This window comes from Zalophus californianus, chromosome 13, assembly GCF_009762305.2.
Source record: "Zalophus californianus isolate mZalCal1 chromosome 13, mZalCal1.pri.v2, whole genome shotgun sequence".
In the NCBI taxonomy this organism is placed as follows: Eukaryota; Metazoa; Chordata; class Mammalia; order Carnivora; family Otariidae; genus Zalophus; species Zalophus californianus.
The window spans coordinates 12,319,121-12,463,299 of NC_045607.1; the positions used below are offsets into that span (position 1 = coordinate 12,319,121).

Below are 144,179 nucleotides of genomic sequence, written 5' to 3' on the forward strand. Positions count from 1 at the left end.
CAGCAAGCCAAGACCAAGTTTACCGATCAAGGAGAACGGGAGAACTCCAGTGGTAGGGGAATACTGCACATAGAATTCATGGCTTTTTTTTTTACCATGATGCATTAGTTCATCAAAGTTAATTTTTTAACTGTTTTTTTTTAATTTTTCTTTTTCCCTTTTTCAACCAACATCTTATCAATCCCTTTTTAAAAAAAATATTTTTTATTTTTCATTTTTAGAGTCATATTTTATCCCTTCATAGTAGTTACCCTTATTTTTGGCATATACATATATAAGTTGCTCTCGCTTTAAAATTTGGAGATACAGTTTCTTCTAACAGATCAAAATATACCCTAAATCACTAGTGTATGGCTTTGTTCTACTCTCCTCCGTGATGACATTCTCTCCCTTTTTTCTTTTTTTTTTTAAATCTTCTTTCTTTTTTCAAACAACTTATCAATTCCTTTTATAAAATCTTTTATAATTTTCATCTTTACAGTCATCTTCTATCCCTTCATTGTATCAACTCTTATTTTGTGAAAGACATATATATGTCTTTCTTCCTTTAAAATTTTAGGAGGCACGTTTTTCTAACAGACCAAAATACGCCCAAAATCTAGTGCGTGGCACTGATCTATGCACTAGCCTGATCATATTTGATCATATTCTGCTTTTTTTGTATTGTTCTGTTTTTGTTTTTATCTTTTTTTTCTCTTTCTTTTTTCTTTCTTTCCCTTTCTTTTCCCCTGGTTTCAGGTCTTTCTGATTTGTATACAGTATATTTGCTGGGGACGTTGTTAACCTGTTAGCATTTTGTTCTCTCATTCATCTATTCTCCTCTGGACAAAATGACAAGACAAAAAAAATCACCTCAGCAAAAAGAACAAGAGGTAGTACCGTCAGCCAGGGACCTACTCAATGCGGACATTAGTACGATGTCGGACCTAGATTCAGAATCATGACTTTAAAGATACTAGCTGGGCTTAAAAAAAGCGTGGAAGTTATTAGAGAAACCCTTTCTGGAGAAATAAAAGAACTAAAATCTAACCAAGTCGAAATCAAAAAGGCTATTGATGAGGTGCAATCAAAAATGGGGGCACTAACTGCTAGGATATGTGAGGCAAAAGAGAGAATCAGCGATATAGAAGACCAAATGATGGAAAATAAAGAGGCTGAGAAAAAGAGAGAGAAACAACTACAGGATCACGAGGGCAGAATTCGAGAGATAAGCGATACGATAAGACGAAACAACATTAGAATAATTGGGATCCCAGAAGAAGAAGAAAGAGAGAGAAGGGCAGAAGGTATATTGGAGCAAATAATAGCAGAGAACTTCCCTAATGTGAGGAAGGAAACAGGCATCAAAATCCAGGAGGCACAGAGAACCCCTCTCAAAATCAATAAAAATAGGTCAACACCCCGACATCTAACAGTAAAACTTACAAGTCTCAGAGACAAAGAGAAAATCCTGAAAGCAGCTCGGGAGAAGAGATATGTAACCTACAATGGTAGAAATATTAGATTGGCAACAGACCTATCCACAGAGACCTGGCAGGCCAGAAAGGACTGGCAAGATATCTTCAGAGCACTAAAGGAGAAAAATATGCAGCCAAGAATACTATATCCAGCTAGGCTGTCATTGAAAATAGAAGGAGAGATAAAAAGCTTCCAGGACAAACAAAAACTAAAGGAATTTGCAAACACGAAACCAGCCCTCCAAGAAATATTGAAAGGGATCCTCTAAGCAAAGAGAGAGCCTAAAAGCAGCATAGATCAGAAAGGAACACAGACAACATACAGTAACAGTCACCTTACAGGCAATACAATGGCACTAAATTCATTCCTTTCAATAGTGACCCTGAATGTAAATGGGCTCAATGCCCCAATCAAAAGACACAGGCTATCAGATTGGATTAAAAAACAAGACCCATCGATATGCTATCTGCAAGAGACTCATTTTAGACCCAAAGACACACCCAGATTGAAAGTGAGGGGGTGGAAAACCATTTACCATGCTAATGGACACCAAAAGAAAGCTGGGGTGGCAATTCTTATATCAGACAAATTAGATTTTAAAACAAAGACTGTAATAAGAGATGAGGAAGTACACTATATCCTACTTAAAAGGGTCTATCCAACAAGAAGATCTAACAATTGTAAATTGCCCTGAACATGGGAGCAGCCAATTATATAAGGCAATTAATAAGAAAAGCGAAGAAACACATTGACAACAATACAATAATAGTGGGGGACTTTAACACCCCCCTGACTGAAATGGACAGATCATCTAAGCAAAAGATCAACAAGGAAATAAAGACTTTAAATGACACACTGGACCAAATGGCCTTCACAGACATATTCAGAACATTCCATCCCAAAGCAACGGAATACACATTCTTCTCTAGTGCCCATGGAACATTCTCCAGAATTGATCACATCCTACGTCACAAATCAGGTCTCAACCAGTACCAAAAGATTGAGATTATTCCCTGCATATTTTCAGACCACAATGCTTTGAAACTAGAACTCAATCACAAGAGGAAAGTCCTCAACCAGTACCAAAAGATTGAGATTATTCCCTGCATATTTTCAGACCACAATGCTTTGAAACTAGAACTCAATCACAAGAGGAAAGTCGGAAAGAACTCAAATACATGGAGGCTAAAGAGCATCCTACTAAAGAATGAATGGGTCAACCAGGAAATTAAAGAAGAATTTTAAAAATTCATGGAAACCAATGAAAATGAAAACACAACTGTTCAAAATCTTTGGCATACAGCAAAGGCAGTCCTGAGAGGAAACTATATAGTAATACAAGCCTTTCTCAAGAAACAAGAAACGTCTCAAATACATAACCTAACCCTACACCTAAAGGAGCTGGAGAAAGAACAGCAAATAAAGCCTAAACCCAGCAGGAGAAGAGAAATCATAAAGATCAGAGCAGAAATCAATGAACTAGAAACCAAAAGAACAGTAGAACAGATCAACGAAGCTAGGAGCTGGTTTTTGAAAGAATTAACAAGATTGATAAACCCCTGGCCAGACTGATCAAAGAGAAAAGAGAAATGACCCAAATCCACAAAATCATGAATGAAAGAGGAGAGATCACAACCAACGCCAAAGAAATACAAACAATTCTAAGAACATATTATGAGCAACTTTATGCCAGCAAATTAGATAACCTGGAAAAAAGGGGTGCATTCCTAGAGATGTATCAACTACCAAAATTGAACCGGGAAGAAATAGAAAACCTGAACAGACCTATAACCACTAAGGAAATTGAAGCAGTCATCAAAAATCTCCCAACAAACAAAAGCCCAGAGTCAGATGGCTTCCCAGGGGAATTCTATCAGACATTTAAAGAAGAATTAATACCTATTCTCCTGAAACTGTTCCAAAAAATAGAAACGGAAGGAAAATTTCCAAACTCATTTTATGAGGCCAGCATTACCTTGATCCCAATACCAAAGACCCCATCAAAAACGAGAATTACAGACCAATATCCTTGATGAACATGGATGTAAAAATTCTCACCAAAATACTAGCCAATAGGATCCAACAGTACATTAAAAGGATTATTCACCATGACCAAGTGGGATTTATCCCTGGGTTGCAAGGATGATTCAACATCCACAAATCAATCAACGTGATACAATACATTAACAAAAGAAAGAACAAGAATCATATGATCCTCTCAATAGATGCAGAAAAAGCATTTGACAAAGTACAGCATCCTTTCTTGATCAAAATTCTTCAGAGTAGAGGGATAGAGGGTACCTACCTCATATCATAAAGCCATCTGTGAAAAACCTACAGCGAATATCATTCTCAATGGGGAAAAGCTGAGAACTTTTCCCCTAAGGTCAGGAACGCAGCAGGGATATCCACTCTCACCACTGCTATTCAACATAGTATTAGAAGTCCTAGCCACAGCAATCAGACAACAAAAAGAAATCAAAGGCATCCAAATTGGCAAAGAGGAAGTCAAACTCTCACTCTCTGCAGATGATATGATACTGTATGTGGAAAACCCAAAAGACTCCACCCCAAAACTGCTAGAACTCATACAAGAATTCAGTAAAGTAGCAGGCTATAAAATCAATGCACAGAAATCAGTGGCATTCCTATTCACCAACAACAAGACAGAAGAGAGACAAATCAAGGAGTCGATCCCATTTACAATTGCGCCCAAAACCATAAGATACCTAGGAATAAATTTAACCAAAGAGGCAAAGGATCTGTACTCAGACAACTATAAAATACTCATAAAAGAAATTGAAGAAGACACAAAGAAATGGAAAAATGTTCCATGCTCATGGATTGGGAGAACCAACATTGTGAAGATGTCAATGCTACCCAGAGCAATCTACACATTCAATGCAATCCCCATCAAAATACCATCCACTTTTTTCAAAGAAATGGAACAAATCATCCTAAAATTTGTATGGAACCAGAAGAGACCCCGAATAGCCAGAGGAATCTTGAAAAGGAAAAGCAAAGCTGGCGGCATCACAATTCCGGACTTCCAGCTCTATTACAAAGCTGTCATCATCAAGACAGTATGGTACTGGCACAAAAACAGACACATCGATCAATGGAACAGAATCGAGAGCCCAGAAATGGACCCTCAACTCTATGGTCAACTCATCTTTGACAAAGCAGGAAAGAATGTCCAATGGCAAAAAGACAGTCTTTTCAACAAATGGTGTTGGGAAAATGGGACAGCCACATGGAGAAGAATGAAACTGGACCATTTCCTTACACCACACACAAAAATAGACTCCAAATGGTTGAAAGACCTAAACGTGAGACAGGAGTCCATCAAAATCCTAAAGGAGAACACAGGCAGCAACCTCTTCGACCTCAGCTGCAGCAACTTCTTCCTAGAAACATCGCCAAAGGCAAGGGAAGGAAGGGCAAAAAGGAACTATTGGGATTTCATCAAGATAAAAAGCTTTTGCACAGCAAAAGAAACAGTCCACAAAACCAAAAGACAACCGACAGAATGGGAGAAAATATTTGCAAATGACATATCAGATAAAGGGCTAGTATCCAAAATCTATAAAGAACTTATCCAACTCAACACCCAAAGAACAAATGATCCAATCAAGAAATGGGCAGAAGACATGAGCAGACATTTTTCCAAAGAAGACATCCAAATGGCCAACAGACACATAAAAAAGTGCTCAACATCACTCGGCATCAGGGAAATCCAAATCAAAACCTCAATGAGATACCACCTCACACCAGTCAGAATGGCTAAAATTAACAAGTCAGGGAACGACAGATGTTGGTGGGGATGTGGAGAAAGGGGAACCCTCCTACACTGTTGGTGGGAATGCAAGCTGGTGCAACCCCTCTGGAAAACAGTATGGAGGTTCCTCAAACAGTTGAAAATAAAGCTACCATACGACCCAGTAATTGCACTACTGGGTATTTACCCCAAAGATACAAATGTAGGGATCCGAAGGGTAACGTGCACCCCAATGTTTATAGCAGCAATGTCGACAATAGCCAAACTGTGGAAAGAGCCAAGATGTCCATCGACAGATGAATGGTTAAAGAAGAAAAGGTATATATACACAATGGAATATTATGCAGCCATCAAAAGGAATGAGATCTTGCCATTTGCAACGTCGTGGATGGTATTGGAGGATGTTATGCTGAGTGAAATAAGTCAATCAGAGAAAGACATGTATCATACGACCTCACTGATATGAGGAATTCTTAATCTCAGGAAACAAACAGGGTTGCTGGAGTGGTTGTGGGTGGGAGGGATGGGGTCGCTGGGTGATAGACATTGGGTAGGGTATGTGCTATGGTGAGTGCTGTGTATTTTGCAAGACCGTTGAATCACAGATGTGTACTTCTGAAACAAATAATGCAACATATGTTAAGAAAAAAGAAAAAGAAGATAGCAGGAGGGGAAGAATGAAGGGGAGTAAGTCAGAGAGGGAGACGAACCATCAGAGATGATGGACTCTGAAAAACAAACTGAGGGTTTTAGAGGGGAGGAGGGTAGGGGGATGGGTTAGCCTGGTGATGGGTATTAAAGAGGGCACATTCTGCGTGGAGCACTGGGTGTTATGCACAAACAATGAATCATGGAACACTACATCAAAAACTAGTGATGTAATATATGGTGATTAACATAACAATAAAAAATTTTTTAAAAAGCTTCTGAATTGTTGAGCACTACATCAAAAACTAATGACATACTATATGTTGGCTAACTGAACATAATTTAAGAATTAAAAAAAATAATAAAACTTCAGGTTCTTTGAAACTGCCCTTTGAAGAAAATGATCATTTACTGTGGCATTAGTCATTCTTTGGAATGAGATAGATATGACAAAAAGAGGAGTATTTATACCTTGAGTTAATAATCTTTGAGGGTTTATTTTGGCCTTTTTAAAATTAACATATAATGTATTATTTTTTCAGGGTACACGTTTGTGATTCATCAGTCTCACACAACACACAGCATTCACCACAACACATACCCTCCCCAGTGTTCATCACCCAGCCACCCTACCCTTCCACCCCTCTCCCCTCTACTATTTTGGCCTTTTTGATATCTGGGTTTAGGAGGTGGTAGATAAAAGCAAAGCTTATAGCTGGGCAAGCTTTTTTTCTAGCTCTGATGACCCTGTATTACTGCCACAACTTCATGTACCCCAGAACAAAGGGACTCAGGAGACTGTTAACTCAGTATTGTTGACAACCAACAGCATTCTAGGTAAAAGCCAGAGAAAAAATGACCAGAATACTGTTGAGTAGCAGCTTAGCAAACTCAAAGTGTGCCATAAGCTAGCTTGGCTAGGCACTGGACTCATCGGGAGGGACAGAGCGGACACCTGGTCCACTGGGGAGGGAGAATCTATGGTGAGGCAAGTCAGTAGATTGAACAGACAGCAATACTTGAACACAGGATGTAGGGAGCTCAGATACTGGTACAGGAAGCTATATAGCAATGGGTACCAACAGGAGTAGACTGCAAGGCACAGACAAAGCTATGTGAGGTGGATTTGGACAGATTGAAATACAGGGAGTCAAAATGGAGACCCCCTTAGATGGAAGTCTGATATGCTACAGACAGAAGAGAGACCTGTGGCAGGTAGCATGGCATAGAAGGCAACAAAGGAGCTTACACTTGGGTGGATGAAAGACAAAATTCTAGCTGGAAAGCAAGGGACAAGTTATTGCACATTTCACAGCACCTTGTAGGCCTCTTTAGATTTTGGAGACAGAACATACCACACCTGGAAAACTGCTTTAATTGATTTTTCAAATGACTTGATAGACTGACAGCTTCAAATGGGATCTAGAGCAATAAAGGGCTCTGCAGCTGATTCAGGCTATGGTGCAAGGGAGCCTACTAATTGGATCATCTGTGTTGGCAGAACCCATGGTGCTTGCTGGAGGTATCCACGGTAGTTAATGGCACCACATGGAGCCCTTGGCGAACTCCACTAGAAGAGTTACAGTGCGGTGTTTCTGGAGCCAGGGGTTGCTGGCAAGCTCTTGGGCTTTAGTAGAGATGGAGTGCCTAACCATGGGCCATCATGTGACTGGAGCTGAGTACTGCCAGGCACAAAAAGTCATAAGGTCAGGTAGATACAACAGCAAATTTTGCTTTAGGAAACAAGAGTAAATTTCAGAAACAGGTGGCCTGGATCCTCACATCATCTATGTTGTGTTGATGTCTCTCCCTCTGTTCGTACCTATGGCCACCATCTTGAAACATCTGTAACAAGACAGGAGTGGATCTGAACAGTGTAGGAGGTGAATGTACTGTCCCCACTCATAACCATTTATCATCCCATCTTAGTGCACTCTGGCTAGAACTTCAACTATCAGTATTTTTATTTCTTTGAGGTCTTTCTCTGGCCCCAGGAACCCGGGCTGTCTATAAATGGAGCAGGCTGGAAGTGCCAGAAAATCAACACTCTCTGTTCTCCACAACCACATCCCAGATGCCCCAGCTAAATACAGACAGGAGTTGGTGCACAAATAGCCTAGCTCATTCTCCTCTAGGGTGGAAAAATCTGAGGTGTATTGGAGTCTAGTGTTTTTGCAATGGAATTAGCTTCATTTGCCCAGGTGATAATTTTATTAAGAGATGTCCTTTGTTTATAGCCTAGTTCTGCTGTCTTACTTTCTCACCCTCCTATTTCTGTCTCCTTTGATCCCCAATAAACTATTTGTCCTTAATTCTTGTTTCAGAGTTGGCTTCCAGAGGAATCCAAGTGAAACAATCTTTTATAATGTAATAGTGATTTTCTATTATAGACTGTTAGAAAACCACATTCTTATCTTCACTATGATTCAGTAAGCATTTTTAAAGTGGATCTAAAGGGCTGGTATCTAAGATCTATAAAGAACTTCTCAAACTCAACACCCAAAAAACAAATAATCAAGTCAAAAAAATGGGCAGAAGATATGAAAAGACACTTCTCTGAAGAAGACATACAAATGGCTAACGGACACATGAAAAAATGTTCATCATCATTAGCCATCAGGGAAATTCAAATCAAAACCACCTTACACCAGTTAGAATGGCAAAAATGGACAGAGAAAGAAACAACAAATGTTGGAGAGGTTGTGGAGAAAGGAGAACCCTCTTACACTGTTGGTGAGAATGCAAGTTGGTAGAGCCACTTTGGAAAACAGTGTGGAGGTGCCTCAAAAATTTAAAAATAGAGCTACCCTATGACCCAGCAATTTCACTACTGGGTATTTACCCCAAAGACACAGATGTAGTGAAAAGAAGGGCCATATGCACCCCACTGTTCATAGCAGCAATGTCCACAATAGCCAAACTGTGGGAAGAGCTGAGATGCCCTTCAACAGATGAATGGATAAAGAAGATGTGGTCCATATATACAGTGGAATATTACTCAGCCATCAGAAAGGATGAATACCCAACTTTTACATCAACATGGATGGGACTGGAGGAGATTATGCTAAGTGAAATAAGTCAAGCAGAGAAAGTCAATTATCATATGGTTTCACTTATTTGTGGAACGTAAGGAATAGCATGGAGGATACTAGGAGAAGGAAGGGGAAAGTGAGGGGGGAGAATCGGAGGGAGAGATGAACCATGAGAGACTATGGACTCTGAGAAACAAACAGGGTTTTAGAGGGAAGGGGGGAGGGGGGATTGGTTAGCCTGGTGATGGGTATTAAGAAGGGCATGTACTGCATGGAGCACTGGGTGTTATATGAAAACAATGGATCATGGAACACCACATCAAACTAAAAGAAAGAAAGAAAGAGAGAGAGAGAGGGAGGGAGGGAGGAAGGAAGGAAGGAGAAAGGAAGAAAGGAAGGAAGAAAGGAAGGAAGAGAAAGGAGAGAAGAAAGAAAGAAGGAAAGAAAGAAAGAAAGAAAGAAAGAAAAAAGAAAAGAAAGAAAAAAGAAAGAAAGAAAGAAAGAAAAAAGAAAGAAAGAAAAAAGAAGAAAGAAGAGAAAAAAGAAAGAAAGAGAAGAAAGAAAGAAAGAAAGAGAGAAAGAAAGAGAAGAGAAGAAAGAAGAAAGAAAGAAAGAAAGAAAGAAAAAAAAAAGAAAGAAAAAAAGAAAGAAAGAGAAAAAAGAAAGAAAGAAAAAAGAAAGAGAAAGAAGAAAGAAAGAAAGAAAGAAAGAAAGGAAGAAGAAAGAAGAAGAAGAAAGGAAGAAGAGGAAGGAAGGAAGAAAGAAGAAAGAAAAAGAAAAAGAAAGAAGGGAGGGAGGGTGGGAGGGAGGGAGGGAGGGAGGGAGGAAGGAAGAAAGAAAGAAAGAAAGTGGATCTCTATGTGCCCAGTCCTAAGGAATAAAAATTCAGGGATAAATTCAACAAAGATCGTGCTTTCTTCTCTCTCTGCACATGTATTTAGAAAGGCAGAGGCCCCATTAAGGAATGGGATATAAACTATTTGCTAGTGGCAATAAGCATTTCCTTGTTGGCTGCAGGTTAGTTTTAGGAGAGGGACTATTCCCTGAGGCTGCAGGAACTTGTCCTTAGAGGGTTTTATGCCTTGATTTTCAGAGCCTGTGTAATGAATGGGGTTGGGGAAAAGAGCAATCTGACACAGCAATGATGCCTATTAGGGGCAACTGCCTTTCTCTTCTCAAAGTTTGTCAACCCTTATACCTTTCTTCCTGGACCATGAAATTCAGCAACGGTTCACAATAAATGCCTCTATTCCCTATAAAATGTAGCTTCTGTTAACATTTCAGAGCACATCCTTCCAGGTTTTAAAAATATGATAATCTGGGGCACCTGGGTGGCTCAGTCAGTTAAGCATCTGACTCTTGATTTTGGCTCAGGTCATGATCTCAGGGTCATGAAATCAAGCACCACAAATGGCTCCATGCTCGTCATGGAGCCTGCTTAAGATTCTTTCTCTCCCTCTCCCTCTGCCCCTCTGCTTGCACATGCGTGCTCTCTCTCTCTCTCAAAAAAAAAGAATAAAAATATGACAATCTGCATTTTCATATAGAGTTATAAGCATGCTTATATACAATTTTCTATTATGTTCTTTCAAAGTTATATCCTAAGTTTTTCATAAATATCATTGGTATGACTATGTAATATTACTTCCAATGAGTGTGTACCATAGTTGCCTTACCCTTTCCTTATAGATTGAAACTAGGCTGTAACTCCTTATCTTTTTATATTATACTGTAATTAGATATCTTTCTAATCTAATTCTAAAGAAAGCTTTTTCAAAGTACTTGAAAAAGTATTGGGCAAAGAGTAGAAACTGTTATATGTCAAAGCCTACACCACCGACTACCAAACTCCAGTGACTCCTGTTTTGTGACAGATTTTGGCCCTGGATCGGTTTATTTCACCTCTACAAATTAACTATCAATGGGTGCCTTCAGCATTTGCATGAATGAACCCTCAACAACCTGGCTCGTATATTCTTTGATCTCATTTTCAATGACCTTGCCTCTTATTGTACTTTAGCCATCTCTTTCCATGGCCATATTAGGAAGACTTGGAATTACTTTACCCATAAAATATTAAATTTGAATATTCAATCCTTTGCTTTCTTTCCCCTCCACCCATTACGCAAAATCATTGGCCTCATAAATTATCCAGTCTCTGATCCTGTTCTTTTTCCCCAGATTTCTTTTTTCTTCATTCTGTTACCTCTCCAGGATTGATCTCGTGTTTTATCACTCTCTTACCAATTTGCCCAAGGCTTCACCTCAGTGGCCTTCCAAACTACATATCTAGCAAAGCTTCACTGTTGGACCAGTCCAACTAGCCACCTTCTGGACTTCACATTTTCATTTATTCTACAGTCCACTGTAATCTAGATTCTGCGCCCTGCACTCACTGACATATTACATCACCAAAATCCTTCTTGTTCCTCAATTCAATGGGTGGTTTTCAACACTTACCCTTCTCTTCCCTTAGCTTCAGTGATCCCACATTTTTTCCTTTTATGTCTCTGTTGTTTGATGTCTTTTGGGGACACTCTTTCTTTGTCATTTCCTTGACCGTCAGTGTTCCTTATGGCCTGTATTCAGCCCTGTTCTCTTCCCTTCCCTCGCTTTTCTTTTCCCTCTCTCCCTTCTCCCCCACTCCTTCTTGCCTCTCTAATCTTGAACTTTTTTCTCAGCTTTTCTTATTCATCTCATTTCTTTTTAGGCAACCTCATCCTCTTTTATACTGATGGTCCATGAATTTCTCTCTCCAAAATATATCCACCTGCCCCCTGACTTTCTTATGGATGACCCATAGTACTTCACACTAAGTTGTTAAAAACTTCTCAGGTCTGGGGCACCTGGGTGGCTCAGTCAGTTAAGTGTCTGCCTTCAGCTCAGGTCATTAAAACAGGGTCCTGGGATCAAGTCCCACATTGGGCTCTCTGCTCAGTGGGGAGTCTGCTTCTTCAGCTTCTTCTGCCCCTTCCCCAGCTTGTGCTCTCACTCACTTGCTCTCAAATAAATAAATAAATAAAATCTTAAAAAAAAAACCTTTCCAAGTCTGTTTTTATTTCTGTGTCTCCTATCTCAGTAAATAGCTCAGCCATACAAACTGCTGTCCAAGCCACACATTTAGAGAGATTTTAAATGCCTTCATTTTCTATAGTCTACCAAAATAAATTCATATCAAAATGACCACATCCTTTAGATTCTGACTCTGAAGGAGACTTGAATCCATATAGTTCTCTCCAACTCCATTGTCTCTTAGACAGACTTTATAACCTCCTACCTAACCAGCTGTGGCCACTTCCTAACAAGTCTCTTTGCTTCTCGCCTGGCATCCCATCACTCCATCCCTGCCCTTCCAACATCCCCTCCAGCTGCTGCTAACAAATGCTCATGATCCATTCTTCACCTATTGTGATAGTTTTTAATATGACACTGTCAATCTTCTGATCAAATCCTTCTATGGCTCTCCCTTTGCTTTGGATAAAGTATAGATTGTTCATCATGTCTTCCAAGGTTCTGCATGATTCATTCCTGCTAATTTCTTTGGCCTCATCTGAACCTCTTCCCCTGTTGAAGCATACATTTCAGCCAATCTGATTTTCCTGATAATAGTTTCCCAAATTTGTCATCCTTCCTTTTCTCCAGGTCTTCTCTATTCCTCTGTTTTTTTTTTTTTTCTCCCTTCGCAATGCTCTGTTTCTATGCTGTCTGTGTCACTTTTTCTTGTTTGAATTGTCTTGGGTCTCTGCTGACTTGTAACTTCCTAAAGCCTACCTTACTGGATCCCTTAATTTTGGGTCTGATACCCCTTCTCTGTGCTCCTATGGCAGTCAGCAGCCACCCTCACTACAGCATTTGACACATTGTTCCTTTTGTCCCGCCTCCTAGATTGGGAGTTCTTGCAGAGAAAAAACAACAGCAATAACAACTGTGTTTTGAAATCTTTACTCACTATACCTCATAAAATTCTTGCCACATAGAAGTTACACAACAGTTTGAGTAAATGAATGAATTATTGAAAAAAATAATGAATGAAAATGCTGTCTCCTCCACTTGATTCTGTGTCTCTTCTCTAATTTTGCCAATCTGAATGGAGTAGGTTTCTGAAGGCTTCTCACACTCATGGTTAAAGAATATATATTGAAAAAAAAAGAATATATATTGAGCCCTGAGTGTGTGCCAACTATCATTATGTGTCATGACTGATGAAATAAATACATAAACAAAAATCCTGCACACATTCAGGTGTTTCTAAAGGAAGAAAAAAATCCCTCTATTTTTGAGAAACAGAAGCCCAACTATTCTTCGATAAATGTTTTTATTTCCCAGAGACTAGTAGCAGCTCTCTTCCTAGTTTCAGATTAAATGTGAGAAGGATGTTCGTATGATACAGCTGTTATTATGAGATAGGCATCATGGTGCAGTGGAATTAGGCTTTAGGTTTGAAGTTACTGTGTTTGGGTTTCAGTCCTCATTTGGCATTTTTTTTGAGCACTCTCAAATACAATAAAATGGGGAAAATGCTATATACCTCAGGAATTACTGGGAGGGTTAAATGAGTTTAATGGTGTGAAAATTCTTTTTTATTTATTTATTTATTTATTTATTTATTTATTTATTTATTTATTTGACAGAGAGAGACACAGTGAGAGAGGGAATGAATACAGGCAGGGGGAGTGGGGAGAGAGAGAAGCAGGCTTCCCATGGAGCAGGGAGCCCAATGTGGGCCTTGATCCCAGGACGCTGGGATCATGACCTGAGCCGAAGGCAGATGCTTAACGACTGAGCCACCCAGGCGCCCCCCGTGTGAAAATCCTTTACAAGTAAGTGAATCTGCAAACGAGTCCTCATTTATATTCCCAAAGGAGTTGACTATCGTATATGGCAAAGACACATCTCCACTGGGAATGGTTAAGGGAAATGCAGTAATTATTTCCAAATTGTCCAACACCAGAAATTTGTGGCCTTGGTCCCCTGTTTCCCAACCTAGCTGATAAAAATTGATACCTTTGTCATTGTCTTGGATCTGGTGAAAAAGAGAGTGTACCTCCTCTTCATTTGAGGGTTGAGCTTGTGACTTTTTTCCCTGTCCCAGATCTCAATAGTTTGGAGAGAAAATGAAAAATTATTTCCCATCCTGGAGCTGACAGTCCTTGAATTTATCATTACTGATTCGGTAAGAATAGTGCTTATAGACTTCACTTAGCAGTAAGTGTGTGTGTGTGTGTGTGTGTGTGTGTGTGTGTGTGTGTGTGAATGATCTGCTACAGAAATCTTGCATATGATTATACTTTTGCCAGGCACTTTTATAATTTTGTTGTATCATCTCAAATAACTTAGGTGAGCATAATAATTATAATTCCTTGAAGGTTGGTACTTTCCTTGTAGGAAAATGTTATCTCTTTTACAGTTTTGCTGAATATATGGCATGCATTCACACTATGAGAAAAACTTCCCAGGTTAAAAAATAATAATAATATAATCTGCATTGTTTTTGCAAAAAGTTATAAATATGCCTACCTACAATTTTCTGTTATGAGAAGCTATCTTTGTAGATCCTATAGCTGATATCCTAGCCTCTGTATTTGCTTTTGATCATTTGATTAAGGACTGAAGCCATGCAACCACCCAAATGCTTGGGGGAAATTACAGATCCCATCTTCTTCTCTTTAATGAGGAGCACACATCCGATGTCTCTTTTCCATCAAGCCATGCTCTGAGGCAGTATAGCATGGTGGTTAGGAACATAGGTTTGAAATCAGATAGATCTGGGATTGAATGATCTGTCCATAATTTTCATGCTGAATGATTTTAGGCAAATTACTCATACTCTCCAAGCCCTAGTTTCCAACTGGTTAAATGAAAAAAATGCCTTTTTTGTGGTCCTTGTTAGGCTGAGATGATATAAAGTACATGTCACAGCAGCTGGACCATATTATTCACACAATAAATATGTGATTAATGAATGATTTTTATTATAATGTTATTGTTATCATGATTATTATTACCTTCTAGGCACATATCTTGAAGGCACAGGTTTTCATTAATCCTCAAACTTCCTGATTTACTTCCTAAAGTTCTTTTCTTTTCTTTTCTTTTTTTAATTTAAATTCAATTAGCCAACACATAGTATACCTCCTAAAATTCTTGAGTCCTCTCAGGCAACAAGTTCTGTCTTACTTGAAGGTATAATTAATGAAGGCATGTAATATAGTGGGAACAAAACAATCTTTGAAGACAGATAGACCTGGGATCAAATACTAAATTTATCAGATACTAGTGCTATCTAACATTGGGCAAGTTTCATCACTGAGTTCCAGTGTTCTCTCTAAAATGAGGATCTGGATGTCTATGTTGAAAGGCTGGGAAAGGAAATGAACAGTATTTGAAAAGCACTTGGCACAAATTAGGTGCTAACTCAGATTTTATTAACAATGTGACTGTTTTTAGCCTTACAGCAGCCCAACAGCAAAGATGGTGAATTTGTTCTTTGTCTGCAAGCTCTACCTTCATTCTGCCTGTAATCCCCAACCTTCTCCTGTCCTCACTTTGTCTGAGGAGGTCAGTGCCCTTGTTCTGCCATCCAAACCTGGTCCCCAAATATGAATGGCTCCCAGCCATCCCATCTCAGTGAGAGGGTTGGCCATGGGAATTTCTCTTCCAGGAATATTTACTTTAGTTGGGAACTTAAAGCCTTTTTTTTTCTTGCTGAATGAATTTCAAGTACCAGCAGCCTATTCAGTGTGGTATTTTGGGTGGGGATGTGGAAGTGTCAATGTTGTTCTGGAAATCACACTACATAGGCATAGTTCTGCATGTTCCCCCAAGAAAAACTGACCCAGATCATTTGAAGAATCTCAAGTAAATTAGAGTGTTCTGTCATTCATTTTCCACAGTCCATGAAGATGTTGGGGTCAAGGTTGGGTCCAAAGTGCTGGAATCTGTGCAGAAAGCCTAGAGGCTTCTGCTTCTAGGACTAAGTAGAAAACTCCCTTTCACCTATTTCTGGGATACCTAATAGAAAACCATTCATAAATATTCTGATTTGATATCTGGTTCCAGACATTACAGTGAGTGAGTTGGCTCCCTTTGCTGTTGCCTTTGAAAGTTATTGTCCAACATGAATTTTCTTTTCTTAAAATTTTTTTATTGTTATGTTAATCACCATATATTACATCATTAGTTTTTGATGTAGTGTTCCATGATTCATTGTTTGTGCATAACACCCAGTGCTCCATGCAGAATGTGCCCTCTTTAATACCCATCACCAGGCTAACCCATCCCTCTACCCTCCTCCCCTCTAGAACCCTCAGTTTGTTTTTCAGAGTCCATCATCTCTCATGGTTTGTCTCCCCCTCCGACTTACTCCCCTTCATTCTTCCCCTCCTGCTATCTTCTTCTTTTTCTTTTTTCTTAACATATGTTGCATTATTTGTTTCAGAAGTACAGATCTGTGATTCAACAGTCTTACACAATTCACAGCGCTCACCATAGCACATACCCTACCCAATGTCTACCACCCAGCGACCCCATCCCTCTCACCCCCCCACCACTCCAGCAACACTCAGTTTGTTTCCTGAGATTAAGAATTCCTCATATCAGTGAGGTCATATGATACATGTCTTTCTCTGATTGACTTATTTCACTCAGCATAACACCCTCCAGTTCCATCCACGTCGTCGCAAATGGCAAGATCTCATTCCTTTTGATGGCTGCATAATATTCCATTGTAGATATATACCACTTCTTTATCCATTCATCTGTCGATGGACATCTTGGCTCTTTCCAAGTTTGGCTATTGTGGACATTGCTGCTATAAACATTGGGGTGCACGTACCCCTTCGGATCCCTACATTTGTATCTTTGGGGTAAATACCCAGTAGTGCAATTGCTGGGTCATAGGGTAGCTCTATTTTCAACTGTTTGAGGAACCTCCATACTGTTTTCCAGAGGGGTTGCACCAGCTTGCATTCCCACCAACAGTGTAGGAGGGTTCCCCTTTCTCCACATCCCCGCCACATCTGTCGTTTCCTGACTTGTTAATTTTAGCCATTCTGACGGGTGTGAGGTGGTATCTCATTGAGGTTTTGATTTGGATTTCCCTGATGCCGAGCGATGTTGAGCACTTGAGCAACTGTGTCTGTTGGCCATTTGGATGTCTTCTTTGGAAAAATGTCTGTTCATATCTTCTGCCCATTTCTTGATTGGATTATTTGTTCTTTGGGTGTTGAGTTGGATAAGTTCCTTATAGATTCTGGATACCAGCCCTTTATCTGATATCCAACATGAATTTTCAACTACTAGATTAAAATGGTTCATGATTACACTCTTCCTTTCACTCATTTGGGGGTGGGGGATCCAAGTCTGGTGGTACATGGTTGCCTTCCAGATCCAGTTGACAAAGCAATGGTGAGGCCAAGTCCTCATCATAAACACATCTGTTTCTAGGCTCTCTGTTTTCCTCCATTGTTGTATTAGTTTATCTTTGTAAAGATACATTTTGTTGTAATCAATATACCTTTACAATAAGCTTTGATATGTTGTAGTGAATCCCTGCCTTCTCTTTAAAAAAAAAAACACATAGATATTTTGATAAATATTGATTTAGGTTAGGAAATAAATCTCTTACAGGCTACTTTAGAGACACTGAAAAGATTAGAATTCCTTTTAAAAATTACATTTGGCTTTTAGATCATACTTCTTTGAGTGTGATACCATGTGGCAACTAAATAACATGGGACCCCAGGATTATTAGGATGAAACCTAGGTCTTGAACAGGCCTGGTGTAAGTTTCTTAAGAGGATACTGTGATGAATTTAACTGAATGTGACATATTTTATTAGAACAAATTTATATTGTGTATTCATTAATTATCTATGATAGATTCTGGGTCTACAGCCAATGAACAAATCAGCAGTAATCACGGAATGTGTCAAGAAGCAGAGGATGAAGAATTAAACAGATCACTACACACAAAATTATGAAGGGCAATGAGATTTCTTTTTTTAAGATTTTATTTACTTATTTTAGAGAGAGAGAGATCTTGAGCAGGGAGGCGGGGAGAGGAAGAGGGAGAGAGAATCTCAAGCAGACTCCACACTGAGTGTGGCTCAATCTCATGACCCTGAGATCATGACCTGAGCGAAAATCAAGAGTCAGATGCTTAACCAACTGAGTTTCCCAGGTGCCCCATGGGCAATGAGATTTCTGATGTCAAGTAATTTATTCTGCTTCCAGAGAACAAAGTCTGGAGTCCAAATCCCAGCCAGTCCTTTTCTTACCTCAGTGACTTTGAGAATGTCTGCCTCAGCTAGCCCATCTGAAAAGTGGAAATAACAATGGTACCTCCCTCACTCATATACTTAAGACTGTTGAATCAGTTACTATACATGAGCTATTTGAATAGTGCACAAGGACCACATTCAATAAACATTAACTGTCTGTATTATAATTTGCAGAGACTGGCACCGATTGAGAAAGTGGTTACATATCCTAAATATACATATTTTCTACATTTATCCAGCAAAATATGCCTCAAATGTAAGAAAATATGAATGAAGACATTCCTAAATCAAAAGAACCTCTTTGTTGTACTATGCCACAGTGATCACTTTTTTATCCAGAAATATTCCACATTTTCCTTTCAGTTTTCTCACTGGTACCCTTCAGCTGATATACCAGCATGAGGAGGGAGAACCAGAGCAGCATGTCCCAGTTCCTCCTCCTGGGGCTCCCCATCCGGCCAGAGCAGCAGGGTATGTTCTTCGCCCTGTTCCTGGGCATGTACCTGACCACGGTGCTGGGGAACCTGCTCATCATCCTGCTCATCAGGCTGGACTCTCGCCTCCACACCCCCATGTACTTCTTCCTCAGCCACTTGGCCTTCTCTGATATTGTGTTCTCATCTGTCACTGTCCCAAAGATGCTCATGAACATGCATACTAAGTACAAATCCATTCCTTATGCAGGGTGCATTTCACAAACATATTTTTTCATACTCTTTGCTGATTTAGACAGTTTCCTGATCACTTCAATGGCCTATGACAGGTATGTGGCCGTCTGCCACCCTTTGCATTATACCATCATCATGAGTCAGAGCATTTGTGTCACGCTGGTGGTTGGGTCCTGGGTCATTGCTTGTGCTTGTGCTCTTTTGCATACTCTCCTCCTAGCTCGGCTGTCCTTCTGTGCTGACCACACCATCCCCCACTTCTTCTGTGACCTTGCTGCCCTGCTCGAATTGTCCTGCTCAGACACTTCCCTCAACCAATTGGTGATCTTTACTGCAGGATTAACAGCCATTATGCTTCCATTCTTATGCATTGTGGTTTCTTATGGCCATATTGGGACCACCATCCTCCAGGTTCCTTCTACCAAGGGCATCTGCAAAGCCTTGTCCACTTGTGGATCACATCTCTCAGTGGTGACTCTCTACTATGGGGCAATTATTGGTCTATATTTTCTTCCCTCATCCAACAACACCAACATCAAGAACATAATTGCTTCATTGATGTACACAGTGTTCACTCCCATGTTGAACCCCTTCATTTATAGCCTGAGAAATAAAGACATGAAAGTGGCCTTGAGAAAACTCTTGAGTAAGAAAACATATTCTTTCAACTGATAGTTTTATTTTAAAATATCCATATGATCTTATTTCCTCAATTACATGTAAATACAAATTACTGTACCTAAAGCTTACTTGTCTTCTTTCCACAGTGTCACATAGAAATACTTTGCTGACATTATCCTTGCACCTGTTAGGGAGACTAGTAAAATGGGACATGCCCTATAGGACTTAATTTGCTCTTTTCTTGGATAATGGGATCAGAAAATACTTTGAAGGTGCTGTATCACTTTGGCTGGTATCATCAAATGGAAGCCATTGGGGCTGAGCTTTCCCCAAATTTTTGGATTGTTATAAAATATATTTGGTCTTTCATGCATACATTTCTAAGGAATTTTCCATTTTGATGATATGTCTCCTTCTTCACTCAGACATCCAGGTATTCAGGGACTCTGAGCCCTTCTAGAACTTCCAAGAAGAATATAGTAAATTTTACTTTCCTTACATAATAATTAACACACTGCTTTCTTGTCCTTCAGGAATACAACCCACATGCTCTTTCTTCCCAAACATGCACAGATATTCAGCAACAAAATAAATGTCACCTCAGTTGTCTCAGGTACTGGTCTAAGCTGCATTAAAATCATCTAATTTAATTCTGACAACAACCCTAAGAGATATTTTGAGAAAACTCATACTCAAATAAATATTTTGGCAAAACTCATGCTCAAAAAAATCTTAACATCAGAGTTAGTGAAAGAAGATTTGAATCTTGCTGTCTGCAAGGAATATAATTGTTTATATGGAACACTGTGTCCTTGGGAGGAATAATTAGCTCAGTCTAGTGGCAGAGGATATGAAAGACTCCCCCAGAGAAGGTGCTGCTTTACCTTAACAAATCAGAATTAATCAGACACATAAAGTTCTATCTTGTTCTGGTGATCACAGGAAGAGGGAACAGCACGTTCAGGATGTTAAACTGGAAGTTTCAACTGAGGTACCAAGATTTGATAGACACCAGATGCCAAAGTGAGTTGTAAGTCACAAAATGTAGATGTTTATAGGAAATGCCCAATACTCATAACTCATGAGCCTCTCAATGTAGACATGGGTCTAAAAAGTGCTAAGAGCTAGCTATGAGAGGTTCTCATAAAGTGGTGGGGACTTTTTTTGAGAAAGCTACACGGTGAACGCCAAATCCTCTCAACAGACAAGGAGGTGCTTTCCTCCTCACTTCAAGCTTAGTGGGAGAAGCTTCAAAAGAACCATTTAGAGAATTTAATACGTATCTCTTACTTTGATGAGAACAAGAGCAATAGGAAAGATGAAATGGGGAGGGGGAGGGGGAATTGGAATTATGGAATAGAATTATGCTTGAGAAATTCCTTCACTTCTTTTCATGGTGGGGCAATAAAAGCAAAAATGTTTCCTATGTGTGGAATCACTATGCTGTACACCTGAAACTAATGTAACATAATATGTCAACTATATTTCAATTAAAAAAAAAAAGGTTCCTATGGACTATAGGTGGGTTATGTGAGAGAGAGAACTGGTGGGAAGCCATGTTCAGTTCTCCCCAAGAAGACCATGAGCAAGTCTAGGAAACTCAGAGAGAGTAAGAGATCTGTAGGGAATGTACCACCACAAAACCAGGGGCTCTGAGGGGAAGCAATCCCAAGAAGAAATATACTTTAGCTATATCACAGGGGTTGTGTGGGAAGGCAGCCTGGGAGTCTCTGAGACAGGGAAGTGGTTTTTTTGTTTTGTTTTGTTTTTAAAAATCCAGACATACTTGGTTTAAACCACCTTGAGAATCACATGATTTACTAGCCAGTGCCAGTACAAAGCCTCAGTGGGGGATGGAAATCTCTAAAGTGCTGTAAAAACTGGATCCTGTTGAATTGTCATCAAAGCAGATACTATTGATATTCTGTTTTTCTATTCTGATGACATGTAGCTCAGCTTATTATTGCACAGTATTAATTAGGTCAGGGGTACGGGTTTCCCTCTAGAAACTCAACTGGCTTCTTTTTTTCCCCAAGGTCACAAACGTCCCCCATACTTTGAACAATGCCTTACATATTAGCTGTCAGTCATAAAGTGTGTGTGTGTTGAATGATGGTAATATATTTGAGTTTGAAGGACATTTACTCTGACACCGACACTATAGAACCATTATCAGTCTTGTAGGTTATTTTGCTGAACAACTTTATCCTTTGAACAAGAGTAAGGGTGGACCCACCTAACACTGAATTATCTGCAGTAGATGGTTCTAGAGGGGGTTCCACTGGGGTATTTTTACTATTTATGTAAATTCAAGATGTTCCCTCTGACACGAAATCTGAATCTATCATTCCACAGCCTCCGCACTTTTCCTGATGCCAAATCCCTTCCTCATTGTCTATAAAATAGAGTGATTGCCATTTTCAAGGTGACTTTCTCAAGGAAGCACTTAAAGTCAAGGACACAAATCATAAAATAATGTATTAATGACTTTAATCACATTAAAATTAAGACATTGATAGATAATTTAAAAAGCTAACAAGCTTCTAATAATGGAAGACATTTGCAACATACACAACTGACAAAGGATTAATTTCCAGATTATATGAAGTCCGTCTGACAATGCAATAAATAGAAGAGAAACAATCCAATAGAAAAGCAGGGAAAATACATTATCATGTATTACACAAAAGAAATTTTGTACCGATAAGGATAATGATGGCTGCTGTAATAGGTCCAATGTGGGTCTTCTAGCAGGTTGATGGCATTTCACTATGCAGTAATTTGAGAACCAGGTTCAGTTATCTCTCAGGGCAGCAGTTAATTTTCTGTCAGACAATAGGGGAGAAAACACAGATGTTTCTTTAAAATTCTGGCCAGAATGTGCCACATAGATTAGCACTTAGATTAGCAGGGAATGTGGCAGCAGTCTCCGACTGACAACTTCACACTTGAGAAGAAGGTCATGAATTTTTCGTGGATAGCCAGCCATCTCTGTCACAAATATCCAGTAAGCATAGGTTAAGATGCTCTACTTCATAAATAGTCAGAGAAATTGAAAGTAAAACCACAACGAGATACCATTTTCTCTTCACTGGAGTCGCAAAAATTAAGAAATCTGTTGTTGTTGAAAAAGTAAAGTAATAGGAACTCTCATACTCAAGAAATGGAAATTTAAATTTAATAACTTTAAAAAATTAATAGGCTTTATTTCTTAGAGCAGTTTTAGGTTTACAGAAAAAGTAAGCATAAAGTTACTATATGCTTCATTCCCACCCCTGCCCAGTTTGCCCTGTTATTAGCATCTTGCATCAGTTTGGAACTTCTGTAATGATTGAACCAACATTAATGTATTATTAACTAAAGTCCATAGTTTACACTAGAGTTCACTCTTTGTGTTGTATAGTTTTTTGTGTTTTTGATAAATGTATAATGATGTATTTCCACTGTTATAGCATCATACAGAATAGTTTCACTGCCCTAAAAATCCCCTTTGCTCTATGTATTTACCTTTCTCTTCATCAAGCCCTGAACCCTGGTAATCACTGATCTTTTGTTGGCTCTATAGTTTGCCATCTCCAGAGTGTCATATAGTTGGAATCATACAGTATGTAGCCTTTTCAGCCTGGCTTCTTGATACAACTACTTTATAGAAGAGTTTAGTTGTGATAGTTGAGTGGAACATCACATGCCTACAATCCAGTAATTCTTCTGGGTATATAATTTATAGAATCTCTTGCATAATGTGCTAGATGATGTATAAGAGTGTTTGTAGCATCATTTCTCTTAATAGCAGAATGCTGAAAACAAACAAAATAGCCATAAAACTAGAACAAACAAGTGTGTGATAGTTTCACAGTGGAATGTAATAAAATATGGATGAATTTAACAAGGATGATATCAGACAACAAAGGCAAAACCTTGAAAAATATTCAAGTGATTTAAAGAACTCAGGATTTGACCTCACACCTAGACTATTTATTTCATTTATATGCAGTTCTAGAGCAAGCTAAATTGAAGGAGCACTACAGATGTGTTAAAGCTTTAAATAAAAGTAAGAGAATATTGAAATATTAAAAACATTGGGTACTTTCTTTTTTCTTTTTTGGAAGTTAAAGAGTCAAAATTAAAAGAATATTTTAATTAATTGGCCAAGGGGACCCTCAGGATAGTGGCCCCAATGTGGCCATAAGAGACCAGGATGCATATGAATGGCCGGGTAATGACCACCCCGCCTACAGTTATAAAACTAATACATACCATCAAAAAATCAAACAATACTGAAAAATATAAAGAAGAAAGTAATAATAATCCATAGCCCCAGTACTCTAACAAAACAGTATGAACATTAGGACATATACGTATGAATACATATACACACACTTAATGGGTATCTACATAAAAATTATTGGGCACTTGCAACAGGAGAGGAAGATACAGTTGCAGAGGAGACAAGGGGCTTCAACAATATTGTTAGTTCACTAGAACGTCTTACTACTTAAGCCTAGAGATTGTTAAATGAACATTTCTTTTAATATTATTCCTTAAAGTGTGATTATATGTCACATGTGTATAAACACATACACACATATTCATATATATAACATACCATGTATATATACATATAAATTTAAGCCATATATATGCCATATATGCTTTTTGTATGCTATCTCCATATTTTTTAAAGTTTAAATAAAATTTCCAGTAAAATGGGTAAAAATATTACTCAAGTTTGAAAAATATTCAAGTGATTTAAAGAACTCAGGATTTGACTTCACACATACAGCATTTTAAGTACCACCTCTACTAAACATTGCTAGTTTTGTGTCACTGGGCTACTTACTAAGCATCTCTTAATATGAATTTCCTCCTTTATATCAATTACCAGGATTAAATGAAGTAATGAATATGGAAATATTTGTCACAATTATAAGCTTCTAGCTGTGAAATTACTTAGTTATATCTGCCTTGAGTAGAGGTAATTTCTCAAGGACTGAAAGCAAAGTGAACATTTCAGATGAAAACATAGGACACTATATGTATGTACGTGGGACAGAGATGTGCTTTTTAAAAAAATTCAGATATATTTGGGGGCGCCTGGGTGGCTCAGTTGGTTAAGTGACTGCCTTCGGCTCAGGTCATGATCCTGGAGTCCCGGGATCGAGTCCCGTATCGGGCTCCCTGCTCAGCAGGGAGTCTGCTTCTCCCTCTGACCCTCCCCCCTCTCATGCTCTCTCCCTCTATCTCATTCTCTCTCTCAAATAAATAAATAAAATCTTTAAAAAAAATTCAGATATATTTGGATTAAACTACACTGAAGTACTGCCTAAGTTCACTTCAGGTCTAGGTTTCCTGATGTTCTTCCTTTAAGAAAAGATGGTCGTGCAGGTATGTTTTTTCCTATGACTCTAAAATGAACAAGGAAACTAATCAGAGAAGAAAACTAAGTCCAAGCTGAAACAGAACTGAAGAGTGCCACAAGATTCACTAAAAATCAGCTACTCAAAGAGGAAAGGATGCTCACATTGCATGTGCAGGATGGAACAGGTCTTATGTCTAATTAGTAGGGAAAACAGTGCTCAACATGGTGAAAATATTCCTCTACTGAGTAGATGTCCCAGAGCTCCTTTCATATCCCGATTCCTCAGACTGTAGATAAAGGGATTTAGCATGGGAGTGACCAGAGTGTACAATATGGCCACAATGACATCCTTGTCATTGGAGTTATTGGATGAGGGGAAGAAGTACAGTCCAATAACTGCCCCATAGTACAGAGACACAACAGAGAGGTGAGAGCCACAAGTTGACAAAGCTTTGCAGATTCCTTTGGTCGAGGGCACCCTCAGGATAGTAGCCCCGATGCAGCCATAAGAGACCAGGATGTATATGAATGGCAGGTAATGACGACCCCCCCTACAGTGATGATAACCAGATCATTGACTGTGGTATCTGAGCTGGAGAGCTTAAGCAAGGCAGAAAGGTCACAGAAGAAGTGGGGGAGAGTGTTGTCTCCACAGAAAGAGAGACGAGCCAGGAGGAGGGTATGCAAAAGGGCACTAGCACAGGGTAGGACCCAGGACACAATTACTAGCAGGAAACACAGGCTCTGACTCATGATGGTGGTATAGTGGAGGGGGTGACAGATGGCCACGTACCTGTCATAGGCCATTGATGTGAGAAGGAAGCTGTCAAGATCCCCCCAAAATAAGAAGAAATACACCTGGGAAATGCATCCACCATATGAGATGGATTGACTCTGTGTCTGCATATTCATGAGCATCTTTGGAGCTGTGACTGATGAGAAAGAGATGTCAGTGAAGGCCAAGTGGCTGAGGAAGAAGTCCATGGGGGTGTGGAGGCGAGAGTCCAGCCTGATGAGCAGGATGATGCGCAGGTTCCCCAGCACCGTGGGCAGGTATATGATCAGGCAAAGAGTATAGTATATGCCCTGCTCCTCTGGCCAGATGGGGAGGCCCAGGAGGAGGAACTCAGACACACTGCTCTGATTATCCCTCTTCATGCTCTTCTTCTCTTTTGCTGGAGATGGGGGGAAAAAGATGGATATGTGAAAGAATGAGAAATCATTGTGACTATCACATTATGGAAACATGGTTTTGAATTAGTCAGTACATGAATTTTAACCTGAATAGCTCATGCTTTTTGCTCCACTAATGGGCTAGTGATGGTCTGACATCAGGATATTATGTATCCACCTAGAAACCAACACGATCTCTTTTAGAGGAAACTTCAAACATCAGAATGATAATCAGACCAGATCAGGCTCAAACTTGAGGATTCCAGGAGTTCATGATAGAAATTTGAGATTAAGAAATTAGGGTGCAAGTCTAAGTCAGTAAACAGTTACTGGAAAGGCAAGTAGAGGCTCTCCAATTGGTCTTTTGGCCTTTCTTAACCTTCCCCATGCCTCTCATATGTGCTTTGGCTAATATTTTATCTCCATGGATTGGGTCAAGACAAGACAACCCCAAGGGCTGCTGTGGATCTCCTGAAATCAAGATCTGGAGGCTTGGTGGAAACATCATATGTAACCTCTTCAAGGCAAGGTCATTTAGGACAAGAATCTTTGTTGGTAACATAGATCTATCTAGTGACATACCTTATAATATAGCCATCAGTCCTTTCTTTAAAAAATTCTTTCCTATTCCTGTTTCTGTCATCATTTTTGCTAAAGAAATTTTCATGCAATGTGGGGAGTTAGGAGTCCATTTCTCTTCCAAAGTCTCACCTATTCCCTGAGTTCTAACCAGATTGCTTTTATGCCAGTTCTCAGAATGCCAGGAAATACTTTGGCTTTTCCAGTCATATCCTGGATCTGCCAAAGGATAAACTTTTTGTAAGTGTTTATCCAACATAGGTTACCAAATAACCTTCTTTGTCACAGTTCCTAACCTAGGTTTTAGGCCAGTGATTCCTAACCGATTTTTTCTTGCCATATTCTAACACTTCTTATCATTTGCTAACACTATCATTTCTCTCTCTTTCTTCTTCAGGTCAGTTAGTCTTAGACCTGCCCATGTGAACACTCACAAAATGATAGGGAAAGGGAACATGATGGTCTGTCTGCTAAAAAATAGAATTCACATACTATCTAAAGACTTACTCAATCTAAAGGTCTTTTTCTCTGAGAGCTAAGCAAGTGTCTCACCATAGGACCCACATTCATCTTGGGGCTTAACTGAAGTTTACATTATGTACCAGTTCTCCCAATGTGACTGAAATTATCTCTAAAATTTCTACATTCTTCAGCCCACTACATTAAAAATCCTGTTAATTTAATATGTTACCTGAGATGAATCACACATTCAGTGTTTCTAGCCATTACCATGTTAATAATAAATCAGTTTTTCACAATGAAAGTGCTAACTAGCTGTCGGCTGGACATTTAAGTTGTTTCTAATATTTTTCTATTTCCAACAATGTTTTATTAATAATATTGTTCATATGCCATTTTCATATTAGCATACATATCTGTAACAGAAATTCACAGAAATGGATTTGGAGGATATATATTTTTTCACCATTTTTTAGTTATTATGTTCAGTTAGCCAACATATAGTACATCGTTAGTTTTTTCACCATTTTAATAGATACTGTTGAATTAAAAGAGGCTAAGGTGGTGAGGAAACCTGTTTTTATGGGTTCTTTAAAAGGATCCCTGAATTATAAGAGCTTTTCATGTGAAGATTACAAAATGGACATTCTAGTTAAATATTTGGAGAGGACAGGACTATGGTGTTTGAGGAACAGAGAAAATTCAGGAGCATGGTCAGCATGGGAAAGTTATGGAGTTGGAGAATTATCTAAGGAGCCATATTATATAAATCTTTTTCTGTATAACCAAAAGTTTTGATTCTATCCTCAGAGCAACAGAACACCCATGGAAAAGTTTAAGTAAAGAGTGAAAGAAAAATTTTAAATAGTATGCTGGCTACTGCATAAAGAACAGATTATAGCAAGGCAAGAGTGTCAGCAAGAATCTAACAGGAGGCTATTGGCATAGTTCAGGTACAAAATAACACCTACTTACACCTGAATCATGGCAGAGGAGATGAGTTAACTGGGATAAAATTTGGAGGAAAAAACCAGTAAGACTCAATGGGGGAATGAAATATAAGCAGGAGATACATATTTCTCACTATCCTCTGAAAAATTAGATAGAGAATCCTCAGAGATAAATTATTCTACATGGAGCTGTCTATTATACTCTGGTGTGAGGGGAGTAGAGCCATGTTGGGGATCAGTAGCACACACTGGACACACACACACGCATACGCAATTGTGCTACTGAATATAAATTCTACTCCTGCTCTGACATTGTCTCTTAATTGATGAGCACATATACCATCAGTCAGAAGGTGTGGGAAGGTTCTTTCTTTTCTCTTTAGAAGACACAGAATACAACGAAGCAAGTGGAGTCTCTGAGGGTCTCAAAGATGCATTGCAATGGGGAGAAGAATTATCAGTTCAAAACGAAATTAAATATATATGGTGATATACACTTGTTCACAACCCCTGAGCAATGGGCATGGGTTGTAGCTTTACAAATAATGGAGAGGACCCAAGGGGTGTGGGAGGGGAGATCTCCCCACCACCAGCTCCAAGCTAGAAACAAACAAGATATAATTGCTTCATTGCCTTTGGTTCCCATGAGGGAAGAACTATTGCTAGGAGGAATAGGAGAGTTCACCTTGGAGGAATGATGATAATAAGCACAAAGCAGCTACTAGGAACTTGGTGATTCACAAAGCTTTTTGCCTTCTCAAATTCGGAGTCTTTAACAAACCAAACTGGTGCTTGAGTGTATTAGCCAGAGTCTCTTCTTTCTGAATTCCATGTTATTCCAAGAACACCAGAAATACTCTACTTTACTCCCAGCACAAAAGATCAAGGGACTTTTTATATCCTATCACCTAAACTAGACCTTGAGGAATGGAATGCACTTTCTATAAATCTTGATCTCCTGCCCAAAACCTGTGGAGTCAGTATTCTCTTGGGCATAATGTACCGTAGAATAACCATTCAAGAAATGTTTTCCACTAACTTCTTAGTACCTCTCTTACAAAACTGATTCCAAGTTTATTTCACACATCTCCAGCTCCACTTTGAAGCCAGGTAGAAAATATCATGTGCTTGTTATTGGAGGTGAAGATATATGAATATTCGTGAGTGTTATTATTTGTTCTGTTTCGCATTAAAAATCAATCTGATACATGTCTTTCTCTGATTGACTTACGTATCATATGATCTCACTGATATGAGGAATTCTTAATCTCAGGAAACAAACTGAGGGTTGCTGGAGTGGTGGGGGTGGGAGGGATGGGGTGGCTGGGTGATGGACATTGGGGAGGGTATGTGCTATGGTGAGTGCTGTGAATTGTATAAGACTGTTGAATCACAGACCCTGTACCTCTGAAACAAATAATACATTATATGTTAAAAAAAAAAAAAAGAAGAAGAAGAAGAAGCTAGTAGGAAGGGAAAAATGAAGGGGGGGGAATTGGAGGGAGAGACGAACCATGAGAGACTATGGACTCTGAGAAACAAACTGAGGGTTCTAGAGGGGAGGGGGGTGGGGGGATGGGTTAGCCTGAGGATGGGTATTAAAGAGGGCACGTGTTGAATGGAGCACTGGGTGTTATATGCAAACAATGAATCATGGAACACTACATCAAAAACTAAAGATATGTTGGCTAACTGAACATAATTAAAAAATTAAAAATAAATTTAAAAAATAAGCCATAGGTCAAGGAAAAAAATCAAAGGAAACTTAGAAAATACTTCCAACTGACAATACTTTCAAAATGAGAACAGGACATATTAAAATTTGTAAGACAAACCAACAGGATAGCTTAGAGGGAAATTTATAGCACTAAATGCCTGTATTAGAAAAAAAAATGAAGGTTTCCTATCAGTCACCTAAAATTTCACCTTAAGAAACTAGAAAGAGGGGCGCCTGGGTAGCTCAGTCGTTAAGCATCTGCCTTCAGCTCTGGTCATGATCCCAGGGTCCTGGAATCGAGCCCCGCATTGTGCTCCCTGCTCTGCGGGAAGCCTGCTTCTCCCTCTCCCACTCCCCCTGCTTATGTTCCTGCTCTCGCTAACTCTCTCTCTCTGTCAAATAAATAGATAAAGTCTGTAAAAAGAAAAAAAAAGAAAAGAAAAAGAAAGAAACTAGAAAGAGAAGAGCAAATTAAACTCAAAGTAGGGAAATATAGTAAGTATAGTAGGAAACAATAAAAAGAAAAGCAGAAATCAGTGAAACAAAAAAAAACAGAAAAAATATAATAGCAGTAACACCAAAAGTCGGTTATTTGAGAAAAAAGTATAAAAGTGATAAACCAGACTGATTAAGAAAAAAAAAGAGAGAAAAGGCACCCATTACTATTATCAAGAATAAGGGAAAGCAGGGCAGCCTTACAAAAGCATATGAGGAAACTTTTCAGGGTGACTTTTAAGGGTGATGGATATGTTGGTTATATTGATTGTGGTGATGGCTTCACACATATACATCATAATACATTAAGTTGAATCCTTAAAAACTGTATGTCAATTACATCCCAATAAAACTGTAAGTGAAAGCAAAGAAATAAGAAATAAGCAGGAGTCCTCTTGGACAACAGAGATATTTCCATTGAGACCTTTCCCTCATTATCTTAATTGAAACAATCTTCACACCAGGGAAGACTTTCCACACAAGTCTATCTCACAACAAAATTTAACATGGAAAGACTGTTTTCCTTCATCTTCATTTTCTCAGAGCATCTTCCTTCAGAAGAGTAAGCTTTTTCCACCCAATCACAATCTAAAGGATGGGAGATCAGAGTGATATCTGCTCTATTCCAATGTGTCATGAAGGAATGATACTTTGTAGTTGGTCCACGTTTCATTATCTACAAGGCTTTTAAGAAGAGGTTCTTTAATCTGTGTTGGAAAATTTTGGCAGGATTTTCCTCCTGGGTTATATCATATCAGTTACCTATAACAGTTCTCAGCATAGGTGTAGTTGTTTATTTTCAGTTGATTCAGTTACATGTGTTGCCCTGAATCACTTAATCCAAGTGTTCTCAACCTCAGCTGCACATTAGAATCATCTGCCAGAAGTTTTGTATTATGTTTAGATTTGGGAAAACTGTAAGAAGCATTTAACTAGTCAGCTACTCCATTTGGTAAACCAGCATTCTGAAGTTCCCTATCTTAAGCTTTGTAGCTAAATTGAGATTTTGTAACTCTAGAAAAAAAATGTACTGTATGGTAACATAACATAATAAAAAAAGAAAGAAAAAATGTTTTCAGAATTGAGAGTGAAACTAAGGAGCAAATTGCTAAAATATGAATTATCATTAATTTTTATACAACTATTTAAAAGTATTCTAATTATCTACACCACTAAGATTCATAAACATCTGATACAAATTCATATGAGGTCTACATAAAGACTTGACCTTTCCAAACCACATCACATTTGACATTTCCAAAATTCTCCAACACAGGCATCAGAAATGTAAAGAATGAGAAGATACAGCTTTTAAAAATGCCTGACAGATCCAAATAAATAAATTTGCAGTCAAATGTCTTTTTCCTTAAAGAGGAAAGCATGGATTTTTTGTGTGTATTCATGAATATAAGACAATACTGTAATTGTTAAGGATAATTCCCACTCCTGATTTATAAGTTTGGTGCTTTGAAGACAATTGAGATAATGGTGCTTCTGTATGTGCCAAAACCCAAGGCTTACGGAAACATAAAGAGGCATAAAATAAAGCGAAAAAGAAGTTGGTTCACAGTACACAGATGGTTACAGCAAATATCTCTTGATGTGTCTGTGACTGGAAGTTTAAATGAACTCACTGGGTTTTGGAAGAGCAAGCAGGAAGAACTGTTAAGGCAGTCACCTGGAAACAGGAAAGTGGGGTGGGTGCGAGCAACAAGGATGGTCCTCTGCATAGTATTCCAAAGAGGAATGTCTAACAGTGCCATTTGGTGAACTAAGAACCGAGCAGGTGAGTTGATTTTCACTTGGAGAAAAAGATTTCCCTCCTGAAAAGTCTCCCCAGAGCCCCTTTCATGTCCCTGTTCCTCAGGCTGGATAAACGGGTTCAGCATGGGGGTGACCACTGTGTACATCACTGAAGCAATTATGTCTTTGTCATTGGGGTTGTTTGATGATGGGAAAATGTACAGAACCATAATTGTCCCATAGAATAGAAATTCCACAGAGAGGTGGGAGCCACAGATGGACAAGGCTTTACAGATTCCTTGGTAGAGGGAACGCTCAGGATGGAGACCCCAATATGGACGTAAGAGACCAGGATGCCAGTCAGTGGTATGATGATTCCCAGTGCCCCACAGTGAGGATGACCAGCTCAATGATGGAAGTGTCAGAGCAGGACAATTTGAGCAGAGCAGCAAGATCACAAAAGAAATCTGGGATAGTGCCCATGGAACATTCTCCAGAATTGATCACATCCTAGGTCACAAATCAGGTCTCAACTGGTACCAAAAGATTGGGGTTATTCCCTGCATATTTTCAGACCACAGTGCTTTGAAACTAGAACTCAATCACAAGAGGAAAGTCGGAAAGAACTCAAATACATGGAGGCTAAAGAGCATCCTACTAAAGAATGAATGGGTCAACCAGGAAATTAAAGAAGAATTTAAAAAATTCATGGAAACCAATGAAAATGAAAACACAACTGTTCAAAATCTTTGGCATACAGCAAAGGCAGTCCTGAGAGGAAAGTATATAGCAATACAAGCCTTTCTCAAGAAACAAGAAAGGTCTCAAATACACAACCTAACTCTACACCTAAAAGAGTTGGAGAAAGAACAGCAAATAAAGCCTAAACCCAGCAGGAGAAGAGAAATAATAAAGTTCAGAGCAGAAATCAATGGAATAGAAACCAAAAGAACAGTAGAACAGACCAACGAAACTAGGAGCTGGTTCTTTGAAAGAATTAACAAGATTGATAAACCCCTGGCCAGACTTATCAAAAGAAAAGAGAAATGACCCAAATCCACAAAATCATGAATGAAAGAGGAGAGATCACAACCAACACCAAAGAAATACAAACAATTCTAAGAACATATTATGAGCAACTCTATGCCAGCAAATTAGATAACCTGGAAGAAATAGGTGCATTCCTAGAGATGTATCAACTACCAAAACTGAACCAGGAAGAAATAGAAAACCTGAACAGACCTATAACCACTAAGGAAATTGAGGCAGTCATCAAAAATCTCCCAACAAACAAAAGCCCAGGGCCAGATGGCTTCCCAGGGGAATTCTACCAGACATTTAAAGAAGAATTAATACCTATTCTCCCGAAATTGTTCCAAAAAATAGAAACGGAAGGAAAACTTCCAAACTCATTTTATGAGGCCACCATTACCTTGATCCCCAAACCAGACAAAGACCCCATCAAAAAGGAGAATTACAGACCAATATCCTTGATGAACATGGATGCAAAAATTCTCACCAAAATAGTAGCCAATAGGATCCAACAGTACATTAAAAGGACTATTCACCATGACCAAGTGGGATTTATCCCTGGGCTGCAAGGTTGGTTCAACATCCACAAATCAATCAACGTGATACAATACATTAACAAAAGAAAGAACAAGAATCATATGATCCTCTCAATAGATGCAGAAAAAGCATTTGACAAAGTACAGCATCCTTCCTTGATCCAAACTCTTCAGAGTATAGGGATAGAGGGTACATACCTCAATATCATAAAAGCCATCTATGAAAAACCTACAGTGAATATCATTCTCAATGGGGAAAAGCTGAGAGCTTTTCCCCTAAGGTCAGGAACGCGGCAGGGATGTCCACTATCACCATTGCTATTCAACATAGTATTAGAAGTCCTAGCCACAGCAATCAGACAACAAAAAGAAATCAAAGGCATCCAAATCGGCAAAGAGGAAGTCAAACTCTCACTCTCTGCAGATGATATGATACTGTATGTGGAAAACCCAAAAGACTCCACCCCAAAACTGCTAGAACTCATAAAGGAATTCAGTAAAGTAGCAGGATATAAAATCAATGCACAGAAATCAGTGGCATTCCTATACACCAACAACAAGACAGAAGAGAGAAAAATCAAGGAGTCGATCCCATTTACAATTGCGCCCAAAACCATAAGATACCTAGGAATAAATCTAACCAAAGAGGCAAAGGATCTGTACTCAGACAACTATAAAATACTCATGAAAGTAATTGAGGAAGACACAAAGAAAGGGAAAAACGTTCCATGCTCATGGACTGGAAGAACAAACATTGTGGAAGATGTCAATGCTACCTAGAGCAATCTACACATTCAAAGCAATCCCCATCAAAATACCATTCACTTTTTTCAAAGAAATGGAACAAATCATCCTAAAATTTGTATGGAACCAGAAGAGACCCCGAATAGCCAGAGGAATCTTGAAAAGGAAAAGCAAAGCTGGCGGCATCACAATTCCGGACTTCCAGCTCTATTACAAAGCTGTCATCATCAAGACAGTATGGTACTGGCACAAAAACAGACACATCGATCAATGGAACAGAATCGAGAGCCCAGAAATGGACCCTCAACTCTATGGTCAACTCATCTTTGACAAAGCAGGAAAGAATGTCCAATGGCAAAAAGACAGTCTCTTCAACAAATGGTGTTGGGAAAATGGGACAGCCACATGCAGAAGAATGAAACTGGACCATTTCCTTACACCACACACAAAAATAGACTCCAAATGGTTGAAAGACCTAAACGTGAGACAGGAGTCCATCCAAATCCTAAAGGAGAACACAGGCAGCAACCTCTTTGACCTCAACCGCAGCAACTTCTTCCGAGAAACATCGCCAAAGGCAAGGGAAGGAAGGGCAAAAATGAACAATTGGGATTTCATCAAGATAAAAAGCTTTTGCACAGCAAAAGAAACAGTCCACAAAACCAAAAGACAACTGACAGAATGGGAGAAAATATTTGCAAATGACATATCAGATAAAGGGCTAATATCCAAAATCTATAAAGCACTTATCCAACTCAACACCCAAAGAACAAATGATCCAATCCAGAAATGGGCAGAAGACATGAACAGACATTTTTCCAAAGAAGACATCCAAATGGCCAACAGACACATGAAAAAGTGCTCAACATCACTCAGCATCAGGGAAATCCAAATCAAAACCTCAATGAGATACCACCTCACACCAGTCAGAATGGCTAAAATTAACAAGTCAGGAAACGACAGATGTTGGCGAGGATGCAGAGAAAGGGGAACCCTCCTACACTGTTGGTGGGAATGCAAGCTGGTGCAACCCCTCTGGAAAACAGTATGGAGCTTCCTCAAACAGTTGAAAATAGAGCTACCATATGATCCAGCAATTGCATTACTGGGTATTTACTCCAAAGATACAAATGTAGGGATCCGAAGGGGTACGTCTACCCCAATGTTTATAGCAGCAATATCCACAATAGCCAAACTGTGGAAAGAGCCAAGATGTCCATCGACAGATGAATGGATAAAGAAGAAGTGGTATATATACACAATGGAATCTTATGCAGCCATCAAAAGGAATGAGATCTTGCCATTTGCAACGTTGTGGATGGAACTGGAGGGTGTTATGCTGAGTGAAATAAGTCATTCAGAGAAAGACATGTATCATATGACCTCACTGATATGAGGAATTCTTAATCTCAGGAAACAAACTGAGTGTTGCTGGAGTGGTGAGGGGTGGGAGGGATGTGGTCGCTGGGTGATAGACATTGGGGAGGGTATGTGCTATGGTGAGCGCTGTGAATTGTGCAAGACTGTTGAATCACAGATCTGTACTTCTGAAACAAATAATGCAACATATGTTAAGAAAAAAGAAAAAGAAGAAGATAGCAGGAGGGGAAGAACGAAGGGGAGTAAGTCGGAGGGGGAGATGAACCATGAGAGACGATGGACTCTGAAAAACAAACTGAGGGTTCTAGAGGGGAGGGGGGTGGGGGGATGGGTTAGCCTGGTGATGGATATTAAAGAGGGCACAGTCTGTGTGGAGCACTGGGTGTTATGCACAAACAATGAATCATGGAACACTACATCAAGAACTAATGATGTAATGTATGGTGATTAACATAACAATAAAAAATTAAAAAAAAAAAAAGAAATGTGGGATAGTGTTACCAGCGCAGAAGGACAGCCGGGCCAGGCTGAGAGTGTGAGACATTGCACTGCTACACGAGAATAACCAGGACACAGCCACTAGTGAGATACATAGTTTTCTTGCATGATGGTAGTGTAGTATAGAGGATGGCAGATGGCCACATACCTGTCAAATGCCATCACTGCAAGAAGGAGATTATCAATACAGCCAAAAAATATGAAAAAATACATCTGTGTTACACACCCTGCATAGGGGATGGATTGATCCCAAGTATGCATGTTTATCAGCATCTTAGGGATGGTGACAGATGAAAAGGAAACATCAGGGAGGGCCAAGTGGCTGAGGAAGAAGTACATGAGGGTGTGGAGGCGAGAATCCAGCCTCATGAGCAGGGTGATGAGCAGCTTCCCTAGCACCGTGGCCAGGTACATGCCCAGGAACAGGGCAAAGAACACCCTGATGCTCTGGCTGGATGGGGAGCCCCAGGAGGAGGAACTGGGACACGCTGCTCTGGTTCTCCAGCCTCATGCTCCTCTTTTGTGTACTGGCAGTGAAGGAATAGGGAAATGTCAGAGACTTTGGAAGTTGTTAATAGACACAATGGGGTTTCTTATTTTGTCCTAAAAAAACAACAACAACAAAAAACCTGCCTGACTTTCTGTCATCCCCTAGTGTCGCCAAAGCACAAGACCGACCCTCAATGCCCAACATGATTCCTTTTAGTGGAAACCAGAAAAAATCATTTTTTTTAGAGAGGGGGAGGGAGGGGAGGGATAGAGAGAGAGGGTCAGAGAGAGAGGGAGATAGAATCTCAAGCAGGCTCCACATCCAGCGTGGAACCTGACACAGGGCTCCATCCTACAACCCTGAGATCGTGATCTAAGCTGAAATCAAGAGTCAGATGCTTAACCAACCGAGCCACGCAGGTGCCCCAAGAGCAAAATCATTCTTATTTGTTTTTAACCAACTATGTTCCTGGCATGGTACTACTAACTAGAAATATAAGAATAAATGGGACACCCGAGCCATCTTCCCCCAGGATGCTGACCCTTGAGAGAACACCTGACAGAGGACAGACTGAAGGTATGGGTCTACATTCAGAGGGTTCCTGTTGAGATTCCGATTCCACCACTTGCTAGCTGTATGACTTGTGGAGCTAAATCTGTCTTGGCCTCATGTGATGCTTCTGTTATGTAAAGATACCAATATCACACATTTGTAGAAGTTAATAAGAGAATTCTAATTCCATACACATTAGTATCCAAGTACAGTCCTGCATACAATAAACACACAAAGTTTTAGTGATTATTTTTATAACAGGATAAGTATCCAAATAAAACCAGGGTCAAATTCAAGGATTTTATGAAACAACAGAATGAGATGGTCAGCACGAAGGACCAAGTAGCTGATCTAAAACTTGGGTTAACCTGTCTGAGTGCTCACACTCTCAGAGGAGTTCCTGAGTTCATTTCCTATCACTGGGGGTAAATTTCCTGCTGGAACTTGACTTAGTGCATGTTCATCTTTTTTGCCAAGAAATAAATCTCACTTCAGTTCTCCATCTCTCTCCCTCTGTGTCTGGTGCTTGAAGCTGGCTCAGGTCTCGGTATTCATGGGCAGGAAGGTGTCTGAGACCTGAGACCTGGGATCTGGGATCTGGGAAATACTGAAGGACTGGAGGTGTCTGTTGGAATTCACAGTTACCTGATTTACCATCACTATTTCCTAGTATCTTCCTAGATCTTTACGCTGAGAATAATTGATACTTAATGAACACTGTGTCAGACAAATCTGTTTTTGCACCATTGTCTTATTAAATTTTTTTCACAGTCCTACAAGGTATGTGTTATCATAACTTCACTACACACATACTCAGGAGGGTTGAAAAACCAGCATGATCACATAGTAACTGCTATAGTCACAATTCTCTCTCATGTGTGTGTTTTTTTTTAATTTATTAGAATCTCTGCTTCTATAACCCTACTGTTTCTCCCTCTCTTCAATTAGACAAAAGAGCCAGGATTTTTTTTTTATGTTCAGTTAGCCACTGTATAGTACATCATTAGTTTTTGATGTAGTGTTCAATGATTCATTAGTTGTATATAACACCCAGAATCTTAAAAAATATTATTTCAGGATTTGAAGGGGTCCTGCTCAGATAACTGTGGCCAATGATTCCGACAGCCCTTTAGTTTGTAAAATACTTTGATATTTCTTCAGTTTCACTCAGTCCATCAATGTTTATTTTGTGCCTGGGAAATAGAGAAGACAGGGAGGTTTTTTTTTCTTTCATTTTATTAACGAGTAGGGAAATCACTTGCACAGTGTCACATAGATAATGCATAGTAAACTGCTCTCAAGAGTAGATTTTCTGAAAATCTTTTCACTAGAGAGAGAATTTACTCTTTCCATGGGAAGTAGAGGGGCTGGAATATAAGCCCTGACAGTTGTTTGTTTTCTGTGTTTTGTTTGTTTGTTGTAATGCAAGTGCCTGACTTAAGCTTTGTTGAGGCATCAATTTCAAAGAAGCATAGGCTGTCTTGAATAACTACATTGCCAACTACACGACCAGATAAACAACTACGCCTCCTCTCCCCACAGAGGTTTCTTTGATTTCATGTTTGTTTTGTTTTGTTTTGAAGGGCATGAATGAGAGAAATAGGAAAAAAATAACATACAGAGATATGTCTTTAGTTGTGTAAGAAATATGGCTATTCAGTACCTATATTTTTGGAAAATGAAGGACCATAAGTTCTCTATTTTAAAAAAAACATCTTGGTTGATTTCTATAATAGACCACGTGGGCAACTTGTCTTTTCTTTGTATTTTAAATTTCTGCTCTTATGTTTTAAATTCACCAATAAGGAGCAGGCCCTCAAAACTCTAGACCCCCACTCTTAACCACAGTAAAAGTAGAACCCCAGGCATGTGCTCTTTTTCACTACCTATGACCTCACTGTGTGGCCCCACATGTGCTATGTGATTTCCAGGTCTTTGTAAGTAGTAAAGCTCTATTTTTCAAAGATTCCTGATGGTTGCTGTTGAAAGCCATCTTTCAATCAAAACAAAAACCACAACGGCCATTTCAACCACAACATTGGGTATTGAGGCTGAGACTAGTACAAAACAGGAGCATTGGGTGTTTTACGCAACTAATGAATTGTTGAGCACTACATCAAAAACTAATTATGTTTGAGTTCTTCTTTGCCAATTTGAATACATTTTATTTCTTTTTGTTGGCTGATTGCTATTGCTAGGACTTCTAGTACTATGTTGAACAATGGTGGCAAGAGTGGGCATCCTTGACGTGTTAAGGGAAAGGCTCTCAGCTTTTCCCAGTTGAGGATGATACTCGCTGTGGGTTTTTCATAGATGGATTTTATGAACTTGGGCAATGTTCCCTCTATCCCTATACTCTGAAGAGTTTTAGTCAGGAAAGGATGCTGTATTTTGTCAAATGCTTTTTCTGCATCAATTGAGAGGACCATATGGTTCTTCTCTCTCCTCTTATTAATGTGTTCTATCACACTGATTGATTTGCGAATGTTGAACCACCCTCGCATCCCGGGGATAAATCCCACTTAGTCCGTGGTGGATGATCCTTTTAATGTATTGTTAGATCCTATTAGCTAGGATTTTGTTGAGGATTTTGGAATCCATATTCATCAGGGATATTGCTCTGAAACTCTCCTTTTTGATGGGGTCTTTGCCTGGTTTGGGGATTAAGGTAATGCTGGCCTCATAGAATGAGTCTGGAAGCTTTCCTTCTGTTTCGATTTTTTGAAACAGCTTCAGGAGAATAGGTATTATTTCTTCTTTGAATGTTTGGTAGAATTCCCCAGAGAATCCATCAGGCCCTGGACTCTTTGTTTCTTGGGAGGTTTTTGATCACTGCTTCAATCTCGTTACTGGTTATTGGCCTATTCAGGTTGTCAATTTCTTCCTGTTTCAGTCTTGGCAGTTTATAGGTTTCCAGGAAGGCATTCATCTTGTCCAGATTGCTCAGTTTATTGGCATATAGTTGTTGACAATAATTTCTAATATTGTTTCTATTTCCTTGGTGTTAGTCGTGATCTTTCCCCTTTCATTCATACTTTCATTAATTTGGGTCCTTTCTCTTTTCTTTTGGATAAGTCAGTTTATTGATCTTATTAATACTTTCAAAGAACCAACTTCTAGTTTCGTTGATCTAATCTGTGTTTCTGGTTTCTAATTCATTGATCTCTGCTCTAATCTTAATTATTTCTCTTCTAATGTATGGCTTAGGCATCGTTTTTTTGCTTTTTCTCTAGTTCTTTAAGGTGTAAAGTTAGTTGGTGAATTCGGGATTTTTCTATTTTTTTTTTTTTTTTTTTTTGAGTGAGGCTTGGATGGCTATGTATTTCCCCCTTAGGACCACCTTTGCAGTATCCCAAAGGTTTTGGACTAATGTGTTTTCATTCTCATTGGTTTCCATGAATTTTTTAAGTTCTTCTTTGATTTCCTGGTTGACCCAAACATTCTTGAGCAGAGTGGTCTTTTAGCTACCAAGTGTTTGAATTTCTTCCAAATTTTTTCTTGTGATTGAGTTCCAGTTTTAAAGCATTGTGGTCTGAGAATATGCAGGGAATAATCTTAAAATTTTGGTATCGGTTGAGACCTGATTTGTGACCCAGTATGTGGTCTATTCTGGAGAAAGTTCCATGTGCGCTCGAGAAAAATGAGTATTCTGTTGTTCTGGGTTGGAATGTTCTGTATATATCTATGAGGTACATCTGGTCCAGTGTGTCATTCAAAGCTCTTGTTTCTTTGTTGATTTGCTGCTCAAATGATCTGTCTGTTGCTGAGAGTGGAGTATTGAGGTCTCCTACAATTAACGTATTGTTATCAATATGACTCTTTATTTTGGTTAACAGTTGGCTTATGTAGATGGCTGCTCCCATGTTGGGGGCATAGATATTTACAATTGTTAGATCTTGTTGGATAGACCCTTTAAGAATGATATAGTGTCCTTCTGTGTCTCTAACTACAGTCTTTAGCTTAAAATCTAATTTGTCTGATATAAGAATTGCTACCCCAGCTTTCTTTTGAGGTCCGCTGGCATGGAAGATGGATCTCCATCCCTTCACTTTCCGTCTGGATGTATCTTTAGGTTCAAAATGAGTCTCTTATAGACAGCATATGGATGGGTCCTGTCTTTTTATCCAATCTGCACTCTGTCCCATTTTATGGGAGCATTTAGGCCATTCACGTTGGGAGTGATTATTGAAAGATATGAATTTATTGTCATCATGTTGCCTGTGAAGTCCTTGTTTCTATAGATTGTCTCTGCAAATTTCTGTTCTATATCACTCTTAGGGGCTGTCTCTTTTTATAGAACCCCCCTTAATATTTCTTGCAGGGCTGGCTTAGTGTTCACATATTCTTTCAGTTTCTGCCGATCTTGGAAGCTCTGCATCTGTCCATCCATTCTAAATGACAGCCTTGCTGGATAAAGTATTTTTGGCTGCATGTTCTTCTCATTTAGTACCCTGAATGTCTTGCCAGGCCTTTCTGGCTTGCCAGGTCTCTGTGGATAGGTCTGACATTATTCTGATGTTCCTCCCTCTGTACGTAAGGATCTCTTCCCCCTAACTGCCCTTAAGATGGTTTCCTTGGTTCTAAGATTTGCGAGTTTTACTATTACATGCCAGGGCATTGGCCTGTTTTCCTTAATCTGCCTCTAGAACACAAATGTTTGTTTCATTCCCCAGATTAGGGAAGTTCTCAGCTACGATTTGCTCAAATATATCTTCTAGTCCTCTCTCTCTCTCCACCCCTTCAGGGATCCCAATAATCTGACATTGGAACGTTTCATGGTGTCACTTATTTCTCTAATTCTCTTTTTATGGATTTTGAGTTTTTTCTCCCTGGCCTCCTCTTTTTCCTTCTTTTCTATCAATTGGTCTTCTAGATCACTAATTTGTTCTTCTGCCTCGCTTACCCTAGCTGTTAGATTATCTAGATTAGATTGGATCTTTGATCGCATTTTTAAATTCTGCCAATTCAGCTTTCATTTCTTCCCTTAGAGACTCTATGTTGCCATTAATCAATTTCTCCATTCTAGCTATCGTCTTCTTAACTGTTACCCTGAAGTCCATTTCTGACATCTTGGTTATATCTGTATCCTTTTGTAAATTTGCGGCAGAAGTCACAGTCTCTGAGTCTTTCCTATTTTGGGAGTTCCTCCTCCTAGTCATTCTGTTAAGGGGTGGTTGAGGGAATGTACAGAGTCCAGATTATTGGCCACAGCCCAAGCAAGATGCACCGACCTTAGGGTTGTCGGCCTCTTGTTCTCCCAGCCTGTCTTCTGGCGGGGGGATGGGGGGGGGGACCTGCTGCGCTGTTACTCAGGCAACCCTGTTTGGACAGAGTTGCTCTACCCCCTGTTGGGGGGGTATGGGCTCAGTGAAAACCAGTTTTGGGGGGCTTTTGTTCTCTGGTGGCTTTCCCTGGTGGCTTTCCGTGTCTCTCCTGAGAGTCAGAGCAGAAGAGATCGTTTCCAACCCTCTGCCTCAGAGCAGAGAGATCGCAGTCTGTTCTTCAGTGAGCTCTCCAGGCCACACTATTTCCGTTTCCATCTGTGCTGCTATAAACTGCAGCTTCCTGGGTTGTGTGGCCCTCAGCAGGGCGCCCAGTCCTCCCCTCCAGGTCAGGTCATGGGGCACATCTCTGCCCTTTGTGCTTTTAAAACCACCAGCTTCCCCCAGTTCGCAAGCATGGCCCGCCGCTCTGGGTTTCTGTCAAGCGGGCTGCCCTAAAGTCCTTTCCCCGCTGCTACTGGTCTGAGAGTCTGTGCCCCGTCCCCAGCACAGGAGGCTTTCACTCACCCCTGGTGCAGGATCCCAAGGGCTCCCTCCCCCTTCTGTTTATCTTCCGATATCTGCCCACAGAATCAGGGCTCCCTGCGTCATACCTCAAAACCAACCACCTGCGATATTCTATCTGTAGAGATCCAGATATATCTTCTTACATCTCAGGCTGATTTTGTGGGTGTTCAGAGTGCTCTGGGAGATATCCAGCTCAGTTCCAGGGACCGATTGGAATAGGGTCCCCTACTCCTCTGCCATCTTCTCCCCCACACACTGTACCACATCTTCTTTATCCATTCATCTGTTGAAGGGCATCTCAGCTCCTTCCACAGTTGGGCTATTGGGGACATCACTGCTACGAACATTGGGGTGCACGTGGCCCTTCTTTTCACTACATCTGTATCTTTGGGGTAAATACCTAGTAGTGCAATTGCTGGGTCCTAGGGTAGCTCTATTTTTAACATCTTGAGGAACCTCCATACTGTTTTCCAGAGTGGCTGTACCAGCTTGCATTCCCACCAACAGTGTAAGAGTGTTCCCCTTACTCCACAACTTCAACATTTGTTGTTCCTATTTTGTTAATTTTTGCCATTCTGACTGGTGTAAGGTGGTATCTCATTGTGGTTTTGATTTGTATTTCACTGATGGCTAATGATGTTGAGCGTTTTTTCATGTCCGTTAGCCATTTGTAGGTCTTCTTTGGAGATGTGTCTGTTCATGTCTTCTGCCCATTTTTTTGACTGGGTTATTTGTTTTTTGAGTGTTGAGCTTGTGAAGTTCTTTATAGATCTTGGATATCAGCCCTTTATCTGTAATGTCATTTGCAAATATCTTCTCCCATTCCGTGGGTTGCTTCTTTGTTTTGTTGACTGTTTCCTTTGCTGTGCAGAAGCTTTTTATTTATTTATTTTTTTAAAGATTTTATTTATTTGACAGAGAAAGACACAGCGAGAGAGGGAACACAAGCAGGGGGAGTGGGAGAGGGAGAAGCAGGCTTCTGCCAAGCAGGAAGCCCAATGTGGGGCTCGATCCCAGGACCCTGGGATCATGAACCTGAGCTGAAGGCAGACGCTTAATGACTGAGCCACCCAGGCGCCCCCAGGAGCTTTTTATCTTGATGAAGTCCCAGAAGTTCATTTTTTCTTTTGTTTCCCTTGCCTTTGGAAATGTGTCTTGAAAGAAGTTACTGTGGCCGATGCCACAGAGGTTACTGCATATGTTCCCCTCTAGGATTTTGATGTATTCCTGTCTCACATTGAGTCCTTTCATCCATTTTGAGTTTATCTTTGTGTATAGTATAAGGGAATGGTCCAGTTTCAATAGATAATCTGAATAGACCAATAACCAGTAACGAAATTGAAGCAATAATCAAAAACCTCCCAAAAAACAAAAGTCCAGGGACAGATGGCTTCCCAGGGGAATTCTACCAAACATTTCAAGAAGAAGTAATACCTGTTTTTTGAAGCTGTTTCAAAAAATAGAAACAGAAGGAAAACTTCCAAATTCCTTCTATGAGGCCAGCATTACCCTGATCCCAAAACCAGGCAAAGAACCCCATCAAAAAGGAGAATTAGAGACCAATATCCCTGATGAACATGGATGCCAAAGTACTCAACAAGATCCTAGCTAATAGGATCCAACAGTACATTAAAAGGATTATTCACCACGACCAAGTGGGATTTATTCCTGGGATGCAAGGGTGGTTCAACATTTGCAAATCAATCAGCATGATAGAGCACATTAATAAAAGAAAAGAATCATATGATCCTCTCAATTGATGCAGAAAAAGCATTTGACAAAATACAGCATCCTTTCCTGATTAAAATTCTTCAGAGTATAGGGATAGATGGAGCATTCCTCAATATCATAAAAACCGTCTATGAAAAGCCCACAGTGAATATCATTATCAATGGGGAAAAGTTGAGAGCTTTTTCCTTAAGGTCAGGAATACGACAGGGATGCCCACTTTCACCACTGTTGTTCAACATAGTGCTAGAAGTCCTAGCCTCAGCAATCAGACAACAAAAAGAAATAAAAGGCATCCAAATTGGCAAAGAAGTCAAACTCTCTCTCTTCACAGATGACATGAGACTTGATGTGGAAAACCCAAAAGACTCTACCCCCAAATTACTAGAACTCATACAGCAGTTCAGCAATGTGGCAGGATATAAAATCAATGCACAGAAATCAGTTGCTTTTCTATACACTAACATTGTAACTGTAGAAAGAGAAATTAAGGAATCAATTCCATTCACAATAGCAACAAAAACTGTAAGATACCTAGGAATAAACCTAACCAAAGAGGTAAAGGATCTATACTCTAGAAACTACAGAACACTTATGAAAGAAATTGAGGAAGACACAAAAAGATGGAAAAACATTCCATGCTCATGGATTGAAAGAATAAACATTGTTAAAATGTCTATCCTGCCCAGAGCAATTTACACTTTTAATGCCATCCCTATTAAAATACCATTGGCATTTTTCAAAGAGCTGGAACAAACAATCCTGAAATTTGTGTGGAACCAGAAAAGACCCCAAATCACCAAGGGAATGATGAAAAAGAAAAACAAAGTGGGGGGCATCACGTTGCCTAAATAATCTTTAAAAAAAAAAAGGACTGCTGGAATGTAAACTCTACATGGGGATCAGTTTGGGGGTCTTTTCCTTTTTTAACTTGCATGTGCAGAGCTTGGAAAATTGCCTAGTTTATAGTCATGGTAAATATTTTTGTGTGCATGAGTTATGAATTCACGTATTTATCTTTTCCTTCTTAGAGGTAGAAATTCTCAGTTTGGGAACAAGACAATACTCATTTCCCCAAATTAAAATTAATCAGGCAGATAGAAGCTATTCTCACTACAAAAATCCAACTTAAAGCAGATTACAATCTTCCCAGAATGGAGAAATTAGATAACTTGATGGACTCTGCTGTGCTCCCCTATTAATTTCTTGTCATAGGCAAAATCAAATTTAAGTTTATTTAAGTTTTAGCAAGCCATCAAAAACACTTTATTATCTAGCTACTGCATTAAGAAGGTAGGCATTCTGGACTTTCTAAAACTTAACATTAGAAACTTTACTGAATATTTGTAGCTTTGAAAAATAATGGACAAGAAACAGGAAATAAGGAGCTGATTTATATCTCATTTACTTCAATAGATAGAAACTGTGGGTTATAATTAAAAGCTAGGGATGACCAAATTGAAATGGGTCAGGTCCTATAACATAACTGCCCATTTAAAGGGCAGTTGGGAGGATGCAGGAGACATGGTAGTGAACACACAATTTTTCAAGAAAGCATCTCTGACAAGGTCAGTGGGTGAAATAACACAATTAGGTGATTCTCACTTGGTGAAAAGGATATTGTTTCTGAAAAGAATCCCCAGAGCCAATTTCATGTCTCTGTTCTTTAGGCTGTAGATGAAGGGGTTCAACACAGGGGTGACCACTGTATACATCAGTGAGGCAATCATATCTTTGTCATTAGAGTTGCTTGATGAGGAGGAAAAGTACAGTGCCATAATTGTTCCATAGAATAGAGAAACCACAGAAAGGTGGGAGCCACAGGTGGACAGGGCTTTGCAGATACCTTTGGTAGAGGGAACCTTCAGAATAGAGGCCCCAATGCGGCCATAAGAGAACAGGATACCACTCAATGGAAAAATGACAACCGCAGCCCCTGCAGTAAATATGACCAGCTCATTAAGAGAGGTATTGGAGCAGGACAGCTTGAGCAGGATGGGGAGGCTACAGAAAAAGTGGGGAATGATGTTGTCATCACAGAAAGACACCTGAGTCAGGAGGAGGGTGTGCAAGAGGGCACTGCCACAGGAGAGAATCCAGGATCCAGCCACCAGCAACACACACAGATCCTCCTTCATGATGGTGGTGTAGTGTAGAGGGTGACAAATGGCCACATACCTGTCATATGCCATCACTGCAAGAAGGAGATTATCAACACAACCAAAGAGTATATAAAAATACATCTGTGAAATACATCCTGGATAGGAAATGTGTAAGTGCTTAGTCTGCATATTCCTCAGCATCTCTGGGACAGTGACAGATGAAAAGGAAACGTCAGTGAAGGCCAAGTGGCTGAGGAAGAAGTACATGGGGGTGTGGAGGCGAGAGTCCAGCCTGATGAGCAGGATGATGAGCAGGTTCCCCAGCACCGTGGTCAGGTACACGCCCAGGAACAGGGTGAAGAACACGCCCTGCTGCTCTGGCTGGATCGGGAGCCCCAGGAGGAGGAACTGGGACACGCTGCTCTGGTTCTCCAGACTCATGCTGCTTTTCTCTCCTGGGGGAATAAATAGAAATGGGAAACATCAGGCACTTAGAAATACTAAGCATAGCAATTACTGTGTGGTCACATATTTCTCCAAGTGACTATGTCAGCGTGCAGACAAGGATTGCCTTGCACTCATCCAGTCTGGTGGGAGGGATGCAATGAGATTTGTTTGTACCCCAACACAGTCACTTGGAGAAAGAATGTGACCTCAAACTCTTCAGTGGGAATCAGGAACAGCTCATTCTTTTTTGGTGTTGTTTTTTTACATGTATAGAGACACTGTGGTAGGCACTAGGGAGAAATTCATAGATAAGACATAGTTGCTTCCTCTGGGGAGTCCACATTCCAGTGAACAACCTCACAGTCCTGATGAAGAGCATGCCTCTGCAGCCAGACTGCTTATGAGCTTGTGTCTGGTTCTTGCTTATCCTGATTGTTGCTTGCCCTCTCTGTCTGCCTGCCTGCCTGCCTGTCTTTCTCACACACATATGCATGCTTGCCACTTATAGCACTGAGAAGATTAAAGAAACATTACATGTACAGAATAAGTCCTCAAACATAAACTCACTTCACACCATTAGAATGACTATTACCCAAAAAAAAGAGAAGGAAGGAAGGAAGGAAGGAAGGAAGGAAGGAAGGAAGGAAGGAAGGAAGGAAGGAAGGAAGGAAACAAGTGTTGGTGAGGATGTGAAGAAATTGGAACACTTGTGCATCCCTGGTGGGAATGTAAAATGGTGCAGTCACAATGAAAAACACTATGGCAGTTCCTCAAAAAATTAAACATAGAGTTACCATATAACCCAGAAGTTCCACTTCTGGGTATATATCCAGATAATTGAAATCAGGTTCTTAAACAGATATTTTTACACCCATGTTAAAAGCAGCATTATTCATAACAACCAAAAGATGGAAAAAACCTGTGTCCTTTGACAAATGAATGGATAAACAAAATGTGGTATATACATACAGTGGAATGGAAGGAAGGAAATCCTGACACATGCTACAATGTGGATGAACCTTGAAGACATTATGCTGAGTAAAATAAGCCAGTCACCAAATCATAAATACTGTATGATTCCACTTACATGAGATCCTAGAATAGTCAAATTCATAGATACAAAAAGTAGAATGGTGGTGGCCAGCAGTTAGAGGGAAGGGAAATGAGAAGTTATTGTTCAATGTATACAGTTTCAGCTTGGGAAGATAATAAAAGTTCTGGAAGTAGATGGTGGTGATGGTGTGAATGTACTTAATGTCATGGAACTGTACACTTAAAAATTACTTAAATGTCAAATTTTATGTTATATATTTCACCACAATAAAAATGTTTTAAGTTAGAAAATATATCAATAAGAGTTAATAAATTACTGTCTCAAGGGGTGCCTGGCTGGCTCAGTCAGTGGAACATGCCACTCTTGATCTCAGGGTTTTGAGTTCAAGCCCTATGCTGGTAAGGGTGGTATATACATTACTTAAAAATAAAATCTTTGGAGCACCTGGATGGCACACTCAGTTAAGCATCCGACTCTTGGTTTCAGCTCAAGTCATGATATCAGGGTCCTGGGATGGAGCCCTGTGTCACGCTCTGAGCTCAGCAAGGAGTGTGCTTGGGATCCTCTCTCCCTCTCCCTCTGCCTCTCCCCCAGCTTGCATTCATTCTCTCTCTCTGTCTGTCTCTCCAAAATAAATAAATAAGTCTTTTTACAAATCTTTTTTTTTTAAATATTTTATTTCTTTATTTGACACAGAGAGAAAGAGAGAGCACAAGCAGGGGGAGTGGCAGGCAGAAGGAGAGGGAGAAGCCGGCTCCCTGCTGAGCAGGGAGCCCAATGTGGGACTTGATCCCAAGACCCTGGAATCATGAAGAAAATTGGGGGCCCCGGAGAAGTTCAGTAGCCTTCAAACCACATGGACAAATTTCCATCAACTTTGCATAAAGAGGACTTTCCTTGGAGCTTCCAGTTATGTCTATAGCTGAGACAAGAGAGGAGTCAGGCTGCAGGGCTCTTTCCCCCAGTCAAGTGCATACACATCACACACACAAAAACAGACATGCAGAGTAACACAGAAACCAAGGTGCTGTACTTTGGCCCTCTCTTATCTGTACTCATCTCCAGTTGAAACTATAGAACTTACATTCATCTTTAAAATGAAACATTTTGTCACACAAAACTTAAAAAAAAAAACATGCAGAAGGAACCCTTCTAATGCTGTTGGTGGGAATATAAAGTGGTCAGCTGCTATGGAAAACAGTATGGAGTTTCCCCAAAATATTGAAAATAGAACTACCACATGATCTTGCATCCCACTTCTGGGTATATACCTTTAGAAAGGATTGAAATAAAGATCTCAAAGGGATATCAAAAGCACTGCCATGCTCATTGCTGTACTATTCACAATAGTGAAGTTTTGGGAACAACCCAAATGTCCATCAACAGAAGAGTGGGTAAAGAAAATGTGGTATATACATACAACAGAATATTATTCTGCCTTAGAAAAGAAGGAAATCCTTCCGTTTGTGACAACATGGATGAAACTGGAGCACATTATGCTAAGTGAAATAAGCCACTTCCAGAAGGACAAATATTATATGATTCCACTTTTATGAGGTATCTAAAAGAGTCAAACTCATAGAAACAGAATAAGTAGTAGCTACCAGGGGGAGGAGGGGAAAAGGTATAGCTGTTATTCAAATGATACAGTTTCAGTACTTAAATGAATTAGTTCTAGAGGCCTGCCCTACAGCATAGTGCCTGTAGTCCACAGTACTTTGTTGTGCACTTAAAAATTCATTTAAAAAGTAGATCTCATTTTAAGTGTTTTTATCCAGGAAAAAACAGGGACACAAGGAAATTTTTGGAGTTGATGGATATGTACCTTGATTGTGGTGATAGCTTCAAATGTATATGCATATGTCCAAACTCATTAAATTGCATACATTAATTTTGTAGTTTTTTTCTATCAATTACACCTCAGGAAAGCTGTTTAAAAATCATGCAAACACCACATCCAGTCATCTGGGCAACTCACAAACCACACACACAAAACCTCACTACACACAGTAAGAATCACATGTAGTCTAACACAACATACAATTAACCTAAAAAGAAGCAACATACACACACCCACACAAACACACACAAGCACACGTATATGCATTGGCGGAGATTTCTAGCTTTCCATGATCTATTATCAGCACTATACAATAGGATTTTCTACAGTGATGGAAATGCTCTATATCTACATTGTCCACCTATAGCAGCACTAGCCCCACGTGACTACTGAGGACTTGAAATAGAGCTACTGCAACTAAGGAACTAAAATTTTTATTTCAATTAACTTTAATTAATTTTAATTTTATGGCCACATGTGGCTAACAGCATCATAGAGGTCAGTGTGCAAGTCAGCCTCTAAAAACAAGCAACGTAAATACACTGTCTCCTAGTCCTCACATAAATGCACAGATCTAGGTCTAGTGATGGTTCCCCACCTTGCTCTGATCTATGGCAGTTCTTGCTGGTCCAGGCTGCTACCTGAATATTCCTCTCTTATGCTTCCAAGGCCTGAGGGTCTTTAGCACCTTTCGTGCCTGTTCACAAGCACTCGAACAATGAGCAGGAAGATTCACAATTACCAGTAAGACAAAGACCCAGAGGAACACAACCCCAAGCTTCTGGTTAGAGAAGAAGTCAACAGAACTAATTGCCCAATTTCTTGCCTCCCTCTTGAGATGGATCTCGTGCAGGGGCCAAAAGGGGCTGAACCACAAGGGTCCCAGGAGAAAGTGTCCCTAATGTCAGTGACATGTTGGCCTCCCCTCTGCCTGGTCATGAGAAACTGGAGAGGCCATGAACACCCTTCACCTGAAGAACCCAGCAATGGAATCTGTCTCTACATAGATCATAGAAAGGCCCAGATAGAGTAGTACTCGCCTTGTAGACTCCCCCACCACTGACCCCCCAAACTGTATTAGAGTACATATTTCACTACCACCATTCTTTCCATTCTTAGAGAACCACAAAAGACCCACAAAAGCCAAAGCAATCTTGAAAAAATTGAACAAAGAGGCATCACACCTTTTTTAAAAATGATTTTATTTATTTATTTGAGAGAGAGAGAGACAGCAAGAAAGACCACGAGCAGGGAGGAGAGGGAGAAGCAGCCTCCCTACTCACAGGGAGCCCAACAGGGGCCTTGATCCCAGGACCGTGGGATCATGACCTGAGCTGAAGGCAGACACTTAACCAACTGAGACACCCAGGCACCCCAAGGCATCACACTTTTGGACTTCAAACTATAATACAGATCTTAGTAATCAATGCAATATATTATTGGCATGAAAATGTATAGACCATGGAACAGAATATAGAACCCAGAGATAAAACCATGCATAGGCCATCAGCTAAGTCTTAACAAGGGAACCAAGCATATACACAATGAGTAAAAGATAGTCTTCAATAAATGGTGTTGAGAAACTGGATATCCGGGGCACCTGGGTGGCTCAGTCATTAAGCGTCTGCCTTCGGCTCAGGTCATGATCCCAGGGTCCTGGGATCAAGGCCCACATTGGGCTCCTTGCTCCGTGGGAAGCCTGTTTCTCCCTCTCCCACTCCCCCTGCTTGTGTTCCCTCTCTCGCTGTCTCTCTCTGTCAAATAAATAAAATCTTTTAAAAAAATTTAAAAAAAGAAAGAAACTAGATGTCCACATGGAAAAGAGTGAATGTGGATCCCAACAATGTGCAAGTAGCTGTCTGTGACATTCAGTCCCAGGAGCCAAAAATGTCTGCCACCTTCATGGGCAGCAGCACCACCATCCAGGAGCTGTTCAAATGCATGTTTCGGAGCAGTTCATGGTCATGTTCAGGTGCAAGGCCTTCCTGCACTGGTACACAGGGAGGGCATGGATGAAATGGAGCTCACTGAGGCCAAGAGCAGCATGAATGACCTGGTGTCTGAGTACCAGCAGTACCAGGATGCCAGGGCCAAGGAGGAGGGTAAATTTGAGGAGAAGGCAGGGAGGAGTTGGCCTAGAGCTGTCTTGTACCCTGTACAGCATGGAAGCCAGGTGAACTCTTTATTTACTCAAAACCTGTTCTCTGATGGCCATGTCTCACTGTATATGCACTGCTCTTCTTCCTGTCTTGACAGCACATGTGTTACAGCATGGGATATTTGTGTATGGAGTTTTCTATCTATTCCAGGTGGAGACTAGACCCTTATATAAATACATATAATTTTCAAATATTTTCTCATAATCTGTATCTTTCTTTTCATTTTCTTAATGGTGTCTCTCTTGGAGCAGAAGTTTTGAACTTTGATGAAATCCAATTTCTTATTTTTTCTTTTATGGATCATCTAAGCAATCTTTGCCTAACCCAAGGAAACACATATTTTCTCCTATTTTTTTCTAAATGCCTTATAGTTCTTAATATTTTGGTATATGACCCATTTTGAGTTATCTTTTGTGTGTGGTATGAAGTAAGGATCTAAGTTGAAGGTTTTGCATTGAAGATATCTGATTTCTTTAGCTCCATTTGTTGGAAAGATCATCCCTCCCCCATTGAATTGCCTTGAACTGCCTTTACACCCATTTCAGAAACCAGTTGATCACAAAAGTAAGGTTTGTTCCCTTTGAGATTTATTTCTGGTGCCTCAATTCTGTTGCATTGTTCTATATGTCTATCATTATGCCAGTGCTACACTTTCTTGATGATTGTTGCTTTACAGTTAGTTTTTAAATCAGGGAGTGAAATACCTCCCACTTTGTTCTCCTTTGAGTTAACTAACACACCTCTATAGTTACAAACATCACCTCTAATTGCTCTGACTAGGTCTTCTAGTACTATGTTAAATAGCAGTGGCCAGAATGGGCATTCCTGTCTTGTTAGTGATCTTAGAAGAAAATCTTTCAGCTTTTCACTGTTAAGTATGATATTAGCTGTGGGCTTATATATAAACTTTATTATGTTGAGGGGCGCCTGGGTGGCTCAGTTGGTTAAGCATCTGCCTTCCGCTTAGGTCCTGATCCTGGAGTCCTGGGATTGAGCCCCACATTGGGTTTCCTTGCTCAGCAGGGAGTCTGCTCCTCCCTCTCCATCTGCCCCTTCCCCCCACTTGTTCTCTCTCTCAAATAAATTAACTAATTAATTTTTAAAAACTTTATTTTTTAAATTAAATTTTATTTTTTATGTTCAATTAGCCAACATATAGTTATGTTGAAGTGAATTCCTTCTATTCCTAGTTTGTTGAGAGTTTTTATCATGAAAGGATGTTGAATTTTGCCAAATGTTTTTCCTACAACAATTGAAATAATTTGTGGTTTTTCTTCTCTTTTCTGTTAATGTGGTATATTGCATTAATTGATTTGCATATATTGAACCATCTTTGCATCCCAGGGATAAATCCCACTTGGACATGGCGTATGATCCTTTTAATGAGCTGTTGAATTTGGGATTTTGTTCAGGATTTTTGTATCTATGTTCATCAAGGTATTGTCTTTATTTTTTATTTTAATTCCAGTATAGTTAATATACAGTATTATAGTAGTTTCAGGTATATGATATAGTGATTCAACAATTCTATACATCACCCAGTGCTCGTCACGACAAGTGTGCTCCTTAATCCTCATCACACATTTCAGCCATTCCCCACCCACCTCCCATCTGATAACCATCAGTTTGTTCTCTATAGTTAAGACTCTTTTTCTTGGTTTCTCTCTCTCTCTCTTTTTTTTCCTTTGCTCATTTGTTTTGTTTCTTAAATTCCACATATGAGTGAAATCATATGGTATTTGTCTTTCTCTGATTGATTTATTTCCTTAGCATTATACTCTCTAGCTCCACCCATGACATTGCAAATGGCAAGATTTCATTCTTTCTATGGCTGAATAATATTCCAGTGTGTGTGTGTGTGTGTGTGTGTGTGTGTGTGTGTGTGTGTATGACCTCTTCTTTATCTATTTATCTATCAATGGACACGGGCTCTTTCTATAATTTGGCTATTATAAATAATGCTGCTTTAAACATAGGCATGCTTGTATCCCTTTGAATTAGTGTTTTTTTTGGGGGGGGTAGATACCGAGTAGTGTGATTACTGGATCATAGGGTAGTTCTATTTTAAACTTTTTAAGGAACCTCCATACTGCTTTCCACAGTGGCTGGACCCCATTTGCATTCCCACCTATAGTGCATGAGGGTCCCTTTATCTCCATATCCTTAACCCTTGTTTCTTGTGTTTTTGATATTAGTCATTCTGACAGGTGTAGGATGATATCTCATTGTAGTTTTGATTTGCATTTCCCTGAGGGTGAGTGATGTGTATCTTTTCACGTGCCTACTGGCCATCTGGATGTCTTCTTTAGAGAAATGTTGGTTCATGTCTTCTGCCCATTTTTTAATTGGTTATTTGTTTGGGGGTGTTGAGTTGTATAAGTTGTTTATATATTTTGGATACTAACCCTTTATCAGATATGTCATTTGTAAATACCTCCTCCCATTCTGTGGGTTGCCTTTTAGTTTTGTTGATTGTTTCCTTCACTGTGCAGAAGATACTGGCTTTTAGATTTCTTTTCATGCAGTGGTTTTGGCTGGCTTTGGTACCAGGGTAATGCTGGCCTCCTAAAATGAGTTTTGAAGTGTTCCCTCTTAATTTTTTGGAAGATTTTAAGAAGAGTTGGTGCTAATTTTTCTTTAAATATTTGATAGAATTCACCAGTGAGACCATCTAGTCCTGGGCTCTTCTTTACTGGGAGGTTTATGATCACTGATTCAATCTCCTTATTTTTTTAAAAGATTTTATTTATTTATTTGACAGGCATAGAGAGAGAGAGCACAAGCAGGGGGAGCAGCAGGCAGAGGAAGAGGGAGAAGCAGACTCCCTTCTGAGCAGAGAGCCCAACGGGCTAGATCCCAGGACCCTGGGATCATGACTCGAGCCAAAGGTAGACACTTAACTGACTGAGCCACCCAGGTGCCCCTCAATCTCCTTGTTATTGGTCTCTTCAAAGTTTCTATTTCTTTTATCATTCAATCTTTGTAGGTTGTATGTTTCTGGGAATTAATCAGTTTCATCTAGGTTACAACTCATTAAATTTATTAAAAATCATTGAGCTGAATTTTATTATATAAAGTTGCGAAAAGAAAAGATTATACCAGAAGCTTTAACCAGTACAATGAGTTAGAGAGTATAAATATTAAGAGGGTAGAACTCAATTACTATTCACTGATAATTTTGTGGCTTACCTAAAATATCCAAAACAATATACAAATTATTATTTTTTTATTTTTTTAAAGATTTTATTTATTATTTGACAGAGAGAGACACAGCGAGAGAGGGAACACAAGCAGGGGGAGTGGGAGAGGGAGAAGCAGGCCTCCCACGGAGCAGGGAGCCTGATGTGGGGCTTAATCCCAGGACCCTGGGATCATGACCTGAGCCGAAGGCAGACGGTTAACGACTGAGACCCCCAGGCAGCCCACAATATACAGATTATAAGAATAGTGAATTCAGTACAGTTATATATTGACTTTGACTTAGAAAAGTCAACTATGTTTCTATATTGTAGAAGAAATTGAATATGAAATTTAAATTATTACATTTTTAAATTGCACACAAATATAAAATATTTAGGGAAAAGGTGAATGAAAGACGTGTAAGTCCTCTATCTTAAAACTACAAAATGTGTTGAAAGAAAATAAGAAGACAAAAGTAATTGAAGATATATACATATGGTCCCAGATTAGAGATTCAATATTTTTAAAATGTCAGTTCTAAGCTGTTTTATGTTTTCAATAGCATTATAAATAAAGCATTAATAGTTTTGTTTTGTAATTGTCAAGCAAAATCTAAAAATCAAATGGAAATTCAAGAAGAAAAAAGAGTCAAGATAACTTATATTCAGTCACTTGATCCATAACAAAGACAATATTGCAGTGGAATGGAGAAAGGATGGATTTTTTTCTCCTTCTAGATTTGACTGATAACATTATTCTGAATTTTAGGGACTATTTAAAGATGCTCTTAATAAAAGGTTCAGTTCATCACAGTGCATTCAATTCTTTTCAAAATTAAAATGTTTTTTTACAATTTATATGTTTTAATTTTTTTACTTTTTTATTGTTATGTTAATAACCATACATTACATCATTAGTTTTTAATGTAGTATTCCGTGATTCATTCTTTGTGCATAATACCCAGTGCTCCACGCAGAACGGGCCCTCTTTAACACCCATCACCAGGCTAACCCATCCCCCTACCCCCCTCCCCTCTAGAACCCTCAGTTTGTTTTTCAGAGTCCATCATCTCTCATGGTTCATCTCCACTTCCGATTTCCCCCCCTTCATTCTTCCCCTCCTGCTATCTTTTTTTTTCTTAACATATATTGCATTATTTGTTTCAGAGGTACAGATCTGTGATTCAACAGTCTTGCACAATTCACAGCACTCGCCATAGCACATACCCTCTCTAGTGTCTATCACCCAGCCACCCTCTCCCTCCCACACCCCACCAGTCCAGCAACCCTCAGTTTGTTTCCTGAGATTAAGAATTCCTCATATCAGTGAGGTCATATGATACATGTCTTTCTCTGATTGACTTATTCACTCAGCATAACACCCTCCAGTTCCATCCACTTCGTTGCAAATGGCAAGATCTCATTCCTTTTAATGGCTGCATAATATTCCGTTCTGTATATATACCACTTCTTCTTTATCCATTCATCTGTCGATGGACATCTTGGCTCTTTCCACAGTTTGGCTAGTGTGGACATTGCTGCTATAAACATCAGGGTGCACGTACCCCTTCGGATCCCTACATTGGTATCTTTGGGGTAAATACCCAGTAGTGCAATTGCTGGATCGTATGGTAGCTCTATTTTCAACTGTTTGAGGAACCTCCATACTGTTTTCCAGAGTGGTTGCACCAGCTTGCATTCCCACCAACAGTGTAGGAGGGTTCCCCTTTCTCCACATCCCCGCCAACATCTGTCGTTCCCTGACTTGTTAATTTTAGCCATTCTGACGGGTGTGAGGTGGTATCTCATTGAGGATTTGATTTGGATTTCCCTGATGCCGAGTGATGTTGAGCACTTTTTCATGTGTCTGTTGGCCATTTGGATGTCTTCTTTGGAAAAATGTCTGCTCTGTCTTCTGCCCGTTTCTTGATTAGATTATTTATTCTTTGGGTGTTGAGTTTGATAAGTTCTTTATACATTTTGGATACTAGCCCTTTATCTGATATGTCATTTGCAAATATTTTCTCCCATTCTCTCGGTTGTCTTTTGGTTTTGTGGACTGTTTCTTTAGCTGTGCAAAAGCTTTTTATCTTGATGAAATCCCAATTGTTCATTTTTGCCCTTGCTTCCCTTGCCTTCGGCGATGTTTCTAGGAAGAAGTTGCTGCGGCTGAGGTCGAAGAGGTTGCTGCCTGTGTTCTCCTTTAGGATTTTGATGGGCTCCTGTTTCACATCTAGGTCTTTCAACCATTTGGAGTCTATTTTTGTGTGTGGTATAAGGAAATGGTCCAGTTTCATTCTTCTGCATGTGGCTGTCCAATTTTCCCAACACCATTTGTTGAAGAGACTGTCTTTTTGCCATTGGACATTCTTTCCTGCTTTGTCAAAGATGAGTTGACCATAGAGTTGAGGGTCCATTTCTGGGCTCTCGATTCTGTTCCATTGATCGATGTGTCTGTTTTTGTGCCAGTACCATACTGTCTTGATGATGACAGCTTTGTAATAGAGCTGGAAGTCCGGAATTGTGATACCGCCAGCTTTGCTTTTCTTTTTCAACATTCCTCTGGCTATTTGGGGTCTTTTCTGGTTCCATACAAATTTTAGGATGATTTGTTCCATTTCTTTGAAAAAAGTGGATGGTATTTTGATGGGGATTGCATTGAATGTGTAGATTGCTCTAGGTAGCATTGACATCTTCACAATGTTTGTTCTTCCAATCCATGAGCATGGAACGTTTTTCCCTTTCTTTGTGTCTTCCTCAATTTTTTTCATGAATATTTTATAGTTTTTTGAGTAGAGATCCTTTGCCTCTTTGGTTAGATTTATTCCTAGGTATCTTATGGTTTTGGGTGCAATTGTACATGGGATCGACTCCTTAATTTCTCTCTCTTCTGCCTTGTTGTTGGTGTATAGGAATGCCACTGATTTCTGTGCATTGATTTTATAGCCTGCTACTTGACTGAATTCCTGTATGAGTTCTAGCAGTTTTGGGGTGGAGTCTTTTGGGTTTTCCACATAAAGTATCATATCATCTGCAAAGAGTGAGAGTTTGACTTCCTCTTGGCTGATTTGGATGCCTTTGATTTCTTTTTGTTGTCTGATTGCTGTGGCTAGGACTTCTAATACTATGTTGAATAGCAGTGGTGAGAGTGGACATCCCTGCCGCGTTCCTGACCTTAGGGGGAAAGCTCTCAGTTTTTCCCCATTGAGAATGATATTCACTGTAAGTTTTTTATAGATGGCTTTTATGATATTGAGGTAGGTACCCTCTATCCCTCTACTCTGAAGAGTTTTGATAAAGAAAGGATGCTGTACTTTGTCAAATGCTTTTTCTGCATCTATTGAGAGGATCATATGATTCTTGTTCTTTCGTTAATGTATTGTATCACGTTGATTGATTTGCGGATGTTGAACCAGCCTTGCAGCCCAGGGATAAATCCCACTTGGTCGTGGTGAATAATCCTTTTAATGTACTGTTGGATCCTATTGGCTAGCATTTTGGTGAGAATTTTTGCATCCATGTTCATCAAGGTTATTGGTCTGTAATTCTCCTTTTTGATGGGGTCTTTGTCTGGTTTGGGGATCAAGGTAATGCTGGCCTCATAAAATGAGTTTGTAAGTTTTCCTTCCGTTTCTATTTTTTGGAACAGTTTCAGGAGAATAGGTATTAATTCTTCTTTAAATGTTTGGTAGAATTCCCCTGGGAAGCCATCTGGCCCTGGGCTTTTGTTTGTTGGGAGATTTTTGATGACTGCTTCCATTTCCTTAGTGGTTATAGGTCTGTTCAGGTTTTCTATTTCTTCCTGGTTCAATTTTGGTAGTTGATACATCTCTAGGAATGCACCCCTTTCTTCCAGGTTATCTAATTTGCTGGCATAGAGTTGCTCATAATATGTTCTTAGAATTGTTTGTATTTCTTTGGTGTTGGTTGTGATCTCTCCTCTTTCATTCATGATTTTGTGGATTTGGGTCCTTTCACTTTTCTCTTTGATCAGTCTGGCCAGGGGTTTATCAATCTTGTTAATTCTTTCAAAGAACCAGCTCCTAGTTTCGTTGGTCTGTTCTACTGTTCTTTTGGTTTCTAGTTCATTGATTTCTGCTCTGATCTTTATTATTTCTCTTCTCCTGCTGGGTTTAGGCTTTATTTGCCGTTTTTTCTCTAGCTCTTTTAGGTGTAGAGTTAGGTTGTGTATTTGAGACCTTTCTTGTTTCTTGAGAAAGGCTTGTATTGCTATATACTTTCCTCTCAGGACTGCCTTTGCTGTATCCCAAAGATTTTGAACAGTTGTGTTTTCATTTTCATTGGTTTCCATGAATTTTTTTAATTCTTCTTTAATTTCCTGGTTGACCCATTCATTCTTTAGTAGGATGCTCTTTAGCCTCCATGTATTTGAGTTCTTTCCGACTTTCCTCTTGTGATTGAGTTCTAGTTTCAAAGCATTGTGGTCTGAAAATATGCAGGGAATAACCCCAATCTTTTGGTACCAGTTGAGACCTGATTTGTGATCTAGGATGTGATCAATTCTGGAGAATGTTCCATGGGCACTAGAGAAGAATGTGTATTCCGTTGCTTTGGGATGGAATGTTCTGAATATGTCTGTGAAGGCCATTTGGCCCAGTGTGTTATTTAAAGTCTTTATTTCCTTGTTGAACTTTTGCTTAGATGATCTGTCCATTTCTGTCAGGGGGGCGTTAAAGTCCCCCAGTATTATTGTATTGTTGTCAATGTGTTTCTTCGCTTTTGTTATTAATTGCCTTATATGATTGGCTGCTCCCATGTTAGGGGCATAGATATTTACAATTGTTAGATCTTCTTGTTGGATAGACCCTTTAAGTAGGATATACTGTCCTTCCTCATCTCTTATTACAGTCTTTGTTTTAAAATCTAATTTGTCTGATAGAAGGATTGCCACCCCAGCTTTCTTTTGGTGTCCATTAGTATGGTAAATGGTTTTCCACCCCCTCACTTTCAATGTGGGGGTGTCTTTGGGTCTAAAATGAGTCTCTTGCAGACAGCATATCGATGGGTCTTGTTTTTTAATCCAATCTGATAGCCTGTGTCTTTTGATTGGGGCATTTAGCCCATTTACATTCAGGGTCACTATTGAAAGGTATGAATTTAGTGCCATTGTATTGCCTGTAAGGTGACTGTTACTCTATATTGTCTGTATTCCTTTCTGGTCCATGTCTCTTTTAGGCTCTCTCTTTGCTTAGAGGACCCCTTTCAATATTTCTTGTAGGGCTGGTTTCGTGTTTACAAATTCCTTTAGTTTGTTTTTGTCCTGGAAGATTTTTATCTCTCCTTCTATTTTCAATGACAGCCTAGCTGGATATAGTATTCTTGGGTGCATATTTTTCTCGTTTAGTGCTCTGAAGGTATCATGCCAGTCCTATCCGGCCTGCCAGGTCTCTGTGGATAGGTCTGTTGCCAATCTAATGTTTCTACCATTGTAGGTTACATATCTCTTCTCCCGAGCTGCTTTCAGGATTTTCTCTTTGTCTCTGAGACTCGTAAGTTTTACTCTTAGATGTTGGGGTGTTGACCTATTTTTATTGATTTTGAGAGGGGTTCTCTGTGCCTCCTGGATTTTGATGCCTGTTTCCTTCCCCACATTAGGGAAGTTCTCTGCTATTATTTGCTCCAATATACCTTCTGCCCCTCTCTCTTTCTTCTTCTTCTGGGATCCCAATTATTCTAATGTTGTTTTGTCTTATCGTATCGCTTATCCCTCGAATTCTGCCCTCGTGATCCTGTAGTTGTTTCTCTCTCTTTTTCTCAGCCTCTTTATTTTCCATCATTTGGTCTTCTATATCGCTGATTCTCTCTTCTGCCTCATTTATCCTAGCAGTTAGTGCCCCCATTTTTGATTGCACCTCATCAATAGCCTTTTTGATTTCGACTTGGTTAGATTTTAGTTCTTTTATTTCTCCAGAAAGGGTTTCTCTAATAACTTCCACGCTTCTTCAAGCCCAGCTAGTATCTTTAAAGTCATGATTCTGAACTCTAGGTCCGACATCGCACTAATATCCGTATTGAGTAGGTCCCTGGCAGACGGTACTACCTCTTGTTCTTTTTGTTGAGGAGATTTTTTTCGTCTTGTCATTTTGTCCAGAGGATAATAGATGAATGAGAGAACAAAATGCTAACAGATTAACAACATCCCCAGAAAATATACTCTAATCAAATCAGAAAAGACCTGAAACCACGGGAAAAGAAAGGGAAAGAAAGAAAAAAGAAAGAGAAAAAATAAGATAAAAACAAACAAAAACAGAACAACAAAAAAAAGAACAGAATATGATCAAATATGATCAGGCTGGTGCATAGATCAGTGTCACACACTAGATTTGGGGTGTATTTTAGTGTGTTAGAAGAAAGTGCCTCCTAAAATTTTAAAGAAAGAAAGACATATATGTACAAAATAAGGGTTGATACAATGAAGGGATGGAATATGACTGTAAAGATGAAAATTATAAAAAATTTTAAAAAAGGAATTGATAAGAAGATGTTTGAAAAAAGAAAGAGGAGGATTTAAAAAAAGGAAAGAAAGAAAGAAAAAAAAAAGCGGGAGGGAGAAAATGTGATCAGGCAGGAGACTAGAACAAAGCCATACACTAGAGATTTAGGGTATATTTTCATCTGTTAGAAGAAAATGTATCTCAAAATTTTAAAGAGAGAACAACTTATATATATATATATATATATATATATATATATATATGTATATATATATATCTGCCAAAAATAAGGGTAACTACTATGAAGGGATAGAACATGACTCTAAAAATGAAAAATAAAAAAAAAAATCTTTTAAAAAGGGATTGATAAGATGTTGGTTGAAAAAGGGAAAAAGAAAAATTAAAAAAAAGTTAAAAAATTAACTTTGAAAGACTAATGAATCATGGTAAAAAAGCCATGAATTCTATGTGCAGTATTCCCCTAGCGCTGGAGTTCTGCCGTTCTCATTGATCGGTAAACTTGGTCTTGGCTGGCTGTTCATGCTGATCTTCTGGGGGAGGGGCCTGTTGCCGTGGTTCCCAAATGTCTTTGCTGGAGGCGGAATTGCCCCGCCCCTGTCGGTCCGGGCTAAGCAATCTGCTCGGGTTTGCTCTCGGGAGCTTTTGTTCCCTGCAAGCTCTCAGTACAGCTTTGGAGGACCAGGGCAAAAATGGTGGCCTCCCAATCTCCGCCCGGAGGAGCTGAGAACTCGGGGTCCCGCTCCTCAGTGTGCCCCCAGAGCAAAGCAGTCACTCCCGTCTCCCGAGTCTCCGGCCGCACTCCGTGCTCACCCGGCCTGTGACCGAGAGTTTCTATCTCTGGCACCCGACCCCGTGTGGAGTCTCCAAACCCAGCAGATCCCTGCGGTGCGCTCCCGCGCTGCTCTTCCCGGGGGAGGAAGGGGGGGTCTCCCCGGATCTGCCGCTTGTTGGGTCCCTGCTGGAGGAGCAGTGGCCCGACTGGGCCGCCGATCACAGTTTATGGCCACCCCGAGCTGAGAGCCCGCGCCTCAGCTCCGTCTCTGCAGCCGGTTTCCCCGCTTCGATACATGGGAGCTCTGCCACACTCAGGCACCCCCGGTCTTTCTGTGACCCCGAGGGTTCTGAGACCACACTGTCCCGCGAGGGTTCCACCCCCCGCTTAGCCACTGGAGCGACGTCCTTCAGCGGATCCGACTTCCCAAAAGTTCCTACTTTGTGCTCTGCGGCTCTAGCACTTGCCAGAAGCGGCTGACGGAGGCCCCCTCCCCCACCGTCTATCCTCCCAAATATCGCCTCGGATTCACTTCTCCGCACGTCCTACCTTCGAGAAAGTGGTCGCTTTTCTGTTCAGAGAATTGCTGCTATTCTTTTCTTTGATCTCCTGTTGAGTTCGTAGGTGTTCAGAATGGTTTGATCCCTATCCAGCTGAATTCCTAAGACCAGACGACATCCAGGTCTCCTACTCCTCCGCCATCTTGCTCCGCCCCCTGTTTTAATTTTTAATTTACGTTCTTAACTATTACTCTCTGACTTTAGCAACATCATTTAAACAAGCCCTAATTAGGGTAAACCTGTAAAGTGACAAAATGCACTATACTAAAGACTACGAGTATTTTGTACTCACTACAGACTCAAGAATTGAAAGAATCTGTGCCCTTCAGTACCACGCAATTTTCATGGAAATGATTTATTGTTTGGAAAATTAGTACTGTCAGTTATAATTTGTACTCTTTAATAAGGCAATACATTTGAGCAATGATAAAGATCAAAGTAATATTTTATAATAGTATCTTTTATTTAAATATCCTAAAAATATTTTATGAATTTTATACATAGGAATTACCCCATCTACCTTTGAGATGCAGCGTTTATGTAGACCATTTATCCTGACCTAATATTTTTACCACATTCTTGTGCCTAACTGCTGTACAATGAATCTTGATTATCTGTGCTGTGATAAGTGAGCCCTAGCACAAAAAATTAAAAACAGATTTACCCAGATAGACTACAGAGATGTTTGTTATGTTGCAAACTTGATCAACCAGAGAAAGATGGACTTTTTAATAAATTGTTGTAATATTTACCTATTGGCTACCCATACAGAAGCAAATTAATTTTGTGTCTGTACCTTAAAACATACACCAAAAGTGAACCCAACTGGACTTTAGATGCACATATTAAAAGAAAAACAAGAATCTTTTTTATTTTTAAGAGAGAGAGAGAAAGAAAGAGAGCACATGAGCGGGGTGGGAGGGGCAGAGGGAGAGGAAGAGAGAGAATCTCTCTCAGCACAGAAATCATGACCTGAACTGATATCAAGAATCTGATGCTTAACTGACTGAGCCACCCAGGTATCCCAAAGAAGAATCTTTTTAAGATAAAAACTTAGGGGAATATCTTCAGTTTATTTTGGGAAATAAAAATTTCTTAAATCAGATATGAAGTTAGCCACATAGGAAAAAAAAATACATATGACAACATTAAGATATACAACATTTTTTTAAAGATTTTATTTATTTATTTGAGAATGACTGAGAGAGAGAGGATGAGCAGGGTGAGGGGCAGGGGGAGAAGCAAGCTCTCTGCTGAGCAGGGAGCCCAATGCGGAGCTCAATCCTGGGACTCAAGGATCATGACCTGAGCCAACGGCACGTGCTTAACATACTGAGCCACCCAGGCGCCCCTAAGATATATAGTCTTAATATATAATGACTACATTAAGATATATAATTCATCAAAAGACCCATAAAGATTATGGAAAAGGAAGCCGAAATGCTAAGCAAAATAAGTCAGTCAGAGAAAAGACAAATATCATATGATTTCACTCATATGTGGAATTTAAGAGACAAAAGGGATGAACCTAGAGGAAAGGAAGGGAAAATAAAATAAGATGAAAACAGAGAGGGTGGGGTGCCTGGGTGGCTCAGTTGTTAAGCATCTGCCTTCGGCTCAGGTCATGATCCCAGCGTCCTGGTATCGAGCCCCGCATCGGGCTCCCTGCTCTGTAGGAAGCCTGCTTCTCCCTCTCCTACTCCCCCTGCTTGTGTTCCCTCTCTTGCTGTCTCTCTCTGTCAAATAAATAAATAAAACCTTAAAAAAAAAGAAAGAAAACAGAGAGGGAGACAAACCATAAGAGACAAGTCTTAACTATAGGAAACAAACAGGTTTGCTGGAGGGTAGGTGGATGGGGGGATGAACTGGGTGATGGGAATTAAGGAGGGCACTTGAAGTAATGAGCACTGGGTATTGCATGCAACTGATGAGTCACTAAATTCTACCTCTGAAATTAAAAAAAAGAAAAAAAGAAAAAGCAAGCCTTAAATCGTCGAATACTACATCAAGAACTACTGATGTACTATATGTTGGCTAATTGAACATAATTAAAAAAAAACTTGAAAAATTAAAAAAAAAAGAAAAAGCAAGCCACATTACAGAAGAATAAATTCTCAGTACATATATCCAGCAAAGGGTTTATATCCAGGAATATACATATACATGAAGAACTCCTAGAAACCAATAAGAAAGAACAGACTACCCAATAAAACAGCAGCAAATGACTAAGAACAGATCATTTACAAGAGAGGATACCCAAATTACCAATAAGCACAGGTAAAGGAGATGAACGACATGAGTTATCAGACAAATGCAAATTAAAACCATAACACATGACTTCTACAAACCCATAAGAATGTGTACAGTAGAAAAGATGGACAGTATAAATGTTGGTGAGTGAGTATATTACAGGGAGGAGCACTTTGTCTAACGTTTAAAAATATTATCCATTAATTAATTGAAGTGTACATAAATTTTCATCCAAAAATTCCATTTTGAGGTATATACACAAGCCCCAAACTGGGAACTACCCAATGTCAATCAGAACTACAGTGGAAAATAAATTAAGGAGTATAGACACAATTGGAAATTATAAAGCCGTGAGAATGAGTTAACCATAACTATACAGAACAAAACAAAATGGAAACACAAAAGAGTACATACTCTATGCTTTATCTATAAAACAGCCAAACTGACCAATCATATATGAAATCAAAATAATGGCAATAAAATAATATGGTTAAACACATGATTTTTTGAAGTCACACATGTCTGAGGTTAAATCTTATGACAGCTACTCAGTTCCTATCCCTGGGTTTTAGTTTGATTCTCTGTAAATATGAAAAATATTAACATCTTTATAAGAGAAATGTGCTCAGGAGTAAATAAATATACATTTAAATGTTTGATGATTGCCAGCTGCAATAGCTACTCTCATCTGTTTCATAGATACAGCAGTTTGGTGACTTCTGGATTTCTCACACATGAAGTAAGTGAGCTCTAGTGGTATTGTGAAAACTCAGATAGATAGGTGTTGATATCAATACCAGATAGGGTTACAAAGAAAAAAATAAAGACTCTAAAACTTCCTAAAGCCCAGGGAAATGGGCACCGAAATTTCACAAGATTGCAGAGAACTTCAGAGTACAGGAGGGCTTGTAGTTTCACTGCAGAATATTAATGCACACAATCCAGACAGCAGGTAGAGAAAAAGAACAATCAGGTGAACATAAATATGAGAAGAAACTTAAAATTAGACCGAGAAAAGAAAGTTAAGAGTTAAAAGTGTTTTTAATAAGACCTAGCCCTTCAACAGATGAATGGATAAAGAAGATGTGGTCCATATGTACAATGGAATATTACTCAGCCATCAGAAGGGATGAATAACCACCGTTTGCATTGACATGGATGGAACTGGAGGGGATTATGCTAAGTGAAATAAGTCAAGCAGAGAAAGTCAATTATCATATGGTTTCACTTATTTGTGGAACATAAGGAATAGCAGGGAGGACCATAGGGGAAGGGAGGGAAAACTGAAGGGGAAGAAATCAGAGAGGGAGACAAACCATGAGAGACTCTGGACTCCGGGAAACAAACTGAGGGTTACAGAAGGGGTAGCCGGATGATGGGTATTAAGGAGGGTATGTGTTGTGATGAGCACTGGGTGTTATATGCAACTAATGAATCATTGAACACTACATCAAAAATGAATGATGTACTATATGTTGGCTAACTGAACATAATAAAATTTTTTTTAAAAAATAAATAAATCCATAAAAAAAAAGACCTAGCCAAGTTACAACTTTTAAAAGAAACACATTTACAGCCCCCAAGAGTACCCATGACAGCAAGGTTGAATGAACAACACCAAGGACTCTTTAGAGTCCTTGGCTCTAAAGATTTTCTGAAGAACACGTTTCATGTCCTTATTCTTCAGGCTATAGATGAAGAGGATCAGCATGGGGGTGACCACCATGTACATCACAGAAGCAAGTATGTTGCCTGATGAAGGGAAAAAGTAAACACCAGCAATTGTCCCATAGTATAAAAACACTACAGAGAGGTGGGAGCCACATGTGGACAAGGCTTTGAAGTTTCTTTTGGAGGAGAGGACCTTCAGAATGATGCATGCCATGTGGATATATGAGCCCAAGATACCACTCAATGGCAGGATGAAGATCAATCCTCCCTCAATGAGAATAAGCAGCTTATTGCAGGAGGTGTTGAGCAGGAGGACTTTAGCAAAACAGCAAGATTACAAAAGTGGCGAACAATAGTTCCTGCACAGGACAACAGTCCATGAAGAAGGCATGCAACAGAGCATGGGTACAAGATAAAAACCAGGACCTAGCCACTAGGATGATACAAAACTCATTCCTCAAGATGGTGGTATAATGGAGAGGGTAACAGATGGCCACAGACCTGTCATAGGCCATCACTGTGAGAAGAAAGCTATCAATACAACTAAAATTAGTGAAGAAATACATTTGTGAAATGCACCAAGCATAAGGGATGGACTGATCTCAAGCATCCGTGTTTATCATCATCTTAGGAACAGTGACAGATGAAAAGGAGACATCTGTGAAGCCAAGTGGCTGAGGGAGAGGTATGGGGGTGTGGAGGCAAGAATCTAGCCTGATGAGCAGGTTTCCCAGCACCATGGTCAGATACATGCCTAGGAACAGGGCAAAGAACATGACCTGTTGCTCCAGCCAGATGGGGGAGCCCAGGAGGTGGAACTTGGACATGCAGCTCTGGTTCTCTGACCTCATACTGCTCTTCTATATGCTAGAGATGAAGAAGTTTTGGGAATCTCAGAAACCTAGAAAGAACTATCACATCTCATACTGTAATTTTTTGGGAAAGCAATAAATTTTTAACTAAACTCATTAATTTTTCACACCTGTGAATGCATGTACCTTCACTCTGTCCCATTCTGGCTCCAGGAAAACATCTCACCCAAGAGCAGCCAACAAGACCTCATTGCATAAAGTAAGAGGGTGTTTGCTGTTTTACTCAACCATTGTTCCACTGAACATTGAGTCTGTATCAGGACCTCTACTAAGGGATGAGAATGTAGACATAAACAAGAAAGGCAAAGACCTTGCCCTCTATGAGTATAGATCTTTTTGAATGTAGAGGGATAATTTACTACACCAAGACACAGCCCAACTGTAATAGTTCACTGTGGCAGAAATAGTAGATGACCCTTGGAAAACTGGTGTCAGTTATTTAAATGCCTTAAAATGACATGAGACTCCAGTGCTGAGGTGGCATTGTTGGGGTGTTGTCATTCTCCTGTGAACCTGGCTTCATAATATCAGACTAGTGATTTTATCCTTGATCAGTTGGTTAAAGTGGTGTCTGCCAGGTTCTCTACTGTAAAGTTACTATTTTAACTTCTGTAATTAGTATCATTTGAGTAGATACTTTAAAATGATATAACCCTAACTTTTTTCTTATTAAAATTTCACCCACTATGTTTAACACTTTTTTCCCTTTGCTCTTTTGTTTTTTTCTTAAATTCCATATATGAGGGGAGATCATGTGGTATTTGTCATTCTCTGACTTATTTCACTCAGAATAATACTCTCTAGCTCCATCCATGTTGTTGCAAATGGCAATATTTCATTCTTTTTGATAGCTGAGTATTATTCCATTGTGTGTGTGTGTGTGTGTGTGTGTGTGTGTGTGTACTACATCTTAGCGTGTGTGTGTGTGCGTGTACCACATCTTATTTTTTTTTCTCAGATCTAGGGTTAGGGTTAGGGCCAGGGTGAGAGTATGTGCCTGGTATCCTGCAGTTCGGACACTCTGGAAAACATATAGAGGTTCCTCAAAAAGTTAAAAATAGAGCTACCCTGTGACTCAGCAATTGCACTACTAGGTATTTACTCCAAAGATACAAATGTAGTGATCTGAAGGGGCACCTGCACCCCAATGTTTATAGCAGCAATGTCCACAGTAGCCAAACTATGAAAAGAGCCCAGATGTTCATAGATGAATGGATAAATAAGAGGTAGTATATATATACAATGGAATATTACTCAGCCATCAAAAGGATGAAAGCTTACTATTTACATCGACATGGATGGAACTGGAGGTTATTATACTGAGCAAAATAAGTCAATCAGAGAAAGACAATTATCATATGGTTTTACTCATATGTGGAATATAAGAAACAGGGCAGAGGACCATAGAGGAAGGGAGGGAAAACAGAATGGGAAGAAATCAGAGGGAGACAAACTATGAGAGACTCAACTATAGGAATCAAACTGAGGGTTGCTGAAGGGGAGGTGGGTGGTGGGATGGAGTAATTGGGTGACAGGCATTAAAGAGGGCACATGATGTGATGAGCACTCAGTGTTACATGCAACTGATGAATTACTGAACTCTACACCTGAAACTAATGATATACTATATGTTGGCTAATTGAATTTAAACAAAAATTTAAAAAAGAAAACATATAGTAATGTGAAAAATATAAATTCAAATATATCGTATTAAATGTTACTAGATCAAATTCCCCAGAAATACAATGAATATGGATCTATCTAAAAAGAACACAACCTAACTTCACAGTGCTAACGAGGAACATCTCACAGATATAAGGACATAGAACAGTTTAAAGAAAATTGATGGAAAAGAAATACCATTGGGTAGCCAGGTGATGGGTATTAAGGACGGCACGTGTTGTGATGAGCACTGGGTGTTATACACAGCTAATGAATTGTTGAACACTACATCAAAAACTGATGATGTACTATATGTTGGGTAACTGAACATAATAAAGAAAAGACATACCATGTAAACACTAACCAAAAGAAAGCTGACATAGCTCTACTAATAATCAGAAGAAGTAGATGAGAAGATGTTAAGGCAGGACCTGCTGCTAGAGATAAAGAGAAATATCTCCTATTTATAAATGCAGTGGTATGATGTTAAATGAATAAAAATAGCTCTGAGAGAGGAGCCTTGCTTTGTAGCCTTTGCCAGTTACCATAGTGTAATTATTTCCAGTATGGCTGATTTCAGTCTACCAATGTGATATCATTGAATGTGGAGTTGAAAGAGATGTCCACATTCAACTTGAAGCCAATGTAAGCCAGCTTCAGCACACCACTGCTTTAAAGAATCAGTACACAGGAGCAGATCATGATGCTAAATCTGCATGTCATCAATAACATAGCATATAAAATACATAAGCAATAACTGAGCATATCTAAAAGGGGAAAAATAAATCCACAATTACAATTATGCAGCATGCTTCACATAAGATTTTGCACATATAAGAGATGATGAACAAGGAGGAAAAAATTAAGGGTAAAGAATATTTAACAATCCAAGTAACAAACATATTAACAACACTATGACAGCAGAATGTATATTCGTTTTAAGTTACATAGAGTTGCCAACCATACAATAGTTTTAGGAGATATATCTCACTGTGCATGACTGCAATAATCAGATGTAGTGATTGTCACGTTTTAGGAGATATATCTCACTGTGCATGACTGCAATAATCAGATGTAGTGATTGTCACTTAAAAGTTAGCCCTCTTGACAAATATTTCTAGGGCATGTTTTATACCTTTGTTCCTCCGGCTATAGATGAAGGGGTTCAGCAGAGGGGTAACTACAGTATACATGACCGAAGCAATTATGTCTTTGTCATTGCAGTCCCATGATGAGGAGAAAAAGTAAACACCTGCAAGTGTTCCATAGTATAAAGACACCACAAAAAGATGGGAGCCACAGGTAGAAAAGTCTTTAAAGAGTCCCTTAGTAGAGGGGATCCTCAGCACAGTTGTCCCTATACGGATATATGAGCCCAAGATACTACTCAAGGGCAGGATGAAAAACATTCCTCCTTCAGTAAAGATGACCAGTTCATTGAGAGAGATGTCTGAGCAGCTCATCTTCAGGAGCACAGTAAGGTTGCAGAAGAAGTGGGGGATGATATTATCAGCACAGAAGGACAGTTGGACCAAGAGAAGGGTGTGCAACAGGGCATGGATGCAACAGAAGAACCAGGACCCAGCTACTAATGAGATACGCAGCTCCTGCCTCATGACAGTGGTGTAGTGGAGTGGCTGACAGATGGCCACATACCTGTCGTATGCGATCACCGCAAGAAGGAAGTTGTCAAGACGACCAAAAACTATGAAAAAATACATCTGAGAAATACACCCCACATAGGGAATGGATTGTTGCTGAGTCTGCATATTCATGAGCATCTTTGGAACTATAATAGATGAAAGGGAAATATCAGAGAAGGCCAAGTGGCCGAGGAAGAAATACATGGGCGTGTGGAGGCGAGGGTCCAGCCTGATGAGCAGGATGATGAGCAGGTTCCCCAGCACCGTGTCAGGTACACGCCCAGGAACAGAGCGAAGAACACGCTCTGCTGCTCTGGCCGGATGAGGAGCCCCAGGAGGAGGAACTGGGACACGCTGCTCCGGTTCTCCTTCCTCATGCTGTTTTTATCTCTTCTGGCAATTGCGGAAAATAGGGAATGTCAGTAAACATGTTATAACATTTATGTTTATTTCTCACAACTTTTGGTGCATGAGTTAATTTTTTTAACGATTTAGATATTTTATTTATTTATTTATTTATGTTAGTCACCATACAGTACATCATTAGTTTTTGATGTGGTGATCCACGATTCATCGTTTTCGTATAACACCCAGTGCTCCGTGCAGTACGTGCCCTTCTTAATACCCATCACTGGGCTACCCCATCCTCCCACCTCCCCTTCCTTCTAAAACCGTCTGTTTGTTACTCGGAGTCCATAGTCTCTCATGGTTCGTCTCACCCTCTGATTTCCTCCTCTTCATTTTTCCCTTCCTTCTCCTAATGTCCTCCCTGCTATTCCTTATGTTCCACAAATAAGTGAAACCATATGATAATTGACTTTCTCTGCTTGACTTATTTCACTTAGCATAATCTCCTCCAGTCCCATCCATGCTGATGTAAAAGTTAAGAATTTCAGACCAATATCCCTGATGAATATGGATTCCAAAATTCTCAACAAAATCCTGGCGAATAGGATCCAACAATACATTAAAAGGATCATCCACCATGGATCAAGTGGGATTTATCCCCGGGATGTGAGGGTGGTTCAACATTCGCAAATCAATCAGTGTGATAGAACACATTAACAAGAAGAGAGAGAAGAACCATATGGTCCTCTCAATTGATGCAGAAAAACCAGTTGACAAAATACAGCATTCTTTCCTGATTAAAACTCTTCAGAGTATAGGGATAGATGGAACATTCCCCAAATTCATAAAATCCATCCATGAAAAACCCACAGTGAATATATTCCTCAATGGGGAAAAGCTGTTCCTTTCCCTTAAGATCAGGAACATGTCAAGGATGCCTACTCTCGCCACTATTGTTCAACATAGTACTAGAAGTCCTAGCAATAGCAATCAGACAACAAAAAGAAATAGGTATTCAAATTGGCAAAGAAAAAGTCAAACTCTCTCTTTTCACAGATGACATGATACTTTATGTGGAAAACCCAAAAGACTCTACCCCCAAATTACTAGAACTCATACAGCAATTCAGTAATGTGGCAGGATACAAAATCAATGCACAGAATCAGTTGCTTTCTTATACACTAATGGTGCATAAGTTAATTTGTTCATCTCTAGCTCTAAGGATATATGAAACTGTCACATTAACCAGATTTTTCCCCCAAACAACTAAAGGACATTTATTCATCTGACAGAGAGAGACAAAGTGAGAGAAGAAACATAAGCAGGAGAAGTGGGAGAGGAAGAAGCAGGCTTCCTGCTGAGCAGGGAGCCCGATGCAGGACTCGATTCCAGGACCCTGGGATCATGACCTGAGCCGAAGGCAGATGCTTAACGACTGAGCCACCCAGGCGCCCCTCAACAAATATTTATTGAACAAAAGCTTTGTCCCATATCGAGTACATAGTAGTGAACAAGAAATAGGAAGTCTCTTGTGTTCAAGGAGTTTATATCTTTATATCAAGCCAGGTTCACAAACATCAGATTTGGGAAAAGATAATAAAAATTCCTCCTATTACCTATTATGTTACAGGCATGGTGCTGAATAATTTGTGTGCGTTGCCTCATTTATCCTCAAAATAGCATGATGAAGTAAAAATGGTTACCTCTCCTTTGCCAGTGACGAATCTGAGCCAGAGAGAGGAAGTCGCTTCCTAAGATCATAAAATATATAAGAGCCAGACTGAACATTGGGCCCCAGTCTGCCATACTGCAAACACCGAGCTTACACTCATTAGTATATAATACCTGCCCAGGACTGGAAATGCATGTGAACCCCCCTGCTTATATATATATAGCTACTTTTGAAACACAGTTAAGGAAGTAATTGAGTTCATAGGAAAGAACCAGAGGCCCCTAAGACAAGTACATGAAACATACAACAACAACAACACATTCTAAACATTTGGAACCACATAAAATATGACTTACAAACAAAATACAATATCACACATAATCACACACTGAGCTGACAGTTCAAGACCTCTTACCTATTTCTGGTCATGAGTAAATTCAGGAAACTTCTCCCCCAGACTAGGGAGCATATGTGTCTTTCTTCAGACTACACAATCTCATTTACTTAATTATGATGTCTGTCCAAGGATGAAAATGTGGGAGTTACAGAAAGAGACGTGGGGCAAACACTTGAATTCAGTGGGACTGATTAGAAGATCCCAGATCACACACACAAATGCCCTGCGCTTGTTTAAAGGGGCAACACTTATTTAGACTTCTATGCTCTTGTCTAAGAGAGGAAAAGAATAGAACTGGGAGTCAATTACATACACACACACAAACACACATGCGCACACAAAGAAAATTCATGAAGAAAACATACTTATGTATCTGCATTGTACAGGCAAGGAAACACCACACAGACCCATACATATGTAGAACTCTAGACACAGAGATACACCTTGCCCACCTAGAATTCCCAGCTCACTCTGACCTGTGCCACTCCTTAGTGAGCTCAGGTACCTTCTAAAACATTTTCCTGAGTCCTCAGCTTCTGTTGAGAACACCAGGAACAAAAAGTAAGAAGAAAGCCTCTGTGAGCCCATGACCTCATGAGCTCTCTGTGTCTGTCCTTGAGCTCCAGGGCAACAGGCAGGAGATAACAATTTTACAAACCTCAGAGAGGACTCATGGAAAGTCTCTAAGCTCCTGGTTAAGGAAAGACTCAAGCAGACTAATGGCCACCAATTCCTATCAGACCTTGGGGAGGAGCCTGTGCAGGGGCTGGGGGGACTGAGCTGATAGAGCCACCTGAGAGGGTGACCCAGATCCCAGGGACACTCTAGGCTCTTCTCTGCCTGTTCATAATTCCAGGGGCAAGTAGGAATGGCTTAGCCTCCATCATCAGTGTTGCCAATGCACTGGGTCAGCCTCTCCCAACAGCACATTATGGTCCAGGAAGAATAAGTCTGGCTTCTGCAAACTTCCACACCACTTGCTACCATGAGCACTCAATCTAGCTTTAACTTCACATCCTGCAGGTCCCCTCTGTCTCTCGGGAGAGACTTCAGGGTGTGGAGATGTGCCTTTTCCAAGAGAGCGTAGAGGGAGGAGATTGAGTCCTTGGGCTCAGTTCTCAGAAGAACTGGGTCTGGGCTATGCCTCTCATTAATTGTTGGCCCTGAGCACATAAAGTAATCCCCTCAGCCCTGTTACATCACCTGTAAAGTGTGGATAAAAATACATTGTCCTCAGAAGTTATTCTTGAAATTAAATGAGATGTTTCATGCAAAAGCACATAAATGCACAATGGACATCAGCTATTTTGATCATTATCTTTGTATCTTCCAAAAAAGATAATGATATCTAGAATCACTGGTATTGCCATAGGATTGCTATTGAATGAATAATTGAATTAACTGATTAATTAATTCTTCCAATCTAATAGTAAGAATTTATTCCTGCCCTAAGGGATTAAATGAGTTAAAACACATAATGAACTTAGAACATTTTCTGGCATTTTCTAAGTCCTGAATAAACTTTGACTATTTTGTTGCTATGTTTTACAGACTCATTACCTTCAGCTGCTTACACATGCTCCCACATTTGTTTCATTAACATCGTAGTTATTGATAACTCCCATCTTGTTCAAACCAAAATGTAGGAATCCTTTAGCTACCAGAGGAGAGTTGAGTGGGGGGATAGGTTCAGTAGGTGATGGGGATGGATTAAGGAGCACCCTTGTTGTGATGAGCACTAGGTGTTGTATGGATGTGTTGAATAACTATATTGTACACCTGACACTAATATTACTCTGTAAGTTAACTAACTGGAATTTATTTATTTTTTAAAATATTTTATTTTATTTTATTTTATTTTGTGCAAATATCTTCATATCTTATTATCTCTCTTTTTTAACTTAAATTTAATTAGCCAAGGTATAGTACATCATTAGTTTTTGATATAATGTTCAATGATTCATTAGTTGAATGTAATACCCAGTGCTCAACATATTTTAACTCCCATCACCCAGTTACCCCATCCCCCCACCTACCTCTCTTTCCGCAACCCTCAGTTTGTTTCCTGGAGTCAAGGGTCTCATATTGTTTGTCTTCCTCTCTGATTTCTTCCCAGTTTTCCCTCCCTTCCCCTAATGTCTCCTGCACTATTCCTTATGTTCCACATATGAGTGGACGCCTAACTGACTGAGCCACCCAACATCTCAACTAACTGGAATTTAAATAAAAACTTTTTTTAAAAAATGCAGGAATCCTTGACTCCTACCTTTCTCTCACACTCCTCTCAATTCATCAGCAATTCTTGTCAGTTCCAACTTACAACCAAATACAGTATTCACTAAATTTTTACTACTTCCTCTGCTACCATTCCAGCCTATCATTTCTTAACTGTACTGTTGCAGTAGCTCCTAGGTGGCCCCCCTGCTTCCACACAGCTCCCTTCTCCAGCCAGAGTGATCCTTTTCAAAGCTGAATCATGTTACTCTTCTGCTGAGAAGCTTCCAAGTGCTATACAAATAATTCACAGTAAAAATCAAATCACAAAGCCTAGAGGACCTAGGCCCTGTTGGCTTTAAAATTATCCATCAAACAAACAAACATATATGTCTCCTCCTGCTCTTCTCCATATATTCTCACTCCCCTTCAGGGATGAATCTCATTTTTGTTGCTTGGACATAGCTGGCATTGTCACATCTCAGAATGTTGCAGTTGCTGTACCTGCTCTCTGAAACACTTTTCCTGCAAATGTGCCAGTGGCTCTGTTCCCTGATGCCTTCAATTCTTTGTTCAAATATCACCTTCTGGGTAAGACCAGTTGTCATCACACCACTTAAAGTTGCAGCCTGTCCCCTGCATGCCTGATTTTTCCACAGTACTACATTTTATATCACGTAAAAACCATGAAACTTACATATTAAGTTTATTTGCATTGTCTCCCCACTAGAACATAAGCTCCACAAAAGGAAAATATTTTTGTCTGATTTGTTCACTTCTAGAAATTTCCATAAACAATAGACACATTTAGCTTTTTCTTTTCTGGAAATCAAGTCATGCTGTTTGTTTTTTTTTTTTTTTTTTTTTAATTTTTTATTGTTATGTTAATCACCATATATTACATCATTAGTTTTTGGTGCAGTGTTCCATGATTCATTGTTTGTTCATAACACCCAGTGTTCCATGCAGAACGTGCCCTCCTCAATACCCATCACCAGGCTAACCCATCCCCCTACCCCCCTCCCCTCTAGAACCCTCAGTTTGTTTTTCAGAGTCCATCATCTCTCATGGTTCGTCTCCCCCTCTGACATACTCCCCTTTTCTTCCTCTCCTGTTATCTTCTTCTTTTTCTTTTTTCTTAAAATATGTTGCATTATTTGTTTCAGAAGTACAGATCTGTGATTCAACAGTCTTGCACAATTCACAGCGCTCACCGTAGCACATACCCTCCCCAATATCTATCACCCAACCACCCCATCCCTCCCACCCCCAACCACTCCAGTAACACTCAGTTTCTTTCCTGAGATTAAGAATTCCTCATATCAGTGAGGTCATGTGATACATGTCTTTCTCTGATTGACTTATTTCACTCAGCATAACACCCTCCAGTTCCATCCACGTCGTTGCAAATGGCAAGATCTCATTCCTTTTGATGGCTGCATAATATTCCATTGTGTATATATACCACATCTTCTTTATCCATTCATCTGTCGATGGGCATCTTGGCTCTTTCCACAGTTTGGCTATGGTGGACATTGCTGCTATAAACATTGGGGTACATGTACCCCTTCGGGTCCCTACATTTGTATCTTTGTGGTAAATACCCAGTAGTGCAATTGCTGGATCGAACGGTAGCTCTAATTTCAACTGTTTGAGGAACCTCCATACTGTTTTCCAGAGGGGTTGCACCAGCTTGCATTCCCACCAACAGTGTAGGAGGGTTCCCCTTTCTCCACATCCCCGCCAACATCTGTCGTTCCCTGACTTGTTAATTTTAGCCATTCTGACGGGTGTGAGGTGGTATCTCATTGAGGTTTTGATTTGGATTTCCCTGATGCCAAGCGATGTTGAGCACTTTTTCATGTGCCTGTTGGCCATTTGGATGTCTTCTTTGGAGAAATGTCTGTTCATGTCTTCTGCCCATTTCTTGATTGGATTATTTGTTCTTTGAGTGTTGAGTTTGATAAGTTCTTTATAGATTTTGGATACTAGCCCTTTATCTGATACGTCATTTGCAAATATTTTCTCCCATTCTGTCGGTTGTCTTTTGGTTTTGTGGACTGTTTCTTTTGCTGTGCAGAAGCTTTTTATCTTGATGAAATCCCAATAGTTCATTTTTGCCCTGGCTTCCCGTGCCTTTGGCGATGTTTCTAGGAAGAAGTTGCTGCGGCTAAGGTCGAAAAGGTTGCTACCTGTGTTCTCCTTTAGGATTTGGATGGACTCCTGTCTCACGTTTAAGTCTTTCAACCATTTGGAGTCTATTTTTGTGTGTGGTGTAAGGAAATGGTCCAGTTTCATTCTTCTGCATGTGGCTGTCCAATTTTCCCAACACCATTTGTTGAAGAGACTGTCTTTTTGCCATTGGACATTCTTTCCTGCTTTGTCAAAAATAAGTTGACCATAGAGTTGAGGGTCCATTTCTGGGCTCTCAATTCTGTTCCATTGATCTATGTGTCTGTTTTTGTGCCAGTACCATACTGTCTTGATGATGACAGCTTTGTAATAGAGCTGGAAGTCCGGAATTGTGATGCCACCAGCTTTGCTTTTCTTTTTCAGTATTCCTCTGGCTATTCTGGGTCTCTTCTGGTTCCATACAAATTTTAGGATTATTTGTTCCATTTCTTTGAAAAAAGTGGATGGTATTTTGATGGGGATTGCATTGAATGTGTAGATTGCTCTAGGTAGCATTGACATCTTCACAATGTTGATTCTCCCAATCCATGAGCATGGAACGTTTTTCCATTTCTTTGTGTCTTCTTCAATTTCTTTCCTGAGTATTTTATAGTTTTCTGAGTACAGATCCTTTGCCTCTTTGGTTAGATTTATTCCTAGGTATCTAATGGTTTTGGGTGCAATTGTAAATGGGATAGACTCCTTGATTTGTCTCTCTTCTGTCTTGTTGTTGGTGTATAGGAATGCCACTGATTTCTGTGCATTGATTTTATATCCTGCTACTTTACTGAATTCCTGTATGAGTTCTAGCAGTTTTGGGGTGGAGTCTTTTGGGTTTTCCACATACAGTATCATATCATCTGCAAAGAGTGAGAGTTTGACTTCCTCTTTGCCGATTTGGATGCCTTTGATTTCTTTTTGTTGTCTGATTGCTGTGGCTAGGACTTCTAATACTATGTTGAATAGCAGTGGTGAGAGTGGACATCCCTGCCGCGTTCCTGACCTTAGGGGAAAAGCTCTCAGCCTTTCCCCATTGAGAATGATATTCGCTGTAGGTTTTTCGTAGATGGCTTTTATGATATTGAGGTATGTACCCTCTATCCCTATACTCTGAAGAGTTTTGATCAAGAAAGGATGTTGTACTTTGTCAAATGCTTTTTCTGCATCTATTGAGAGGATCATATGATTCTTGTTCTTTCTTTTGTTAATGTATTGTATCACGTTGATTGATTTGCGGATGTTGAACCAGCCTTGCAGCCCAGGAATAAATCCCACTTGGTCGTGGTGAATAATCCTTTTAATGTACTGTTGGATCCTATTGGCTAGTATTTTGGTGAGAATTTTTGCATCCATGTTCATCAAGGATATTGGTCTGTAATTCTCTTTTTTGATGGGGTCTTTGTCTGGTTTTGGGATCAAGGTAATGCTGGCCTCATAAAATGAGTTTGGAAGTTTCCCTTCCATTTCTATTTTTTGGAACAGTTTCAGGAGAATAGGTATTAATTCTTCTTGAAATGTCTGATAGAATTCCCCTGGGAAGCCATCTGGCCCTGGGCTTTTGTTTCTTGGGAGATTTTTGATGACTGTTTCAATTTCCGTAGTGGTTATAGGTCTGTTCAGGTTTTCTATTTCTTCCTGGTTCAATTTTGGTAGTTGATACATCTCTAGGAATGCACCCATTTCTTCCAGGTTATCTGATTTGCTGGCATAGAGTTGCTCATAATATGTTCTTATAATTGTTTGTATTTCTTTGGTGTTGCTTGTGATCTCTCCTCTTTCATTCATGATTTTGTTGATTTGGGTCATTTCTCTTTTCTTTTTGATCAGTCTGGCCAGGGGTTTATCAATCTTGTTAATTCTTTCAAAGAACCAGCTCCTAGTTTCGTTGATCTGTTCTACTGTTCTTTTGGTTTCTAGTTCATTGATTTCTGCTCTGATCTTTATGATTTCTCTTCTCCTGCTGGGTTTAGGCTTTCTTTGCTGTTCTTTCTCCAGCTCCTTTAGATGTAGGGTTAGGTTGTGTATTTGAGACCTTTCTTGTTTCTTGAGAAAGGCTTGTATTGCTATATACTTTCCTCTCAGGACTGCCTTTGCTGTATCCCAAAGATTTTGAACAGTTGTGTTTTCATTTTCATTGGTTTCCATGAATTTTTTTAATTCTTCTTTAATTTCTTGGTTGACCCATTCATTCTTTAGTAGGATGCTCTTTAGCCTCCATGTATTTGAGTTCTTTCCGACTTTCCTCTTGTGGTTGAGTTCTAGTTTCAAAGCATTGTGGTCTGAAAATATGCAGGGAATGATCCCAATCTTTTGGTACCGATTGAGACCTGATTTGTGACCTAGGATGTGATCAATTCTGGAGAATGTTCCATGGGCACTAGAGAAGAATGTGTATTCCGTTGCTTTGGGATGGAATGTTCTGAATATGTCTGTGAAGTCCATTTGGTCCAGTGTGTCATTTAATATCTTTATTTCCTTGTTGATCTTTTGCTTAGATGATCTGTCCATTTCAGTCAGGGGGGTGTTAAAATCCCCCACTATTATTGTATTGTTGTCAATGTGTTTCTTTGCTTTTGTTATTAATTGGCTTATATAATTGGCTGCTCCCATGTTCGGGGCATAGATATTTACAATTGTTAGATCTTCTTGTTGGATAGACCCTTTAAGTAGGATATAGTGTCCTTCCTCATCTCTTATTACAGTCTTTGTTTTAAAATCTAGTTTGTCTGATATAAGGATTGCCACCCCAGCTTTCTTTTGGTGTCCATTAGCATGGTAAATGGTTTTCCACCCCCTCACTTTCAATCTGGGGGTGTCTTTGGGTGTAAAATGAGTCTCTTGCAGACAGCATATTGACGGGTCTTGTTTTTTAATCCAATCTGATAGCCTGTGTCTTTTGATTGGGGCATTTAGCCCATTTACATTCAGGGTAACTATTGAAAGGTATGAATTTACTGCCATTGTATTACCTGTAAGGTGACTGTTAACTGTCTGTTGTCTGTGTTCGTTTCTGCTCTTTGCTGCTTTTAGGTTCTCTCTTTGCTTAGAGGACCCCTCTCAATATTTCTTGGAGGGCTGGTTTCGTGTGTGCAAATTCTTTTAGTTTTTGTTTGTTCTGGAAGCTTTTGATCTCTCCTTCTATTTTCAATGATAGCCTAGCTGGATATAGTATTCTTGGCTGCATATTTTTCTCGTTTAGTGCTCTGAAGATATCTTGCCAGTCCTTTCTGGCCTGCCAGGTCTCTGTGGATAGGTCTGTTGCCAATCTAATGTTTCTACCATTGTAGGTTACATATCTCTTCTCCCGAGCTGCTTTCAGGATTTTCTCTTTGTCTCTGAGACTCGTAAGTTTTACTATTAGATGTCGGGGTGTTGACCTATTTTTATTGATTTTGAGAGGGGTTCTCTGTGCCTCCTGGATTTTAATGCCTGTTTCCTTCCTCACATTAGGGAAGTTCTCTGCTATAATTTGCTCCAATATACCTTCTGCCCCTCTCTCTCTCTCTTCTTCTTCTGGGATCCCAATTATTCTAATGTTGTTTCGTCTTATCGTATCACTTATCTCTCGAATTCTGCCCTCGTGATCCTGTAGTTGTTTCTCTCTCTTTTTCTCAGCCTCTTTATTTTCTATCATTTGGTCTTCTATATCGCTGATTCTCTCTTCTGCCTCATTTATCCTAGCATTTAGTGCCCCCATTTTTGATTGCACCTCATCAATAGCCTTTTTGATTTCGATTTGGTTAGATTTTAGTTCTTTTATTTCTCCAGAAAGGGTTTCTCTAATAACTTCCACGCTTTTTTCAAGCCCAGCTAGTATCTTTAAAGTCATGATTCTGAACTCTAGGTCCGACATCGTACTAATGTCCGTATTGAGTAGGTCCCTGGCTGACGGTACTACCTCTTGTTCTTTTTGCTGAGGTGATTTCTTTCGTCTTGTCATTTTGTCCAGAGGAGAATAGATGAATGAGAGAACAAAAGGCTAACAGGTTTACTACGTCCCCAGCAAATATACTGTATACAAATCAGAAAAGACCCGAAACCAGGGGAAAAGAAAGAGAAAGAAAGAAAAAAGAAAGAGAAAAAGAAAAAAAAAAGAAAAAAAAGATAAAAACAAAAACAAAACAATTCAAAAAAGGCAGAATATGATCAAATATGATCAGGCTAGTGCATAGATCAGTGCCACACACTAGATTTTGGGCGTATTTTGGTCTGTTAGAAAAAAGTGCCTCCTAAAATTTTAAAGGAAGAAAGACATATATGTACAAAATAAGGGTTTATACAATGAAGGGATGGAAGATGACTGTAAAGATGAAAATTATAAAAGATTTTATAAAAGGACTTGGTAAGATAAGTTGTTTGAAAAAAGAAAGAAGATTTAAGGAAAAAAAAAAAAGGGAAAAAGGGAGAGAATGTGATCAGGCAGGAGACTAGAACAAAGCCATACACTAGTGATTTAGGGTATATTTTGATCTGTTAGAAGAAACTGTACCTCAAAATTTTAAAGAGAGAACAACTTATATATATATGCCAAAAACAAGGATAACTACTATGAAGGGATAAAATATGACTCTAAAAATGAAAAAAAAAAATGTTTTTTTTTTTTTAAAAAAAGGGATTTATAAGATGTTGGTTGAAAAAGGGAAAAAGAAAAATAAAAAAAAGTCAACAAAAATTAACTTTGATGAAATAATGAATCATGGTAAAAAAAAAAAAAAAAAAAAAAAAAAAAAGCCATGAATCTATGTGCAGTATTCCCCTAGCGCTGGAGTTCTCCTATTCTCCTTGATCGATCAACTTGGTCTTGGCTTGCTGGCTGTTTGTGTTGATCTTCTGGGGGAGGGGCCTGTTGCTGTGGTTTCCAAATGTCTTTGCCGGAGGCGGAATTGCCCCGCCCTTGTCGGTCCGGGCTAAGGAAGCTGCTCCAGTTTGCTCTCAGGAGCTTTTGTTCCCTGCAAGCTCTCGGCACAGCTTTGGAGGACCAGGGCGAAAATGGCGGCCTCCCAGTCTCCGCCCGGAGGAGCCGAGAACTCAGGGCCCCACTCCTCAGTGCGCCCCCAGAGAAAAGCAGTCACTCCCGTGTCCCCGGTCTCCGGCCGCTCTCCATGCTCACCCGGCCTGTGATCGAGCGTTGCTATCTCTGGCACCCGACCCCGCTCGGAGTCTCCAAACCCAGCAGATCCCTGCAGTACGTTCCCGCACCGCTCCTCCCCGGGAAGGAAGGGGAGTCTCCCCGGATCTGCTGCTTGTTGGGTCCTTGCTGGGGGAGCCGTGCCCCGACTGGGCCGCAGATCACAGTTTATGGCAACCCCGAGCTGAGAGCCCGCGACTCTGCTCCGTATCTGCAGCCGGCTTCCCCGCCCCGACACCTGGGAGCTCTGCCGCACTCAGGCACCCCCGGTCTCTCTGTGACCCCACGGGTCCTGAGACCACACTGTCCCGGGAGGATTCCACCCCCCGCTTAGCCACTGCAGCGACGTCCCTCCGCCGAGCCAACTTTTAAAAGGTCCGATTTTGTGCTCCGCGGCTCTAGCACTTGCCAGAAGCGGCCGGCGGAGGCCCCTCCCCCGCCGTTTATCCTCCCGAATATCGCCTCGGATTCACTTCTCCGCACGTCCTACCTTCCAGTAAGTGGTCGCTTCTCTGTTCAGAGAGTTGTTGCTACTCTCCTGTTCGATCTCCTGTTGAGTTCGTAGGTGTTCAGAATGGTTTGATCCCTATTCAGCTGAATTCCTGAGACCAGACAAAATCTAGGTCTCCTACTCCTCCGCCATCTTGCTCCGCCCCCCAAGTCATGCTGTTTGTGAAGCAAAAGATAACTCATTTTCATAACCTAGATTAAGAAGGCATAAGTAAGCTGTCCCCACAAAGAAAGTTCTAGTTAAAAAAATATATACAAGCAGCAATGTCCACAATAGCCAAACTGTGGAAAGAGCCAAGATGTCCATCGACAGATGAGTGGATAAAGAAGATGTGGTATATATACACAATGGAATATTATGCAGCCATCAAAAGGAATGAGAGCTTGCCATTTGCAACGACGTGGATGGAACTGGAGGGTGTTATGCTGAGTGAAATAAGTCAATCAGAGAAAGACATGTATCATATGACCTCACTGATATGAGGAATTCTTAATCTCAGGAAACAAACTGAGGGTTGCTGGAGTAGTGGGGGGTTGGAGGGATGGGTGGCTGGGTGATAGACATTGGGGAGGGTATGTGCTATGGTGAGCGCTGTGAATTGTGCAAGACTGTTGAATCACAGATCTGTACTTCTGAAACAAATAATGCAATATATGTTAAGGGAAGAAAAAAAAGAAGAAGATAGCAGGAGGGGAAGAATGAAGGGGAGTAAGTCAGAGGGGAGACGAACCATGAGAGATGATGGACTCTGAAAAACAAACTGAGGGTTCTAGAGGGGAGGGGGTGGGGGGATGGGTTAGCCTGGTGAATAGTATTAAAGAGGGCACGTTCTGCATGGAGCACTGGGTGTTATGCACAAACAATGAATCATGGAACACTACATCAAAAACTAATGATGTAATGTATGGTGATTAACATAACAATAAAAAATTATGAAAAAAGAAAAAATATATATACAGCCTACATTGGTTTAGGGAATTTGGAAATGAGAATTAATGCACTATGCTCCTCTGCTGGGTTTTTGTCATAGGCAAAAACTGATTTAAGGATAATAAAGCCAAAATCTTTGCAATATGTTTAGATTTTAGGAAACAATCAGACACAATCTGTAACTAGCAACTGCATTACAAATGCAACCATTCTGAACTTTATTACTTTAAGCACTTGCAGGCACACATACTCTTTATAACTACAGGGCATGATAGGCAAAAGGACAAAGAACTAAAATGTTTATTATCTCATTTACATAAATTGATACTATGAATTATCATTAAATTTCATATTAGCCATTTTTTATACAAACAATAAAATTTATTTGCCATTTTTTATTTTAATTCCAGCATAGTTAACATAATGTTATATTAGTTTCAGGTGTACAATTTAGTGATTCAACAATTCTACATATTACTCAGTGTCACATTAACCATTTTATTTATTTTTTATTTTTTTATTTTTTTTAAGATTGTATTTATTTATTTGACAGAGACAGACACAGCAAGAGAAGGAATACAAGCAGGGGGAGTGGGAGAGGGAGAGCAGGCTTCCCGCTGAGCAGGGAGCCCGATGCAGGATCATGACCTGAGCCAAAGGCAGATGCTCAATGACTGAGCCACCCAGGCGCCCCAACATTAACCATTTTAATGACTTTTTGTTTATCTAAAACCATGTTCCACAAACCTTCATACTAATTCAACTGTAATGGTCCATATGTTAATTTTGTTCTAAAGACAAGTAGCAGATCACATTTGAGAATTCTTCTTTTTTTTTTATTTTATTATGCTATGTTAGTCACCATACCATACATCATTAGTTTTTGATGTGGTGATCCATGATGCCTTGTTTTCGTATAACACCCAGTGCTCCATGCAGTACATGCCCTCCTTAATACCCATCACCGCGCTAACCCATCCGCCCTCCCCCCTCCCCTCTGAAACCCTCAGTTTGTTTCCCAGAGTTCATAGTCTCTCATGGTTCATCTCTCCCTCTGATTTCCCCCCCTTCATTTTTCACCTCCTTCTCCTAGTGTCCTCCATGCTATTCCTTATGTTCCACAAATAAGTGAAACCATATGATAATTGACTTTCTCTGCTTGACTTATTTCACTTAACATAATCTCCTCCAGTCCCATCCACGTTGATGTAAAAGTTGGGTATTCATCCTTTCTGATGGCTGAGTAATATTCCATTGTATATATGGGCCACATCTTCTTTATCCATTCATCTGTTGAAGGGCATCTCGGCTCTTTCCACAGTTTGGCTATTGCGGACATTGCTGCTATGAACATTGGGGTGCATATGGCCCTTCTTTTCACTACATCTGTGTCTTTGGGGTAAATACCGAGTAGTGCAATTGCCGGCTCATGGGGTAGCTCTATGTTTAATTTTTTGAGGCACCTCCACACTGTTTTCCAAAGTGGCTGTACCAACTTGCATTCCCACCAACAGTGTAAGAGGGTTCCCCTTTCTCCACAACCTCTCCAACATTTGTTGTTTCTTATCTTGTCCATTTTTGCCATTCTAACTGGTGTAAGGTGGTATCTCAATGTGTCATCATCATTAGCCATCAGGGAAATTAAAATCAAAACCACATTTGAGAATTCTTATCTTTTCAGCCTGGTATCAAGTGTTAAAGGGTAAGAAGGTATAACTTATACAAAATGCAATGTTATTCAGACCTCTAATCTTAGTCTAAAATTGTTTCTCTTCTTCAAGAGGAAACATATAATGTGTAATCTTCCTTCAGGAAAAGAAGTTCATGTATTTTGATATCATGGCAAGTCATTCTTATCTCTTCAGATGGATAAGGAAGTACCTTAAGATGTTAACTTTGCAAAAATGAGAGTTGCTGATAATGCCACATACCAAGGGTTATGTGAAAATAACGAGGACATGAAGAGATATAGCTAAAGCTAAGCCAATAGGTTATGGAGATCATAACCTGAATATTTTTCAGTGGGTTCTATAAAAATAGGCAGGGAATACAACCAGGCAGGGGTCCAAAAAGGGGAAGTGACCATTGAAATCAAGAAAAGTGTGGAGGGCACCAGAAACAAGGACAGTCACTGTATCAGTTAGCTTTTGCTGCATAACAAACCATCCCAAAACTTAGTGGCTTAAACAACAACCATTATTTATATGACAATTCTATGGGCTGACAGTTTGGGCTGGGAATGTGCTCAGCTGGATGGGGCTTCTTGTCTGAGTTTAGTTCAGTTGATCTCAACAAGGGCTCACTCATGCCTCTGCTGTTACCTATCAGGCAGGTCACCTGGGAGCTGGTTGATTGTTAGCTGGAGGATCTTGGTTCTCCTCCATGTGGCCCCCATCTTCACACAGCCTAACTTGGACTAGTTGACATGGTGGTCTCAAGTTCCAAGAGTAGCAGCAATAGAGTCTACGTAGGCTTGGAAATCTCACACCACTTTCACTGACTGTATTAGTCAAAGTCAACCACAAGTTCTGCCCAGATTCAGTGGGTAGGAAAAAACCACACTTGCAAGGAGGGGCTGCAAAGTAACTTGGCCATTTTTGCCACTTCCACGGTTTTTCAAGGAGATGTCCCTGGAAACATCACTAGGAAAATTAAGAACATGGTATTAAGGAGGGTACATGTTGTGATGAGCACTGGGTGCTATATGAACTAATGAATCATTGAACACTGCAAATAATAATAATAATAATAATAAATAAACTTTATTTTTTTCTGATCCTACTTTAATCTTTTTTTATTATGTTCAGTTAGCCACTCTATAGTACATAATTAGTTTTTTATGTAGTGTTCAAGGATTCATCAGTTAAGTATAAATGAACTTTAAAAATTAAAAAAATAAAAAATAAAACTTTAAAATTTAAATAGCAAAAAAAGGATTAAGTAATGAGAAGTGAGTAAACAACTCAATATTGTGCATGACAAAGTTTAAAAGAGTGATTATGCTTTTCTATAAAAAAATTAAAATAAAAAAAAGAACATGAGTGAGTAACGGCTACTTGGCAAAAATAATTTTCCTGCTATAAAGTATCCCCAGAGCTAATTTCATGTCCCTGTTCCTCAGGGTACAGATAAAGGGATTTAACATGGGTGTCACCACTATATACATGACTGAAACAATTATGTCTTTGACTTTGGAATTGTTTGATGAAGGCATGAAGTAAATCATTTCAAGAGTCCCATAGTACAAAAACACCATGAGGAAGTGGGAGCCACAGGTGGACAAGGCTTTGCAGATCCTCTTGATGGAGGGGACTCTCAGCATGGTTGCCCCAGTGCGGATATAGGAGCCCAAAATAGCACAAAATGGTAGGAAGGCAATCACTCCCCACTCAGTGAAGATAACTAGCTCATTGAGGCAAGTGTCTGAGCAGGTCAACTTCAAAAGGGTAGTGAGATCACAAAAGAAATGAGGGCTGGTATTGTCAGTACAGAAGGACAGGTGGGACAGAAGAGTATGCAACAGGGCATCGGGCACATGAGAGGAGCCAGGATCCAGCCACCGGTAAGATACACAGCTCCTCCCTCATGACAGTGATGTAGTGGAGTGGCTGACAGGTGGCCACATACCTGTCATATGCAATCACAGCAAGAAGGAAATTGTCAAGACAAACAAAAAGTATGAAAAAAATACATCTGAGAAATGCACCCCACATAGGGGATGGATAAGTGTTGAGTCTGCATGTTCCTGAGCATGTTTGAGACACTGACAGATGAGAAAGAGACATCAGTGAAGGCCAAGTGGCCGAGGAAGAAGTACATGGGCGTGTGGAGGCGAGGGTCCAGCCTGATGAGCAGGATGATGAGCAGGTTCCCCAGCACCGTGGTCAGGTACACGCCCAGGAACAGGGTGAAGAACGTGCCCTGCTGCTCTGGCTGGATGAGGAACCCCAGGAGGAGGAACTCGGACACGCTGCTCTGGTTCTCCCTCTTCATTGTCTCCTCAATCTATGCTGTGATAAAAGGAGTAGGAAATTTCAGGGACTGAGATATGGTTGTTATCATAACTGTGTGTACATTACAGCCCCATGCTTTTTTTCCTGGAGACTGTGTCAAAATTGAGATATTTTGCTGTCTGAATCTTCTGTCTGCCCCCTTCTGGTCGCAGAATGCATCAGATTTCCAACAGCAAACAAGATTTCCTTCAAAAGAGACCAGCATAAATTTCTTCACTTATTGAGCCATGTTCCAGAGACTTTCTTGGCACTGAGAATAAAACAGAAAATAAAACAGTCAATCCTCCTCCTCCTTGGAGTTGACAATGATCGAGCACAGTTTAGAGTATTGATCAAGAGCTAGGGCTTTGTAGCCAAAAATCTTGAATTCCAACCTCAACAATTTACTACCTGAGTGGCCTCGGGCACTTTATGTCACTGTGATCAGAGATCCTACTCTTCACCATTGTGCTGTTCCTGCCCTTCATTCATTTGGCAGAAAATCCTGGGCCATGTTTGGAATTGTTTCAGGGCTTCAAAATTACCCCAGCTACCTATATTCATACATATGATGACCCTGTATTTTATTATCCAAGCCAGGACACTTTAAGAGTTAAAAGAGAAGTTACATAATAATTATACCAGAACAACAAGTCTACAACAAGATGTTCCTGGGCAAACCAGCATGTACAGTCACCTACTTATACCTCACTTTCTAATTTGCAAAGGACTTCCACATGCAGTTACTTACATTAATTAGTAAACATTTATTGTGTGCCTGTAAAGCAGGCATTCCAACAGTTCTTTCATGTTACTATTGTGGAAACAGTGGTGAAGTCACATACTCCAGCATGTATACTCGTTGATGGATCATGATCTTAAGCATAGGACTTCTGATAGTCTTTACACTAGAGGCCAGGCAACTCCTTCACTGGGAGTTAAACCAGAGTTAGAGGCCACATACAGAAGCCCTAGAATGGAACCTAGTGAGACAGTATCATTCTAAGACACAGGGATCTGATAGGAGAGCCTCTTTGAAGAACAGAGATGAACTCAGTCATCTCTGAGCTCGTCTCCGTCAGTGGGACCAGAAGGAGGGCAGAGACTTAAACATTTTACTGATATGTGGCTGCCCGGTGACATTTATTGGATAAGACTTCTCTTTGGAACTCAAGTATTGGGGGTGAGATCCAAAAGTTTCATGTCAAGTAGGATCTTCACATTCAGTGATTGGATCAGGAAGAATAGAATTCTGACGTAAGCCACCCCCATGTGAAAGAACTAGCTGGCTACATGCCCAGGAAGGAGGAAGGGAAGCTGTCAGCTGGCTCTTTGGATGTTTTCTCTGCCTTTGCACAAAATACTCTATAAACAGTCAAGAAATGACTAGCGAGTTTAAAAATCTCATGCATTTAGGGAATAATCATGATGCTAGCACCCATTTAGTGCATGCTTATAATATGCCACATACTGTGTTGAATACTGCCATCATATTTTACAGTTCAGACTTCTTAGCCTCACCGAGATGGAGCCCAAGGTCCAAAATGAAGGGTTTTTTTTTTTTTTTTTTTGAAGCAGATAAAGGTTGGTTTTATTGAGTAACTGATCTGTGTTCCTGCTGAGGCCTTCATGTACAGACAAAAGAGAGGGAGTTTTATTTCTTTGTCTCTTCCTCCTTGGACAGAGTCTTGATGATTTCCTCCTTCTTGGCCTGGAGCTGCTCTTCACGGCGCTTGCGAGCCTCCGTGGTCTTAGATCTGCGGGCCTCAGCCTGGTCAGCCAGAAGCTTCTTGCGAGCCTTGTCAGCCTTCAGCTTGTGGATGTGTTCCATGAGAATCCACTTGTTCTTGAACACGTTCCCCTTCACTTTCAGGTACAGGCTGTGGTACATGTGGCGGTCGATCTTCTTAGATTCACGGTATCTTCTGAGCAGCCGGCGCAGAATTCTCATCCTCCTCATCCAGGTGACCTTCTCAGGCATCCGAGCATTGGCAGTACCTTTTCTCTTACCAATGCCCATATGTCTGCCCTTCCGGCGGGCCAAAGTGTTTTTACGGCACCGAGCCCGGGAATGGACAGTCGCAGGCTTCCGGATGATCAGCCCATCTTTGATCAGTTTTCGGATCTGCTGACGGGAGTTGGCATTGGCGATTTCATTGGTCTCGTTGGGGTCCAACCAGACCGTCTTTTTGCCGCAGCGGAGGACACTGGAGGCAAACCTCTTCTGAAGCCTAAGCATGCTCATGGCTGCGGCCGCAGCGCTGAAAGGAAAGCCCAAAATGAAGTTTTGAAAATAGGATATTTGAATCAAAATGTGTGTGACACCAGAGCCTAAGCACTTAACCACTACCATGTTCTCAAGAGTAGAAATACAGCATTATGGAAGGCGAATGAAGAAAAGTACCCTTGGAGCGCTGTGGGGTCTTCAGATCACATGGACGAATGGCTTACAACCTGACCTGAGGATGACTCTGCTTGGAGCTGCCTGTCTCTATCTGAAATAAGAGGAGATAAGATATAAGAGGAGAATGTAGCTATGAGTGTTTATCCAGCACACATACCCATGCACATACACACACACACATTGCCTTATCATGGTTTTAGTTCTCTCCCTTCTATACCCATTCTAGAGTGTGAGTGTTTTATACATGAAAACACACATGCAGACACACACACACACATACACCCCATCATAGACCTCAGACCTATACTCATCCTCTTCATGACCTATACTCATTCTAGGTAAAACAAACAAACAAACGAAAAAACAGGATTTGTGTTACTTTTACATGAATTTACACACAACTGATAAATAGAACACTGTCACACACGATATAATACATAAACATTACAGTCATCCAGCGCAACCCACCCAAAAAGCACACACTGTATACACACAGGTACACATGCAGACATGTGAACATACCATACACAGACATAAACCTAAACACCAGGTGCATACACACACATACACCACCAAGAAGAGTTTTCCCTCCATAATCTACTGAACCCCTTCCTATAGGAACAGAATTGGTATGTGAGTCAGTTAACCATTAAATACACTGGGTTATACAAACAACACAAAAAACACACACGTACATACACATCCTTGCATAAACATACAAGTCCAGTGCCAGGTGGTGATTCTCCATCTTCTTCTGCCCTGAGACACTCGTTGGTGAGCTCAGACACCTCTGGTCAAGGTTATTTCCTGAGCCTTCACTTTCTGTTCAGGAGACCCAGTATTCAAAGAACAAGTTCTTATGACCTAGGGACCTTTTGAATGTTCATCCCTGTTTTTGAGTGTCAGAAAAATGGGCAAGAAGATCCTCGTTCAACAACAAGATTAGTACCCGAAGGGAGACAGTATGAGCTTCTGATGAGAGAAGAAGCCTATGTGGGCTAACTGCCCAATTTCCTGCCTTCCCCTTGGGAGGTAACCTCTGAAGGGACTAGAGGGGCTGAGCCACAAGTCCCAGGAGAAGGTGTCCTAGATATCGATGTTGATGATATGGGAAGCAGAAGTGACCATGGCCTCCTTGGCTTCTGAAATAGCTATGGCACAGGGTCAGCCTTTCTATACCTTGCAGAATGGCCAAGACAGGGTAAGGCCTGGCCCTTGCAAACTCCCACATCTCAGACCTAGCTTCCATTAGAGCAAGTGTTCCACAGCCCCCTGAGGGCTTGCAGGTCCTCCCATTCCCCTGAAGTACTCTGCAGGCCAGGGGCTGAGACTTGTTCAGGAAGCAGTCAAGTGGTGAGATTGATCCCAGGGCATTAGACACAGACTGACCTGAAATCAGTACCAGCTCTGCCACTGGGTGTCCTAAAAAAGGTACTTAAGTTCTGCTCCCTCAGATCTACGGCAGGTGGTAACAGTACCTTGCCTGAAGGCTATTGTGAGAGTCAAAGGAGATACTGTGTGCAAAAGCACTAAACCCAGCCAGATTCCTAAAGACCAGTTGGCCTAAGGGACTAATATCTTAATGAATTTGCCAAATGTAACATTCACTTTAATAACTGTTCCAGTGCGTAACACACCAACCCAAGTCTTCATTTAATTTTAAATTATGATAGTAATAACTAAAAGCAGACTGTCGATGGGGAACAGGAACACAAGACTTTACTTTCCATTTTTTACTTTTGATAAATCAGACTAATGGTAAGATATGGCACCACAGAAATATATATATGTCAGAGAGAGAAAGAAAGAGGGAGATTTTAACAATTGGCTTATGCAACTGGGTGTTATACGAATACAATGAATCATGGATCACTACATCAAAAACTAATGTTGTATGGTGACTAACATAACATAATAAAATAAAATTAAAAAAAAATTGGCTTATGCAAGGGGGAGGAGTTAAGATGGCAGAGGAGTAGGGGACCCTAAGTTCGTCTGGTCCCTTGAATTCAGCTAGATAGTTATCAAATCATTCTGAACACCTGCAAAATCAATCAAAGATCTGAGAAAATAAATGCTGCAATTCTACAAATAGAAAAGTGACCACTTTTTGGAAGATAGGAGGTGTGGAGACTTGAATCTGGAGTGATATGTCAGAGGATAGGTCAGTGGGAAGAAGGTTGGCTTAAGAAGGCTACACAAAGTATTATAAGTAGCAGAACACAGAATTGGAACTTTTAGAAGTCTGCTACAGTGGAGGATGTTCCTGGCTTAAAGGTGCTCAGGTGGCGAAGCGGTCAGAATCCCACGTGGGACAGCATGGTCTCAGGATCCCTGGGGTCACAAGAAGAACAGGAGTGCCTGAGTGTGGCAGAGTTCCCAGGCATCACAGCGGGGAAGCTGGCTGAAAACAGTGAGTCTCACCGCCAGCTTTCTGCTTGGTGTTGCCGTAAACTGTGAACTGCTGCATGGTCACACAACCCCTCTCCAAGCCCAGCAAGAGCCAGAAGTATGGCGGGTGAGACCTCCCCTTCTTCCCCCAGGGGGAATGGCTGGAGTCCACACCACTGGAGTCTATAAAATTTGGCAAACCTGAAACTCGGTTGTATGCCTGGAATAAAAATGCTCAGTCACAGGCTGGACAAACAGAGTTCTGATGGAAAACAGCAAGACAAGAGTGATTAACTGCTTTTCTGTGAGGGCTCACTGAAGAGTGGAGGGTGTGAATTTTCAGCTCTGGGGCTAGAGATCAGGGAGTTGCCATTTTCATCCCTCCATCTGTGCTGAAAGCCTTCAAGGAGCAAAACAGCACCACATAGTGCAATCTGGAGCTGCTTACACTGAGCCTGGCCCCCTGGCAAGGGAGGAGCTTTTCCACAAATGCAAGGGCACCTGAGAATCAGCACAACAGGTCCTTCCCCCAGAGGGCCAGCAAGAACAACTGGCTAGCACCAAGTATACCAACCATAGAGAACTGCAAAACTTCAGCTCTTGGGGAAAACAGTATATAGCATTCATGGGATTTCTTTTTCTTTAGTCTTTCAGTTTTATTATTTTCAGCTATTTTCTTATTTTTTCAATTCTTTTTAATTTTTAATTTTTATTTTCATGTATATGTTAATATATATTTTATATTTGGTTTCCATTCTTTGTATATATATATTTGTATATATATACACACACACACAAAGAATATATATATATATAGTGTATACTGCTATATATTTGGTATATATAGTATATATAGATATATAGAGACATAGATATACTAAAACTTATATATAAGCTTTTCTTTCCTTCCTATTTGGGGATCTAGTTTTTTTTTTATTATGTTGTTTTTTTTAACAAGCTGAGCAAAATATACCCAGAATCTAGTTTTCTAAGAGAAAAGAAATAATAAAGATTAGAGCAGAAATCAATGACATAGAAAGAAAGAAAGAAAAAAAACAGTAGAATTGATCAACAAAACCAGGAGCTGGTTCTTTGAAAGAATTAATAAGATCAATAAACCCATAGCCAGACTTATCAAAGAGAAAAGAGAAAGGACCCAAATAAATAAAAACATGAATGAAAGAGGAGAGATCACACCAACACCAAAGAAATACAAATTATAAGACAATACTATGAGCAATTTTATGCCAACAAATTAGGCAATCTGGAAGAAATGGATGCATTCCTAGAAACATATAAACTACCAAAACTGAAACAAGAAGAAATAGAAAATCTGAACAGACCCAAAACCAGCAAGAAAATTGAAGCAGTAATCAAAAATTTCCCCAAAACAAGAGTCCAGGCCAGATGGCTTCCCAGGGGAATTCTACCAAACATTTAAAGAAGAATTAATACCTATTCTACTGAAACTGTTTCAAAAAATAGAAATGGAAGGAAAACTTCCAAACTCCTTCTATGATGCCAGCATTACCTTGATCCAAAAACCAGACAAAGACCCCATCAAAAAGAAGAATTACAGACCAATATCCCTGATGAACATGGATGCCAAAATTCCCACCAAGTTACTAGCTAATAGGATCCAACATTACATTAAAAGGATTATTCACCACGACCAAGTGGGATTTATTCCTGACCTGCAAGGGTGGTTCAACATCCACAAATCAATCAGTGTGATACATCACACTAACAAACAAACAAAAAAAGGACAAGAACCATATGATCCTCTCAAATGATGCAGAAAAAGCATTTGACAAAATGCAGCATTCTTCTTGAAAAAACTCTCTGCAGTGTAGGGATAGAAGGAACATACCTCAATATCATAAAAGCCACATATGAAAAACCCACAGTGAATATCATTCTCAGTGGGGAAAAACTGAGAGCTTTTTTTCCCTAAGGTCAGGAACATGACAGGGAGGTCCACTCCCACCACTGCTGTTCAACATAGTACCGGAAGTCCTAGCTTCAGCAATTAGACTACAAAAAGAAATAAAAGGCATCCAAATCAGCAAAGAAGAAATCAAACTTTCACTCTTCACAGATGACATGATACTCTATGTAGAAAACCCAAAGACTCTGGCAAAAAAATTGTTAGAATTGATAACAGGAATTCAGCAAAGTGGCAGGATATATAATCAATGCACAGAAGTCAGTTGCATTTCTATACACTAACAATGAATCAGAAAAAAGAGAAATCAAGGAATCAATCCCATTTACAATTGCACCAAAAACCATAAGATACCTAGGAATAACCTAACCAAAGAGGTAAAGGATCTGTACTCTGAAAACTATAGAACACTTATGAAAGAAATTGAGGAAAACACAAAGAAATGGAAAACCATTCCATGCTCATGGATTGGAAGAGTAAATATTGTTAAAATGTCTGTGCAACCCAAAGCAATCTACACATTCAATGCAATCCCTATCAAAATGCCATCAGCATTTTTCACATAGCTGGAACAAATAATCCTAAAATTTGTATGGAACCAGAAAAGACCCTGAATAGCCAGAGGAATGTTGAAAAAGAAAACCAAAGCTGGAGGCATCACAATTCCGGACTTCAAGCTGTATTACAAAGCTGTAATCATCAAGACAGTATGGTACTGGCACACACACAAAAAAACAAAAAACAAAAAACAAACAAAAAAAACAAAACCATAGATCAGTGGAACAGAATAGAGAACCCAAAAATGGACCCTCAATTCTATGGTCAACTAATCTTTGACAAAGCAGGAAAGAATATCCAATGGAAAAAAGTCTCTTCAACAAATGTTGTTGGGAGAACAGCCACACACAGAAGAATGAACTTAGACCATTCTCTTACACCATTCACAAAGATAAACTCAAAATGGATGAAAGTCCTAAATGTGACAGGAATCCATCAAAATCCTAGAGGAGAACACAGGCAGCAACCTCTTTGACCTCGGCTGCAGCAACTTCTTCCTAGAAATGTCTCCAAAAGGCAAAACAAAAGCAAAATGAACTATTGGGACTTCATCAAGATAAAAAGCTTTTGCACAGCAAAGGAAACAATCAGCAAAACTAAAAGGCAACCTATGGAATGGGAGAAGATATTTGCAAATGGTATATCTGATAAAGGGTTAGTATCCAAAATCTATAAAAAAAAAAAAAAACTTATCAAGGGCACCTTGGTGGGCTTATTCAGTTAAGCATCTGCCTTTGGCTCAGGTCATGATCCCAGGGTCCAGGGATTGAGTCCCACATTGGGCTCTCTGCTCATCGGGGAGTCTGCTTCTCCCTCTCCCTCTGCCCCTCCCCCCATTCATGTTCTCTCTCTCTCTTTCTTTCTCTCTCAGTCTCTCTCGTTCTGAAATATATAAATAAAATCCTAACAAAACCTCTGAAAAAATAAATGAACTTATCAAACTCAACATCCAAAAAACAAATAGTCCAGTTAAGAAATGGGCAGAAGACATGAACAGACATTTCTCCAAAGAAGACATCCAAATGGCCAACAGACAAATGAAAAAATGCTCCACATCACTTGACATCAGGGAAAAACAAATCAAAACCACAATGAGATACCACTTCATACCAGTCAGAATGGCTTAAATTAACAAGTCAGGAAACAACAGATGTTGGCAAGGATGCAGAGCAAGGGGAACCCTCCCCCACTGTTGGTGGGAATGCAAACTGGTACACCACACTGGAAAACAGTATGGACATTCCTCAAAAAGTTAAAAGAGAGCTACCCAATGACCCAGCAATTGCACTACTAGGTATTTATCCAAAGGATACAAACATAGTGATTTGAAAGGGTACATGGACCCCATTGTTTATAGCAGCAATGTCCACAATAGCCAAACTGTGGAAAGAGCTGAGATGTCCATCTACAGATGACTGGATAAAGAAGATATGGTATATATAGACAGTGGAATATTACTCGGCCATCAAAAAGAATGAAATCTTGCCATTTGCAATGATGTGGATGGAACTAGAGGGTATTATGCTAAGTGAAATAAGTCATTCAGAAAAAGACAAATATCAGATGATTTCACTCATGTGGAATTTAAGAAGCAAAACAGATGGAGCACCTGGGTGGCTCAGTGTTAAGTATCTGCCTTCAGTTCAAGTCATGATCCCATGGTCCTGGGATCAAGCCCTGCATCAGACTCCTTGCCTAGTGGGGAGCCAGCTTCTCCCCCTCTCTCTGCCTGCTGCTCCCCCTGCTTGTGCTCTCTCTCTCTGTCAAATAAATAAATAAAATCTTAAAAAAAAGAAACAAAACAGATGAACATAGGGGAAGGGAAGGAAAAATAAAATAAGATGAAAATTGAAAGGGAGACAAACCATAAGAGATGCTGAGCTCTAGGAAACAAACTGAGGGTTGCTAGAGGGGAGGTGGATGGGGAAAGGGATAATTGGGTGATGGGCATTAAGGAGGGCACTTGATGTAATAAGCATTGGGTGTTATATGCAACTGATAAATCACTAAATTCTACCTCTGAAACTAATAAAAAATACATAAGATAAATAAAAAGAATTGGCTTATGCAGTTGTGGGAGCTGGCAAGTCCAAAATCCACAAATGCAGACAGACCTGCATGCTGGAAATTCAGGCACTCTTGAGCCAGTCTCTTCTCCAGGAAACCTCGGTTTTTGCTTATATTCTTAAGGCCCTCAACTGATTAAATAAGAGTAATCTCCTTTACTTAACATTATTCTGTTTCACTTACATATTTTTCCTTTGTAAAATATTTTACTTTATTTACTTAAATTATGTTCCTTTACTTAAAGTCAACTGATTGTAGATGTCAGTCTTATCTACAGAATACCTCCATAGCAACATCTAAATTAGAATTTGGTTCACTAGGTAGTGTAGCCCCAGCCATCTTGACACAGAAAATTAACCTTCACAAGTGGTGAGGTCAGAGTGCCAGTCAAGGAATCCTCACCAGGGAAGAATTATGGAGATGGAGTTGCTAGGGGAAAATAGATCAGGAACCAGTAAGTGGTATTTCTCCATCTCTATGAACAAAGGAAATCAAGGATTTATGAGGAGACTGAATATTCAATAAAACATTCTAGTCCCTTGCTTGGTTTTTAGACCTGAGTCACTTTTCAGTCCCAGAATCCACTGACTGATGGAGAGGCCACATCCCAAGGAGGAAGAGCCATGCAACACTATAGGGAGAATACCCATGATGATTCTTCCTGTCTTTCCCAGGGGTACCTATAGCCATTTACTTGGGTAGCTTTAAATGTGGAAATGTCATCATGGTTTCATTGTTAGAGGACGCATATGGGGACAAGGTATTAAATGGAGTACTGGTCCAAATCACTTATACAGTGGGTCCACTTAATCTGCAGACTCACTGTGTGATTTCACTAGTCTCCTAATATATAATTACAAAGATACACTTGGCAGTTGGCACATCCCCAACATTGGATCCCTGACCTGTGGGAAGCTCCTGAAACTGCCCATTCGCAAGTCAGGGCAATAAATAAAAAATAATATATCCCAGGGGAATGGCAGAGAAAGCATGCCAGGGTGAATGTTCATTATTTCTCTCCTTAATTCACCATTTGAGTCCCTACAAAAACCAGACAGACCCTGAAAGGTGACAATGGACTATTGCAAACTCAACCAAGTAGTAGCCTCAATCTCAGCCATCCTACCAGATTGGTATATTTGCTACCGAAAACTAGGATGTGGCCTCAGGCACATGATTTGCAGCCACTGATCTGGTGGATGCATTATTTTCCACCCCTAACATATAAAAGGATCAGAAACAGTTTGTATGCGCTTTGAATGGAAATGGTATATGTTTTTCCTCAGGGCTCTGTTAACTCTTGAATTCTGTCACAGTAGAGTCCAAAAACATGCAGACAATCTGGATATCCCATAGAACATCATGCTACTCCACTGTATCAATGACACCATGGTAATTGGACCAGATAACCAAGAAGTTGCTAGCAAGTTGGAGCCTTAGCGAGACACAGTCTTGAGGGTAGAAGATAAGCACTGTAAAGATGCAGGGAATCCATGATATCAGTATCCTTTATAGGAGCCAGGTGATCTAGGAGAGGTATTGGAAAGCTATGGCTGCATAGAATATTCCATATAACCAGCTGACAGAGGAGGGAAATGCCTGAGCATGGCTCACAAGTGGGTCAGCTCACTCTGTAAGTGCAGGTCAAAAATGGATAATGAATGTACTATAGCTCAAGGGTAGCCTTGTAAGACAGTCCTCAGCTTTAAGCTCTCTTTGGGGATGACCTCGGCTGAAAGAAACTGCTACACCTGAACATCCTTCCTTCCAGGGCCAGGCTACACCCATGATCAACACGGGGATACAAAGAGCTGTCCTTCTTGACATCTTAGCTCCAGAGCTCCCAGTAGGGTCAACTGAGACCTTCATGAGAACTGTATCACAACCCACCTCCCTCTGCCCAGCTCTGCTTCCTTCTCTCCCTTCCACAGATGTGGATCCCTAGAGCACACTGTAATAAATATCCTGCAGGCTAATCTCCATCTGAAAGTCTGCTTCCTGGAGAACCCAAACTATAACACTCCCTACTCACCAAATACACACACACACACACACACACACACACACAAAGGTGATATACTATCACCTTTGATTACCCTACACTTGAGGACACTAAAGCATGCCCTGGAGATGTTATGGTAAGTTTAAAAGGCTCTGGAAATAGTCAAAATCTTTAGAAGGTGGCCTCAGGAGTTCATGGTCCCCCTGAGAGCAGCTCCACTCATTCCTGCGGCCATTGTGATTTCTGTCAGAGCAAACTCTCTTGAGGAGTCGGGTTGGAATGAGCACACCAAAGCTCCCTCAGCCCAACAAGGACCCAAAGGAGTCCAGGAGAGCAGAGGCAAACCTATGAGAAGCCCACAGGGTTTCCCTGACCAGGAGAGTTCCTGCTACAGTGAGTCTGGGCATCTCTGCCTTCTACAGTGGGGAGCAGAGAAAAACCGAACGATGCTGAGAGACAGAGGATGAGAAATAGACAGGGATGTGAGGCAGAATCAGGAAAATACTATTTCCCTCTGGAATCTAGAGCAATCTATCTGCTTTTTACCTTCTTCCCAACTCTTCTTGCTCATCACTGGCTAGAAAGTCAAAAGGTCAGCTTTGACTGGTAGGTAAACATAACCAATTTGGGAAAGTGGTTCAGGAGAGAGAAAAGATTTTTTTTAAACTGGGAACAGTGAGAAGATATCTGGTTATAGAAAGTGAACATCAGCACACTGGCTGCCCACCTGACCATCCACCTCACCTGGGTACTTATTTCAGCCTCCTCTTGGCTCTTTTGGCTCCAAAAATCATATGGACACAATGTATCAGATTTCAGCCTAACATTTAAGTCTGGCTTTGTATTTTATGACCACCCTCTTTGATCTCTGGGCCAGTGTATATCATTACCCCATGGTTTTGAGGAACCAGATTATCAGTAAGTGGATAAGGGGAGTTTAGTAGAAAAGATACACACACACACACACACACATACACACAAACACACACACAGACACAAAAGTCCTCTTCCCTGACACATCCCAGACTTTTAGAATGATTCCCTTAGATTTTCACTTCCAAAACTTCCTTCCATTTTGCCAAGTACTCAACCAAGATGAGACACAGGGGTATCCAACCTCACTTGATCACTTTAAATCTTCATCTCACGCTCCCCAGGCATCCCCTTCACAAATAACTTATTTTTGCTGATGTATATTTTACAAGCTGTACTTATATGTTATGTTTCATTAGCTCTTTAGAATACCTAAAATCACTCAGTTCACAGGTGATAGAGGTCAAGTACACACCTCCACTTTGTGCTTCCAAGTCCAGTGCACTTTCTACCACCCTTGACTCAATACACACATAATGCACCGGCCACCCAAGACCAAATTGCTCCTTTTTGTTGCCAGTCGATCATGTATACTAGAATTTTCAAATTCTGCCATCTGTTCAACACAGAAAAAATAGATTTCCCATTGTAACAGCAAAGGTCTGTTTTTAATGTGAGACAAAAAACATTTAAGGAAAAAATGTGTGGGACATGTGTGTGTGTTAAAATAGAAAATGATCGAGTTGGAAAAAAATAGATCCTGTGCATGATTGTTTCAGATATATTTTATAGTTTTACAAAAATCTGAGAAGACACAAAGTGGTTAAACCTTGAAATTCAGAATAGTCCTGGGTTTGAAACCTGTTTCTGCCATTTACTTGATGTGTGAGTTTAGCAAATTATTGTTACTCTCTCTATCTGTTTCCTCATCAGAAAAAAGTGGGAATAATAATAGTTTATTTCTCATAACTTTACAGTGAGGATTAAACAAATTTCCACCTGTATGAGATAAGAGCTTAATTATTGATTCACTCTCAGATTATTCAAAGCATGGACAAATACACCTTCTAGAAAAGCTTTGTAAATTCATATTAAGGTCAATTTGACCATTAGAGCATTAAAGTATGTGGGCTACGGTTATTTTACTATTCAGATTCATTACTTTTGAGAACATGTATAAATATCTAGTTGGGGAAAAAATCACTGGCACCAATGGTGATGGGGAAGAGAATACATCAAATATTTACTCTGTTCCTGGAACCATTCTAAGTACTTTAAGCACATTATAACATGAAAACCTCAAAAAATATTATGGAAAAAATGTTAGTATAGCTATTCACAGATAAAACACTGAAATTTAAAGATATTTAATTACTTGCCTGATATTAACCAACTGGGAACTAGGCATTTAATTGTTGTATGAACAAATTAATAAATAGCCATTCTTTGAACTGTTATTAAAAACATGCCTATCCAATGTGCCCATTCTCAATGTCTGGATGAATAATTTAAAACACTTTGTAGGCATGAGGATATCTGAATCTATGTTGTTCATGGCAGCAAAGATTTAGAGGACATTTAGGGAAACATAGTAAGTCAAGTGAGCCGCATGCATACAAGGGAAAGAGTTAGAAGAAAAGAACCAGAACATTGATAGATATCCAAAAAATTATATAGAAAGAGGAAAAAAAAAACAGAATGGGATATATGCCACAGTATTATTGAAGTAATTATTGAAGTAAATGGAAGAAAAACATACCTAAACAAAACAATATCTTTTTCAACAATATATACATAACTAAATAAACAAATGGATGTTGGCATGGAAGGACATATGCTTGCTTAATGGTTGGATATCCAAGATGTGGGAACATGATCTGATTTAGGAAACCAGAGGAAAAATAGGTAAAAAGTAAATTTTTTAGGCTTTTTTATTGTTATGTTAATCACCATACATCATTAGTTTTTGATGTAGTGTTCCATGATTCATTGTTTGTGCATAACACCTAGTGCTCCATGCAGAACGTGCCCTCTTTAATACTCATCACCAGGCTAACCAATCCCCCCACCCCCCTCCCCTCTAGAACCCTCAGTTTGTTTTTCAGAGTCCATCGTCTCTCATGGTTCGTCTCCCCCTCCGATTTACTCCCCATTCATTCTTCCCCTCCTGCTATCTTCTTCTTCTTCTTTTTTTCTTAACATATATTGCATTATTTGTTTCAGAGGTACAGATCTGTGATTCAACAGTCTTGCACAATTCACAGCGCTCACCATAGCACATACCCTCCCCAATGTCTATCACCCAGCCACCCCATCCCTCCCACACCCCCACCACTCCAGCAACCCTCAGTTTGTTTCCTGAGATTAAGAATTCCTCATATCAGTGAGGTCATATGATTAAAAAGTAAATTTAAGACAAGGATTTATATGGACTGATACTGATAGGTTGACATTCACTAAGGAATATGAGCTTCTAAGTAAGTACCTCTAAAGATAAACCAAGTATGACAGTACAACTTTGTTGACCTGGGTTCATTAGTCCTCTGATTTCCTTGTTGAATATTTCATCAAATCTCCTTTTTTGGCAAGGAGGTTCAAAGATAAAGCTTAGCATGACATAACTGAAAATTTATTTTGATATAGACGGAGAAAAATGAAACCATCTAATCTAAAATAAATTCCCAACCCTACCTTTGTCAGTCTCTATCCTCTTATGTGGTTTATTTTTCTTTATAGAAGGTAGAAATATCTGATGATAGATAGATGATGATGATAGATAGATGATAGATAGATAGATAGATAGATAGATAGATAGATAGATAGATAGATAGATGATAGATCGATCCTCCATGCCAGGCTTGTCTCTGCCTTTTTCAAATGTTGTCCCTACCCCCAGAGAGTATTTTTCACAAAGCAGGTATTCAGTAAACAATTATTTTTAAGATTTAATATTAAGCTGAATTAGTTAAACTTTGTTTCTAAAAGAAAATTCTTCTTCCAGAAGTCCATGCTGTCAACACCAGAAACATGTGAAGTCAGCAAGCTGAGAAGGGAGGGCAGCATCAAGGACCACAAATTTGACAAGTTGTCCACATGGTAGCTAATGAGTGGAAAGTAAAGAAAAGCTTTATGGCTGGAAAGTAAAGGTAGGTAGAAACATACTTATTGGCTTGTTTGTGATTACAGTTATGAAAGAAATGTGTGTGTGTGTGTGTTAAATGATAAGATTCTCTATTTGGCTCTGTGACCATGGAAAAAGTCAACCAAACCAGCAGTGTCTCTGAGTTCATCCTCTTGGGACTCTCCTCCCGGCCTGAAGACCAGAAGCCACTCTTTATCCTTTTCCTCACCATGTACCTGGTCACCATAATAGGGAACCTACTCATCATCCTGGCCATCCACTCTGACTCTCAGCTCCAGACCCCCATGTATTTCTTCTTGAGTTTCCTGTCCTTCACTGACATTTGCTTTACAACAACCGTTGTCCCCAGGATGCTGGTGAACTTCCTGTCAGAGAAGACCATCTCCTATGCTGGGTGTCTGACACAGATGTATTTCATTTATGCTCTGGGCAACACTGACAGCTGCCTTCTGGTGGTCATGGCCTTTGACCGCTATGTGGCCATCTGTGACCCCTTCCACTATGTCACCACCATGAACCACCACCGCTGTGTCCTGCTGGTGGCCTTTTCCTGCTCACTTCCTCACCTCCACTCACTCCTACATACACTACTACTGAATCGCCTCAATTTTTGTGACTCCAGTATTATCCATCATTTCCTCTGTGACATCAACCCTCTGCTAAAATTGTCCTGCTCTTCCACATTTGTCAATGAAATTGTGATAATGTCAGAAGGTTCTGTTGTTTTGGTGACCCCATTTCTCTGCATTACTTTCTCTTACATACGAATCTTCATCGCAGTTCTCAAGATCCCCTCAGCTGCTGGGAAACGCAAAGCCTTTTCCACCTGTGGGTCTCACCTCACTGTGGTAACACTGTTTTATGGAAGCATCTTCTATGTCTATTTACAGCCCCTGTCCACCTACACAGCCAGGGACCACATAGCAACACTTGCCTACACAGTTCTGTCCTCCATGCTAAACCCTTTTATCTACAGCCTGAGAAACAAAGACATGGAAAGGGGCATGAGGAAGCTGATGGCCAGGAGGAAGTCCTAGCCAGAACCTCTGGGAGCATGTTCATGAGGGTCTCTGCTCCTCTGGACCCCGTTTCTGCAAGTCAGCAGGTATAATCATATCTGTCATGGATGTTGGGTTGTATCAATGTTGTTACAGTTGCAGCCATCAAGCATTGAGACTATTATGATTCAGTAATTGGCTCAAGGTCAACCAAGTTCCTGGGTTCCAGTTTTCACATATCTACCCCTCTCTTGTTCCTCTTCTCCAGGAAACCACATCTTTTACATTCCCTCAACTGCTGTTGAAACCTCTGTTTTCCACAAAGATTTGTGGAACTAATTCATATCTATTCAGTGACTTTGATTCCCTTAGTATCCTTCTTACTTTAATGAACTTTTGCAATCAGTTTTGCTAGCTTTTGGAAGTCATTACAGTAATTTAGGAAGAGAAAGAGAGACAGAGACACAAAGATTGAGAGTTTCCTAAATTTGAAACTTCCACCAAAGAAAAGAATATGTCTGACCTGTCAGTTTATACAGGGATCATGCCTCTTCCTTCTTCTCTGTTACTGACAACAGGATATTCTGGGCTCCGTAGTGAACACAGGCCCAACTCTTAGCCCTGATTAGCTAAGTGACTGAAGTTCAACACACAAGTGAACCTATGAACAGGCCAGTGTGCAAGGGCCGGAGTTGCCTCTGGGTCCTTACCCTAGTCATCTGGTGTTTGTTGACCTTCATAGGTAATTGCTCCTCTTCTGCCCTCTCTAAGCTTCAAGTCCCCCTTAGTGATCCCTCAATTTCTACCATCCCTACCGCTCTGAAGTCTGTCCTCTTCCCAGGGAAAGATTTACTGTAGGTACTTAGAATTATTCTCAGTATCTTTTGAAGAGAGAGTTAAAGCCCATCTGTGAATGTTGAAGGCAGATATAACTAGGAGCTTCCAGAACCAAACATGGAGGCTCTGGGATGTAGAGTCATCCAGTGCTACCGGCCGGGACTTGTTTCTGTTTGCTTTTGTTTACATTCTTTATTTTCTATTACCCTCTCAGGTATTTTAGACTTTGCTGTATTTTCTATCTTAATATTTTTGCCACTTACTATTCTGTATCATTTCCAGAGATATTACTCAGCAGCTCTTACATGGGGCCTGTGAACCTGAATTTTAATAAGCACCTCCCCCCAGAGAAAACTAACATGGCCTTTTGTGAGAAGCTGAATGTTTGAAAATTTCTGATCATTCCTTATCTCAGTGTTTGTATTTCTAGGACTCATGCCCAAAAGTAACAGTATATCAAATTATCATACTGCATATACACAGACACTTATTGATTACAGCATTGTTTGTAATAGTGAAAAATTAGAAATAATCTAAATGCCCATCAGTAAGATAGGTGATGGTTCAGTTTTTCCATAGAAATAAATAATATGTGGTCATTATAAATAATGAGGCATATCTCTATCACTGCCCTGAAAAGCCATTATGAATGAAAAGCAAGTTGCAAAATAAAATGCTTAAGAATAAACCTGGGTGCTATATGCAACTAATGAATCATTGAACACTACATCAAAAACTAATGATGTACTATATGGTGGCTAATTGAATATAATAAAAAAAGAATAAACCTATTTTTAAAAAGAATAAGCCTATTAATAAATGATAAAATACTTAATAATAAATCTGTATTTTAACTGTGTATGTGTATATAATGATTAAGTGATATTATATATTCAGTAAAGAAATCTCCCATTGAAAATGGTTAATTCTAGGGGATAACATGGAATAAGAAAGGAGATGATGTTTGCTTTTTAGCCTCTACATATCTGGAATATTTGAATTCGTTAAAATGGGACATATATTTTTTGTAGAACTAATCACTAAGTAAAATGTAACATAATCTATTGCTCTGTTATTCATATCATTGAATAACATGGAGTCTGCTGGGGATTCTCTCACCTTCTGCTCCTCCCCCTGCTCTCTCTCCCTCCCTCTCTCTCTCAAATAAATAAAATCTTTTTTTAAAAAAGTAATAATATTATGTCGTGGTAGGAAAAGGTTGATATAAAGGTGGTCAGATCACCAAACGGACCCTCTCTTCAATGTCCTAATTCTTATTTTGGAGAAGCAGATAAAGAGGAGACACTCCATGTCTGAAGCATCTTGCCTCCAATCTATTCACTTTAGCCTTGGAAAAGAAAATTTGATTATTTTTTTCCAAGAATGGGCATGGCCATAGACCTCTGACAATGTCTTGGATAAATCTGGGTGAGGTCCAATGATTTGCATTTCTAACAAGTCCCCAGGTAGTGCTTATGTGCTGATTTAGAAACAATGCTTCATATCTAGCAACCAGATATCAAGATAGCCTATGGACCTATGGTAACTAAAACTATATGGATATTGCTGAAGGACTAGACAAACAAGACAAATGCCATGGGTAGAGAGCCCAAAAACATATTCACAGACTGGTATACACTTGATTTATGAATGAGGCACTGAAGAGTATTTGTTCATAAATAGAGCTAAGATATTTGAGAAGTCACACAGAAAAACTATTTGGATCCCTATGAACACCATATGGAAAAACTAACCCCAGATGAATTCTAAACTTGCAGATGAAAACCAAAAACTATACCTTTATATAAAAGAATTAGAAGAATATCTTTGTCTCCTTGAGGTAGAAAAGTAATTCTTAAACAAGACATAGAAAGAACTAACCATAAAAAAAAGAATAGCAAATTGGACTGTGTTAAAATTAAATACTGATGTCTGTTTGTCAAAAGATATTATAGAATAAAAAGACAAAAGATATTTGAAATTCATAAAACAAACAAAACACTCAAATTAAGAATATATAAAGAGCCCTGGAAATCAATAAGGAGAAAGAAGTGAGAGGGGAAACTATGAAAAGGAAGTAAATAAACTTTTCACATATACAGACACACACACACACACACACACACACACACACACACACACACACAAGGAAATCCAAATGACCAAATGTGATTACATTAAAAGATACTGAGTTTCATTCAAATTAAATCATAATGGGATCCCACTGCCTACCCACCAGACAGACAAAAATTACAATTCAGACATTAAATATCAGAGAGCAGGGAAGATGGTAGAAGAGTAGGGCCCCCTTGTTTCATCTGGTCCCTTGAATTCAGCTAGATATCTATCAGATCATTCTGAACACCTGTGAATTCAACCTGAGATCTAAGAAAAGAATTACTGCAATTCTACAAATAGAAAAGCAACCACTGGGGCGCCTGGGTGGCTCAGTCGTTAAGTGTCTGCCTTCGGCTCGGCTCATGATCCCAGGGTCCTGGGATCGAGCCCCGCATCGGGCTCCCTGCTCAGCGGGAAGCCTGCTTCTCCCTCTCGTACTCCCCCTGCTTGTGATCTCTCTCTCCCTGTGTCTCTCTCTGTCAAATAAATAAATAAAATCTTTAAAAAAGAAAAAAGAAAAGTGACCACTTTTTGAAAGGTAGGAAGTGCAGTGACGTGAATCTGAGGGGATACATTGGAAGACAAACCACAAGGGGAGGGAGAAGCCTCTTTTTCTGGCTACCAGAAAGTGATTTAGCAGTGGAGCTCAAAATTGGAACTTTTAGAAGTATGCTCCAGTGACAGATGTCCCTGCCTAAAAGGTTCTCAGGTGGTGACGTGGGGCAGAATCCTAGGTGGGACAGTGTGGTCTCAGGGTCCCGGGGGTCACAGAAAGAACAGGGGTCCCTAAGGGCAGCATTCCTAAGCATTGGAGAGGAGGAAGCTGGCTACAATCAGTGAGCCTGGGAATGGGCTCTCAGCTCGGTGTTGCCATAAACCACAAACTACGGCATGAATGGGCAACCACTCTCCAAGCAGGGGTCCAGCAAGTGACAACTGCTGTGAGACCCTCCTCCTTCCCCCAGGAGGAGGACTGCAGGTGTGTGCATGATCTGGTGATTGCTCCAAGAGTAGGGGCCCAGCAAGCAGCAGAACTGTGGTGAGACCTCCCTCCTTCCACGGGGAAGATCCACGTTGGTGTGCACCACAGGAGTCTGCAGAGTTTGGCACATACAAAAGTGATTGACTGCTTTTTCCTGAGGGGGTCCTGAAGAGTGGGGGCCTATATCTTTCAGCTCCAGGGCTGGAGAATGGGGTGCCACCATTTTTACGTATTTATTTATTTATTTGTTTGTTTGTTTGTTTGTTTGTTTATTTATTTTCATCCTTTAAAGGGGCACAAAAAGCCTTCAGGGCACAAAAGACGCATATAGCAACCAGAACAGCTTATGCTGAGCCTGGTCCCCTGGCAAGGGGTCGTGCAACTCTGTCTAGGCAAAGACACTTGAGAATCAGTGCAACAGGCCCCCCTCTCAGAAGACCAGCAGGAACATCAGTTGAATACCAAGTTTAAGGATCACACAGAACTGAAAAACTCCTGCATTAGGGGAAAATAGTATGTAGAATTCGAAGGTTTTTTCTCATGATTCTTTAGTCTTTCAGTTTAAAATTTTCTTTCTCATTTTTTTCTTTTTTTACTTTTCAACTGCTTATTTTATCAACTCTTTTAAATCTTTTCTTAGTTTTTGTTTTTACATTTACATTTTATAGATATAGTCTTCATTTTTGGGTTCCTTTCATTGTATTCAGTGTATATATATATATATATACATATATATATATATATACATATATATATATATGAATAAAGTTTTTCTTTCATTACATTTTGGGATCTAGTGTCTTCTAACAAACAGACCAAAATACACCCAGGACAAAGTGTGTGATTCTGTTTTGTCCACCTGTGAGATTATATTCTCTTTTTTCACTTTTTTTTTCTTTTTTGGTTTCTGATCTCTTCGGATTTGTCTAATGTATATTTTGCCAGAGTCATGGTTGATATTTTTTATTTTGTTCTCTCGTTCATCTGTTCTTCTCTGGACAAAATGACTCGAAGGAGAATTTCACAGCAAAAGAAAGAACCAGAGGTAATCTCTGCCATAGATTTAATTGATATGGATATAAGTAAGATGTCAGAACTAGAATTCAGAATAAGATTATAAAGATACTAGCTGAGCTTGAGAAAAAGCATAAAAGACACTAGAGAATCCCTTAGTGCAGAGATAAAAGAACTAAAATCTAATCAGGTGGAAATTAAAAATGCTTTAACTGAGATGCCCTCTAAAATGGACACTCTAACTGCTAGGGTAAATGAGGCAGAGAGAGTCAGTGACATAGTAGACAAAACGATGGAAAGTAAGGAAGCTGAGGAAAAGAGAAAAACAACTAATGGATCATGAGGTGAGGCTTCCAGAAATCAGCGATACCATAAATGAAATAATATTAGAATAATTGGGTTCCCAGAGGAAGAAGAAAGAGAGAGAGGGACAGAATGTATATTTGAGCAAATCATAGCTGAAAATTTCCCTAATCTGGGGAAGAAAATAGACATTCCCTAATCAGGGGATAGAGAACCCCCTCAAAATCAATAAAAATAGATCCCCATCCCGACATATAATAGTGAAGCTTGCAAATTTCAGAGATAAAGAGAAAATTCTGAAAGCATTTTGAGACAAGAGGTCCTTAACATACAAGGGTAGAAACATTAGACTGGCAGCAGACCTATCCACAGAGAACTGGCAGGTCAGAAAGGGCTGACATGATATACTCAGGGTACTAAATGAGAAAAACATGCAGCCAAGAAGACTTTATCCAGGAAGGCTGTCATTCAGAATGGAAGGAGAGATAAAGAGCTTCCAGGACAAACAGAAACTAAAAGAACTCATCATCACTAAACCAGCCCTGCAAGAAATATTAAAGGGGATCCTGTAAGTGAAGACAGAGCCCAAAAGTAACATAGACCAGAAAGAAACAGAGACAATATATAGACACAGTGACTTTACAGGAAATACATTGGCATTAAATGTATATACTTCAGTAATTACTCTGAACGTAAATGGGCTAAATGATCCAATGAAAAGACACAGGGTATCAGATTGGATAAAAAAGTTAAGACCCATCCATACGCTGCCTACAACAGATTCATTTTGGACCCGAAGACACCTCCAGATTGAAAGTGAGGGTGTGGAGAACAATGTATCATGCTAATGGACATCAAAAGAAGGGTGTGGTGGCGATCCTTATATCAGACAAATTAGATTTTAAGCCAAAGACTGTAGTAAGGGATGAAGAGGGATACTATATCATACTTAAAGGTTCTATCCAATAAGAAGATCTAATAATTGAAGAGTTTTAATCAGGAAAGGATGCTGTATTTTGTCAAATGCTTTTTGTACATCAACTGAGAGGATCATATGGCTCTTGTCCTTTCTTTTATTAATGTGCTCTATCACATTGATTTCCAAATGTTGAACCACCCTTGCATCCCAGGAATAAATCCCACCTGGTCATGGTGAATAATCCTTTTACTGTACTGTTGGATGCTATTGGCTAGGATCTCGTTGAGTTTTGGCGTCCATGTTCATCAAGGATATTGGTCTGTAATTCTCCTTTTTGATGCGGTCTTTGTCTGGTTTTGGGATCAGGGTAATGCTGGCCGCATAGAATGAGTTTGGAAGTTTTCCTTCTGTTTCTATTTTTTGAAACAGCTTCAGTAGAACAGGTGTTATTTCTTCTTGAAATGTTTGGTAGAATTCCCCCTGGGAAGCCATCTGGCCCTGGACTCTTGTTTTGGGGGAGGTTTTTTATTACTGCTTCAGTTTTGTTACTGGTTATTGGTCTATTCAGATTGTTGATTTCTTCCTATTTCAGTCTTGGTAGTTTATTAGTTCCCAGGAATGCATCCATTTCTTCCAGATTGCTTAATTTGTTGGCATATAGTTGTTGGTAATAATTTCTAAAAATTGTTTCCATTTCCTTGGTGTTAGTCATGATCTCTCCCCTTTCATTCATGATTTTATTGATTTGGGTCCTTTCCCTTTTCCTTTGGATAAGTCTGGCCAGAGGTTTATTGATCTTATTAATTCTTTCAAAGAACCTGCTTCTAGTTTCATTGATCTATTCTACTGTTTTTCTGGTTTCTATTTCATTGATCTCTGCTCTAATCTTTATTATTTCTCTTCTTCTGCTTGGTTTAGACTTTATTTTCTCTTCTTTCTCCAGGTTCTTTAGGTGCAAGGTTAGCTTGTGCATCAAAAACTAATGATGTACTATATGTTGGCTAACTGAACATAATAATAATAATAAAAATAAGATCTAACAATTGTAAATATTTATGCTTCTTACTTGGGAGCAGCCAATCATATAAACCAATTAATAACAAAATTAAGGAAACACATTGATGATAATACAATAATAGTAGGGGACTTTAACACCCCTCACAGCAATGGACAGATCATCTAAGCAGAAGATCAAAAAGGAAACAAGGGCTTTGAATGACACACTGACCAGATGGACTTCACAGAAATATATAGAGCCTTCCATCCTAAACAACAGAATACGCATTCTTCTCGAGCGCACATGGAACATTCTCCAGAATAGATCACACATTGGGTCACAAATCAGGTCTCAACTGGTACAAAAAGATTGGGATTATTCCCTGCATATTTTCAGACCACAGTGCTTTGAAATTTGAACTCAATCACAAGAGGAAATTTAGAAGAAACTCAAACACTTGGAGGTTAAAGAGCATCCTACTAAAGAATGAATGGGTCTACCAGGAAATTAAAGAAGAACTAAAAAAAAATTCATGGAAACAAATGAAAATGAAAATACAACTATTCAAAACCTCTGGGATACAGCAAAGGCAGTTCTAAGAGGGAAGTACATAGCAATACAAGCCTTTCCCAAAAAATTAGAAAAGTCTCAAATACACAAGCTAACCTTACACCTAAAGGTGGTTGCACTGAGGTTAAGAAGCTCTGGGATGAGTCCCCACACCGAAACAGGAAACCTCAGGGCTCCCTTTTCCCCTGGAGTCAGCCCTGTTAGGTGTGATTCCCAGTCTGCTGACTCTGCTTAGAGCGATCACAGGACCAGCTCCCTTGAGAAGTCATCAAACCACAACTTCTTCAGCCTAACAAGGACCCCGGAGGCCAGCAGAGCAGAGCTCAGACTCAGGAGATGCTGCCTGGGCTTTCACAATCAAGAGGGTCCTTGTCCCTTGAGTCAGGGCATCTCTGTCTTCTGAGATGGGGAGCTGGGAAAGCAGCAGCCTGCTGGAGATAAGACATGAGGGGTTGGAGGCCAGTGAGGGGAAACGTGTTGTCTTGTCCAAGTAGCATATCAGTTCCTCTGCCTTTCCTGTTCCTCTCCTTGTTCATCAGCCAGAATGTTGTGGGAGAAACACGAGGGGGCTGTGCTTGGCTGAGAAGCAGACTGGCAGCTGAGTAGCAGGTGTGGTGCAGACCAGCTTCTGGAGACAGTGGGAAGAAAAGAAGAGCATCTGGATCTGGAGGTGAGCTTCAGTAAGCTGGCCACCTGCTTGGCTCCTCCAAGCTCTAACAACTACTCTTTCCTCCCTGAGAGTTTCAAATCTTTCATGGATTTTTGAGTCCATAGGGTCCAACTAAAACCTCCATCTGGCTTTTAGTTTGACCTCTAGGCAGTCTACACTGTGGAATCTGGTAGAAGGAAAACACCAAAAAAAAAAAAAAAAAAAGAAAAAGAAAACTATTGTATTCTCAACCTTACCCTCTCACCTTGTACTTTGAAGACTGTTCTTCCTGGTTCTCAGTCTCAAAAGCTTCCCTTTTCCTAATCATCAGAATAGGTGATCCTCACATCTATGACCTGGATCACCCAACCTAATTAATTAACCCAAACCTCCACTAATTTCTTATTTCCACAAGCAGCCTTTTCACAAATGGCTCCTTGTTTATTATTGAATTGTGTTTGACAGATTGTTTTGCAGACATGGTATCTCACTTGCTATTCATAAAACATCAGGAATCAGCTTATGAGCAAGTGACAGAGGAAAAATCAAACCCCATCTTTTGTGTTAAGTCCAGGACACTGCCCAGCACTGACCACAACTCCACATGACAGACATGCCCCAGCCATGCATGGCCAATTTTTTCCACCTGATTTTGGCCAGTTAATCACGGGTGTTCAAAACTTCAGATCCTCCATCTGTATAACACAGAAAGATAGGTCTCCTCCCTAGCCACTATAAGGATAGATTTTGAATATTGGAGAAGAAAGCTTGTCAGTTAAGGGGGATAGAAGGGGTGGTCATGTAGGAAATGACCACCATGAGGCAAACAGTGCCTGTGTATGATTGTGATACACAATATACACACCAAATCATGAGGAGGTGTAGTCTAAGGGTTAAGAGCAAGGGCTTCGGAGTGATTCAGCTTGGGGTTCAAATCCTGATTGCTATTCACTTCTTTGGCGACCTTGAGCAAACCACTTCACCTCTAAGCCTCAGGTTCCTGATAAGAACACATGCCTCATGGTCCTTCATCGTGGGATTTGTGAGGTACTTAGCACAAGCTTGACAGGGAGTAAATTTTCAATAATATTGGTTATTGTTATTAACTTTAACTACTGGTTCACTCAAATCATTCAGTGCTAAACTAAGATTTCTTCTGTAAGATCTTGCAAAATCATATTAGTCTGACAACTTGGCAGTGAGGAGTATATTTTAAGCATGTGAGTTAATTGGTTTTGAGAACAACCAGTAATAGCAGATAAGGGAAGGTGACACTGAGACTGATGAAGAGTTTCTCTTGAGTCAGGACACATGGGCAGCTCAGTTGGTTAGGCATCTGACTCTTGATTTTGGCTCAGGTCAAGATATTGGGGTTGTGGGATTGAGCCCCACTTCAGGCTCCATACTGGGCATAGAACCTGCTTAAGATTCTCTCTCTCCTGCCTCTGCCCCTCCCCAGCTCACACTGTCTATCCAAACACTCTCTCTCTCTCTCTAAAAGAAAAATAAAATAAAATAAAATAAAGTAAAATAAAATAAAATAAAATAAAATAAAACATAAGCATTCTTTTACAATTTGCTTTCTTAGCAAACTCCAAATATGCAATAAAGTATTATTAACCATAGTCACTGTTATGCACATGACATCATTTAATTGTTAACATAATTACTGCATTTAATTAGTAAATTAATTAATATATTAATATTTCAATGTTAAATGAATTAACATATTAGAATAACAGTATTTAATCCATAAAAATTCCAATGTAAAAAGATCATTTAAAAGGTGTGAAAGTATATAGTGCTTCTAAAGAAATTATTTCAAACACTTTGGTGATTTAAGTATGTTCATTGTAGAGATTTTTATGGTAAGTAGGAGTATATAAATAACCACTATCTCAAACCATTTGAAAATCTCTATGTAATATGTCCATTAATGAGGTATGCATAGCTATACTGACTCTAAAAAGTTGATTTAACACACTTCGCTTATATAAGATCTCTCATCGCAGAGTTTTTTGTAGTAGCAAGAAAATGGAGGCCACCTTGATATCAATAGCCAGGTAACTGCATAAGACTGAAAAAAAGCATATGTATATCAACACTTAATATATAAAAAATTAATGTGTTCTCATAAGTATTTTTGCATACACATATGACTGGTGAATTATAAAGCATGAATTGAATACTCAACAATGGACGCCCATCCTGTACAAACGTGATTTAGGACAAAATATTAAAGAAAGGAAAAATAATTTACAGAAAAAGGGAGATTGCACAGACTGTCCTCAGAGGAGAAAAAGCCCACTTTGTTGAAATGGGTTCAACATTCCTCTTAGGTTTTCCCTTTTGGTTATTTTGGCAGACTCATCCCCCAATCATTTCCATCCCTTATGCACTGCTTGATGTTGTTGATGATCTGTCTCCCCACCTAGAACATGAGCTACACAATACATGGATCTGCCTGTTTTTAGTTGCTAAATCTCCAGCAAGGGAACAGTGCTTTCACAGAATAGGAATAGTGAACTGGAATCAGTGAGGTCCATCTCTGCTGGTTTCCTTCTTTATTTTTTTAAATTAAGCTCATTTAGCCAACATATAATACATCATTAGTTTTTGATGTAGTGTTAATGATTCATTAGTTGTGTATAACACCCGATGCAACTCTGATGGTTTCTAAAGGAAAACTCTTCTTCTGTCCCTCCAGCCTTCACTAAAGGCATTATGATGCCATGGATTTGGGAAGGGAGGGCCACATCAAGGGAGATTGACAAGCTGTCCCTGTATAGCAGCTAACTGTGACCAAACAGAGAAAACAAAGACTTTCTGGGTTGTGGACTTGGAGTAAGGCAAATAACAAAAGATTGTTTATATAACTAGACCCATGTCAATGGCAGTAGTCAACCAAACCAGCAGGGTCTCTGAGTTCATCCTCTTGGGACTCTCCTCCCGGCCTGAAGACCAGAAGCCACTCTTTATCCTTTTCCTCACCATGTACCTGGTCACCATAATAGGGAACCTACTCATCATCCTGGCCATCCACTCTGACTCCCAGCTCCAGACGCCCATGTATTTCTTCTTGAGTTTCCTGTCCTTCACTGACATTTGCTTTACAACAACCGTTGTCCCCAGGATGCTGGTGAACTTCCTGTCAGAGAAGACCATCTCCTATGCTGGGTGTCTGACACAGATGTATTTCATTTATGCTCTGGGCAACACTGACAGCTGCCTTCTGGCGGTCATGGCCTTTGACCGCTATGTGGCCATCTGTGACCCCTTCCACTATGTCACCACCATGAACCACCACCGCTGTGTCCTGCTGGTGGCCTTTTCCTGCTCACTTCCTCACCTCCACTCACTCCTACACACACTGCTACTGAATCGCCTCATCTTCTGTGACTCCAGTGTTATCCATCACTTCCTCTGTGACCTCAGTCCCCTGATGAAATTGTCCTGCTCTTCCACATTTGTCAATGAAATTGTGATAATGTCAGAAGGTTCTGTTGTTTTGGTGACCCCATTTCTCTGCATTACTTTCTCTTACATACGAATCTTCATCGCAGTTCTCAAGATCCCCTCAGCTGCTGGGAAACGCAAAGCCTTTTCCACCTGTGGCTCTCACCTCACTGTGGTAACACTGTTTTATGGAAGCATCTTCTATGTCTATTTACAGCCCCTGTCCACCTACACAGCCAGGGACCACATAGCAACACTTGCCTACACAGTTCTGTCCTCCATGCTAAACCCTTTTATCTACAGTCTGAGAAACAAAGACCTGAAACAGGGTCTGAGGAAGCTGATGGGCAGGAGGAAGTCCCAGGCAGAACCCTCTTGACAAACCCACAAGTGGAATCTGCTCCACTTAAATCTGATCCCTAGTAGATCTTGGTGAAAATTGGAAATTAGTTTTTTAACCCATGTGACAAGGCTATTGTGGGCGCTCACATCCATTGATGTCAGCCAACCAATTGTCCCTGCCTCTGCTGAAATCATCACACTTTTCCTCACTATTCCTCCATTTTCCCACAAAGATTTATCATGTTCTTATCCTCCAAATACTGCTTTAAACTAATCATTTTCCAACACATATATCCTGAACAAATTGCTCTCCTTTTATTAAGACTTACCCTCCAAAACCCTTCACATTTCAGTATATTGGTGAAAACAGTCACTTAATTTACAGCTGTTTAATATCTTTGCAAACATTTCAAGGGAAAGAGAATGGGGGGGGAGGAGAAGAATTACATTTTAGCTACTTTTCTCATTATGAGGATTTTTATAATTCCTTATTTTCTCTTTCACAAAACTTTTTTCTTACTTAAAAATTAAGTTTTTGCCTTTACTCTTATCACTGAGACTTTATTTCTTTTTAATTTTCTCTTATTTTTTTTTACCATACAATTTAAAAATGGCAATGGCCAGAAAGAACAAGAACCAAGGATGATTACATGAAAGTTATCCATTCCACAATGGGGAGGTTGGAACCTCTAAAGCTATGTGTTTAAAAATATATGATTTAATATTTTTAAAGATTTTATTTATTTATTTGACAGAGAGAGACAGCAAGAGAGGGAACACAAGCAGGGGGAGCGGGAGAGGGAGAAGCTGGCTTCCCGCAGAGCAGGGAGCCCAATGTGGGACTCGATCCCAGGACTCTGGGATCCTGACCTGAGCTGAAGGCAGCCGCTTAACAACTGAGCCACCCAGGCGCCCCCCCGATTTAATATTTTATTCTAGAAATTCCCACTCTTAGGATTCTAACCTATGGGAATATTATCATAAATGTATATTGGATATTGAGATACATTTTTTAGTGAGTCCAGGTTTATGAAGAAAGGACAATTAAAGCATTGTCCTACTGCATTAAGTGTTTTCACTGAAAAACAAGAGGTCATTGTGATTAATGTTCCTTTGTGACCTCCTCCCCTAACCATAGTCAATAGATACCCTACACCAAACTTGGCCAGGCTGTCAACGTGGGCTGTGGGAGAGCAAATGCTGATTCTACCCACTTTACTCCAAGTCTGATCACAGGAACCTGGTCATTGTCCTTGGAAATTGACAAGCCCATTTTAAAATTTAAAGGCAAATGAAAATACCCTAGAATAACCAAGACAATCTTGAAGAAAAATCACAAAGTTGGAGGAAACACATTACCAAATTTCAAGACTTCAACAAAGCTAAAGTAATTAAGATAGTGTAATATTTTTTAAGAATAATAGATGGATCGAGGTAACAGAATGGAGAACACAGAAATAAATCCTTATTTATATAATCATTTGATTTTTGGCCAAGTGCCAATGCAATTTAGTGGAGAAAGGAGGACCCACTCAATACAATGCTGAAACAACTAGATATGCACACAGAAAACAATTAGCCTTAACCCCTTACTCCACACCATACACAAAAATTAATTCAAAGTGGTTATAGACTTAAATGTGAGGGTTAAAACTATTTAAAAAATTGTGTTTTAAACCAAAAATAATATAAAAATACATTTGTGACCTTGACATGAGTGAAGATTCCTCCCTCAAGAAACAAAAGGACTAACCACAAAAGAAAAATTATTGAATGGATTTCACCAAATTCAAAACTTCTGTTCATCAAAAGTCACCTTAAGAAAGTGAAAACAACACCCAAAGAACAAATAATCCAATCAAGAAATGGGCAGAAGACATGAACAAACATTTTTCCAAAAAGACATCCAAATGGCCAACAGACACATGAAAAAGTGCTCAACATCACCCAGCATCAGGGAAATCCAAATCAAAACCTCAATGAGATACCACCTAACACCCGTCAGAATGGCTAAAATTAACAAGTCAGGAAACAACAGATGTTGGCAAGGATGCGGAGAAAGGGGAACCCTCCTACACTGTTGGTGGGAATGCAAGCTGGTGCAGCCACTCTGGAAAACAGTATGGAGGTTCCTCAAAAAGTTGAAAATAGAGCTACCCTACGACCCTGCAATTGCACTACTGGGTATTTACCCCCAAAGATACAAATGTAGGGATCCAAAGGGGTACGTGCACCCCGATGTTTATAGCAGCAATGTCCACAAGAGCCAAACTATGGAAAGAGCCAAGATGTCATCAACAGATGAATGGATAAAGAAGATGTGGTATATATCTACAATGGAATATTATGCAGCCATCAAAAGGAATGAAATCTTGCCATTTGCAACGACATGGATGGAACTGGAGGGTATTGTGCTGAGTGAAATAAGTCAATCAGAGAAAGACAAGTATCATATGATCTCACTGATATGAGGAATTCTTAATCTCAGGAAACAAACTGAGGGTTGCTGGAGTGGTGGGAGGTGGGAGGGATGGGGTGGCTGGGTGATAGACATTGAGGAGGGTATGTGCTATGGCGAGCACTGTGAATTGTGTAAGCAGACCTGTACCTCTGAAACAAGTAACACATTATATGTTAAACAAAAAAAGAAGAAGAAGAAGAAGATAGTAGGAAGGGAAAAACGAAAGGGGGAAATCGGAGGGGGAGACAAACCATGAGAGACTATGGACTCTGAGAAACAAACTGAGGGTTTTAGAGGGGAGGGGGGTGGGGGGGGATGGGTTAGCCAGCTGATAGGTATTAAGGAGGGCACATATTGAATGGAGCACTGGGTGTTATACGCAAACAATCGTGGAACACCACATCAAAAACTAATGACATAATGTTTGGTGACTAACATAACATAATAAAATAAAAATAAATAAATAAATAAAACAGTTATTTTGCAGCATAAGAAAAACTAAATCAATTCTTTGCTATGTCAGTTTATATAGATTTTTTTTAGGAGAGGCTTAGTCCAATACAAAATATTATGTCATGACTGGAAATAGAAGTCTTGATACATTTCTAAAAAAAAAAAATGTGAAAACAGGGGGCGCCTGGGTGGCTCAGTTGTTAAGCGTCTGCCTTCGGCTCAGGTCATGATCCCTGGGTCCTGGGATCGAGGCCTGCATCGGGCTCCCTGCTCCACGAGAAGTCTGCTTCTTCCTCTCTCACTCCCCCTGCTTGTGATCCCTCTCTCACTGTGTCTCTCTCTGTCAAACAAATAAATAAAATCTTTAAAAAAAAAAAGTGAAAACAGGAAAAATATTCACACTACATATATCTGACAAAACACATACTGAAGATATATAAACTTAAAAAGTAAAAGCATACAATCTAATTTTTATTTTTTTAAGATTTTATTTATTTATTTGACACAGAGAGCACAAGCAGGGGGAGCAGCAGGCAGAGGGAAAGGGAGATGTAGGCTCCCTGCTGAGCAGAAAGCCCACGGGGCTCAATCCCAGGACCCCGGGATCATGACCTGAGCCGAAGGCAGACACTTAACCAACTGAGCCACCCAGGCATCCCCAATCTAATTTTTAAAAGTGGACAAAAATTTAAAAAAATAAAACAAGATATAATCAGAAAGGGAGACAAACCACAAGAGACTCTTAACCATAAGAAGCAAACAGGGTTGCTAGAGGTGAGAGGGGTGGGGAATGGGGTAACTGGGTGATGGGCATTAAGGAGGGCATGTGATGTAATGATCACTGGGTATTATATACAACTGATGAATCACTGAACTCTACCTCTGAAACTAATAATATACTATATGTTAATTAATTGAATTTAAATTTTTAAAAAGTGGACAGAAAATTTGAGCAGACACTTTAAAAAGAAGATATTCAAATGGCCCCAATACCACGTGTGAAAGACGCTCAACATCATTGCTTATCAGGGAAATATAAGTTAAAGTCGCAATGTGATACCACTGAATACTCAATAGATTGACTACAATTAAGAAGATATCACAGGGTGCCTGGGTGGTTCAGTCGATTAAGCGACTGCCTTCGGCTCAGGTCATGATCCTGGAGTCCCGCATGGGGCTCCGCGCTCAGCGGGGAGTCTGCTTCTCCCTCCGACCCTCCCCCCTCTCATGTGCTCTCTCTTTCTCATTCTCGCTCTCTCAAATAAATAAATAAAAATCTTAAAAATAAAAAAATAAATAAATAAAAGAAGATATTACAAAATTTTTGTAGGATTTGGAGCAACTGAAACTCTCAAATATTGATGTGGGAATGAGAAATTACATAATCACTTTGGAAAACCATTTGACAATTCTTAATAAAATTAAACATAAACCATATGTCTATAAAAAAATCTTGTACAAAATATTCATAGCAGCTTTATTCATAATAGAAAACACTAAAAACAACTCCAATGTTCATCAACAGGAATTAGACAAATCATCAGTAAAAGGCTATACACTTAGATTTGCATTATTTTTCTATATGTAAACTATACTTCAATTTTAAAAGAAGTTGGATGACCTAGAGATAATGAGCAGAGACTTTGGGACTATCGGCACTGGTGCACAGTATAGATTAATACCAGGCAAATGTGTGCTTCATCTGAAATTAAGGGACAGTATACGAAGAATATCTTTGGAAATTTGGGGAGGTGCAGAGGTTGGAATGAGAGGGACAGGGATGATGCTACCTATCACCTCACAAAAATTATCTCCACCTTACAAAATGTCTGTGTCTTGTGAATCCAACTGTCGTGAGTCCAAGACAACATCTGCATGTCCAGACAGGAGACGTTGCTGCTCAGAACTCTACTTACATTCCTCTAAATTTGACTGTGTGTATTCCTAAAGGAAAAACGGACTGAATAATTACTTTACTGAGTGGCGCTAAATTAACACTGACATAGGTGACGCCTCCCTCTTTCCTGGTAGAGATTGGTCCATCATCCTTTGCCATTCTACTCCTTCCTAGAAATGAACAAAAGCAGCAGCTCCGGAGAGCCTAATCCTGCCACATGCCTCTGGAGGGCAGTATAGCTGAACTCGTGAAGCCCAGTCTGGGGTAAAACAGGCAGTAACGGGAAAAATCGGGAGAACTGTGGCAGTTGAAAAGAGGTCATGTAATGGGAAATAATGGCAGGAAAGGAAGTTATCATTCTTTCCTTAAAAACCACCTCAGCACTTGAGAGTAATAGTCTTCGCTGTTCCTCTCATATGTGGTGTTGAGTCATGGCCAATACAAGAAGATACCCTTGGACTCATTTTCCCTTAAGAAGGACAACTGGACCAAAGCCACGCTACAACGGTTTACTGAGACCTTATATATACAATCTGAAGAGACGACATCACTCAGAGTTCCTTGATGAAATACCTAGATCATCACAGATTGGAATTAGCATTTTAGTCACATGTTACATTTATCATTTTGATTCCTGCCTTTGAACCTCACTGGGCATACTGTGTGTGACTGTCAGCTAACAACTGCTACATTATGTTTCTGTAAACCAGGATGACACCCTGGTTAAAGCAAGTACCTGGGTGTGAGATACCAGATATGAATATGGATGGAAAACAATACCAACAGGCACTCAAGGAATTACAATGATGGCCAAGAGGGGAAGGTTTTTTTTTAAAGATTTTATTTATTTATTTATTTTTAATTTTTTTTATTAGTTTCAGAGGTAGAATTTAGTGATTCACCAGTTGCATATAACACCCAATTTACATAAAGTAATGCCCATCCTTAATGCCCATCACCCAATTATCCCTTCCCCCCACCCACCTCCCCTCTAGCAACTCTCAGTCTGTTTCCTAGAGTTCAGTGTCTCTTATGGTTTGCCTCCCTCTCTATTTTCATCTTATTTTATTTTTCCTTCCCTTCCCCTATGTTCATCCGTTTTGTTTCTTAAATTCCACATATGAATGAAATCATGTGGTATTTGTCTTTCTCTGACTGACTTATTTTGCTTAGCATAATATCCTCTAGTTCCATCCACATTGTTGCAAATGGTAAGATTTCATTCTTTTTGATGGCTGAGCAATATTCCATTATGTGTGTGTGTGTGTGTGTGTGTGTGTGTGTGTACACACCACCTCTTCTTTATCCATTCATCTGTCGATGGACATCAGGCTCTTTCCATATTTTGTCTATTGTGGACATTGCTGCTGTAAACATCGGGGTGCATTGTACCCCTTTGAATCACTATGTTTGTATCCTCTGGATAAATACCTAGTAGTGCAATTGCTGGGTCGTAGGGTAGCTCTATTTTTAACTTTTCGAGGACCCTCCATACTGTTTCCAGAGTGGCTGTACCAGTTTGCATTCCCACCAACAGTGTAAGAGGGTTCCCCTTTGTCTGCACCCTTGCCAACATCTGTTGTTTCCTGGGTTGTTCATTTTAGTCATTCTGACCAGTGTGAGGTGGTATCTCATTGGTTTTGATTTGTATTTCCCTGATGCAGAGTAGTGTTGAGTCTTTTTTCATGTGTCTGTTGGCCATTTATACATCTTCTTTGGAGAAGTGTCTGTTCATGTCTTTTGCCTATTTCTCTCTCTCTTTTTTTATTTATTTACTTGAGAGAGAGAGAAAACACAAGTGGGCGAGGGGCAGAGGGAGAGAGAGAAGCAGGCTCAGCAACTCGGGGCTTGATCTCAGCACCCTGGGATCATGAGACACTTAACTGACTGAGCCATCCAGGTACCCTCCTGCTCATTTCTTGACTGGATTTTTTGTTTTTTGGGTGCTGAGTTTGATAAGTCCTTTATAGATTTTGGATACTAGTCCTTTATCTGATAAGATATTTGGAAATATCTTCTCCCCTTCCATAAATTGCTTTTTAGTTTTGTTGACTGTTTCCTTTGCTGTGCAAAAGCTTTTTATCTTGATGAAGTCCCAATGTTCATTTTTGCTTTTGTTTCCCTTGCCTCTGACATGTGTCTAGCAAGAAGTTGCTATGGCTGAGGTCAAAGAGGTTGCTGCCTGTGTTCTCCACTAGGAATTTTTTTTTTAAATATTTTAATCCCAGGGGCGCCTGGGTGGCTCAGTCGTTAAGTGTCTGCCTTTGGCTCAGGTCGGTCCTGGGATCGAGCCCCGCATCGGGCTCCCTGCTCGGCGGGAAGCCTGCTTCTCCCTCTCCCACTCCCCCTGCTTGTGTTCCCTCTCTCGCTGTGTCTCTCTCTGTCAAATAAACAAATAAAATCTTTTAAATAAATATTTTAATCCCATATTCAGGCTAAGTTTTAAGGATATGAAAAAGAATGGAAGGAAGAACAAGAAAAGAAGAGACCTAAGAACAAGAGGGGAATGTTGACATGGCAGAGTCGTCACATATCAATGATGATTTCACTCTGGAACTTCCAAAAAAATGAAAAAAGGATTGTGAAAAGGCTTTGGATATTTGAACTGAACCACAGCTGCTGCATGAACACAATCACCTGGCAATCCCTTGAGGAACACAACACTTTTTGGTGAACATACTGTACTTGAATTAGTCTTGTGCCACAAATACTCATGGCAACAACACTTGTGATCACACAACATTGGCTCTGAGAACTAAGAGGGAGTTAAGGAGTCAGGAGCTCGGTTCAGTGTGTGGACTCAAGGAAATTACTGTTTTCGAGACTCACCATTACAGTCTAAATGGTCACTAGAGGAGAGTCTTCTTCTAGGAAACTGGCTGAACTTGACATTTGGCCCAGAAATATGATGAAGCGATATTTAAATGGATTATGCATTTACTAAACTGACTCAGCATCTTGCTTATTGATAACTATGGGAAAGAACACATACCCTCCTCATCCAGGAAGGAACAATTGCCATGTTGACAGCAATACCATCTGATATTAACAGCAGTAGCCAGGCTCAGACAAGAGGAGGTTCATTTGTGGGAACAATATGGCCAGCCTAAACCATGGCAAGATTTAACTCCTAAGCATGGTGTTTACTGACCCTCCTAAAAAGGAACTTTGGCTTTCTGTGATACAGTTGGTAATGTTAAACAGGTGAAGGATCAATCTTGGATCATCCCCATGGGAGACAAATGTGTGGTGCTCCACAATGATACCTAAGTCCTAAGTCAATATAAAACTTGTTTTTTTGGTGAATGAAGTATATTTATGCCCAGACCAGATAGAACCTAGAGTTTACTGAGCAATTATCTTTAGTAATTATACCAGTTACAGAACATGTATGGGATATGAGAAAATGGTATTTTTTTCTGGAAAGATTAGGAAAGTGGCATTGTTACAATAACTAATGAAGTCATATTAAGCATTATTTAATCTCTCTACCACAGCTATATATCTTTATATAGTAAAGAACTGTTAGATCAAGTTATAAAAATAAATGGAAATGGAATACAGGTATAAAATGTTTGTGAATTAAAAGCTCTTTTAGGAAGCCACACCAAAATTTCCAATTGGTGCAATACACATGGAGACTTACTGGACAGGAAAAAAAAAAAGGGCATTTACCTCTACAAAAGTGATTTATGTAACTGAATGCCTCTGTTGAAGCCTATAAAAAATATAAGTTATTGTTGGGGGGAAGGGAAAGAAATAGTCCAGCTGAAAAAGTATATCAGAAATCATGTGAAAAAAAAAAGAGAAATTGTGTGAAGTAATATAGTCATGGTTTGATGTGATTACTGGGAAGGAATACCACCTCTTCATTGAATAATACAAGTCCTAGTGTTGTAGAGTTTTAAAACATCTATTTTTATACATCAAATATATGGAAATTACTGTATTAAGACTTTTTTTAATACCTAGGAAATATATAGCAAGAAAGTATTGATAATTGTCAGAGGTTAATTGGAAGGAAAGAATTAACAGGTAGACTATAACCATTTCTTCATCCTCCAGAAAACCTGAGGATTTGGTTCTTATTTCAACATCTTACAGCAATAATTCAAAGAATGTGTAAGAATATACCAGCTCTAAGATAAATTAGGATCCTGCTATGTAGTAAACCAGTATGCTGTGCCTCTTTGTCAAGATTGCCTGTTGGGTAGCCAGTAATGGACAAGAGGCAGCTACACAGAAAAATAGGAGCTAGAAACACATCCCACCTTTTGCCTCATTTCATCTGAGATAGCAAGATGGGTCTCCAACAACTCTCCAGGAGCCATCAGAGAAAATCTGGCCAGGGTTCTTGTTCTCGCTGTGTCTGCTCAAACCGACATGGACTGATCCAGATATATGGCCTCAATATGTGCCACCAGTGTTTCCATCAGTACACGATGGATATAGGCTTCATTATGTTGGACTAAGTGAACTTCCTTGAATGGGTCATCCAAAATACCCAGCTTAACAGCAGATATCTAAGGTACCTACCTTAATGCCAACTCATTGTATATAAAATAAAAATACTTCAATTAAAAAAAGACAGAAACACATCCCAGAGAGGACTACATGACCATCAAGATATAAAAACCAAAGAGACCCCAGATCTGGTGCAATTCTTAATCTGAGGTGGTCTGGCTCATCTCTTATGACCATTCACATTCTAGTGTGAAATTATTGTGGACATAGAGAGATACACAAAGGATAAACAGAACTTCTACAGTGCTGTTGCAGTGCATGATGTATTGCCCATCATTTATCCTATTGTAAAGCTATGTCAGTTTGATGCTGGATGAAGCTTGTTGTGGTTCACAAATTTGATTGTCAGTCCCTACCCAAGACCCAGCCTTAGTAATCATGCAGAATAGACACTGTAATACTTAAAAGGTTGTTACAAGAAAAGAAAAATTAGAGCCCAATATCACTTCTGAACATCTTAAACAAAATATTTAGTAAAAGAAATGCAATATACTGTGTAAAAATTAAAATGACATATCTGACAAAGGGTTAGTATCCAAAATCTATAAAGAACTTACCAAACTCAACACCCAAAAAACAAACAAACAATAAAACAGTCAAGTAATGGGCAGAAGACATGAATAGACATTTTTCCAAAGAAGACATACAGATGACAGATACATGAACAGATGCTCAACATCACTCATCATCAGGGAAACATAAATCAAAACCACAATGAGATACCACCTCACACCTATCAGAATGGCAAAAATTAACAACACAGGAAACAACAGGTGTTGGCGAGGATGTGGAGAAAGGGGAACCCTCTTGCACTACTGGTGGGAATGGAAACTGGTGAAGCCACTCTGGAAAACAGTATGGAGGTTCCTCAAAAAGTTAAAAATAGAACTGCCCTATGACCCAGCAATTGCACTACTAGGTATTTACTCAGAGGATACAAACATACAGATTCGAAGGGGTACATGCACCTCAATGTTTATAGCAGCATTATCAACAATAGCCAAATTATGGAGAGAGCCTATATGTCCAACAACTGATGAACAGATAGAAAAGAGGTGAGATATAGATATAGGTATGTCTGTATAAATATATCTAATGGAATATTGCTCAGCCATCAAAAAGAATGAAATCTTGCCATTTGCACAATGTGGATGGAGCTAGAGGGTATTATGCTGAAATAAGTCAGAGAAAGACAAATACCATATGATTTCACTCATATGTGGAATTTAAGAAACAAAACAGATGAAGATAGGGGAAGGGAAAAAAAGAGAAAGGGAAGCAACCCATAAGAGACTCTTAACAATAGAGAACAAACTGAGGGTTGATGAAGGGAGGTGGGCAGGGGGTGGGCTAAATGGGTGATGGGTATTAAGGAGGTCACTTGTAATAATGAGCGCTGGGTGTTATATGTAAGTGATGAATTCCTAAATTCTACACCTGAAATCAATTTTACCATATATTTAACTAAGTAGAATTTAAATAAAAATTTGAAATAAAAAAAATTGATTGTATTTCCATAAAGCTACAAAAATGAGTAAGAGTTTATTTAAATAAGCATTAAAAATCAAATACATAGAGATAAATCAAATGATGTTGTGGAGGACCTCCACACTGAAAATTATAAAGCATGATTGGGTAAAATTTAATAAGATGTAAGTGAATGGCAAGACATACACAAGTTCACAGATTAGAACACGGACTATTTCAATGATGCCATTCTCTCCAAATTAAACAATAGATTCAGTAAAATCCCATTCAAAACCCAAGCAGGGGGGCACCTAGGTGGCTCAGTCGGTTAAGTGTCCGACTCTTGATTTTGGCAAAGGTCATGATCTCAGGGTCCTCAGATGGAGCCCCATGCCTGGATCCACACTCAGAAGAGTTTGCTTCTCTGTCTCTCTCTCCCTCTCTCCCTCTCTCCCTCTGCCCCGCCCCATTTGTGCTCTCTCTCTCTCAAGGAAAAAAATAAATCTTAAAAAAAATAAATAAATAAAACCCAAGCAGGCATTTTTGATAGGCTGATTTGTAAACTTATATGGAAGGGCAAGAAGCCAAGAGTAGCCACAAATGACCTTGAAAAACAGTAACAAGGTGGAAATTGTATTCCAAAAGATATCAAGACTTATAAAATGACAATCATTAAATTAAAGTGACATTGTCTCAAAGGTAGTCAAGTAGACCAAAAGATAAAATAGAGACACCCAAAACAGACCCTCACATTTATGATTGGTCATGACAGAGGTGGCCCTGCAAAGCAATTGTAAGAAGCTATCTTTCCAAGAAACAGTTCTGGGTTACTTGCGTATACATGTAGTAGGGGAAACCCCTATCTCACACCATATAATATAATTAATTCACACTTGTAAACTTAAGGGTGAAAGATAAAACAACAAATTTTATAGAAAATACCACAAAAGAGTGTCTTTATGAGTTTGGAATAGGGAATTTTTTCTTAAGATAGAAAATGAAATAACCACAAAGAGGAAAAAATGATAAATTACATTAAAATTGAAAATTTCAATTCATCAAAAGAAATCACTGAGAAAATGAAAAAGCAAGCCACTGGCTGGAAGAAATTATTTGCATTACCTATAACTACATGGATATATCTTATCCATAGTACATTTTTTAAATGCTTTGAATTAGTAAAAAAAAAAAATAATAACAGGCCACCCAGTAGGAGGGTAAACAATAGACTTGAGCAGGCACTTTACAAGAGGATTTGCATTGGCCAGGAAACAAATGAAACAGGGCTCAATCTCATTAGTCCTCAGAAAAGTAGAAAATGAAACCACACATTTTGGTGGAGAGAGAGCACCAGAATACATACGGTACTGATGGGAGGTAAGTTCCAACAAGCACACTGGAAAAATGATTTAGCACTATCTATTATAATTGAATATATGCATATCCTATTATCCTGGTATATGCCCAACAGAAAGATGTGTAAATGTGTTCCAAATCTTTACAAGAATATTTATAGCAACAAATATTCTATGTTAATGGTTAGAAGAACCAAGAACCAAAACAACCCAAATGTCCATTAACAACAAAATTATGAATTAAATTGAAATATAACAATACAAAAGAATAATATAAAACAATGAAAATGAGCTAGCTACAGGTACACCAAAAAAAAAAAAAATCTCGGGGAAAAAAAACTCTGCTAAACATCTCTGAAACATAATCTTGAGCAAAAGAGGCCAGGCAGAAAAGAATACCTATGATATGATTCCATTTGTATAAAAGTCAAAAATAGGAAAACCTGATCTATAGTACTAGAAGTCAAGAGAAGGGTTATCTTTGGGAGGAGGAAAGGGAAGGATAGTGATAAGCAGGGGGCATAGGAAAGAGGAGCTTCTGGGGTGCTGATAAGAGTTTAGTAGCAGTTAAGTGGGTGTTTTCATTTTATGATAAATCTCTTAGGACTTCCTTTTCCGGTAGGAGCCGCCGGGTTGAGAGGAGCATGGCCCTCTCCTCTCCCCGCGATGGTGTGTGCTCCTCCATTGATATCTGTGTACTCTGAAAAGGGGGAATCATCTGGCAAAAATGTTACTTTGCCTGCTGTGTTCAAGGCTCCCATTCAACCTGATATCGTGAACTTTGTTCACACCAACTTGCGCAAAAACAACAGACGGCCGTATGCTGTCAGTGAATTGGCAGGTCATCAAACCAGTGCTGAGTCTTGGGGTACTGGCAGAGCTGTGGCTCGAATTCCCAGAGTTAAGGCGGAGGGACTCACCGTTCTGGCCAGGGTGCTTTTGGAAATATGTGTCGTGGGGGCCGCATGTTTGCACCAACCAAAACCTGGCGCCGTTGGCATCACAGAGTGAACACAACACAGAAGCGATATGCCATCTGCTCTGCCCTGGCTGCCTCAGCCTTACCAGCACGGGTCATGTCTAAAGGTCATCGTATTGAGGAAGTTCCTGAACTTCCTTTGGTGGTTGAAGATCAAGTTGAAGGCTACAAGAAGACCAAGGATGCTGTTTTGCTTCTTAAGAAACTTAAAGCCTGGAATGATATCAAAAAGGTCTATGCCTCTCAGCGAATGAGAGCCGGCAAGGGCAAAATGAGAAACCGCCATCGTATCCAGCGCAGGGGACCCTGCATCATCTACAATGAAGACAACGGTATCATCAAGGCCTTCAGAAACATCCCTGGAATTACTTTACTTAATGTAAGCAAACTGAACATTTTGAAACTTGCTCCTGGTGGGCATGTGGGACGTTTCTGCACTTGGACTGAAAGTGCTTTCTGCAAGTTAGACGAGATCTGTATGGCACTTGGCGTAAGGCTGCCTCCCTCAAGAGTAACTACAACCTTCCCATGCATAAGATGCTTAATACATACCTTAGCAGAATCTTGAAAAGTCCAGAGATCCGAAGAGCCCTCTGAGCACCACGCAAGAAGATTCATCGCAGAGTCCTGAAGAAGAATCCACTGAAGAACCTGAGAATCATGTTGAAGCTAAACCCATATGCAAAGACCATGCGCCAGAATACCATTCTTCGCCAGGCCAAGAATCACAAACTCCAAATGGATAAGGCAGCAGCAGCCTTAGAAGCCAAATCAGATGAGAAGGGGGTTCCAGGCAAGAAGCCTGTGGTAGGGAAGAAAGGAAAGAAGGCTGTTGGTGTGAAGAAGCAAAAGAAACCTGTGGTGGGGAAAAAGGCTGCAGCTACCAAGAAACCCGCAGCTGACAAGAAGCCTGCAGGAAAGAAACCCACTGCAGAGAAGCCTACTGCCTAAAAACTTAGGTTAATTCTATAAAAGTCAAATCATTTTGGACAGCTAACTTTGAACAAAGACCTGATCAAACCCAGTGGAAAAAAAATCTCTTATGACTTGCATAATTTTTGGTATGTGTATCATACTTCCATAAAATATTTTTCAATCAATTCATAAAATACTTTTAAATCAACAAGTTACTTAGAAATTGTTAAAATAATTTGACAAACTATTTGCCCTTCAGCTTGCAATGATCTCTTAAGCAATGCTATAATATTTATCAGGATTCAGCAAACTTTTCTGTAAAAGGCCAGATAGTAAATACTTTGCAAGTTACACAGTCTCTGTCACAACCATTCAACACCACCACTGTAGTGTGAAAGCAGTCACAGACAATATGTGTAGCAAATGAGTGTGCTGTGTTCCAATAAAACTTTATTACAAACACAGGTGGTAGACATAATCTGGCCAGCAGGCCATAATTCAGGGACCCTTGACGTATACAGTTCGGTTGAGTTAGACACTAAATGGAATATATTTTTTATATTTACAAATTAATTTATATCAGTGGTCTCGTTGTTAGATATCTTTAATATCAATGCTGTTTATAGGAACTGACAGAATATTCCATGGAGGGAAGAAGTTGCAGAACAATAAAAATAGCAAGGCTTTGTGTGTATATACGTGTTTGTGTGTAAAAGGAAGCGTATGATTGAGATTAGAAGGGGGGACTCTTCACTTTCACTAACTAAACTTCTAAATTATTTGAGTCTTTTACAGTGATCGCAAACTACTTCTGAAATTTAAAAACAGAGCTACAAAAGGAAAGTTCCAGCCTTAGAAGAATTCGCTGTTTCCTCTAAGGGTCTTGGTGGAGGTTTTCTTTGCAGTACACAGTAATCTCTTCATGAAAAGCCACAAGAGATATTTCTCTCAGATCAGAGAGCCAGAACTGGTAATGTGTCTCCTATATAACTGATCTGTTTTTATCTCTTGGATACTGAAAGTCATATAAATGACCTTCTCACCCTCCCCACTTTGGTCATCAGCAAGCTCAGAGCCAAATGAGCTTCCAGAAAGGATATCAGTGCTTGCTGCTGATTTTGTGTTGTCCCTCACACTATCATCTTCTACACCTTACTTTTTTGCTTCTTGGCCCTTGGCTATTTTTTATTTATTTTCTAATTAAATATTTAGTTATTAAATATATTTATTTTCTTTATGTTTGTTGTATCTCTTTGTAAACAACCCCATCCTTCTCAGGAGAGCATGAAGTAGGAAAATAAAAAAGAAAGTGAAGGAAAGGAGAGAGCAAGCAAGGAAGGGAAGCAAGCACTTGGCTAGTTTGTTTGTTTTTTTTCATGTGACTCTGGGGTACTGCAGAGGGTAACTTTCAGGAACCCCAACATATAGATGAACAGAAAATCTAGTCTCTCTCCTGAACATGACCCCACCTCCTCTGATCTGTACAGAAATTCTTGAGGATGCTTCTCATCATCCAAAGAGCCATGCCTGCACACTCCTCCTTAACCCAAGAGCCAGAGGTGCTCCCGGGAATACAGGTGACTCCAATCAGCTGGTATGACTCCATCTGAAACTGGAACAAATCTAAGAGCTTTTGCAACGGACAAACCATGTAAATGTTACTCTGACTCCATACTGGAAATCCAACATTTAGGAGCCCCTGACATCATCAACCCCCCTTGAAACCAAAGAACCTGATATTACCTTATAAACCAACATCAGACTTTAATCTATCTTCATCACTTGTCCTTCGATGAGCACAAGCGCGCACACACACATGTGCTCACGTGCACACATACACACACCTTTCCATTGTCTGAAAACTGTTGGCCCCCCATCTGTACTATGTCCCCCAAAATAGAAATACCAAGTCACCTCCATTGACATCCCCATCTTCCAAAATACCCATCATTGCTTCTCAACCCTTAGTCACCAACAAACGGGGAAGCTGAGTCACACCTATGAGACCTGACCATGAATCTGAGTAGGCTCTGGGAATAGTCTCAACACCAAGTAGGAGGCCCCAGACGTTCTGCATCCCCTTGGGCTGTGCTTTGCTTTCTAAACTTGGAAAGGGCACAGAACAGACTTCCCCGAGGGAATAGCAGGTAGAGAGAATACCCTGTTTCCTCAGAGCACCAGGGGCCCCAAGGAGGCCTGGTGAGGGGAGGCCAAACCATTACAGGCTGGGAGAGGTCTCTGGACACATGAGTCCTCAGCTCGGTGACTCTGGGTAACGGTCTTCTGAAGTGAGGAGTCAGGCTGGGGCTGGGGATTAGAGATGGGGATGAGAAAGAAATTTGAAACCATGTTGGGGAAACCTGCTGACGATGTGTGTTGCCCCTCTTTGCTCTCCTTGGTTTCCTATAGTAGAGGTGAAGGGAGAGTGTAAGGAGGCTGGGAGCTTGAACTGAAGTTCGGATTCTAAATAAATTTGCAGACATGGCACAGAAACGTCATGTGCATCTGAAGAGGTTGCCGTGGAGAGAAAACATTTGGATGTAGCAAACAGCCAAGTTCACAGTCTACACTTACCAGGTATGCCTTCCTCGTTGCCTGCCGTCTGAGAATGGTGAGTTCAAAAGTGTCTGTGTCAAAATCACTGTGAGTGCTTTGATAAGATATCAGTGAATCAGGAAAGGGTTATCTATGTGTTTTTGTCCAAATGAATCCAACCAAGTCGAGGGCTATCTGTGTGTGCACAAAGGAGCAGGTGGTCCCTATGACTAAAGCCTCTGGCTTTCACATGTTTGGTTAACCTAAGTGCAGAACAGGCAGCCTTCCAGAATTTGACCATGCTTGGTTATTTACTTTATCAAAATATTTACCCCCGTCTTGGAGTCTAAATTGGTAACTGTGGGGGCAGAGATGCTGCCCTCTGCTGGGCACTGTGCTTTTATGTGTTCACTGAGCCAACAATGCTGTGAGATAGGTTTTCCTATTAGCCCCACTTCACAGATGGAGAAACTGTGTCACAGAGAGGTTAAGTAACTTGCCCTAGACCGCTTACCTGACAAGGACAAGCTCCCGTACCTAGTAAGTGGGCCAGAGCCCACACGTGCAGTGTGACCCCTGCCACAGGCGAGGCATTTTCTCTCCTCAGGGAGAAGCCAGGAAGCCTGCATTCCACTCTTGGTTCTAGCAATTCAAATATCATGATGATAAAGGTCCTTCCTCCCAGCAGGCCTCAATTTCCCTCTTCCTTAAAATGAGGGGGTCAGACTACATGATCTCTAAGAGTTTCTCTGGCGCAGAGTCTGTTTCAAAGTTGAAGCAGTAAGACACCAAGGGGCACCTTCCAGGAGAGAAGGTTCCTGTCATTCCTGTCCGGTCTCGGCCCCACCGGCCGTGAATTACACGGAGTGCTGTTCTCTAGACAGCCACGTGAGGGCTACTGCCTTTCTTCCTTCCATCTGTTCAGAATCCGAAATGACCTTCCAGGCATTCTTTCATTCCACAAATATTTATCAAGGGACTATTATGTTCCAGGCACCACGCCAGGCGGTGGCGGGCGGGGGGGGGGGGGGGGCGGGGAATGTAACAAAGAATCAGACGTGGGCCTCATACTTGGGCAGCTTGCAGTCTAGAGGGGGAGACAGTGTTGTAAATACTAAGGTTCCAGTCCATAGTGTGTGGGCAGGAGGGACGCCAGGGTCTGAAAGAACATACTATTGGAGGCTGGAGCCTGGAGGCTGGGGGCTGAGCATCTACCACCAGGGGGTAACAGACAGGGATAATGGGTGATTCAGGCAGGTGGAAGAGTAAGTCCATAAGGCAAGAAGAAGCAAAAACTGCCTTAAAACTGAAGCGTAAATTCGAGAGGGCAGGGAGGGAGGCAAGAGATGAGCCACAGAGCCTGCAGGAGCCAACTCACCGGAAGTTCAGTAAGCCACAGGAAGGAATTGGACCTCAGTCTGTGGGTAACGGGGAGGCTTATGCAGCAAGAAAAGTGCCTGTTATGGGTTGGGTCCCTCAAAAAAGATTACATTAGAGTCCTAATCTCCAGTCCCTCCGCATGTGACCTTATTTGGAGATAGGGTCTTTCCAGAGGTAATCAGGTTAAAATGAAGTCATTAGAATGGATCTTAATCCAACATGACTGATGTCCTCATGACAAGGGGAAATTTGGACACAGAAATACACATGCATCAGGGAAGACAATGTGAAGAGACCAAGAGAGAAGACGAGCATCTACAAGCCAAGGAGAGAGGCATGGGACAGACCCCTCACAGCCCCCAGAAGGAACCAACCCTGCCAATTCCTCTAGACTTGACAGAAAATATATTTCTATTGTTGTAAGCCGCCTGGTGTGTGGTACTTTGTTACGGCAGCCTAGGACACCAACCCAGACTTTAATCTGACAAATTAGGTGATCACGTTTTTATTGTTAAAAGAACACTGTGGCTTCGGTGCAGAGAATGGATGGTAGAGGGGGTGTCCAGAGGGGCTACAGGTACCAAATACATCACTGGGACAATAATGCAATAATCTAGGCGGGAATGATGGCTTTCTCCAGAGTGCCAGTGGGGAGATGAAAAGGTCTACAAGATTCAAGAGATGTTTAGGAGGTAAAAACAGGGAGATCCCTGGAGAACCAAAGTCCATGCTGATGGGCACTAGACAGAAGAAATGGGAAAATAACTCTGATCCTGGCAACACCAGCCCCCTGCATGCTTCTAGCCAAGCCCCCTCTGCTCTCAAAGCCAGAAGCCCGGCCCCCGCCCCTGCGTTTGGTCCAGCTCTGCCTCCCCTTCCCGGCTGCCAGCTTCTTCTTTATCAGACATTCCTCAGTTACCCCCAGAATGTATATTGTGCTTGTGGCTTACAAACTGCTTCCACACACGTGTTCCTCACGTTTCTCTGGAGAGCAGGCTTTATTTCATCTTATGTATGAGAAAAGCGAAGCCCCAAGGAAGGGATTTTGCCAAAGACACATTGTGAGTAGTGGAGCCAGGATTCGAACCCACAGCTTCTGTCTCCACAGCCCACGTGTTTTCCCGTGCCCAGCAACAGCTCCATGAACACAGCCCCCAGTCAACACAGGGCTTGAGAGAGGTCCTATCTCTAGCAATTACAGCAAAGGAGTCCATACAACATTGATTTTGAAAGCTTGTCAGTTACTGGAATAAGGATGTTAAGGTAGAAGATTTCCACAGTGAAAAGTAACACCCCTGCACATTTGTTCCTGGCACAAACTTGTTGAAGCTTTACAAAAGTGTGAGGAGGTACTGTTTTGTGTTTAAGACCATCCTAGCTGGGACCCAGGCACTGAACCTTGTGGGCTGCATGATCTTGAGAAAAGTATTCAGCATTTTTAACCTCAATTTTCTTTTTTCTTTAAATTCAATTAGCCAACATATAGTACATCGTTAGTTTCTGATATAATGTTCAATGATTCATCAGTTGCATATAACACCCAGTGCTCATCACATCACGTGCCCTCCTTAATGCCCATCCCCCAGTTACCCTATTCCCCCCCACCTCCCCTTTTACAACCCTCACTTTGTTTTCCAGAGTCAAATGCCTCTCATGGTTTGTCTCCCTCTCTGATTTCTTCCCATTCAGTTTTCCCTCCCTTCCCCTGTGATCCTCTGCATTATTTCTTATATTCCACCTATGAATGGAGCCATATGATAATTGTCTTTCTCTGATTAACTTATTTGACTTAGCATAATACCCTCCAGTTCCATCCACCTCCATATAAATGGTAGGTTTTCATCCTTTCTGATGGCTGAGTAATATTCCACTGTATATATGAACCACATCTTCTTTATCCATTCATCTGTTGAAGGACATCTCCGCTCCTTCCACAGTTTGGCTATTGTGGACATTGCTGCTATGAACATTGGGGTGCATGTGCCCCTTCTTTTTACTACATCTGTATCTTTGGAGTAAATACCTGATAGTGCAGTTGCTGGGTCCTAGGGTAGCTCTATTTTTAACTTCTTGAGGAACCTCCATACTGTTTTCCAGAGTGGCTGCACCAGCTTGCATTCCCATCAGCAGTGTAAGAGGGTTCCCCTTTCTCCACTTCCTCACCAACATTTGTTGTTTCCTATCTTGTTAATTTTAGCCATTTTAACTGACGTAAGGTGGTATCTCACTTTTCTTATCTTTCAAAAGGGAATGCTGTTCAGAGCCAGATCAGAGTTGTTTGGAGTAATATACATTAAGTATTTAGCTCAGTGCCTGATACATAGTAAGGACTCGATATGTCTTAGGTATAACTGTTATTATCTACCTTAATTTCATACTCATTTCCAAATCCTGAAAGCACACAAAAATACTTCTTTCTCAAAGTCTCACAAATTCAGGTGCAGGGTGGTCAAACAATGAAAAATCTAAAGGCTATGAGATTTTGCAAAGAAAAACAGAATAATTGCTTTCAAGAGCATCCCAGAACACCTGACAGAGAAGAGGATTTGGGCAGGAAGTTGAGGAAGAAATAAAGCAAGTGGTAAAGAAGAAGTAGAGGTGGAGTGAGAAGGTATTTACTGTTCCCATGTTATAGAGGAGAACACCATGATTCAAAGATACTAGGTAATCAGTCCAAGACCACACAGCCAGAAAATGAAGGAGTTGATTTCAAAATGTGTGCTCTTAGCAAAGACATCACACTAAGCTCTTTGCTTTCCAGGGCATCTCCCACTACACCTGTAGCATTTCATTGTGTTTATTTGTTTAAAAATTTCTTCCCCACTAGACTCTAACCACCTCAAGAACAAGAATCAAGAATGACTCATCTTCCTAATCTCAGTGCTGGGTTCCCAATGAGCATTTAATTCAACAGTGTTGAATAATTGGGAAGGCACAAATCCCCGATGTCTAAGAGTGTTTGAATAAATACGTTCATATATAATAGAGGTTTTTTGCCAGCTTTTCATGAAATGTTGGCTCTGAAAGGGTGACTATATAAACACTGTGTGCCTAGTTGGCACTCATCTTACTTACCTGATTCACTTAGGTGTTCGGTGTTTTTGTTTTTTTGCTTTGTTTGCAAGGATAGTAGAGAGATGAGCCTCAACCTGACATACCTGAATAAATATTTATGGGGACCTAGAGAAATATGCATCACTGAGGTCCACCTGGGATTCTTTCTGAAAGGAAATCCTCTCTCTGATATCCCTGCATTTAACACAGGTTAAACTTTTGTATTTTTCAACTTCTTGTGGACTGCGGAAGGGAAGACAGAATCATGGACGATTTATAGGAATCCTAGGAGAGATAGGAATAAATTGAAACTTGTTGAATTGAAAATTCTAGAATTTTCCATATTCATTGGCACATGCAGGATTATGGAGAGGGTCAACCAAACCAGCAGTGTCTCCGAGTTCATCCTCCTGGGACTGTCCTCCTGGCCAGAGGACCAGAAGCCACTCTTTGCCCTGTTCTTCATCATGTACATGGTCACACTGGTGGGAAACCTGCTCATCATCCTGGCCATCAGCTCTGACACTCAGCTCCAGACACCTATGTATTTTTTCCTCAGCATCTTATCTTTCATTGACGTTCGCTACACAACAACCATCGTTCCCAAGATGCTGGTGAACTTCCTGTCAGAGAAGAAGTCCATTTCCTATGCTGAGTGTATGACCCAGATGTATTTCTTCTTGGCTTTTGCCAACACAGAAAGCTACCTCCTGGCGGCCATGGCCATTGACCATTTTGTGGCCATCGTGACCCCTTCCACTATGTCACCATCGTGAGCCACTGCCGCTGTGTCTTGCCGCTGGTCTTCTCCTGCTCCATCTCTGACCTCCATTCCCTCTTAACTAGTTCTCCTGATAAATCGTCTCACCTTCTGTGACTCCAATGTTATCCGCCACTTCCTCTGTGACATCAACCATCTGCTGAAATTATCCTGTTCCTCCACATTCGTCAATGAAGTTGTAATTAACACAGAAGGATTGATAACCCTGGTGACCCCCCTTTATGTGCATTATCATCTCTTACTTCCGGATCCTCATTGCTGTTCTTAAGATCCCCTCAGCTGCTGGGAAACATAAAGCTTTCTCTACCTGTGGCTCCCACCTCACCATGGTGACCCTCTTTTATGGAAGTATTATTTACATTTATTTCCGACCCCTGTCCAGCTACACCATCAAGGACAGGGTGGCAACAGTCATCTACATGATTCTGTCCTCCGTGCTGAACCCTTTTACCTACAGCCTGAGGAACAAAGACATGAAGCGGGGCGTGAGGAAGCTGATGGGCTGGAGGAGGTCCCAGGCAGCACCTTCGTGAGCACACTCAGGAGTGAGTCTTCTCCTTTGAGCCCTCATTTCTGCTGATTCCTGGTAAACATATCAAGCTACTAGAGGTTAGCATACCTAAGCCAAGCGTTCATGGGAAATTGTATAAGTGACCAGACTAGAATATTGTACCCATTTTTATATATTCATCTTATATTTATCTTGTAGTGTAATAATATATATATACATACATATAAATGTGTGTGTGTGTGCGTATCCACCAATCAAAGCCACCTCATCAGGGCCCATTTCTTTACACCCATTTCTCATTCCCACTCCCATTCCCTTTTCCTATTCACTCCTTTCAAATGTAGCTGAAAACTTCTTATTAATTTTTCTTGACCAAATTTCTCCCTGTTCAATAACTCTGAGTTCCCAGTATCCTTATGTAATTTAAGAAACATCTTCAATTAGATATGGTACATATATGAAATGGAATGTTACTCAGCCATCAAAAAGAATGAAATCTTGCCATTTGCAATGATGTGGATGGAGCTAGAGAGTATTATGCTAATCAAAATAAGTCAGAGAAAGACAAATACCATATGATTTCACTCATATGTGGAATTGAAGAAACAAAATGAACAAGCAAAGAGAAAGGAGAGAGAGAGAGGCAAACCAAGAAACAGACTCTTAACTATGGAGAACAAACTGACGGTTACCAGAGGGGAGGTGGCTGGGGGGGATGGGGGAAATAGGTGGTAGGGATTAAGGAGGGCACTTGTGATGAGCACTTGGTGTCATATGGAAGTGTTGAATCACTACGTTGTACACCTGAAACTAATGTTACACTTGATGTTAACTGGAATTTAAATAAAAACTTTTAAAAAAGAAACATCTTCAATTAGTTATTCAATTTGCAGCAATTTCAATGTCTCTGAAATTACTTAAAGTAGTTTTGTGTGTGTGTGTGTGTGTGTGTGTGTGTGCAGGTACATGCACATGTTGTCTTCCCCATAAGATTAGGACCTCCCCAACAGCAGAGACTGTTTTTGCACACCAGACAGAGAATAGATGATGTTTCCTCCATTTTGGGAATCTCTCTCGGCACAATATCCTAGGTCCTGAACACAGTGTAGAATCAAGAGTTGGTCCCAAGGAGCTGGCTGACTCAGCAACTTAGGTCCAGCACTCCAGGTGACCTGGTCTAATTCTGTGTGTCTTCCCTGGCATTCTTCCCTTTGTCTTCTGACAGCTTTTGGTCCATCCCCTCTTCCTGAGCATCTTTTTGGTGTCTTCACCCTGGAAGTGTCTGTATTTCTGATATCATCACTAACCATCGATCTATTTTCTAAGGTGAGAAGACCATTTCTCTGTAATGAGGTTTATTCTCAGTGGCTTTTGAAGATAGAACTAGACCCAATATTTATAAGAATTGGGAAAGTAATTCCCGACATGGTATAGGGAAGAAATTCAAAAGTCAGAGTTATTGAAAAGTGACATCCACCCTCACTGGAGAAGGGTCTTACAAAGACAGCTCATATATCAGACTGGAGTTGAGCTAGATGATATTCAAGGTCACTTCCAATTCAGAGAAATTATTTAATATTAAAGAGTTTCAGATTCCTCATTTTCAAAACCGACAACAGTAGTATTTTATAATAAGGTATACGTCCAAGTAAGACTGACTCTAGAAAATGTCCTAGCTCTAGATATTTTGCTATAATTTTATTAGGCCATAGGGCTTAAAAGAAATGTCACACTCTCAATTATCTTGGGAAGATATTATTCCAGTGGCAACAAATGAAAATTTGAATGGGTTAGAAAATTTGATACTATAAGTGACCATCTAAGAGTAGAAAGGTTAAGCATCATTGCCTGAGTCAACGCTTCTTTCCTAATCTCAATCTTTTCTTCCACCTGAAGAGAGTTTAGTTAATGTACTACCTCACTTTTTTTTCACCCTATTTCTGTTTCTACCCCAGGGAAGTTGAGTGTTTTATCTGACTGGTAAATGTGAGAAGCTTATGTTTGGCATGTGTCAAAGTAAAAATGGCACCAGGCAAAGTCAAACAGGCAAGGAAGACTTTATTCAAGGCTCTCACAGTAGGGGGAGAGAGCAGAACTCAGTCTGAAAGGAAGGATGGTGGGTTTGTAAGCTCTGGGCTGAGCTAGAGGAAAAGTACTAGAGGATGTTAGGGGAGTCATACTCCATCTGTGTTTGCTAATTGGCTTTATCCAAAGGGAAAATAAACTTCCCTTTTCTTGGTGACAGAAGGCAATTTTGCAACTTGGCGTGAGGCACCAAGACATTGGGAGATGGGGTGCTATCTTCTTTCATGATTACATTTCAGAGGGATGGCTCCAGGTCCTTGAGAAAGATAATCCTGGGTTGCAAAACTGGCAAGAGGCTTTTAAAAAGATTTATTACCTCAAAGAGTCAGAGAAAGAATTTACAGCTACAAATTTTCTATGAAAAGGCAGGTCAGGGCCCCAGAGTCAGGAAGAAGGCTCCCATTGAGTCAAGCTGAGGGCAATGGTGAGACCATCTTGGTCACCTGCTTGGCTCAGTCCTCACCTGCAGGGGGAAGAAATTCTCTGCTTCGCTGAGCCTGTGGATGACACAGACTCATTTTCCCTCTCTTCCCTCCCGACCTTTGTCAGTATAAAGGTGGCCTCTGCCTGCTACCTCTCATCCTATCTCTCAGTCCTCCTCAGAGAACCCCACAATCACATCCAGTTTCGGAGAGCCTCTTGCAGATTGTTCCTTGAGACAGAAACGTAGTTTCCCAAGCCTGTCTGTTTGGTGCTGGTCTCAGCCCACCAATAGCAATGCTGTCAACTAGAAATATCTGTGACACTCACCTGGGCCCCAGTGAGCTTCCCATAGACATCCCCCCGTTTCCAAACCAATGTTATGACTGGACCAACCCTTGTGATCCTTATTATGACTGCAAGACACCTTTCAGCAACAATCATCAGGAAACACTAAAAAAATAAAGGCTTATTACTTACGAGACCTGGAAATCACATAGCACACCTGGGGCCCACAGCAAGGCAGCAGGCAGAGAGTGAAAGACAAAGAGAAACACAGGGCTGGGGTTCTGCTTTCATTAGGGCAGAGGGAGGGGGCCTAGGGGTTCAGTGGGCTCACTCTTGGTTGGTGAATTTAAAACAGAAGAGCAGGAATTTAAAGCAAAGGAAGAGAAAAGACAAGTGGCCCAAATGACCCGTTTATCGAAGTCAACCAAGACATCTAAAACGAAGGAGCCTCCACTGGTGAGGTGCCCTGTCTCTTTATCTGGTCCTGTGGCTGTCAGTATGTTTATCTGAAGTGGATGCTTCTTTGAAATGGGTGCCAAGGCGATCCAACCTTAAGTCAGGCACTTGCACCAAAAACAGAAAAAAAAAAAAAAAAAAAACCATCAGGGCTTACATTACACTCCCTCAAGGGGCTTCTCAAAGCCCAGCTACTCAGGCAACGAACTTTCTTGGTTGTTTACTAGAACCCTATTTCAATTCTAGAATATGCATTTTGGCCTGAGGTTCTGATCATTTATTAAATTTCTAATCATGTGTTCAGATACATTTTTTAAAATTCTAATGATGCCTTTTGAAACTCTTAGTTGTTCATTAGCTGTCCATTGCAGGCTCTCTTTGGCCTGTTATCTATATTAGGCACTCATCCTTTCTTCTGATTGTAAAAACTGGTTATAGATGGCTGAGCACACAGGGGCTGTGGATCAAGACACAGGTGAGGGGAACACCTTCTCCTTCTAGGGGTCTTCACAGCCATTTCAGCTCCGACCCCGAAGCATGACAAGGCCTCTGTCTCAGGGATGTGGGGCGTGAAATGTTTTTGTCCCAGTTGAGACAGGAAGCCCCTGTCCTGGTGAGAGTTCCTAGGAGAATTTGGGGCCTGTGCCATACTTGTAAGGTGGTCTCTGTGGTGTCATTCTCTTTCAGCTTTCTTGAACCATCAGTAAAATGTCACGCACAGGTATAGCCTTTTCTTTACTGTGCTCTGGCCACCTAGGAAAGCTTCCATACCCATGGAGATGGAGCAGGATACAGCCGAGTTTCCTTCCTTCTGGCCAGACGGGAGGTAGCAGCAAAAGTCTGGTCAGATGCATCCACGCAGCAAACCCACAAGGGGCAGCCTCATGACTTGGAGGCCTGAGCACAAGAGCACGTCCCTATCTGATGAGGCAGTTCCTGGGGAAACTCTCAGAAAGATCTAGAAAACAGAGAAATGCAGGCTTCAGGGTCCCATCCCCGACTTGCTGACCCAGTCTAGAATCTCCAGAAAGAGGCCCAGGGATTTTAACAGACTTCTCAGGTGATCTGAGGCAACAGACTCTGTACTATGTTGTGCAACAGCATATAGGAATGACCCCTCATTTTGGAATGACCACTCCATGCCAGGATGTGTCCAGCTACATGCACCAGGGGAGAGACTCTGTAAGAGACAGTAAATAGAATGTGCCAGAGTCGAGCAGCTTTAATTCCACACTAATTGCCCCAACAGGCCCCTGATTGCTGTTACAATATATCATCAGTAGACTTGGGGACACCTATCAGCACCCTGGTGACATCTCCAGCTCCTTCTCCCACTTCCCTTCCCAAACC

General features: G+C 40.2%; 7 protein-coding genes and 3 pseudogenes across 7 annotated transcripts; 5 read left to right on the plus strand and 5 right to left on the minus strand.

Annotated features, from left to right (window-relative positions):
• Positions 1-18,595: 18,595 nt before the first annotated feature.
• On the plus strand, positions 18,596-19,537 carry LOC113934336 (olfactory receptor 1J1-like). The gene has a single exon (XM_027615135.1). The coding sequence runs from the start codon at positions 18,596-18,598 to the stop codon at positions 19,535-19,537; it is 942 nt and encodes a 313-aa protein (XP_027470936.1).
• A 5,525-nt stretch (positions 19,538-25,062) lies between these two features.
• On the minus strand, positions 25,063-26,856 carry LOC118356174 (olfactory receptor 50-like). The gene is given in 4 exon segments (XM_035723467.1): positions 25,063-25,385; positions 25,388-26,033; positions 26,036-26,073; positions 26,730-26,856. Coding segments are annotated over 4 exon segments (1,134 nt in total).
• Positions 26,857-32,016: 5,160 nt separating this feature from the next.
• On the minus strand, positions 32,017-36,662 carry LOC113934337 (annotated as a pseudogene).
• A 9,649-nt stretch (positions 36,663-46,311) lies between these two features.
• On the minus strand, positions 46,312-68,071 carry LOC113934173 (olfactory receptor 1L6-like). The gene is given in 5 exon segments (XM_027614688.1): positions 46,312-47,267; positions 51,252-51,306; positions 67,168-67,523; positions 67,526-67,609; positions 67,612-68,071. Coding segments are annotated over 5 exon segments (1,911 nt in total).
• Positions 68,072-70,842: 2,771 nt separating this feature from the next.
• Positions 70,843-88,762, minus strand: LOC113934172 (olfactory receptor 1J4-like). Its single transcript, XM_027614686.1, is given in 5 exon segments — positions 70,843-71,666; positions 71,669-71,765; positions 74,451-74,472; positions 88,259-88,455; positions 88,457-88,762. Coding segments are annotated over 5 exon segments (1,446 nt in total).
• A 1,551-nt stretch (positions 88,763-90,313) lies between these two features.
• On the minus strand, positions 90,314-91,028 carry LOC113934339 (60S ribosomal protein L19-like). The gene has a single exon (XM_035723669.1). It carries the CDS (start codon positions 91,004-91,006, stop codon positions 90,416-90,418), a length of 591 nt encoding a protein of 196 aa, XP_035579562.1. The 5' UTR covers positions 91,007-91,028; the 3' UTR covers positions 90,314-90,415.
• Positions 91,029-104,190: 13,162 nt separating this feature from the next.
• Positions 104,191-105,120, plus strand: LOC113934338 (olfactory receptor 1L8-like). Its single transcript, XM_035723668.1, has one exon. It carries the CDS (start codon positions 104,191-104,193, stop codon positions 105,118-105,120), a length of 930 nt encoding a protein of 309 aa, XP_035579561.1.
• An 11,240-nt stretch (positions 105,121-116,360) lies between these two features.
• LOC113934841 (olfactory receptor 1L8-like) lies at positions 116,361-117,305 on the plus strand. Its single transcript, XM_035723736.1, has one exon. It carries the CDS (start codon positions 116,361-116,363, stop codon positions 117,303-117,305), a length of 945 nt encoding a protein of 314 aa, XP_035579629.1.
• A 12,750-nt stretch (positions 117,306-130,055) lies between these two features.
• On the plus strand, positions 130,056-131,394 carry LOC113934889 (annotated as a pseudogene).
• Positions 131,395-133,796: 2,402 nt separating this feature from the next.
• LOC113934923 lies at positions 133,797-139,602 on the plus strand (annotated as a pseudogene).
• Positions 139,603-144,179: the final 4,577 nt, after the last annotated feature.

Coding starts and splice junctions, on each gene's coding strand:
- LOC113934841 (XM_035723736.1), top strand. CDS start 116,361: ATGGCAGTAGTCAACCAAACCAGCAGGGTCTCTGAGTTCATCCTCTTG.
- LOC113934339 (XM_035723669.1), bottom strand. CDS start 91,006: ATGAGCATGCTTAGGCTTCAGAAGAGGTTTGCCTCCAGTGTCCTCCGC.
- LOC113934338 (XM_035723668.1), top strand. CDS start 104,191: ATGGAAAAAGTCAACCAAACCAGCAGTGTCTCTGAGTTCATCCTCTTG.
- LOC113934336 (XM_027615135.1), top strand. CDS start 18,596: ATGAGGAGGGAGAACCAGAGCAGCATGTCCCAGTTCCTCCTCCTGGGG.